General features: G+C 39.6%; 1 protein-coding gene and 1 long non-coding RNA gene across 4 annotated transcripts; one reads left to right on the top strand and one right to left on the bottom strand.

Annotated features, from left to right (window-relative positions):
- The first annotated feature begins 202 nt into the window (after positions 1-202).
- Positions 203-64,017, top strand: TRMT11 (tRNA methyltransferase 11 homolog). Of its 3 annotated transcripts, none has more exons than XM_004011138.6 (13): positions 203-296; positions 10,151-10,216; positions 11,988-12,061; positions 16,819-16,900; positions 17,004-17,096; positions 17,392-17,526; positions 18,266-18,422; positions 27,201-27,281; positions 29,684-29,848; positions 32,004-32,076; positions 32,640-32,771; positions 40,783-40,903; positions 60,988-64,017. In XM_004011138.6, the coding sequence occupies exons 1-13, from the start codon at positions 225-227 to the stop codon at positions 61,117-61,119; spliced, it is 1,383 nt and encodes a 460-aa protein (XP_004011187.1). In that variant the 5' UTR covers positions 203-224; the 3' UTR covers positions 61,120-64,017. The 3 variants fall into 3 exon arrangements, with proteins under 3 accessions (XP_004011187.1, XP_042109139.1, XP_060275185.1); XM_042253205.2 differs by lacking the exon at positions 11,988-12,061 and adding an exon at positions 461-566; XM_060419202.1 differs by lacking the exon at positions 60,988-64,017 and adding an exon at positions 45,451-45,530.
- Positions 64,018-66,963: 2,946 nt separating this feature from the next.
- LOC114116057 (uncharacterized) lies at positions 66,964-94,576 on the bottom strand. Its single transcript, XR_003590097.3, has 2 exons — positions 94,427-94,576; positions 66,964-78,049 (listed from the first exon to the last, which is right to left on the bottom strand). It is a non-coding gene; the product is annotated as an uncharacterized LOC114116057 (long non-coding RNA).
- Positions 94,577-121,896: the final 27,320 nt, after the last annotated feature.

Here is a 121,896-nt window from a genome sequence, read left to right as displayed (position 1 = left end):
CAAGCTCCTAGCACAAGGTGGCCTCAACCAGCGCGCACCTAGTACGGGAGGAAGCCTTCCCAGCAGCCGCAGGGTTCAAATTCTAACAGCTGGGAAACTCCGGACAGTGCTCGGCTTGCCGTACTTCCGCTTCCGGCTCAGACTCCGCCCCAGCGGAAGTGGTGTGTGGGGGAAGAAAACGGTGAGACACTCTGGACCGCGCAGGCGTGTTGTGGGTTGCTGCGATGGCGCCGCCGGGTATCTTGAACAGGTATCTTCTGCTGATGGCACAGGAGCACCTGGAGTTCCGCCTTCCGGTGAGCCCGCAGTGCCGTTCACTGCTTCTGGCGGGAGAGGACGGCGCGGTGGGGATTGATGTGCGGGTGGAGGCGACTCGCGCAGTCTGAGCCCGATGGGATTGCGGGTCTGTGCTTGTCGGGGAAATGACTCGTCCCCTCCAATCCTTCGGCCCCTGAGACAGGTCTGAGCCCCGAGGAGGATGTGAGAGAGAAGTCCGAAACAGCTTCTCATCCTCGCTAAGCATATTTATTCATTCTTCTGTCCTTGTGCCTGTTACCCGGAGTTAGGTAGGTGAAATGGCAACCTACTCCAGTATTCTCGCCTAGAGAATCCCGTGGACAGAGGAGCCTGGTGGGCTGCTGTCCATAGAGTCGCACAGAGTCGGACACGACTGAAGCGACTTAGCATGCATGTATGCATTGGAGAAGGAAATGGCAACCCACTCCAATATTCTTGCCTGGAGAATCCCAGGAACAGAAGAGCCTGGACTATGGGGTCGCACAGAGTCGGACACGACTGAAGCGACTTAGCATGCATGCATGCATTGGAGAAGGAAATGGCAACCCACTCCAGTATTCTTGCCTGAAGAATCCCAGGGACAGAGGAGTCTGGTGGGCTGCCGTCCGTGGGGTCGCAAAGAGTCGGACACGACTGAAGCGACTTAGCAGCAGCAGCAGCAGCAGGTAGGTGAGTATGACCGGTCCTCTTCCTACTGGAGCTCTTCGTCTATGGGAAAATAGAGACAGCGGACAGAAATGCTTCGGGAAGTATCTTAAGTATCGAATATGCGGCTCAAATTTCATGGGGTTTGGAGTAGTGGTGGTGAATGTGGGTGCTGGGATTGAATGATGAAAAGTTGGGAAATTTTTACTTATTCATTCAAGAAAGATTTTCAGAATACATGTAATAGAATGTACTGGACGCTGGGGATATAACGACGGCAGAGTTTCTGTCTTCACGGAGTTTACCGTTTAGGCTAAAGGGTGACCAGATGCATAAACAGAGCATTATGAAATAACTTTGGTAAGTGCAGTGATAGACACGCAGTGAAATACCAGCTGGAAAGTGAAAGTGAAGTCGCTCAGTCGTATCCAACTCTTTGCGACCTCGTGGACTGTAGCCCACCAGGCTCCTCCGTCCATGGGATTCTCCAGGCAAGAATACTGGAGTGGGGTGCCATTTCCTTCTCCAGGGAATCTTCCTGACCCAGGGATTGAACCCAGGTCTCCCTCATTGCAGGCAGACACTTTAACCTCTGAGCCACCAGGGAAGCATATGGAAGGAAAATCTGAGGGGTGGGGGATGCTGGCCATTGAGATGGCTTTCAGGAAGGTATAACACCTGAACTGTAACTTAAAAGATTAGTAGAAGTTAGCTAGGCCAGGGAAAGACACAAGTAAATTAGAATTACGAGCTATTCATTATTACTGGATTACCAAATACGTAGCAAAGCATGACAGGAGAGCGGGAGAGAGGGATTGTTGTAGTGTCTTAAGTCGTGTCCGACTCTTTAGTGACCCCATGGACTCTAGCCCACCAGGCTCCTCTGTCCATGGGATTTCCCAGGCAAGAATACTGGAGTGCATAGCCATTTCCTTCTCCATGGGATCTTCCCAACCCAGGGATTGAACCTGTGTCTCCTGTATTGGCAGGCAAATTCTTTATCACTGAGCCACCAGCGAAGCCTGGAAGAGACGGGTCAGTTCAGTTCAGTCACTCAGTAGTGTCCAACTCTTTGCGACCCCATGGATTGCAGCATACCAGGCTTGCCTCTCCATCACAAATTCCTGGAGCTTGCTCAAAGTCATGTCCATTGCATCAGTGATGCCGTCCAACAGTCTCATCCTCTGGCATCCCCTTCTCCTGCCTTCAGTCTTTACCAGCATCAGGGTCTTTTCCAATGAGTCAGTTCTTCATATCAGGTGGCCAAAATATTGGAGAGAAGGGTAGGGTTCGTAAAATGCAAAGCCTTAAATACTCTGGAACTTAGAAGGAGATTTTATTGAAGAATTTTAAGTAAGGAAGTGACAAAATCAGACTAAAAAAAAAAATCACTTTGGAAGCAGTACAGAGGATGGATTTCAGGGTAATCAGGAGCTAGGAGTTGAGTCTGTTGGAATAGTCCACAGACTATTTCTTCAGGTAAGAAAGCCTGAATTAGGGCAAGGAATAAGATGACCGTTTATATTGGGACAATATTTAGGTGATAAAATCATCAGGGCTTGATGATGAGGGTTGACGGTTAGATGATTGGTTGAAGGTGGGGGGAAGAGGGATCAATCAAAGATGAGTCCTGGGATGGATATCAAGGTGTTTCCGTTTAAAATAGCACAGGCAGAAGTAAGTTTTAAACTTTGGTTATGCTGAATTTGAGATGCTTGTGTAACACCAAACAGACATGACAAGGCAGTGAATATGAGTATGCATGGATCTTAATAGAGCTGCATGGGCTGGTAACTAGCATTTAGAAGTCTTGTAGAAGAGAGAACGAAATTATTCAGAGAAAGCATAGCCTCAAAAAGAGCAGTAGGCCAAATACAGCATTGGAAGCATTGATATTAAGGGGAAGTGGGAAAAGAAGGTCCTGAGGAAGACAGGCAAGCGTCAGAATAGGAAGAGAGTTGTTCTTGTTGTTCGGTCGCCAAGTTGTGTCCTACTCTTTGCGACCCCATTAACTGCAGCACTCTAGGCTTCTCGGTCCTTCACTCTTTCCTGGAATTTGCTCAGACTCATATCCATTAAGCCAGTGCTGCCCTCCAGCCGTCTCATCCTCTGTCACCTCCTTCTCTTCTTGCCTTCAATTTTTGCAGTGTCAGGGTCTTTTCCAGTGAGTCGACTCTTCATATCAGGTGGCCAAAGTATTGGAGCTTCGGCATCAGTCCTTCCAGTGTATTCAGGGTTGATTTCTTTTAGGATTGACTGGTTTGCTCTTCTTGCAGTCCAGGGGACTCTCGAGTCTTCTCCAGCACCACAGTTCGAAAGCATTAATTCTTCAGCGCTTAGCCTTTGTGGTCCAACTCTCACATCCATAAATGACTACTGGAAAAACCATAGCTTTGACTGTATGGACCTTGGTCGGCGAATTAATGTCTCTGTTTTTTAATATGAGACCAAAGAAATCAAGAGGATAAAGCTTTAGGGTTTTTCTAGAGTGGTTGTGTAGTTTTAGGGGAGAAATAGATTACTTGGTTTAGTGATCACCAGAAAATGAGAAAGCAGACTTAGACTGCTCTTAACACAAGAATGGAAAGTAAGAGATTGGTTAACAGTTTGAGGGAGACCTAGAGTTGAGGGAGAATCCTTTTCCCTGTTGGAGAAATTGGTGTGTTTGAAGGCTGGAGGGAAGGGGAAAGTGGGTATAAGGACACAACTGGAGGTGTTGGCCTTTCCATAGGAGGGAGCTTGGGCAGAGGAGACTTAGGGCAGGTGTGGGTAGTTGCCTGAAGGGCTATTTTCTAGGTAATGAATGAGTCAAGGTACTTTCTTGAAAGATAGAGGACCAAGCAGTTGAATGGAGAAATTGAGAAAACTTTGAAATAATCATTGAGAGCAAAGAGGGAGCTGATAAGCTAAACAATTGAGTAGAGAGGAACTCGGGTGATAGAGTGATGTGGAAAACTCAGCTGGGGTGAAGAGCACATATTTGTAATTGTGCCAGGATTCTGTGATTCTCTTCAGTTGTGTTCAGTCCGCTGGCCTTATGAGTTTCCAAGAAGACTGCTGCGTTGATTCAGGACTAATGTGTTGCTGAGCAGGTGCACTGGTAAGATGAGGTGCAAGGGCATAGAGTCTCATGGAGGAAGTAATATTCTAATTAGATCTTAATTGATAAGGAAGATACTCTGGGGATGAAGAGGACTCAAGAGCCCACTTCACTGAGAAAGCAAGTGTAGAGGCCCAGAGGGGTGATGGTTTATGGTGGTTTGGGTGTGGGTTGTATGGGGAAGGAGGATGAAGTAGCAGACAGTGAGGCTAGAGAGGTGGCTAGAATCCAGATTCTGCAGTGTTTTGAAACTGTTGGAAGTAATTTGGATTTTATTTTAGATTATGGAGAACCACTGGCTTTTTTTTCTTTTTTAATTTCCTTTTTAAGCCAAGAAGTAACAAACATTTTCCCTTTCTAAATCATGAAGTGACTAGCTGTCATTTGTGTTTTAAAAAGATAACTCTGGAGTACCAGAGAAGGGATACCACTTAGAATCCTCTAGGATTCTAATGCACCAGGGTGGAAACTAGCGAGAAGCCAAGGAGGGTGAGTGCCTATAGTCAGGTAATGCGGGGAGAATGGAGTGGTTAGGCTGCAGTCTTAGAAATAGCATCCCTAGTAGTTGCTGATTTTTTAACCTATTTCTTCGTTCTTAAGTTCTTCTCAGTATCTTTCCTTTGTGCCAGTTCCATCTCCCCAAAGCTCGGTGGTCTTTTCTGTGTCCATTGTCCTGAGGCTGAAACTCTGGTCTGGCGTTTAAAGCCTGCCACTGCACGATTGTCTTCTGTGCCCTCCCACGGCCTCTGGCCACCGACAGCGCAGCCAGACACCCTTCCCTGTCATTCCCACCATCTTGTTTGCGTCTTTCCTGCACCACTCTTCAGACTATTGATTTTATATAGTCAGTATTCATTTAGATTTGCCAACATACTCGTTTATTTTAGATTTCATGATTTTTTTTACTTGATTCTTTTTCAGATGTGCAGTTTCTTTTTTTTTAATCCTCTGCCCAAGTTCTTAATTTTGTCTTTTATCCTCTTCAATATAGAAAGCACTGTTATGTTAAAATATGTAATTGATAAAAGGGGTCCTGTGGGTCAGTTTCTTTCATGTATTGTTTCTCTTGCTTCTTTTTCATATGTGTGCTGGGTGTTTTTAAAATACATGCCAGATATATTTGAAAATTTATTTAAAAAAAGAAGTGAATGCTGGGATGATGATGCAAATGCTCTTGAAGATAGGAGCATTAACACTCCAGGATCGCTTGAACTCATTTTCAGGCCTTGAGTTCTGTCTCTGCTCTGATTTGCACGAGCTTGATAATATGCATAGCTCTGGGGGATTCCAGTCTGACCGGAGAGGTTTTATCAAAGTTTCTTTCGTTCCCATTGTTGGCCCTGTGCTCTTTTTTGTTCTTCTGGCTCCGTTAAGCTGTCCACCTTCACCGCTACTCTTGGATTTGATATATTTCCCAGGGAAAGAGTGACTATACCTTGAGATTTCTGTCCTGTCCTGGATCTTGATTTGGTAATTCTTGTAATCTCTCATGCCTTCAAGTAGAGGTCATTCATTTTTTTTTTTTTTTTAAATTCTTCTCAACAGGAGGCTTAATCTGAGTTAACCTGAATTAGATTTGAATTGAATTGCCATCACTGAAAGTTCTCTTTCTGTATAGATTCTCCTTGTGTTTCAGGGCTTGAAGTGAGTTTCCATTGACAGTTTTCTTCTAAAACTGAAGCAATCTTTTCTTCCTTTGTACTCTAGTGTATTATTATGGTGTTTTTCCTTTTTTTTTTTTTTTTTTGCTTCTTTAAGGGCATTCACTGTTCTACACCTCACATTTCAGTTACTAGGTTAAATGTTAGTTCTACTAGACCCTAGCTCCCTCAGGGTCTTTACACAGCTCAATGTATCTTTATACAGCTCAGTGCCTTGCCTATATCAGTCATTTAATAAATATTGAATTGAGTGAAATAGGATCTCTTTGGGGAAGGCAATCAAAAGGACGCTTTTGGACCCATCTACTATGTTAGAGGGCTTCCCAGATGGCACCGTGGTAAAGAACCTGCCTGCCAATGCAGGAGGCACAAGAGATGTGAGTTTGACCCCTGGATGGCAAAGATCCCCTGGAGAAGGCAGTGGCAACCCACTCAAGTATTCTTGCCTGAACAATTCTATGGACAGAGGAGCCTGGCAGGCTACAGTCCATGGGGTGGCAGAGAGTTGGATTTGACTGTGCGATGCGTGTGTGTGCACACACACATTGTTAGAACTGCTAGACAGGAAAGCTCTAATGAGTAGCTGCCTATGTGATTTAAAGTAAAAGATTAAGAGTGAAAATATGGTTCTGGTTCTGCCTCTGTGCAGTTAATCAGGCCAGTTTTAGTTGGCAGCTGCCTTACTGTACTAAAAGTAAAGTTCAGACACCTGGATTTTACTGCTGGTTATGAAGCAAACTAAATGGATGAGAAAGTGAGTGGCTAAAAGAACTGCAAAGCTCGTGTGAATTAATGCATCAGGTATGCCCCAGATCATGCCACATTTTTGTATCCAGTGTCTAAATTCTTTGTTCCTGATGTAAAAAGATTCTCAACTGAAAAGAAAATTTGCCATATGATGAATAAAAATTTTGTTTTGCTTTTTCCAAGTAGGTTGATGTGGTAGTTTTAATACATGTTTTGCTTTTCAGTTCAAAACATGGATTATCACATTTACTCTGACTTTTAAGTCATCTCTTAGATTTTGGGTAATGGTGCTAATCCTATGCCATAAAATTTCGAATAATCCTCAACTTTTTTTTTTTAAACGCTTAGAACCTTTGTGCTTTAACCTGTTGCTCATTTCTAACTGTATTCCAAGAGTAGCAAACTTTCATATTTTGAAAGTATGTTATGAATGTATGAATTCATATTCATAATATGCTTTAATAAGGAGTGAACAATAATCATTCTTGGCCAAGAAACTTAATCTATAACTTCATTTTTCTTTTAAGTAGTATAATTGTCAGTCTTGCTTGCTTTCTTGACTCACTGAGCTTTAAGGACAGTGTTGTGGTGATCACTGTCTTGATTCCTTCAGTTACAGCCTAGGTTCTTTGCTCTTTTCACTACAGATCTCCTTAACCTTTTGAGATAGCTGATTCCTTTTTCATTGATGAGGGAACTGGGAGTCGAGGGAGTTAAGGTTCTTGTATAAAATCACATAGCTGCTTATTTGGAAGAACTGGAAACCAAACTGTGGCCCGCCTCCAAGGTTGAATGATGCCTCCTGTTTAAATTTGTGTCACCTGTGTTGCAAAATAACTATTGGACCTGATAGTCTGTGCTAGTTCTTACTCTGTCCATATGATTCAAGTGAATGCAGCACCTTCTAGTACCTGGGATTAAAAAAAAAAAAGATTTGTTGCACAGACAAAAGGAGAAAAGATAAGGCACTAGTTGGGCAAACCTCCCATTCTTCTTGGTCTTGAGGTGGAGGGCTTTCCTAGCTGGGTATACTTTCTCCCAGGGTGACCAGGGCTCATGGTGGGCTTGATGTTAATTCTTCCTTCCCCTGCCTTAGAGGAAAGGGGATTGTAGGCACCCTCTCATTAGCTTTCATCCTGTGTAAGACCTACCCAGCGGAGTGAGAGTCTAACTGCTTTATGTTATTTGAGGAAGATAAAATTTGTTAGCAGTATGAATTAGAAAGTTTGTATCCTCATCTTGTGTTTACCAATACTAAGTATTTGCTTCATAGGCCATATGCACTATCTGAACAGATTTCAACTTTGCATACTTGATGTTTTTAAAGTAGCTGTTGTATTCTCCTTCTAGTTCTGAAATTTTATCCAGAAAGGATAAAAAGTACCATCAGTTCAGTTCAGTCGCTCAGTCGTGTCCGACTCTTTGTGACCCCATGAATCGCAGCACGCCAGGCCTCCCTGTCCATCACCAACTCCCGGAGTTCACTCAGACTTACGTCCATCGAGTCCGTGATGCCATCCAGCCATCTCATCCTCTGTCATCCCCTTTTCCTCCTGCCCCCAATCGCTCCCAGCATCAGAGTCTTTTCCAATGAGTGAACTCTTTGCATGAGGTGGCCAAAGTACTGGATTTCAGCTTTGGCGTCATTCCTTCCAAAGAACACCCAGGACTGATCTCCTTTAGAATGGACTGGTTGGATCTCCTTGCAGTCCAAGGGACTCTCAAGGGTCTTCTCCAACACCACAGTTCAAAAGCATCAATTCTTCAGCGCTCAGCTTTCTTCACAGTCCAACTCTCGCATGCATACATGACCACTGGAAAACCATAGCCTTGATTAGACGGACCTTTGTTGGCAAAGTAATGTCTCTGCTTTTGAATATGCTATCTAGGTTGGTCACAGTTTATTGTGATCCACACAGTCAAAGGCTTTGGCATAGTCAATAAAGCAGAAATAGATGTTTTCTGGAACTCTCTTGCTTTTTCAATGATCCAGCGGATGTTGGCAATTTTATCTCTGGTTCCTCTGCCTTTTCTAAAACCAGCTTGAACATCTGGAAGTTCATGATTCACGTATTGCTGAAGCCTGGCTTGTACTTATTCAATTAATCTATAGTTATGGTCCCTAATAATCACCTTTCTTTTTTTGTAATTCAACATATGTTTATTCATCTAATTAACTGGACAAGACAGCAAACTTAGTCTGTAAAGTATTCTCTTCTGACATTTGGTAAAATTCTATTATTGGTCTTTGTTAATCATAAATTAATACATAACTAATGATTTTATTTTCTAGAGAAAGAATAGTTCCAAATACAGCTTGTAAATATACATTAAAAATAATTTTCTATCCAAGTAATCAAAAAATTAAAACAAGTGCTATGTTTCATATATTTAATGAGTTAAAAACAGTACAACATCCAGTTGAACAGCAGTGAAGGCAAATTGATACTCTCACCTTATAATGTAGAACAATTCTTCAAGAAAGTATTTTGCCCATATGTACTTTTAAGAAGCCATACAACTTTCCACATCTCTGGGTGTAATATCATTGTTTATTGCATCTCTTTTTTTTTTTTTTTTTAATTTTATCTTTTTACTTTACAATACTGTATTGGTTCTGCCATACATTGCCATGAATCCACCACAGGTGTACATGAGTTCCCAACCCTGAACCCCCCTCCCATCACCCTCCCCATATCATCTCTCTGGGTCTTCCCAGTGCACCAGCCCCAAGCATCCTGTATCCTGTATCGAACCTAGACTAGCGATTCGTTTCTTACATGATAGTATACATGTTTCAATGCCATTCTCCCACATCATCCCACCCTCTCCCTCTCCCACAGAGTCCGAAAGTCTGTTCTTTACATCTGTGTCTCTTTTGCTGCCTCACATATAGGGTTATCATTTCCATCTTTCTAAATTCCATATATATGTGTTAATATACTGTATTGGTGTTTTTCTTTCTGGCTTACTTTACTCTGTATAATCGGCTCCAGTTTTATCCACCTCATTAGAACTGATTCAAATGTATTCTTTTTAATGGCTGAGTAATACTCCATTGTGTCGTACCAGAGCTTTCTTATCCATTCGTCTGCTGATGGACATCTAGGTTATTGCATCTCTATCTTAAAGAAACAATCTAAAATTTGGAAAAAGCCGGATATTTATGAAAATGAGTATTTAGCCTTGTTTTAAACTGATAAAATTTTGAAAACACCTAAGTGTTCAACATAAAGTATATTGTTTCCTACTGAAAAATTTGTAATCCTAATGCCAAGGAGAAAAATGTTTATGCAATTAATATTTAAAGGGAAGAAGTAACAGTCCTAAACCTCATTACAAACATCTTATTTCCTTTCTGAACATCCTCAAATCATCTAATGGTTTTATTTTTATTGATCCATTGTCAGATATCATTTTTGCAATCTGCTTTTTCCTTTTCAGAAATCAGGGCATTTTCTCAAAATCTTTTGACAACTTTTTTTTTTTCTAAAATTTCTCAAAAATTGCTTCCCATGGTTGTCACTATAAAATATTTTCAGAACCCAGAGTTATAATTTGTCTGGTATTGACATTTAAGCCCTTTAGGTAGATAATCAACCCCCCTCTCTCTTTTTTTAAAAATTGTGTTAATAACTGTGTTTTATTATACTTCTAAGTTCCATGTGTTAAAATGTATTCTCTAATATTTTCAATATAGGAGATAAAGTCTTTGCTTTCACTTTTTGGAGGTCAGTTCACCAGTAGTCAGGAAACTTATGGAAAGGTAAGTTGAATTTATATTTTTTATTAGACCTATATATATAGTATCCTTAGAAATCTTAAATTTATATTTTTATAGTTACTTGTGTCTGTTTTTAAGGGCAGTTGAATAAAAAGGATATTTTGGGAAAATTTTTGTTTTGGAAAGTTAGATTTATCTCCAACTTTCACTTTGTTAGTTTTTAAATTTTACTTCTGTAGTCTACCATAATTTTTGTCTGTCCCTTTATTGAAAAGAGGACTCTCTTCTGTTGATGAGGTATAATTAGAATTTAACTGGCTTCCAGACTTACTTTGGTACTCATTTTGTAATTTGAAATTAATTACGTATGTGTGAAATTTTGAATTTATGAGCCATATATTTGGGTTTGACAGTTTATCAGTGTATTCGGGAAGTTTAAAAAATAGAAAAAAGAAATCATTCACAATTCTTCTTTGATATGACTTATAATTTGGCAATACTGCCTTCTGGTCTTTTGATATATGTTTTCCCCCCTTCGTTGTAATACTAGCAGTGAACTTCTATATCTCTTTTTCATTTGATTGCATTAATATAGTCAGTCACATACCTCTGCATAGCATTCATTACTAAAGGGCTGTATATTTTTCCATCAATTAACTCAACCATAATTTATCTAATGATTTCACTTCATTCAGCTTGCTTTAAAGTTTTTCCTAATAAAAATAATACTAAGGTTACCGTCTTTTCCCTGTTTGGGTTACTTTAAATTTTTTTGTAGGATAGTATAAAAATTAGAATCAAGACTGGGTCTGGCAGGGAGGACTTCTCATAAAAAGTGAGAGAACTTAAATTGAAAGTCCTCTGGTGTTGGACTTTTACACCTGAAGTGAGGTGAAGTGAAGTCGCTCAGTTGTGTCCGACTCTTTGCGACCCCATGGACTGTAGCCTACCGGGGTCCTCCCATGGGATTTTCCAGGCAAGAGTACTGGAGTGGGTTGCCATTTCCTTCTCCTGAGGATCTTCTCCACCTAGAGATCAAATCTGGGTCTCCCGCATTGTAGGCAGACGCTTTACCTTCTGAGCCACCAGGGAAGTGAACTTCAATTATTGATGGAGGAGGAAAAGAGAGAGTGTGTGGATATAATTGGGTGAGGGTGATGAACTGAGGTTGGGGTCCTGCTACATATTGCTGCATTCTGGCAAGTGGTTATCTGGGTGGAGCACAAAGATGCCTATAATCTTGGGTATTAAAAGCCCCTGATATACTTGGAACTTTTTTCCTTGGATAAAATAATAAATGATAATTGAATAATATACTCTAATTTTTCATCATAGTTATTGCAGCGACCCCACCCTCTTAGGTGGCCAAAGCTAGCTAGAAAAAAAAAAAAAGAGAGATGATTCAGACATATATTACTTATTAATTCAAAACAAAATAGCTGTATTATAAGAAAATATTAGCAACAATAAAAAAACTTCTGAGATTATACTTAAGGGTAAAATGTGCATTAATTCTTGGTCATAATACATATGAGCAAACATGAAATTAACCTTAAGTTTAACCTTAAATTTGCAGTAAAAAATGTTTTCATTTATGCTATCATTTTTAAAAGTATTCTGATTTTTACTGTATTGTCCTGACAGGTTACCTATTAATTAATTTTTTTCCACTATTGGAGCAGTTTTTATTTTGGTTAGTGTCAGATTAGATATTCTCACGTAAAAGTAGCAAATAAGAATTTCTTCTTACTGACTTCTTAAATAAGGTCATAAAACCACTTAGAAGTAAGTTGCATATTATTATTTCTTTCAGTCTCCTTTTTGGATTCTTAGCATTCCCTCTGAGGATATTGCCAGAAACTTAATGAAACGGACAGTGTGTGCCAAGTAAGAAAAACTTACTATGTTCTCCTGCATGAGTGTAAGCTGGACTTCTCATAACCACTCCGTTCTTTTTGCTATGTTGGCAGAAAGCAGAAGGGGTTGATGGTTGCGAGGAGCCCAGTTTAGCTTGTAGATGCGTGTGTTTGCCACTGGATGGTGGTAAGAGAACAGAGGAGAGGTACCTACTGAACCTGGATGAGAGACTCTCAGATGATGAAATGCAGAAACACGTGCTTTAGAATAATTTTTTTAAACTTCTATATTAAGCAAGCATATGGTTTAAGATGTAAATGCTATGTTATTACATAGGGAAAATGCCACATTTAATTATAGCCAAAGTATTGAAAGCCTAAAAGTGTTTTTCTTATAGATGGTTTTTAATTAGATGAACAGATTGGTGAAGTATAAGATGACAAAAAATGAAACCTACTATAAAATATGTTTTACTGTTTGATTTGTTAGTGTAGTTCTGATTATAATATCTTCATGTGAATTAATATAATGATGTCATTCTTATTTATCCTGCCTGAGTGTTTTCTGGCTTTCACCATTAGTATCTGTTCTTTCTTCCTTCTTGTTTCATTGTTGGAAAAATCTGTCTTTGCATTTGGAAATTAAACTGCATTTTCAACTAGCATTTTAAAATTGAAAAACTTATGCTATCCTTGCTTTATTTTTTTTTTTAACACTCCTCTCCATCCCCCCGAACATTTTGACAGATTTCTGAGAACTTCCTTCTTTTTGCTTGGAAATTATATTTAATAATGCAATGCAAATAAGAATTTACGTATATCTAGTTTTGTTAGTATGGTTAGCAATATTTATTGCTTTATTATTGAGTCGATTACAGCCCCCATATAATTGAGGGCAGGAGGAGAAGGGGGCAATAGAGGATGAGGTGGTTGGATGGCATCACCAAGTCAATGGACACGAGTTTGAGCAAACTCCAGGACGTGGACAGGAAAGCCTGGCGTGCTGCAGTCCATGGGGTCCCAAAGAGTAGGACACGACTTGGTGACTTAACAACAGCAATTGAAAATTAGCTGCGTTGCTAAGTCTAATCTCATAAATTGAAGCTTGTTAATGAGTTTCACTTAGTCAATAAAAATGACCAGAAAATGGAAACAGAACTAAAAAATGAGTCATTTGAATAATTATCACTGTATGTTAGCATATTAAAATTTATGGCTCTGAGAGATGTTTGAATTCCAAAGATAAATCTTATAGGCTTAAAATAGCTTATTGGGAACCAGATTTATATGCTTCCTTCATAGCTCATATCTTTGATGAATGCATTGAGTAATGGTACAGTAAATAGTTGTGTAATGCTTGTGTAACATTATGAAATAATATCCCTGGTCGCTTTTTCAGTTCAGTTCAGTTGCTCAGTTGTGTCTGACTGTGACCCCATGGACTGTAGCACGCCAGGCCTCCCTGTCCATCACCAACTCTCAGAGGTTGCTCAGACTCACGTGCACTGAGTCAGTGATGCCATCCAACCATCTCATCCTCCGTCGTCCCCTTCTCCTCCTGCCTTCAGTCTTTCCCAGCATCAGGGTCCTTTCTAGAGAGTCAGTTCTTCGCATCAGGTGGCCAAAATATTGGAGCTTCAGCATCAGTCCTTCAGGACTGATGAATATTCAGGACTGATTTCTTTTAGGATGGACTGGTTGAATCTCCTTGCAGTCCAAGGGACTCTCAAGTCTTTTCCAACACTACAGTTCAAAAGCATCAATTCTTTGGTGCTTAGCTTTTTTTATAGTCCAACTCTCACACTTGACTACTGGAAAAACCGTAGCTTTGACTATATGGACCTTTGTTGGCAAAGTAATGTCTTTGCTTTTCAGTATGCTGTCTAGGCTGGTCATAGCTTTTCTTCCAAGGAGTAAGCGTCTTTTAATTTCGTGGCTGCAGTCACCATCTACAGTGATAATGAAGCCCAAGAAAAGATAGTGTCTCACTGTTTCCGTTGTTTCACCATCTAGTTTCCATGAAGTGATGGGACTGGATACCATGATCTTAGTTTTTTGAGTTTTAAGCCAGCTTTTTCACTCTCCTCTTTCACTTCATTAAGAGGCTTTTTAGTTCCTCTTCACTTTCTGCCATAGGGGTGGTGTCATCAGCATATCTGAGGTTATTGATATTTTTCCCAGCAATCTTGATTCCAGCTTCGGCTTCATCCAGCCTGGCATTTCTCATGATGTACTCTGCATATAAGCTAAATAAGCAGGGTGACAGTATAGAACCTTGACGTACTCCTTTCCCAGTTTTGAACCAGTCTTCTTTCATGTCTGGTGCTAACTGTTCCTTCTTTACCTGTATACAGATTTCTCAGGAGGCAGGTAAGGTGGTCCGGTACTCCTGTCTCTTGAAGAATTTTCTACAGTTGTGATCCACACAGTCAAAGGCTTTAGCATAGTCAGTGAAGCAGAAGTAGATGTTTTTCTGGTGTTCTCTTGCTTTTTTGTTGCTCCAACAGATGTTGGCAGTTTGATCTTTAGTTCCTCTGCCTTTTCTAAATCCAGCTTGAACATCTGGAAGTTCTCAGTTCACATACTGTTGAAGCCTAGCTTGGAGAATTTTGAGCATTACTTTGCTAGCATGTGAGATGAGTACAGTTGTGCGGTACTTTGAACATTCTTTGGCATTGCCTTTCTTTGAATTGGAATGAAAACTGACCTTTTTCAGTCCTTTGGTCAGTGCTGAGTTTTCCAAATTTGCTGGCATATTGAGTGCAGCGCTTTCACAGCATCATCTTTTAGGATTTGAAATAGCTTAGCTGGAATTCTGTCACCTCCACTAGCTTTGTTCATCATAGTGATGCTCCCTAAGGCCCACTTGACTTCACTTTTTAGTCTGTGTATATTTTGCATAGCTGAGGTTATACCTTAAGTGATAACTAAGTAAAAGTCGTATCACTGTGGAGGCCTTCTTTCTATAATTAACAGGTAAAGGGGAATTCATTTTTAGAGGATAAAATTCCCAATCCTAATTGTAGCATTAATTATTCTTGAATAATAGACATTAGAAGTGTGTATTCAAAACTAACTTAGATTCAGATTTTTTTGTGGTAGAATAGGGATTGAAAGTTGATTTTGTTTGACTTATTTTTAACCTGCACTGTTTTCTTAGCATATTACAGAATGAAAAATATAACAAATGCCTAGGTACCTACCATGTTAAATCTCAACATTTCGGGGTAATTTGCCACAATTAAAAAAAAAACAACCACCCATTACAGAAATGATTGGTGCTTCCTGTGTACATGTCCCAGTTCTAACCCTCCTTCCTTGAAAGGACAGTTTCTTAAAGCATTGTTTGTCAGAAAGGTTTCATTATTATTGCTATAATCAGTGAAATATTTTCGATCATACTCATATTAATAAGTTGACACCCATGCTTACTTATCTAGCACCCATGGGAAATGTAGCAATCCATATAAGTTTTCTGATCTCTGAAACAGGAATCAGAATAGTGCAGTCATATATATGGAAACAGTTTACTGTGAAAATCTAAATCATAAAAGGTGTTACTCCAGTGTGCCAGTTATAATGGAAGCTTATGATGTTATATATTGAATATTTTTATTTTTCCATTTACGTATAAATTTACTGTGTTATATAAATTCTTTCTGAAAGAGCACATGGAGTATTATTTTTACTGAATCTGGGTTGTCACTCCAGCATAAGTTCCTTCATTATTACTGTATAATAGTTCATTAGGGATAATTATGCATTGAGGCATTGTCTGTGCCTTTCCTGAATGGCCTGGAGTTCTTGTCTTTTTGCATAGAGAAGTGACGTATGGATTCTGGAGTCAGATGGATTGGGGTTTGAATCCTACCTTACAAATTGCTGTATGACTTGAGAGAGTCATTTAATCTTCTTGTGCCTCAGTTTCCTCACTGGTTAAATAGATGATGATCCTGGCAGCTACCTCAGGATTCCAATGAGGAATACCTGAGTTAATATTAAATGGCCTTAAAACAGTCCCTGGTACTTTGAGTTATATTAAGCATTAGCTCTTACTTAGCTAAGTAAGAGCAGTATAATTGTAGTGGCCCTGTTTCTATAAATTCAGTACAAGGGAAAGGAGGAATTCATTTTCAAAAGAGAATATTTGCAGTCCTGAGAGCAGCATTTTTTCTAATCATGAAGTAGTTGATTTTAGAGGTACAAAACTGTAATATATAGATCAAGTTTCATTACAACTGATCCTAAAAGTGGTTTCATTGATTGCAATAAAATTTTGCTTAATCTTTTTTATTCCTTAAAATAGATATAAGCTTGAGGTTTTTTTCATAGTAAGAATTTCATATTTAAAAGTAACAATTACTAAGTGTTATCAAATATGGCTAGATATTAATGGTAACATTTTTATCCAGTCATTTTTCCTTTTATGTAGAAGACATTGGGAAAGATTGAATTTCCTGCACTTTATAACTGTTTCATTAAAAGAAGTGATTTTTATGGCATCATTTGTGTTATAGTTTAAAAAAAAATGAAATGATAATGGTGAAGACTTCAAAAAAGATCTTCACTGATAAATAATTCTTCTGTGTAAAGTTCAACATGTGTTTGTAATTTAGACTGAAGCTATATTTGTTTTCTAGATACGTATTTCTCATTTAATAGCTTAGAAACACAGGCATAATTGTTTCGGTGGAGCGAGCATAAAGAACCAATGAAAGAATTGTTATATATTACTGTATGAACTAACTCTTCTTTTACTGAGGTCAGTGCCAATCATTTATTCCCTAGGTCTATATTTGAACTGTGGGGTCATGGGAAGTGTCCAGAGGAGCTGTACAGTTCTCTTAAAAACTACCCTGTAGAGAAGATGGTACGTAGCAAATGTGGTTTTATATAAGCAGATCTGTAGATACTGTACTGTCTACATGTGTACTGTGTACAAAACTTAAAGGATTTATCTGCTTTTATTTTAGGTTCCATTTCTGCATTCAGATTCTACATATAAAATAAAGATTCACACATTTAATAAAACATTGACACAAGAAGAAAAAGTCAAACGGATAGATGTAAGTGAATTTAGCAAAAACCAAAACCTGTGGTCGCAAAGAGCTGGACACGAGTGAGCACGCATGCAGAAGCAAAGCTGAAAGGACCTATGAGATTAATGTAAAATAGTCGCCGTTGATAGATGAGAACCCCCAGTGTCTACTAAGTGCTTTTGTACCACATTGTATGCTAAGCACTTTTCATGTTTTGTCTTATTTAATGCTGATAACCAGACTTACAAGATAGAAATTATTATATAAGCACTATTTTTCCTTTTAGATATTTATATTATTTAGAGTTATTTTTATTTTTTAGGCACTTGAATTTCTGCCATTTGAAGGGAAAGTAAATTTAAAGAAGCCACAACATATATTCTCTATTTTGGAGGATTATGGTTTGGACCCAAACCACATCCCTGAAAATCCACATAATATTTATTTTGGTAGATGGGTAAGCAAGTGATCTTTTTACCTATTTTAGTTTTCTTTAAAACCTAAATGTTAGTCCTTTGAATTGGACTCCATGTAAAACTTGAAAGGAGCTGAAGAGTCAGAACTACTGTGTGAAATAAAATCAGTGGAAAATATGTGGTTGTGTGTGTGTGTATGTGTTTTTTTCCCGAGATTCTGATGAAATGCGAGAGGATTATTATAAGGTGTTATAAGGTGTGGGGCCTAGGTAGGAGGTTGTGTACCTGGAAACCTTAACCCAAAACTTGTTGGAAAGCATGAACTGCTTTTTAAATAAAAGCAGAGACAAGGCAGAGTGCTCTGACAGCAGGAACCTCATTGGTGGAGCTCTGTGATTGAGGTTTCCATTCTTAAATGAAATCACTGCAAAGCAGTTCTGCCCACTTCCCTGAGGCACTGAATGGGCAAGTGGAATCTGTGGCTTATGCTACAAGATACTGCTGTTTAGGAGAATAAAAGAGGTGGCTAGAGCTCCCTACCAGCTCCTGGAATAATTGCATTCAAATTCAATTCATATTTGCTTTGAAAAGCAGAAGTAAATGGGAACACACTAAGAAATAAAAAGTGTATGTCCGTAACTGCCTCAGTCACATTTTTATATAAAGCAGTGATTAAGTGGAAAGAAGTTATTGTCATCAAGATACTGTGGGTTTAATGTGAGTAGTTATTTTAGATCCATTTTATAGATTTATACTTATTGAAAAATATGTCTGATCTAGATTGCAGATGGGCAGAGAGAGCTTATTGAGTCATACAGTGTCAAAAAGAGACACTTTATTGGAAATACAAGCATGGATGCTGGTTTATCATTCATCATGGCCAACCATGGAAAAGTGAAAAAAAATGATATTGTATTTGATCCATTTGTTGGAACAGGTATTTTTATTTAATTGTTTCAAACTAATGTAGAAATGTTACTTGTTTATATTAGTCAAGGTCATAGTAGTATTTTAGCTAAAAGATTAAATAGAATAATTTTTTATTGATCACTAAATAAGAGACAACCACATATTTGTATAATAGTCAGTATTTGACATCTTTGCTACTTCCAAAGATAATGCTGAAAGAATTTTGTGGGCTCTGTTTTTATTTTTATTATGTTTTTTAGAATTTTGTGGGTTTTTTTTCCCAAAAGTAACCACTGAGGGGAGCAAACCATTCATTATAGAAACGTTGTAAAGCTTTACAGTTTCTTTATATAGGAAATTTCTTACTGTACTTGAATTAAAAAAACGGGAAAGCACTTGAGGAAGAAAGACTTGAGTGACAGTTTTAAAAAGTATTCATCCTTTAAAATTGGCGGTTATATACTTACATAAAAAAGTTAATGTGCCTTATCTTTGGCTTGTGGAGGTTCCTGTGTGAAGTTTGAAAATAAGAAAAGTGACTGAGTATCAGTGAACTAGAGCGTGACTGCTGAGGCTGTTCCCTGGGTTTTGTACGCCCAGGATGTGCGATTGGATGTCCTCGTAGTTAACTTTGTGTGAAAGTCCAGGGTTATTTCGCCTGAGTTTGACGACATTTTCCCGCCTCAACCCATTTTTCTTCCATCTTGCTGATGCTTATGGAGTATTCACAATTAGGTTCGCCTGACTAAATTTACTGTGTTCAGATTGTGTAGGAATAAATCCTGTGCAGTTGGAATTTCTCACTGTAGTGGTCTTTCCCTGTCAGAAACTCCTCTGAAACTCTGTAAGCAGTGATGACACAGGAGCTCCCATTTGTTGAATAGAAAACATGTCACGTACTAGCTGTGGACTCTAAGGTTACTGTCTAATTTAACTCTCTACAGCTACTGACATTGAGATATGCTACAAAATCTTCCTGAGATTAATGCACTTGCCCAGACTTAGGCACTGTATAAATCTCATAGGTCTCACACTCAAGCACTAACCCCGGGGCTCCCTGCCTGTTCCTGTCAGCACTGCCTCTCTCAGCGTTAGGAGCTGCCAGCCAGCTGCTGTACCCTAAACTGACGGGAGCAACGCAGCACATGAGCAAGTAGAGTCAAGGTCAAGAGGTTTCTAAGAGGTGGAATAATTTCCTGAGTTGTTGAGTCAGCCTTGGTGCGTCTCTCTGCTCCGTTCCTCCACTGTCTCTGTATATGTGCTACCCCCGACATACTACCCGCTCCTTTCTTTCCTATCCTAATCATGCTAAGTGCCTCCCCAGCATTTTGAACTTGACAGGAAATAATACCAAACTTATAGAAATGTTACAATTATAAAAATAAGAGAAAACCTACATATCCCTGACCCAGAGTAGACTGTTAAAATTTGGCATTATTTGCTTTATCACTTGCTTTCTCATTATGTTTTATATAAACAGTATTTTTCTTTCTGTACCGTTTGAAAGTAAGTTGCATCCATTATATCCCTTTACCTGTCAAACACTTCAATATATATTTCTTGATGATAAGTATATTCTCTTGCATAACCACAGTATAGTTTTCACTGTTAGTAAACATATTATTCATATAGTACTTTAGTGTTGGTATTCCATTTTTGTTAGTTGACTCACAAATGTCCTTTATACCATCTATTTTCTTTTTCATTCTAGCATCAGGTGTTGTATTTTGTTGTCAGCATTTCTTTGATCCTTTGATATGGAATGTGTCCAAAGTCTTTTTCTTTTAGGAAACTTGGAGTATTATCCCTCCTCTCTTTATTTTTTATGCAGAATATTCCTTTTTCTGGCTGATTTGATGTTTCCTTGTGGTTAGATTAAGGGGTCACACTTTCCTGGCTGGACTGCTGCATCAGTGGTTTGTGTCCTTCTTAGGGCATCCACATAGTACCCATCTCTCCCCATTGGTAATGTTAATTTTGATCAACTGATTGAGATGGTGCTCGATTTCCGACCCCCCTCCCACTGTGTGATTACTATGTTTTTTTCCTTGCAGTTAATAGGCAGTCTGTATGGAGACACACCAACTTCTTGAAAATATTCTATTCTATATATCTGAATCACCCCCACCCTGTGGTTGCCAGGTTTAGCACTGATTGTCGGTTCTTGCCTACACCCGTCTTAACTTTGGCTACAAAGGGATGATTTTCTGTCTTCAGCACTCCCTCCAGTGGACACCTTTCTTATTATAAGCAAAAACTCTTTCTTTTCCTTTGTATTCATTTATCTATTGTTAATAAGAATTAGTGGATTTCCCCTCCTTTCCCCAAGTGGTCTTAATTCACTTTTTTCTTAGTTATTTTATTGCTCAAATTGCCCCAGATTTGCCTTGTGCAAGCCCTTTCATATTGGATCTGTCTTTGTGATATGTTCCTGTAGTCTTTCTTTTTGTTTGTTTTTGTTTTAACACCTCCCTCTTTTCTGGCTCATTTCCTACCTCCCCAGACCCTGGAATCAGTCATGTCTCTTAGAAATTCTTATTTCTTTTAGTGGGGAATGGTATTAATATTAGAAACCAAGATCTAGGTGCTAGGTATTTTTGCTTCTACACCCTTTCAGCAGACAACTTGGAAATGCATGTGTGTATATATATACATATATGTATATATATATATAAAATCTGTATATAAATGCATATGCAAACACGCATTCATGCATACATACTGTGTGTATACATAACTAAACATATGCATAGTTTAGAACTTGTGAGTTCTCACATATACTACAAATTCCACTTTAACCTTTTTTCACTTAACAATATTTCCTGGAAATCACTGCGTTTAGTTCATAGAGATTGTTTTCCTCTATTTTACAGCATACTCCATGGGTTTGAAATGAAATGAAAGTCTCTCAGTTGTGCCTGACTCTTTGTGACCCCATGGATTATACAGTCCATGGAATTCTCCAGGCCAGAATACTGGGTAGCCATTCCCTTCTCCAGGGGATCTTCCCAACCTAGGTATCGAACCCAGTCCTCCTGCGTTGCAGGCAGATTCTTATGTACTGTAATTTATTCAGACAGTCTCGTAAGCCTGGATATAGGTAGTTTCCCATATTCACAGTTATAAATAGTGCTTGCAATGAATAATATTTATATATATACTTTTATAGTGTTGGAAATACAGCTCTAGGGTAAATTCCTAAAACTAGCGAATTAGGTTGAAGAGTTTATGTGTATGTAATTTTGTTAAATGTGGCGAAGTTACTCTGCGTTATGCCATTTTGCTTTCTTGCCAGCAATATATAGGAGTCCCTGTTCCCCCGCAGCCTCACCAGCAGAGTGTATTATCAGGCTTTTGAAATTTGCCAGTCCAGTATACTATCATGTAAGAACTGAATCGCTAGTCTATGTCTGACGCAGGATACAGCATGCTTGGGGCTGGTGCTTGGGGATGGACCCAGAGAGATGTTATGGGGAGGGAGGTGGGAGAGGAGTTCATGTTTGGGAAAGCATGTAAGAATTAAAGATTTTAAAATTAAAAAAAAATAAATAAATGAAATTTGCCAGTCCATTGGGTGAAAATGTTATCTCAGTGTAATCTTAATTTGTATTTTTCTTATTAAGAGTGACCTCTAATAACTTTCTATTTTAAGGACTAGCAGTGTAACTTTTTTGTAATTTTCTTAAAGTCATTTCTCATTTTTCTGTAGATATTTTGGTTTCCCCCCTTATTTTTAAAAATACTTTGTATTTTAGTCCCTCCCTTTTTTTTTCCTGTTTTAATGTAGATAAATATATAAAATATTTTTTCTCAGCTTGCCATTTTTCTTCTGATTTTGCATGTAACTTTTTTTTTCCAACCAGGCGATAGCTTTCCCTACATCCAAGTTATAGAGGAATTCAGCTATGGTTTCTTCAGTAGTTTTGATTTGTTTCCCTTTAGATCTCTGGTGCATTTGGAGTTTATTTTCTTGTTTGCTGTGAGGAATAAATCTAATTTGTCTTTTTCCAAATGCTAACCCTCTATTAATTATCTTGTTCTTGGATTTCTAAAACCTTTTTCTGGGGAGTGATTTTTTTTTGAGATACATACATGTATGTGTTTGATATGCACACACATACACACATAGGCAAGATCATAAAGTTTAAAAATAGTTACTAGTATGGGTAAAATTTTCTTCCTTCGACATGGATGAGGCTGGGCATGTTATGAAACGCTAACTTCCATAGCAGTCAAGATGTTGACTACCTTTAGTGTGGTAAGGGGCGAGAGATCTGCCTCTAATGTCCTTTAGGGCAGCTCTTTAGAGTGAGGGGCATATCTTGGTCATTTGAGTGTTTGTATAGGACAGTTACAGAGGATAAGATGGTTGGATGACATCACCGATTCAATGGACATGAACTTGGGCAAACTCCGGGACATGGTGAGGGACAGGGAACAGGGAAGCCTGGTGTGCTGCAGTCTGTGGGGTCTCGAGGAGTCAGATAAGATTTGGCGACTGAACGATAACAACATAAGGACAATTAATGGAGAATTAATTGCACTCTGCAGGACAGTTAATGAAAAATTGCAGGACGAACGTTGCTAAAATACATTTCATAATTTGTGCTTGTTGTTTAAGCATAGCTTTAGGACTTTGGCTTTTAGTGCTTTTGTTTTAAAACTGATGCTCAGTTGGTCCTCCTCTTCGCAACCCCATGGACTGTAGCCCACCAGGCTCCTCTGTCCATGGAATTTTCTAGGCAAGAATACTGGAGTGGGTTGCGATTTCCTTCTCCAGGGAATCTTCCCCACCCAGGGGTCAAACTCACGTCTCCTGCATTGGCAGGTAGATTTTTCACCACTGGCTCCATCTTTAAAATTGATAATGGCCAGTAATTGTGAACAGGCAACAGTTTTTAAGCAGTTTGTCCTCTTTCCTGGGCCTTTTCTCTCTTTGATGGGTAGTACCTTCTGAAGGATTGGAGAAATAAGTAGCCCTGTGCTTTCCTCCATGGTCATAGTTTTTCACACACTATTGGTTATTTTTGTCTTTTTCCCTCTTTAGTTTTTGTTTGTTTATAAATTTAAGTGTCTGCAATTCCTTTTCTGTTTTAAAGGTATAAAATTGATATTTATTAGTTTCCTAAATGCTTTACCCACAGACTACTTATGACTTGTGATATATTCTCAAGGTTATAGAGTAGGTTAGAGAACTTCCGGGAAGTTGGAAGGAGAGATGTAATCTTTTCCTACCTAAATACCTTTTTCTTTTAGACAGTCTGCTGTCTTGTCTAGAATGACATTATAAGCTGCAGAAGCACACTTTTCATTTCTGTTTTAGCAAATACATTGACTCTCATTGTAGTAAGGGGTTTTTCTTTTTTTTTTTTTTTTTAAGTTTTGCATCTCCATTTTTCCAAGGGAAAAGATATGTATCCTGGATCAGCTCTCAGTAATTAGAAAGTACTGCTATTCTAATATGAACATCACTAAAGGAGTGATGAGGATGCATCAGTTGAATACCTATAATGTCACAGGCAGACCTGTGATGTGATATAAGACTTGTGAATGGTATACAACTCTTAACTGAGTATATAGTCTTACTTAATCTAATTTGTTTAAAAACAAACTTTTACTTTTGTGTATCTACGTAGTAGCCTAATAAATATTTACTTCAGTTGCTGCTGATCCTAGAGGAGGTTGTCTGATTATAGACCACTGTAACAGCAAAGAGAGTGAGTTTTAAATCCTTACTCTTACCAGTTACTATGTGACTTTGAGCAAAATTCTTAACTTGTTTGGGCCTCAATTTCATCATTTGTACAACTGTAATACGTAATATATTGTGAGGGTAAATGAGGTAATATATGTATATGAACTTATTAGGAAGTTGTGTTATGCATGGTAGACAGGGAACTGTACTGTTTATCATTTTTTAATTATTTTATTAAGCACTGAGATCCTTTCTGGTGAAAGATGTTAGATATAGCCAATACTGAATTGTTACAATGAACAATTTGACCATGAATTCATTTTCTAGTTCCTTCTTTGGCTGATTTCCAAGATATTCATAATTTGCAACTATTTGCAAATTATGGCAGCAAGAAATATAATTGAGGGTTAAAATTGTAAACTTCTGTTTCTTTGTTTATAATGAAAATAATTGGCATAAGTGTCTGCCAGTGTGTGCAGATGCGGTGATGTAGCTCTGCAGCCATAGCTCAGATTCCTTTTCCCTTTCTTCTTTCTCCTTTAGTGGAGAATATACCCAGGAGACTGGTTGTGTATTCCTTGGCTTCTTCTACCTTCAGATGGCCCATAGGTGTAAGGAAAAGAGTAAAACTTTTAAATTTTATCTTTGCAGAATGATAGATGTGAGAGCAAGGTGTTGAGATACCCACTGTCCTAGCTCTGAAAAGAGACTATGAAGAGGAGGAGAGGAAGTGAGGAGAGAGATAATGGATCTCTATAGGTCTTTCTAATAATTTTCTGCTTCCTATTTTACTCACCACTCTGTAGTCCCATTTTCCTGAGTCTCATAGTTTGGTAGAATTTCTGTTTTCTGGCAGTATCCTTTTGCATAAGCTGCCGGTTTATTAGAGTTCTATGTATTTTGTTTTCTTCTTTTAGGGTAACATAGGTAAAGTAGTATCACAATTTTTCCTCCTTTTCTTTCAGCAAAACTAAAGCCCAGTTCTGATTTTCACATTTTGTATAGCTTTCTGCTTAAATCTCTACAGATGAAAATCATAAATTAGTTTCTCCATTATAAAGTTCAGTTGTTGTGTCCGTTTGCCTGCAAAGATATTGCCCGAACCTTAAACTGGTTACTGTTTAAGTAATAAGAAATCAAAACACTGGTTTACTAGTGTAGATCACACTGTGGTATTTTTACACTTGATAGCATAATGAGAAATTGGGTGAATTGCATTATTTGCCCCCTCAACTCTTCACCCCTTCTTTTTTATTACCCCTTGTTCCACCAAAAAGCTTCCAAGAAAACTCCACCTGAGATACATAACTAAATGCAAAAATGCTTCAATTTAATTGAAATAAAATGAGGTAATTAACAATGATTACCCAGTGACCAGAGAAGCTAATTTATAGTGATTTTATTTAAAACTTGAAAACCTTGAAAGAGTACAGAGTTCACTAACAGATGCAGTCTAACAGATTATTCATCTCCTTTCAGCAGTACTCTAAATTGGCTCTTCTCAAAGCTCATTCTAACCAAATGGATAAGGTTCTGTTTAAGGAAGCACAGGAAAGCTTTTCTGTTCCCCTTGACAACTAGTTCTTCTAGGTGAGTATCTGCCTTAATTGGCAGAATTGTAGTAATGCCTCATAATTTGGATGAAGTGATTTTTTTTTAATGAGTATTTCAAGTCATTACATACAGTATCTTTCCTAAATTTTGACTGTTCCATTTATAGGCTAAGAACTAGGAGGTCTGTCCTTACCTCCTCAAACAAATGCTTTTTGTAGTTCGAATGGGGGAACCTAGGTTTTGATTTCTGCTATGCTGTTAGTCTTCCATCTCTCTTACTCCTGGCTCCACTAGGAACTAGTCAGTTATTTTTCATTGAGCAAAGTATTTTTAAGTACATGTTACCAAACTATGTTTTAAATGACTATGGAAGGAACATGATTTATAGGTTTATAGATCTATATCTATCTATAAATCTCAAAACAAGATTTATAGATTTTGACCCTCTGGAGGCACTACCCATCTTGATTTTAGAGATTACATTTCAAAAGGATAGAATGGAAAGAGCCCTAGTTATAGCCCCGTATCCAAGTTTGTGCATCGTCTAAGTGTATGTTTCTGTATATTTCTGATTTCATATTGACTGGCAGATCTTTCTGCAGTAAAGCTATGAGGATTTACCCAATCACTAAGAACATTTTTAGTTTGGGTAATTTAAAAAGTGAAGTTCACTGAAAAGAACAGCTATTAACTTTGTGAATTTTTGTTCTTAAACAATTTTAAAATATTTCATTTTTCATTAAGGTTTTCATTAATTTTTAATTTCTATTAGGATTCTTTTCCATATTAAACTGGTCATACCTACCAAGTTACTTAGTCCCCTCAGATTGTATTAGGACATTTGTGTTTTCTTTGTTTATAGCACTAGGTAAAAAGATTTGTTGTATTAACTATTTTTGTTTCTGTCTGATAATAGTTATTCAGGAATTTGTATTTACAGTTTTTTTTTTATTTTCAATAATAGCTTTATTCAGACATAATTGTCCTACCATAGAAATTTACAGTTGAAAATGAAATAATTACCTCACTGATTATAGGAGTAACTGTTACTTGTCTTCATATTTTAATTTTTATAAGAATTAATCTCATATATTAATTATGTTTTCTTTAAGTTATCTGAAACTCTGACTTCAGTGAGAATTAAGTTCAATTGTCAGAACTTACTTATTGCCAGCTCTTTGTGTAGCAGCCTTATATGTTTATTTGTAAGAAGGGAACAAGATGCTTTTATATAGACTTCTCAAAAATAAAAGGAAAATGTCTAAACATCTTATTTTCACCAAAAAAATGGATAATTTTCCCAAAATAGTGCTGGGAATTTTTAAGTAGTAATGCCAGGACATATATTAATTCCTTGCTTTCTAACCAGGTTGATGAGCACAGGTTAGGAGTTTGCTTTTTCATCCTGAAACCTGTTAAGTATGGCCAGAACCAAGGTCATTCCAGGGTACTCTGCCTACAGGTAGTCTGTAAGAATCTGGATCAGATTAAATAGAGGAAGAAATAAGAGTCTGGGACTTTCTGGTTAACAAATCACAATTGTGTGATTTTTTTCAGGTGGCCTTCTGATAGCTTCTGCTCATTTTGGTGCATACGTATATGGGACAGATATAGACTACAATACTGTTCATGGCTTGGGTGAGTAGTGGTTCTAGACAGTGTTATAGTCTTTCCTCTATAACAAATGAGCAAATGAGTCTTTGCTCTTGTACCAAATGTGCCTTTAAAATACTTAAATAGTTATGTATGGCGTTATACATCTGTTTTTAATGTTAAACTATAGAGTTGTGATATAATACAGTTTTAGTTATTTTTACAACAATAAGACTTTTCATTGGGTATCTGCTTTTCATGAAGTTATCCAGAGAGCAAAATGACCTCGCAGGGGAACCAAAGATGAATAACCAAAAGCCCTTCTCTCAGAGCTATTTTTGGTCTTAGATTTTTAAAAAGTAGGCAATCCGTAAAGTTGTAAAACTTTATGGCTGGGAAAGAAGTAGGAGAGGGACTACCTAAGCCTTTTGTAATTAGTGTATTCACCTTAGTAAAACATAGTTTCTGCTTAAAAATTATCACCGTTCTTTTGTTTAGCAGTCATTTGTTATGTGTATACTTGATTAATTACTGTAGTCCTTGAGTACCATATATGTTTTTGATTTCATAATTAACCAAAACATCTTCAAAGCAGTTAAGGTGACAGTAACTTTAAAGATTCTGCATTAGACTGAGAGTAACTTGAAGTAAGCATCAGGTTACTTTTGAGGCAGTTTTGGAAAACACTTTTAAAATCTAGAAGCTACGCTAATGAAGTGTGATTGCATGAAATTGAATCAATCTAAAAGTATTTTTTTATAGCTGAATAGTGTTAAAAATGTAAAGTTTCTTTGATTTTGAAATTGTATTTATGGTATTGTTTTATCGTTGTAGCTAGAATCAGCCTGTAAAATATGCTTTTTATTTTTCTCACCCAGTGTAAGTTACTATATAGGTGAGAATTTATTAGACTTTCTTTTCTTGAAGTAATTTGATATATTGTATTTGATGAACTGCCTTTTTTTCCTACTTTGACTGTAAGGAATAGTACTTTAGTACTATAAGGAGAATGAATAACATTTTATAAAGTTTACCTAAATGGGCTAACTAGAAAAAGATAGTCTTTGTTTGCAGTATTTTAGCATAGACAGAGTGCTAAGAAGAATTATTCCTGTTTGCTTTTAGTAGAAACAGTCTGTTTGCTTTAAGGATATTGTCCTATGTGCTTCATTTTAATTTTTGTTAATTAGAGTTACGTGTAAAAGTTACGTGCTAACCTCTCAGTCTGCTTGGGTAGAATTCTGATTGAGGTAGAATTTCCTCAGAGCTTATCCAAGGTGCTGTTAGATTTGCCCTCTGTTTCCTGTGCTTCTCATCTCTTACTATACTCTCAAATACTTCCAAATTTCCTCTATTTTAAAAATGCAGAACTTTTTCTATCAACCCTGTAGAGGCCCTCCTAGCTACTACTTTATTTTCCTCTTCTGTTTGCCAAGTGCTTCTTAAAAAGACTAGCATTTACTTGCTATTTCCTCTTTTTCATCTCTTAACTGTCTTCTGCCTGTTCTTTTCCAGCTTCCATGCTTACTGAATACTCAGGCCATAGGTCTACAGTATTCGGCAGTGTAGACCTTCATAATGCCTCCTTTGGTTTCCTAGACAGTGACTTCATCTGGTGGTACTTTGATTTCTTTGTCTGTTTCTTTCTCAGTTTCCTGAAGGCCCTGTGGTTATCTTCAGTGTCTGTTTACATGTTGCTTTTTCCCAGGCATCTTTGTTAGCCCCAACTATCACATTACATACTGTGCAGAGTCATGTCATTCATCTTTTAATTTTTAGGTTTCGTTTTTAATGTGAAGTAGATCATAATGCAGAGGAGTTTATGAAAATAGAGAAATTATAGAACAAATAATTGCCACTTACATTAGTAAAAAATATCATTCATTCTTACACATTTAGCTTAAGTTTATTTACTGATATCTCCCAGTGTGTATATATATTCTGGCCTCTAACTCCCTGCTAAATATCTCTTTCTGAATCTTCCATAGGTACCTCAAGGTATATCGAGATTGATGTATTGCAGATGAATTTCATCTTTTTTCCTAGGCTTGTTTTTCTTCTTGGTTTCTCAGATCTTAACTGACAATGTCATCATCTACTCATGTCTCCTAAACTGAAACTTCTGAACTTCCCTTGAGCCGCCACTTTAACTTTTCATATCTCGTGTCTCCCTTTTACTTTCTCTCTCCATGGTCACTGCTTCTGCATTTCCAAGGTTAGCTCTCTTCATTTCTGCTCCGTTTATCTCATTCATCAGTATTTCTTCATTGCAAGTTAAAGTAAAAATAATTGTTCATTTGTGTAAATACAGTTAAAATTTTATAAACAAAAGCAGGTTCTATTTGAGTTAATGTAGGTTTGGGTGAGCTAAACATTGCTTTTAGCTAAATGACAAAGAGTTGAGAATGTTGTTTGTTAGTTCTGTCTTCCTTTTTCTTTCCCTTTAGGAAAGGCTAGTAGGAAAAACCAGAAATGGAGAGGACCGGATGAAAACATTAGGGCAAATCTTCGTCAGTATGGTTTAGAGAAGTATTACCTTGATGTCCTGGTTTCAGATGCATCTAAACCTTCCTGGAGGAAGGGCACATATTTTGATGCAATCATCACTGATCGTAAGTATGTTTTTATACAAAAGCAGGAGTAGGATTGGAGAAGGCAATGGCACCCCGCTCCAGTACCCTTGCCTGGAAAATCCCATGGATGGAGGAGCCTGGTGGACTGCCGTCTATGGGGTCACACAGAGATGGTCGCGACTGAAGCAACTTAGCAGCAGCAGTGGGAGTAGGATTGGGTTCCTAAGGTCATTTACATTTAATGTACAAAATGTATCAGTACACCAAAAAAGAGCCACCTTGTTCTAGCATTACCCCCACTCCTGACTTCTCCACATTGTGAGAAGGAAGAAATTATGCATGTAGGGCAGGACACCAATTTCACTACATGGTTTTGTTTTTCTAAACGATGTATATTAACTTGTCACCCCTTTTTTCTCTTCAGCTTATTTTCAAGACATAAATTTGTTTTTATATTTGTTTTATGTTTACCTGTAGTTGGTTATTAGCATACCAGCTAGAGCCAAAATGTCATTTGCAATTATGGGATCAGATTTTGAAGAAGAAAGTTTTAGGTATCTCAGATTTTCTGTGTCTAACCTTTTGTGTTTGTTGTTGTTGTTTTTATGCCCATTCTAACTGGCATCTTCTTCCTAGAGTTATAAGAACTTTGGAGTTCTGTGAACCCCTGGGATTGTGAACCCGCTGAGCTTCCATGTGCATGGAACTTGTTTTCTCTTGCCTCCTGAGTTCTTGGGCTTTTCAGGCATCCTGTCTAAGAACAGATCTGCCTTTTCTGTAGTCTTTGACTGTAAATCTGTACGTAGTGGCAAGCTGTATCTCAGCCCTTCCATCTCAGACCTCTTCAGTTCTTTGGTAACTTGCTGCTGCTGCTGCTGCTGCTAAGTCGCTTCAGTCGTGTCCGACTCTGTGCGACCCCACAGACAGCAGCCCATCGGGCTCCACCATCCCTGGGATTCTCCAGGCAAGAACATTGGAGTGGGTTGCCATTTCCTTCTCCATTTGGTAACTTAGGTGGTTTCAAATATAACAAAAGGAAAATTATTAAGGCCTCACAATGATAATTCAGTTGGTAAAGAATCGCCTGCAATGCAGGAGACCCTGGTTTGATTTCTGGGTTGGGAAGATCCCCTGGAGAAGGGACAGGCTACTCAGTCCAGTATTCTTGGGCTTCCCTTATGGCTCAGCTGGTAAAGAATCTGCCCACAATGCAGGAGACCTGGGATGGATCCCTGGGTTGGGAAGATCCCCTGGACAAGGGAAAGGCTACCCCCTCCAGTATTCTGGCCTGGAGAATTCCATGGACTACAGTCTATGAGGACTCAAAGAGTTGGATACGTTGTAAAGTCTCACTTTACAATGTCTATGAATATACTCATGGAAATTGGAGGGCTTTTTATTTATAACCTTCTGTATTACTTGCTCTCACTCTATATGTATTTGTAAAAATATGTAATTTTGTTCCTGATCAGTTGAGAGTAAGTTGTGTCCATCTTGGCCCTTTACCTTCCTACACTCCAGTGTGTATTTCCTAAGAATAGGGATAGGCTCTCAGATAGCCAGAGAGCGTGCATGCTCAGTCCTGTCCAACCCTTTGCAATGCCATGGGCTGCAGCTGCCATGCTTCTCTGTCTGTGGGATTATCCTAGCGAGAATAACTGGCGCAGGTTGCCATTTCTTCCTCTAGAGGACCTTCTCAACCCACAGATCAAACCTGTGCTCCTGCATTGGCAGGCAGACTTTACCGCTGAGCCTGGGAAGCCCTAGATAGCCAGAGTACAGTTACCAGTTTCAGTGAGTCAGTGCAGTACTTTAATCTGTAGTTTCTCACCCAGTTTTGTCAGTTGTCCCAGTAGTACTCCTTTGTAGCATGTTTTTCCCTGAAGTACAGTATCCAGTCTAATGTCAGGCATTGCTTTGAGTAATCATATCTTTAGAGCCTCCTGTAATTTGTAGCATTTCCACAGCGTTCCTCTGTCTTTCATGACATTGACATTTTGAAGAACACAGTCACCTGCCTGCCTGCCCTCCCAGCGTTAACGAGAATGTCCCTCTCGTTTGCGTTCTCGGCTGGGATATTGCACAGGTGCTCTGTCCTCAGGATGTCACATCTGGAGGCACGTGGTGTCCATCTGCTTGGCAGTGGTGATGGGGTGACTTTTGACTGTCCCTGTTCCGTGTGCTTTCTCTCTAGCTCCATATGGTATTAGAGAATCTACAAGAAGAACAGGTTCACAGAAGGAAATACCAAAGGGAATAGAAAAATGGTAAGTGAATATTAAATATGATATATTACTACCTTGGGAAGTGAAAGGTCAGGGCGAGGTCAGGATGAAAGGTCAGGGCGAGGTCAGGATGAGAGGTCAGGGCAAGGTCAGGTGTGCTGAGGCATGTCAGGACATGTCTCGGCAGAGGGCGCTGCAGACAAGCCCCGGAGATGGGCCGGCAACCAAGCCGACCAATCAGGAGCCGACACGAAGCCCTCACCGTCCAATCAGGAGCTGACACGGAGCCCTTGGACACCAATCACCGCTGAGCCCGCATTTTCTTCCTTATATGGGAGCCCCAGCCCGGACTATAAAACCCTTCCCCACCCTCGCAGACTCCGCAGACTCCTCTACCCCCGCAGACTCCCTCAACCCCGCAGACTCCCTTCACCCGGCAGACTCCCAATAAAAGGCCCTGATCAACGGTCCATAGGGGTGGCTCCTCCTTCCCAGCGGCGTTTGGAAGAAGCATATTGCTTCTTTTTAATTAACTGAGTTTAATAGTGTTACTTTTTCACTGGTTGTTAAGTTTTTCACTGATTCTGAAATTTTGTTTTGTCTAGTCCAGAAAGCCACGTTCCTGTTTCCTTGAGTTATCATCTGAGTGATATGTTTTTTGACCTGTTAAACTTCTCAGCAGAGACCCTCGTATTAGGTGGAAGACTCGTCTATTGGTTACCAGTATACACACCAGAGTATGTAATAATAATAATTTTACTTTTAATTTCATTTTTATTATGGTGTTTGTGTATCTAACATGCTTTTTTTCTGTCTCTAATCATATTCAGAGTGAGTATCTTCGTGTTTAATGTGTACATGTGTACAATAGCCTTTATTTACCAACATGTTGTATAAAACAGGCCCCTTTCTCTTATTGATTGAATCGCTTTAAACTTTTTATTTTACATCAGGGGTTGGCAAATTACAATCTGTGAGCCTGATACAGTCTTTAGCCTTTTTTCTTTTTTTTTTGGTAAAGCAGTTAAGACTGGTTTTTATCTTTTTAAAGGGCTGTTAGAAAGGAAAAAGGCAACGAAAAAGAATATGTGTCAGAAGCACACGTGGTCCATAAGGCTAAAATATTTACTGTCTGACCTGTAAGTGCAAAGGTTTGCCCTGTTGTTGATCACTGTTAGTTCAGGTTCTGTGTGTCAGCTGCTCATCAGCTCTTTTGCCAGGCCACAGACCTAGGTAATTTTTAACAACTTGGCTGAGTGAGTCATCTGTTTACTGTTAGCCTTAATATATGTTGCTCTTGTGATTGTCTTAAAAAACTAAGACCAAAAGAAGAGCTATGCATATATTTAAAGCCCTGATTCTGTTCAGCATTAGTGGTTTGAGTTTTATTATTCAGTAATTATTAATTTTAAACAGAGCTATATACATCAACAATGAAAGACGTGATGTGTTGAACAAAATAGACTCTTTAGAGTTGAAAAGCAGTATCAAGCTCAAAATTTGGCTATTCAATCTGCTATAGAAATCTTTCTTAAAAATTATTTTAATTTCTATATTTACTGTATATGGTTAAACAAAGAGCATTTTAGAACAGTTTTATCTTGTTTGTGTTTTTGTAATGGTGGATGGTCTTCCAGCAGTTGGAAGCTATGCTTTTTTGTTTTTTTAATAAATGTCACATTGGGAGCTACCATGCGCTAACTTTAGTCCTGCATTTTGTTTATTGGCTAATGAAACTGTGCACATTTGTATCTGAACCCCTTAACACTGGGCTTATGTTCTGTTAAATTAATCGTTTCTTAATTTTAGAAGTGTGAGGAGTTAATTCTAAGGAATGAAATGACTTGTCTAAAGTTTAAAGCTGACTAGTTCATTGGTTTCATTATTCCTTGTGTTGTGTTTACTTAATTCAGCATCCTGCCAAGATCTCAGGTACCTGGTATATGAAGTGATAGATGAGGCTTTATTAATATTTTCAGAAAATAGCATATTTGCTTGTTTCTATGTGAAAGTGGTTTCTGTCTTAGACAAGCTAAATTCCAGCAGTAAGCTTCCTTGTGTCTTTGTTTTAATTCAAGTTTCAGGACTGAATTTTTTAAAAACTTATTTTGAAATAAATTTAAAATTTACAGAAAAGTTTCAAATACAGTACAAAAAGCTCTAAGTTCTCCCCTCATCCAAATTTTCCAGCTGTTCAGATACACCTCCTCCACCCTTGTTTTCTCACACATTACATTTATGCCCACTGTCATTAATCTTTTTCAGAACTATTTAAGAAGTTGCAGATATGATGTCCCATCACCCCTACATATTTCATTGCATTTCTCAGTAAGAGCATTCTTGTCAAATCACCATCAAGCCCCAAAGTCTGGAAACACCATTGATAGTGCTTCTGCCCGATCCTGGACCCCTTCAGATTTTACTGATTGTAGTCTCTCCAGGAGAATGTACTGCCCTGATCCATCATGTCATTCTTCTCCAGTCTGGAATACTTCCTCAGTCTTTTCCTTATCTTTTGTGTCCTTAAGAGTTGTATAGTACATGGCTTATATTCTGAAGGTTGACCCTTAACCAGGTCCATCTGTTGTTTCTTCCGTGACCAGGCTCTGGTAATGCTCTTGGTAGGAATACCACAAAAGTGATACTATGTTCTTAGTGTATTGCATTATGGGGCACACAGAGCAGCCCCTCCTGGAGATCTTAAACTTAATCATCTAGTCATGTTCTGTCAAGTGGAGAAACTATCATTTCTGATAAAGAAATATCAGAACTCTGATAGAGTGATTTATCATTTTCTTTTCAGTTAGTATGTTCCAGGGGACGGAAACCCAGGATACACCAATGTCTTGTTTTGTTGTTGACGACCACCATAATGATAAGTTTGCTGTTCATCATTCCTTCTGCGTTTGTAAGCTGGCTTTCTGTAAGGATTAGTTTCCCCTTCCCTCCCATGAGTTTGTTGATTTATATTGGTATGGAGTCAGAGATTCCAATATTATTCATTGGGTTATAATTTAATTCTGTCATGATTTTGTTACTCAGATTGTCCTAGATTTGAAATAGGAGAGTCCCTTTGAGGTAGCTGCTCTGTCCTTTTGAAGTATCCTCATTAGTTTTCGTGTTTCTTATTTTCTGGCATTTTTTTTTCTTTCTACTATTTTGTAGTTTATTATTTAATTCTAATTGAAATTAAATGTGGTTATGAGTATGTTCTATAATTCTTTTGTTGTTGTTATGAAAAGTCAAATTGGAGGCACTTTCAACTATTTTACTATTTCTGAAGATCTTAAAAAAAATGTCTAGGATGTTTCTTCAGTGACTTCTCTTTTAATAGTTTTTTGACAACAGGAAATTTCCAAGTCCTTATAACCAAAGGGATTTTTTAGAAGTAAAAAAGGAGGCAGGTTTTTATTTACTTATTTATTTTTTTAGCTTTAGATGTTTTATCAAAGGGCAAGTTTCATCCAGGCTAGGACACAAATAGGAAGACTTCTGTGGCGTTTACTTCCCTGACTTACTTGTCTGAGAGTTATTTTCAGATCTTCTGATGTTCATTACTAGACTTCCAGTGTGTCTTCTCCTCCCCTTAACCCAAAGTAATCTTATTAATGAACTTAATTTGTCATGAATTTATTTTAGGGAATGAACTGTTTTCATCTTTGCAGCAAACATAACCCAAAATCTTTACTGTTTCTATTAGATGAACTTAAAACTAAAGTCATCTGTGAAAGTTTGAAATAATATTCTTGCTTTTGAATTAAACAATGTAGAATTAGTTTCAGTTCAGTTCAGTTCAGTCACTCAGTCGTGTCCAACTCTTTGCGACCCCATGAATTGCAGCATGCCAGGCCTCCCTGTCCATCACCAACTCCCGGAGTTCAGTCAAACTCACGTCCATCGAGTCTGTGATGCCATCCAGCCATCTCATCCTCTGTCGTCCCCTTCTCCTCCTGCCCCCAATCTCTCCCGGCATCAGAATCTTTTCCAATGAGTCAACTCTTCACATGAGGTGGCCAAAGTACTGGAGCTTCAGCTTTAGCCTCATTCCTTCCAAAGAAATCCCAGGGTTGATCTTCTTCAGAATGGACTGGTTGGATCTCCTTGCAGTCCAAGGGACTCTCAAGAGTCTTCTCCAACACCACAGTTCAAAAGCATCAATTTTTTGGCGCTCAGCCTTCTTCACAGTCCAACTCTCACATCCATACATGACCACTGGAAAAACCATAGCCTTGACTAGACGGACCTTAGTCGGCAAAGTAATGTCTCTGCTTTTGAATATGCTATCTAGGTTGGTCGTAACTTTCCTTCCAAGGAGTAAGCATCTTTTAATTTCATGGCTACAGTCACCATCTGCAATGATTTTGGAGCCCCCAGAAATAAAGTCTGACACTGTTTGCATTGTTACCCCATTTATTTCACATGAAGTGATGGGACCAGATGCCATGATCTTCATTTTCTGAATGTTGAGCTGTAGGCCAACTTTTTCACTCTCCTCTTTCACTTTCATCAAGAGGCTTTTAGTTCCTCTTCACTTTCTGCCATAAGGGTGGTGTCATCTGCCTATCTGAGGTTATTGATATTTCTCCCGGTAATCTCGATTGCAGCTTATACTTCTTCCAGCCCGGCGTTTCTCATGATGTACTCTGCATAGAAGTTAAATAAGCAGGGTGACAATATACAGCCTTGGCGTACTCCTTTTTCTATTTGGAACTGGTCTGTTGTTCCATGTCCAGTTCTAACTTGCTTCCTGATCTGCATATAGGTTTCTCAACAGGCAGGTCAGGTGGTCTGTATTCCCATCTCTTTCAGAATTTTCCACAGTTGATTGTGATCCACACAGTCAAAGCCTTTGGCATAGTCAATAAAGCAGAAATAGATGTTTTTCTGGAACTCTCTTGCTTAGTTTGGTTATGTTGTATTTCGGATATAGCTTTTTATTAGCCTGGGAATAAAGAATTCATTTTAAAACTGTGCCTTGGCACAGCTTAATTGGAAAACTTTTGTATTTTTGGTATAGTAATATTGACTTTAATCCTGCTGTTGAATTCATTTACTCAACCAAATCCTGTTAATACAATTGAAGTTTAAAAAAAGAATTGCACATTATAATCAAGTTAAGGTATTATTCTTTAAACCCAGGACATTTTGAAAGTTGTAAAGCATAATAAAAACATCAAAGCTTAGTTATTTGTGAAGAATTATCAAAACTGATGATTGAAAAAGGATTTTTTCACTGTTGAACAGTTTAAATTGTGAAGAAACTACTGCTCAACAAATTCTGCTTCCTCTAGACCAGATTCTTCCTGCTTTAGTATATTGGGTTTGGGGCCTGCATCAAGACAGTCTGTACTCTTTCTATCCTTTTACCTTTTTTATTTTGTCCCCTTGGCTTGATATACTCCTTCTTTCCTCAGCTGTAAAATTCTGGTAATCTAAGGCCAGGCTTAATTGTCACGACCTCTGACACTTTCCCAACCCTTCTCAGCAGAATGCATCAGTCTAGCATCTGTGCTTTTCTAGTAGTTTACTCTTATTACTCATAGAAACTTAACCACATAAAATTACTGTTGGCTCTTGGTATATGTGAGTTTATTCACAATTTCAACTCTTTGCAAATGACCCCGAAGATCTGTGTAACATTCATTTGGTCAGGGCATACATTCAACTTTTGTGTTTGATGTTATAGGAGTTCCTAAGCTGTTGAGTGACTGTAGCTTCTTGCCCAGGTTCCACATATCCATATGAAATGATTAGGAACTGTATTTCTTTGTGAAAGATGTCCTTTCATAGAAATCCAACTGCTAAGCTTGTGAAAAAATGATGACAAAGTGAAGAAGTCTGATAAAGGACTCCAAAGTAGGATTTGGGGGTAAATTTTAATTGTGATAGAATGAATTTTGTGCTGGCTCAGAGCAGTGAACAGAACATATTTTTCATTTTTCATCTGGGAAACAGAAAAAAAATGATTCTTTAAATTGTTTTCAGTAAGTGCTCCAATCAGCACTGTGTCTCAAATGGGAAGTGCAACTCTAATGACATTTGGAAATAGTCTGAGGTGTGAAGATTCACAGGAAGATAAATGACTGTCAGAACTGACTGATGGAAAAGCTATGTATAAATACAGGGTTTTTTCCCCTTTTTTCTAAAAAAAGTTGAAATTTAATTTGTATACCATGAAAATCGCAATTTTATTTTATTTTTAAATAAGATTGAGTTTGTTGTAATATTGTTTCTGTTTCATATTTTGCTTTTTTCGGCCACAAGGCATGTGGAATCAGAGTTCCCCCAACCAGGTATCGAACCCACACCCCTAACATTGGGAAACAAAGTCTTAAGCACTGGACTGCCAAGGTGTGCAACCCCACAGTTTTTAGCATAGCCACAAGGTTATTTACCCATGCTGCTAAGTCACTTCAGTTGTGTCCGACTCAGTGTGACCCCATAGACGGCAGCCCACCAGGCTCCTCCATCCCTGGGATTCTCCAGGCAAGAACACTGGAGTGGGTTGCCATTTCCTTCTTCAGTGCGTGAAAGTGAAAAGTGAAAGTGAAGTCGCTCAGTTGTGTCTGACTTCTTGCGACCCCGTGGACTGCAGCCTACCAGCCTCTTCCCTCCATGGGATTCTCCAGGTCTAACTCCACAACATTTTTATCACCCCCTAAAGAAATCTCATTCATGCAAACAATCTCTCTTGCTGTTTTCCCTGCCAACCACTTATCTGTCTCTGTGGATTTATCTATTCTAGCTGACTATTAACTATTTAGGTTTTTAGTTGCTTATACCATAGAGGGATGGTAGTAAAAACAGAATTAAAATACCATTCCCTCATCATAATCTGGGCATAGTACAGATTTATAGCTCCTACTTAACAGATTGCAAACAATCCATTGGTATGAAATATAGTAATAAATATATAGTAGATGATTTTAAATGCTGTTTTTAATTTTTTTAGTATATTTTGGAAGTACATGATTAAATTGATTGGCTCATTCAAGAGTAGTAAGTTAAAAACAAGTTTGTTAATGATAACCTAAATGATGTCCTTTCATGCTCAAACTCAAAGATCAAGTCAAAAAATAATCTATAACATGTAAATATGTTTTTCTGCTGTTAAGCCAAATGCCAATGGCTTAGTTTTACCAGTTTAATATTATTCATGTCATAAATAATTGTATTGGTTTTGTTCTTTGATTTATACATTTATCTTGGGTTTTATAATTATACAGATTATATAAGCATGAGGAGTTTATATTTGTATACATTTAAGTAGCATTTTAACAATAATACTTTATCACTTTGCTGGAAAATAAGATTCTTTTCTTTAAAAAAGTATACATTACTAGATTTGACAGTTTCAGACATCTAGAAACCCTGCTGCTTGCAAACCTAAGGTCAGAACTGTATTTTCTTTCTGTTATCATTATTTTAGTCTGTCAACTATGATATAGAATGTATTCTTCCATATCATAAATGGTTTATATGAAGTCTACAAATTTGACATCAACTGATGTTATAAGAGCACATTTCTTATTATGTAGTTAGCATTAGAGAATTGTGGGTGAGATGAAGTCCAAAATGGTCATTACTTGTTGGAAAGCCCTGAGGAAGGAGTCAGAGAATGACTTCAAGAGAATTCCTTCCACTGATAATGAAGTGAGGTGCATTATGAATGTCGTTTGGTAAGTGGGTGGTGAAGGTTCTGAGCAAGTGGTCAAGGTAGTGAGGGAGAGCTTGTTGAAGGTCACAGGGACCTAGATAAATCAGTTAGAGGGGGTGGGGGAGACAGTGTTGATGTATTAGAATGGGCTAACCAAGATGGTGATCCTTTACAGGAAGTGCTGATCAGCTCCTTCCCCACCTTGGATCAGAGCTTTAAAATTTCCCATATAAGAAATGTTTGCAGAAACTATGTATCTAGAAAGGTATGAAGATTTGCAAAGAAGAAAAAAACACAAAAACTGGCAATCCCTGTGTTCTTAAAGGTGCCCGTACCTAGGGAGCCCTCTCTTCTACTGTTCTTCTGAATTCTGCTCCATAACTACTTCCCCCACATTTGTTACCTGCTTCTTCTACCAAGATTAATGCCAAAAGCCTATCGGATGTCAGATTCTGAACTCCTGCAGCTGGACTGCTGTGCTCTCTTGGTGTCATCATCTTCATTCACTGAGTTCAGTACACATGCTGCACAGCAGTGGGTACCACCACTCTTTATCATGACTCTGGTTTTATTTCATGGCAGAGGATTGATGTTTTCTGTAGTGTTCTAGTGGTAGTTTATCTCAATTATCTTTACATAACAAAGTTGTTAGAGGTCTCAAGATGTCATTACAATTTAGCATGGACATTTCATTTTAAAGGGGAAAATATATAGTGTAGTGGACTTTATACGTGGGGAATTTATAAAAATCCGTAGCTGAATCAGTCCGTCAAGAATATCAGAGAGTTGTTGTGGTCTGTATTTGTCTTTTTGTGCTCTTGCGGGATCCTTTAGGGTCGAATTGTCATTTTGTATTTTTGTGGTTTAAGACGTATCCGTATTCTCTCACATTATGTAGGTAAAAAAATTAAACTGCTGCTTGTTAAAAATGCAGATGGTTTATGGATTATGTGGACAGTTAGCATATGTGAAATAAAATGGTGCAGCCTGTAGGGGGAGGAGGTCCCATTCCACACTGGATCAACCCCCTTGATGATCCTGTGCAGGATGCACCTGTGAGTGTTCATAACAGTGAGCTCTTCTTTCTTCAGATACACTGAGGAGATGGTGCCCTGGCACCCCTGCCTGAAGCTCATCAGCAACTGCGAGCAGAAGCTTTCCAGTCACACATCAAGGCGCTTGATAACAATGGAAAAGGTGAAGGAATTTGAGGTAAATTATCCAAGTTTTTTTTTTCTCAGATAAATTCTGAAAGAATTAAACGTAGATTTTCCTAATTTCCTCAAATGAAGTTTGGTTAATGTTAGTCCTTGATTTTTTTTAAGTTTTTAATGAATTCAGGAGGAGGCAAAAGTTGAACAGGTTTGTGGCATTTGGTGGGGTAGGAATAGAATATAGAAACTGAAGAATAGAAAGAATGGTTGGCCTTTATTTTTCAGGCTATGTTTGTTATCCTTGGGCTAACTTAGTTATAGAACAGAGCACTGTTAATTAAACAACCAAGGTGTAATTAGCAATGTACTAGTTACCCTTTTTCTTCAAAAGCAGAACCTGCTTGACTGCACACTTTACTGGAGAACATGTCACTTTATATAAAGGAGAAAGACCCATCTGTTAGGGTCCAACATGCGTTACCTCTGTTTCGTTCTTTCTCTCCCACACACAATTCATTTTTCAGGTTGAAAAGAACAAAACATCTGTTATTTCATACCAAGATCAGAATTGATATGAATAATGCCTCCTCATGGAGCTTAATTAAATCTGCAGAATTCATCTTGGTCTGTACAGATCTTGATTAACAACCAAAGCACTTCCACATTCACTAGAACTTGGGTAAGCCCCATGAATGCTTTGGATCTGGAGGGCAAGCAGAAAAGAATAGTGTTACTGCCTGAGGATTTTGTCTTACTCATCCTTACCTCTGCATTTCATTTTTTCATGGGCTTCACAGCTTATGGATTCTTTCACAATAATAAAAAATAATATTTGTACAGTGCCGTTTGCATATGTTGTTCTACATATTTCTTGTGGGTTTTTTTCCTTTTAAGTTCTATTTCCTATCTGTCACTAATATAGGCCCTTGTTACCATATACCTGGTTTATGCTGATAAGCTCCTAAATTACGTCTCCTACTTTTCACACCTCTAGCTCTTATGTAGTAAATGTGTGTGGTTGCTAAGACTCTTCAGTTGTGTCCAACTCTGTCCGACCCCATGGACTGTAGCCCACTAGGCCTTTTCTGTCCATGAGATTCTCCAGGCAAGAATACTAGAGTGGGTTGCCATGCCCTCCTCCAGGGGGATCTTCCCAACCCAAGGATCGAACCTGCATCTCTTAAATCTCCTGTGTTGACAGGCAGCTTCGTTACCACCAGCGCCACTTGTGAAGCCCTATATGTTAAATAAATCTTCCTAAAACACTGCATTTGTTAGGTCACTTCTTTCTGCAAGAATTTTAGTTGACTCATTTTTATTACAGAGTAAGGTTCAGAATCTTCAGTATGACATTTTTCTCAATAATTAGGCTTTAGTATCAGGGCATTTCAGAAAGCTAAGCTGTGTGTATATGTGCACATATATATGTGTGTATCAGTTCAGTTCAGTTGCTCAGTCGAATCCAACTCCTTGCAACCCCATGGACTGCAGCACACCAGGCCTCCCTGTCCACCACCAACTCCCGGAGTTTACTCAAACTCATATCCATTGAATCAGTGATGCCATCCAACCATCTCATCCTCTGTCATCCCCTTCTCCTCCTGCCCCCAATCGCTCCCAGCATCAGGGTCTTTTCAAATGAGTTAGCTTTTCACATCAGGTGGCCAGAGTGTTGGAGTGTCAGCTTCAGCATCAGTCCTTCCAATCAATATTCAGGACTGATTTCCTTTAGGATGGACTGGTTGGATCTCCTTGGAGTCCAAGGGACTCTTCAAGAGTCTTCTCCAACACCACAGTTCAAAAGCATCAGTTCTTCGGCGCTCAGCTTTCTTTATAGTCCAACTCTCACATCTATACGTGACTACTGGAAAACCATAGCTTTGACTAGACTAGACATAACTTTGCTGGCAAAGTAATATTTCAACTTTTTAACATGCTGTCTAGGTTGGTCATAACTTTTCTTCCAAGGAAAAAGCGTCCTTTTATTTCATGGCTGCGGTCACCATCTGCAGTGATTCTGGAGCCCCCCAAAATAAAGTCTGTCACTGTTTCCACTGTTTCCCCATCTATTTGCCATGAAGTGATGGGACCAGATGCCATGATCTTCATTTTCTGAATGTTGAGCTTTAAGCCAACTTTTTCACTCTCCTCTTTGACTTTTGTCAAGAGGCTCTTTAGTTCTTCTTTGCTTTGTGCCATAAGGGTGGTGTCATCTGCATTTCTGAGGTTATTGGTATTTCTCCTGGCATTCTTGATTCCAGTTTGTGCTTCATCCAGCCCAGCGTTTCTCATGATGTTCTCTGCATATAAGTTAAATAAGGGTGACAATATACAGCCTTGACATATCCTTTCCCAATTTGGAACTGGTCTGTTCCATGTCCAGTTCTAACTGTTGCTTCCTGACCTGCATATAGGTTTCTCAAGAGGCAGGTCAGGTGGTCTGCTATTCCCGTCTCTTTCAGAATTTCCCAGAGCTTGTTGTGATCCACATAGTCAAAGGCTTTGGCATAGTCAATAAAGAAGAAATAGATGTTTTTCTGGAACTCTCTTGCTTTTTCAGTGATCCAGCAGATGTTGGCAATTTGCTCTCTGGTTCCTCTGCCTTTTCTAAATCCAGCTTGAACATCTGGAAGTTCACAGTTCACATACTGCTGAAGCCTAACTTGGAGAATTTTGAGCATTACTTTACCAGAGTGTGAGATGAGTGCAATTGTGTGGTAGTTTGAGCATTCTTTGGCATTGCCTTTCTTTGGGATTGGAATGAAAACTGACCTTTTCCAGTCCTATGGCCACTGCTGAGTTTTCCAAAATTGTTGGCATATTGAGTGCAGCACTTTCACAGCATCATCTTTTAGGATTTGAAATAGCTCAACTGGAATTCCATCACCTCCACTAGCTTTGTTTGTAGTGATGCTTCCTAAGGCCCATTTGACTTTGCATTCTAGGATGTCTGGCTCTAGGTGGGTGATCACACCAACGTGATTATCTGTGTCATGAAGATCTTTTTTGTACTGTTCTTCCGTGTATTCTTGCCACCTCTTCTTAATATCTTCTGTTTCTGTTAGGTCTGTGCCATTTCTGTCCTTTATTGTGCCCATCTTTGCACATATATATTACATCTTTATCCATTCATCTGTCAGTGATAGGTTACTTTTATATGTTGGCTGTTGTAAATAATACTGCCTTGAAAGTGGGGTTGTATATATCTTTTCAGGTTAGTGTTTTGAGTTTCTTAAGATAAATTCCTAGAAGTGGAATTGCTGGTTCATGTGGTAGTTCTGTTTGTAAGTTGCAGGATCTTCATACTGTTTTCCATTGGAGGAGGCAATGGCAACCCACTCCAGACCTCTTGTCTGGAGAATCCCATGGACAGAGGAGCCTGGTGGGCTGCAGTCCATGGGGTCGCTAGGAGTCGGACACGACTGAGCAACTTTACTTTGACTTTTCGCTTTCATGCATTGGGGAAGGAAATGGCAACCCAATCCAGCGTTCTTGCCTGGAGAATCCCAGGGACGGCGGAGCCTGTTGGGCTGCCATCTATGGGGTCGCACAGAGTCGGGACACGACTGAAGCAACGCAGCAGCAGCAGCAGCAGCAGCCTGCTTTCCATAGTGGCTGCACAAATTTACCTTCCTTCCAGCAAAGCACACAGGTTCCCTTCCATTTGTATCCTCACCAACGCTTGTTATTTCCTTTGAAGAACGGCTATTCTAACAGGTGTGAGATGTTATCTGATTGTGGTTCTGATTTGCATTCCCTAATTAGTCATGTTAAGCATCTTTTCAGGTATCCATTACCTATGTGTTGTCTTTCAGCTCTTTGGGTTTTTGATTTTTTTTTTTGGCAATTCCATACAAATTTTAGAATTGTTCCATTTCTTTGAAAAGTACCATTAGAAATTTGATTGGGATTGCACTGAACCTGTAGTATGGACATTATAACAATATTAAAATTTCCAGTATGGAATGAGTATGGAATACTTTTCTATTTATTTGTGTTGTCTTTAGTTTCTTTCATCAGTGTCATAGTTTTCAGATTTTTACCTCCCTGGTTAAATTTATTCCTAGGTATTTTCTTCTTTTTGATGTAATTGTAAACGGGATTGTTATGTTTCTCATAGTTTGTTAGTATATAGAAATACAACTTATTTTTGTATATTGATTTTTGTATTTTGCAGCTTTACTGAATCTGAAACTTCACAGTTTATTGTCTCTAACAGTTTTTGGTGGAAGTCTTCAGGGTTTTCTATATGTATTATCACATCATCTACAAATGGTGACAGTTTTGCCTTTTCCTTTCCATTTTGGATGCCTTTTATTTCTTGTTCTTGCCTAATTGCTTTGGTTAGCACTTTCAATACTGTATAGAATAAAATTGTCAAGATTGGGCATCCTTGTCTTGATCTTAGAAGACAAGCTTTAAGCTTTTCATTCTTGAGTATAGGCTTATCATATGTGGCCTTTATTATGTTGAGGTATATTCCCTGTATACCTGCTTTGTTGACAGTTTTTTTTTTTTTTATCGTGAGTGGATGTTGAATTTTGTCAGGTGCTTTTTCTGTATCTACTGAGATGATCATATGATTTTTATCCTCCTTTTGTTAAGGTGGTGTGTCATGTTGATTGATCTGTGAGGATTAACCTGTTGCAGCCCCAGAACTGTTGCCTGAATCCCACTTGATCATGGTATATGATTTTTTAAATGTATTGTTGAGTTTGGGTCAGTAATATTTTGTTAAGGAGTTGTGTATTCATCAAGGATATAGCCTGTAATTTCTTTTGTTGTGGTATCCTTGTCTGGTTTTGGGTATAGCTGGGCTTGTAGAATGAGCTTGGAATTGTTCCCTCATCTTCTGTATTTTGAATGGTTTGAAAAAGTTGGTATTAATTCTTCTTTGAATGCTTGGTAGAAATCACCGAATGAAGCTCTCTGGTCCTCTGCTTTTGTATGTTGAGAAGCTTTTGATTACTAGTGCAATCTCTATTGATTTCCCTGCTGGCTCAGATGGTAAAGAATCCTCCTGCAGTACAGAAGACCGGGGTTTGATCCCTGGGTAAGGAAGATCCCCTGGAGAAGGGGATGGCTGTGCTGTGCTATGCTTAGTTGCTCAGTTGTGTCCGACTCTTTGTGACCCCATGGACTGTAGCCAGCCAGGCTCCTCTGTCCATGGGGATTCTCCAGGCAAGAATGTTGGAGTGGGTTGCCATGCCCTCCTCCAGGGGAACTTCCCCACCCAGTGATCGAACCCGGCTCTCCCACTCTTTACTGTCTGAGCCACCAGGGAAGCCCAGGGAATGGCTCCCTAGTCCAGTGTTCTTGCCTGGAGGATTCCATAGACCGAGGAGCCCGGTGGCCTGCAGTTTATGGGGTTGCAGAGTCAGACACGACTGTGCGACTAGCACTTACCCTGTCACTTTTTCAGTCCTCTTAGTAATTGGTCTGTTCAGATTTTGTGTGTCCTCATGACTCAGTCTTAGAAGGCATTTCTAGGAACTTACTAGAATTCTTCAGAAGTCTTTCTAAGAATGTATCCCATTTCTTCTAGATTGTATAATTTGTTGGCATGTAACAGTGGTCTCTTGTCCTTGCTTTTTCCCCTATGGTGTCAGGTTAAAGTCTCTTCTTTCAATTCTGATTTTACTTATTTGAGCCTTTTTTATTTTTAATGAGTGGTTAAAGGCTTACCAGTTTTTGTCTTTTCAAGGAACCGGCTCTTAGTGTCATTTACCTTTTCTATTATCCTTTTAGTCTCTATTTCATTTATTTCTGCTCTGGCCTATATTGCCTTCTACTCTGGGCTTATTCCTCTTTTTCTAGTTTGTTGAGGTATAAAGTTAGGTTGTTTATTTAATGCTTATTTTAATATGTTTGAAAAATTAATATTGCCAATAGATTTTTCAGTTTTAAGTCTTGATATTAGAAAATACAGTGAATGACATCAGCAGTTGTTACTTTGTGGCCTCCATAAAAAGTGCACCATATGATGGTTATGAAGGCTTGAAGTGCTATTCTAAAGAGTTGGAAGGAGAGCAGTCTAGAGAAAAGGCTTAAGAATTAATGGAGCCACATGATAAACCAGTCATTTCTGTTTTAATGACAGAATTAAAACCCATTGTGGACCATTTCACGCTTGCTTTCCTCCGAGTTTCATTTGTTTAAGAAAGTCTGGTATTTTTTTGATAGATTTATATTTCCCCAAGCAAATTTGATACGCAGAAGAAGAAATAGAGGATGATCTAAGGATGCTTCTGAGAATATTTCTGCTATCTAAAAACAAAGGCAGTTTCCTGAGATATTTTTAATATTTAATATTTTACTTTTGTCCTTTCAAATTAATTTATAAAGTAAGGAAATCCTGTTGCTCGAGTAATTTTTTGAAATGTCCTTCCCTTTATAAGATCAAATTTAATCAGTGAGTTTTAATTTGCATGGAGTTTATTATAACTGGAATTACTTTGTCATGTTGAATTAGTCATGTTTGGCTTTTAATTAATTGCTTCATTTCTACCTTCTGTTTGCATGGAGAGGAGTGTATATAATTGCAGCAAGATCCCAGTCCTTTATAATGAAAGTGATGACATAAAATTGTCAAACAGTTCTCATGTACATCTAACAAATTATTCTTGACCTTGTTCAGTGTTGTTGACTTTGGCAGTGGAAGACTATTAATTTTAGGTTTTTACACTTTTGTATACTGTCTCTTCATTTTTGATTTGTCACTTGTTAGGATTAACTTCAGTATAACTTTTGGCCCAGCTGATCTGTTGTTATAAAGTGTTCTCCCTCTCTCCCCTTTTAAAATGTAAACATAAGTCATATATGTAAAAAATATCTAAAGAGTATAGATAGTTCATAAAATTTTGTATCTTTATTGGCTATGGTTTTTAGACTTACTGAACATTGGTAGGAAGAAAATTCTTGCTGACTGTGTTAAAATATGAAAATGCATGCTAAGAAAAGCCAGTTTTTTGTTATTATTCCCTGTTGTTACAGTTTGAAAGCTGAATGAATGACAAATAGCCCTTTTATAAGGCTTAATTTTTTGCAGCAGTTTCACATCAATTTGACCTTATTATTGTTGCATATGGTTAGAGATGAGGAAGTGCCCAAGGCCTAGCCCAGTCTGCTTAAGTAGGAAGTAGCCAGTTTGAGAGCAAAACTCCTCCTTTGTACCTGAAATTCTATATCCTTTTTTCAACATCATGTTGCCTTTTTACCAAAACACAATCTTGCCTTTAGAATATGCCAAGATTAAAAGGCAGACATTCTTGAGTGGCATGTTACAAGTTTCTTTTCCCCCTCCTCATGTGGCCGTGGTAGAATGTGACTTGTACGAGAACTAATTTTTCCTGCTGATACAACGTGTAGTCAGTGCGGCCATATATAGCTGTGGTCATAGTGGCTACTCGTATAAAATATTTTTCTCATATAAAATTCATAGGAGAAAAATGCTGATCTCTAGAGTTATCCAGAAGAATATGAGTACAGTAGTTTGTCTTCAGTGAAAATTACCCAAAATAATACTCGGTGTTCTATACCAGTGTACTTGAACAGACCAATGCGTGCGTACCCAAGACAGCCATTTTCAAGATCTCCTTGAAAATTTTTTTTTAAACGTTCATACAACTCTTATATGCTGTAAAAGTACTTGGTTAAATATAAGAAAATTATCTTAAATTGCCGTCACACTAAATAGGCCATCATATGCCCTATTTCAGGGCAGGAAATGGCAACCCACTCCAGTACTCCTGCCTGGAAAATTCCATGGATGGAGGAGCATGGTAGGCTACAGTCCATCAGGTCACAAAGAGTCAGACACGACTGAGCAACTTCATTTTCTTTCTTTCTGTAGTTCCTTTTGGAGAAGGAAATGGCAAGCCACTCCAGTGTTCTTGCCTGGAGAATCCCATGGACAGAGGGGCCTTGTGGGCTACAGTCTATGGGGTTGCAGAGAGTTGGACATGACTAAGCAACTAACACGGAGAAGGCAATGGCACCCAACTCCAGCACTCTTGCCTGGAAAATCCCATGGGTGGAGGAGCCTGGTGGGCCACAGCGACTTCAGTTTCACTTTTCACTTTCATGCATTGGAGAAGGAAATGGCAACCCACTCCAGTGTTCTTGCCTGGAGAATCCCAGGAACGGGGGGAGCCTGGTGGGCTGCCGTCTGTGGGGTCACACGTCTGTGGGGTCGCACAGAGTCGGACATGACTGAAGCGACTTAGCAGCAGCAGCAGCAGCAGCAGCAAACAACTAACACACATGCCCTATTTATTTGTGGCTTATTTACTTGACATCCTGCCTTACCCTGCTGGTGATTTGAAAACTACTGAAGTATGAGTAAATTAATTTTAGATATCACTGACATTAATTTAGACTAAAGTTATAGTGTGAGTCAGTTGTCTTTTTTTTTTTTTTTTTAGTAGCTAGGCAGTATAGTTCACATGACTTAAAACAGAGAATATTGGGAGGTCATAGTGGCAGGTGGTGAAAGTTAATATAATTTTTTATTTTGGACCAAATGAAAGAGTCCTGTAACATGAAGCCTATGAATGCTTCATTAATCATAATGGAAGGTGGCCAAAACCGAAAGACTTGACTGAAAGATTTTAAAGCTGTGGAGGGAGAAAACAGCCATTAACATACCACTAACAACAACAGTGGGTTGTTTTTTTTTTTTTTTTTTTTACAACAGTGTTTTAAATGAGGAAGCAAGAGAAGAGAAACTGAGGTCACTTGTTTGAGAAAATGACTTATGGATGGCTTGAAGTGGAAGAAATTTGGCTTCGTATAAGTAGTGGCCTTTTAGAATGATAGTAGTGTCACTAATCATAAACTCTGGCGTTCTGCTAACTTCATGCCTGTGCCTGTTTCCATGATGCACTACCCTCTCCCAGGATCAGTGTTGTTGATTGTTTTTTCCTTAGGCAGCCATTTGAATTAAAGATTGTCTCTTCCTGTTGACCTTTCTTTCTGAAATATTTTGTTTTTTTGCCTATCCCTTGCCAGGGTGATTGGGTATTTTCCTTTCGATCAGAGAGGAAAGATTAAAAATTAGATATGAAGTATTTCGATCCTAAGCCTAGTGGGAAATAGATGCTGCTTCGTTTATCAGTGACAAAAATAAGACAGAATGACACTAAGAACGTGGTAGTGGGATATGAACTCAGTCTGTGTCTTAGTACAATACAGTATTCATTAACATTAAAATGTGTGTGTGTGTGTGTGTGTGTGTGTGTGTAAGAGAGAGAGGTCAAGGAACAGAGATGGAGAGAGAATCTTCCAAATTATTTTGCAGTAGAAATCAAAAGGAAGCTATTTGCATTATTTTAAAATTATAGTTCAACTTGAGGTGTTTATAAAAGGCTTATAACCACAGATAGAAGACTGATGATGCTATATATCGTATTAATTCAGATTTAAGGATCATGCCATCTACTTACCAAGTGAATTACTTTTGCTATTAATGGTAGTTTCCCTTGAATTTAAATTTGAGAGAGTCATCATTTGACTTTTTCTTTTATATTTCTGCAACTAAATGACTTCGCCAGACCGGATTTTCTGTTAAATTAATGCTATCACAATATTTTGAAATTACTGTTTCTGGTAAACCAGGTAAAAACAAAACTCTGTCCCCTACTTCCTCCAAGAAGGAATCATTTAAGATACCTGGGTCTTTCTACTTATGATGCTACTTGGATATAACTCTATTTGCAGGGAAAAGCAGTTCTCTGATGGCAGAGGGAGCATTCGTCTTCATGTTCCAGCTCTAGTGTTCATATTTTCAAACCATGACAGTAAAACTGTCTTTAATGTATTGCTCTTACAGAATCTTAGGCAGAGGTCATTTGCAAACTTTAAAGTGTGATCTGGGAGTCCAAGGCATGAATGGTTTAGGGAAATGAGAAGTGTATGTTCAGAGTCAGCGTAATCCTCTGGAGCTTTTTTTAAAAATAATTCTCAAATGACACATTTTCTGTTTTTTGTATTTTTATTTATCATATGGTTATTTAATTTATTATAATTGTAAATGACACATTTTCTGTTTTTTGTATTTTTGTTTATCATATGGTTGTTTAATTTAGAATTCTCTTCTTAGTATTTTTCAAATTCAAACACAGACTTGTCTTCTCACCGTATGACCCATCAAGAACCCAACCCTGAAACTTAATATGTAGTTTTTTGCCCCAATCCTAAGGGTACAGTTTAATGAATAATTATAAAGTAAACATTTCTGTAGTGACCACCAAGGTCAAAATTACGGAGTATTGGAGCATCCCACTTTTGTGGCTCTTTTTGGTCAAAAATACCTCCTCCCGCAGATATAAGCATTAATCTGGCTCTTATGGTAATCACCTCCTTGCTTTCCTTTGTAATATTATCACTATCCAGTTCATTGCTAAGCAAAATAATTATTTGTTTCTGATCTTTATATATATAAATGCACATGTATTTTTATTAATTTTAATGGGTTGTGGTGGTTTTAAAAAGTCCCCAGGAGATGAAGTGTCTCCACATTAAACAGGAGAGTTTGTATATGCATGTCTGTGCAGGCTTTGGCCTATGGCTCATCCTTTGCTGCTTAGAGTAGGTAAGATTCTTCTTAACTGTAACTAGCCATTAGACAGAGTAACTAATAAGTTGTCATTACATTTTCATCCTGTGCGTTGGCCTGTATTTTAATGTTTGGGGTTAAGTTTTGAATTTTATGAAGTTATAGGTTTTAGTGGTGAGCATGTAGAATATACTCATAGTTCTATATCATCATGATAGCACAGATATCCATGATGTGTTTTTTTACAGTTAGAAGTTATGTGTTGAGTGCCAGATGTCAAAGTTCAGTAATTGAATGTCACTCATTTTCAGAACTCTAGCTATAAAGATTTTTTAATATATTAAAATATTTTACCAGATTTTAGGTAACTTAATGCCTTACAGAGTAATTTTTTTTTACAAGTATAGATTATATGTGAATACCTAATTTAGGGAGGAAGATTTCCAACCCTTACCTTGTTCTCATTAAGAGTAATGCTAGAAGTTTCCCATAATAGTATTGGATGCCAGACTTTTGACCTGCTTGTCCTTGGTTTGGAAATGGCCTAGTGCTGTTTATAGTTGTATAACTTTAGCACAAGTGGTTTCTATAGCTACTGTCCAGTACCAGATGTAGAACAGTGGGAAGCTTTGATAAGGGGAGCAAGGATTTTTAAACAAAAGCCGGACATGGGTAATTACCCTGAAGCTGAACTGAGATCCATTATATTCAGCACTATCATTTACTTTTCATTTCACTCTCTGCTAATTATAAGAAGGAAAATCTATTGACTCTTTTCCTCTTCCATCTCTTTGCCTTCTTCCTCTCACCTTATTAAAGAATGTATATTATACCGTTAATCTGTTGCCTGAATCCAGAAGTTGGTCTTGACAAAATTAGGTGAGCATCACCGGTTTGGCTTTTATTACGATGACAGCATCATTGGTTTCCACTTACCATAGAATAAGTTTCATAAGCCATTTGTATCAAGTGTTTGCAGAGAAACTGCTATGTTATATAAACTGCTGCCACTTTGAGAATATAAATGACTTAAGGTTAATACTAGTGAGGTAGAAAAAATCATTATCTCATTATCAGGAATTGTCAGTTAAGTAAAAGGACAACTTAAACTTGACCTATAATTAAAATAGAAGGCATTTGGTTTTCTTCTAAATGGTTTTCAACTTCATCCCCAAAGTGATACCTTTCTAGGGGAAAGCTCTTGTTTTTAAACAGTAAATTAATTATAAATTGATGATTATCCTTAGGTATATTATTGGGGGATTCTTTAAAAGTCACTCTTTGGCAGAAAAGTGATGCTGTGAGAGAATTTTGGCTTCAGTTTAGAATGTGGGTAGGGAGTGGTGTGAGAGATGAGACTGTAGAATTAAGCAAGGGGATCCAGTTTGTAAGTAGAGGGTGGGCTGCAGGCAAGGAGGTTGAGGAAATTCATACCCCCTGACTCCTGTTTTTTCTGTATAAAGAAGGATATAAGTTTTTGTTGAGAGCGAATGGAAAAAGGACTGCGAAATGAGAAAGAAAACTGTCTTTTACTGGTTTTTACATTCGGGTATTTTTGTTGTGTTTTCTTTTTCTGACTTGATTGCGTGCTCCCTGAGGGGAAAGCCATGGCTTTCATCACTCAGCATGTGTTTATAGAACCACTTCTGTCATCTGCTGAGATAGAACAGACTAATGAAACATAGTTCTTACCCTTAGAGAACTTGGGGTGAGAGAAAGTTCGGTTCGGTAGTGGTCTGTGCAAGTTGCTATGTGAACACCAGTGGGCACCTCCCCGAGGAGATGGTGCTTGAGTCAAGAGCCAACATTCTCAGCAAAGGTACAGAGACACGAGAGGGGTGCGTTCAGGGAATTCTAGACATTGAAGCATGACTGAAAGTATTTGGGGAGAGGTGGTTGGAGATAAAGTGGAAAACCAGAGGCCTGCCTAGTGTTGAAGGTCTTTACCTACCAAAGAGTTTCAAGTTTATCCTATTGGCAATGGCGAATCCTGAGGGATGTGAGTTAGGAGAGTAACAGAGGTTCTTGTTTAGGAAGGTCACCCAGACTTTAATATGCAGGCAAGTTTTTGTTGTGGAAAGATGTCTGTGACACCAGCCTGGCGACTTCTGGTATGATCTTGTGAAGACAATGAGGCTGTCAACTAAGAAAGATAGAATATAGAGATTGTGGGAGAGACAGTGATATTGAGAGTTTCTGGGTAGGTGGATGTGGCAGGACCTGAAGACTGATTGAATGATTGGGGAAGGGAGACAGGTTGAAGGCTGACTTAGAAATCTGGCTTGGGGTGGCCGAGTAGGTGCAGGTATGTTACCCTTGCCCCTCCGTCCCAAAGGACAGGCGCAGTGCTGCTCCCCTGGCTACTGCAGGAGGCTTCCCGCTGGCTTCCTGCTTCTGCAGCTTCTCCCGTCACGTAGCTTGCACAGTAGCCAGAGTACCTTTCAGAGTGGAAGCAGATAATCAAACTCCCCTGTTTAAAATTCATCAATAACTTGCTATGAAATTTAGATCAAAATTCAGAATCCTTCACATAACCTTCAGGGCCAGCCTGACCTACTTCTAGCCGGTCTCTCCAATTTGATTTTGAGCCACCTTTCCATTCATTCTTCAAGCCTGAGCCACACTGGCCCGATTTCACTCCCCAGCATGTACTTAGCTCTCTCTAGTCTGAATGTTTTCACATTGTGTCTCCTCCCTCATTGTGTTCCTAGAATGCTTTCTTCCTGTCTCTTTTTATGAGTAAATTTGATTCATCCTTTAGGTCTCAGGTAAATGTCACTTCCTTTGGGAAGCTTTTCTTATTCATTTTCTTCTCTCCCATCCAACTAGGTATCTCCTTATATTTTTATGGTACCCTTTTCTTCCCAATATTTCATCACAGTTTGTAAGTATATGTTAGGGTGTATATTGTTTAATGTCTGTAACTCTGTGAATTAATGGAGTTTGACTGTTTTGCTCACTACTCGGTAAATATTTATGAAATAAATAGTAACTGTTCGGTGATTGGGGCCCTTCTGGAATAAAAGCAGTCAAATTCAACAGTATTTAAATCATCCATTTGAAGGAAGAGTAATACACTGAATTTTGTCATTACCCTGATGTCACTCCTGAAAAGTCAGTGATTTAGAAATAGTTTAATCCTATGATACCTAGGCCTTATTTCTTATGAGAAGCAACAAAAAAACAGGTGGATCGCTATACTGTGGAAATGAGAACACCTTCCTTCTAATTAAGGCGGAAATAACAAAGAAAGGCAGATCTCTGGGAGAAGATAGTAGTTAGAAGGATAGTTTTATGTAAGTGCAGTTCTCCGCTTTATTTTCTTTAAAGTGAGAAATTTTATGACATTCAGTTTGAGGACACTCTTGCAAATATATATTCTCCCAGATTAATCCAGAGTGTCATTAGTTCCATTTAAAGTGGCAGCTTCAGATGTTACTAGTTTTTTTTTCTTGAGGATTTTTTCCCATTTAAATTTAACATTTATTAAATTATAAGTAGCCAAAGTGCTTCCCTTTTGAAGTCTCTTTTTTTCTTTTTGATGCTCTACTTTTTTCCCAGGTGGCTCAGTGATAAAGAATTCTCCTGCAGTGCAGAAGATGCAGGTTGGATCCCTGGGTAGGGAAGATCCCCTGGAGGAGGAAATGGCAACCCACTCCAGTATTCTTGCCTGGGAAATCCCATGGACAGAGGAGCTGGGCAGGCTGAAGTCCATGGGGTTGCAAAGGAGTCAGACACAACCGAGCAACTCAGCAACTTTTGATGTAGAGTTAGTTGTAAAAATAAAGGTTAACTTGAATAAGGTGTGGTTTATGTACTTTTTATTGATTTTTCTGGAGAATAATTTGCAATTCTGGATTGGACATAAATGACAATGATAAAACACTTCAGAATCACTAAGGTAAATACGTGTTAGTATATTTCCACATCATTCTTCTAGAAATGATGTGAATAAATGCCAGTGCTCTCTGAAGGAAAACGGCTGTCCTGTTGGTGCTCTGTGGCTCTAGATGTTTGCAGCAACCAGGACTCAGACAGAGAGGGAAGTGGAGTGCTCCTGTCTGATGCATCGTGGTTAGCTGGACTTCAAATGCTCTTTACCCACATCAGGAAATACTATAAAGAATAATTTATCTGCTTCAGCCAGCAGGGGGCACTGTATACATAAAAAGTGCACGGCCAATTGTAAAGCTTCCTTTGATTTTTTTTTTTTTCCCTTGTCAATAGTGTTAAAATTCCTCGAGAAGTTTATGTTTAGAATTAGTAGTAGTGATAGGACTGGAAATTGGCTGGGTGGGACAGTGGTTAAAGGGGTTCTGTCTATAAAAGTTTAGAGATGAAATATGTATTACCATAATGTTGCTGTTGAGTAAAAAACAGCCTCAAAATGTCACACTCCATTTTGAACAACCCACTAATCTACCATGTAGGAAGTTAACTCTTTAACCACTGTTTTGATGTAGTATCTATTAAAAAAAATGTGACAGAAAAAGTATGTGCTTTAAAGCCTGATCTAGGCTACAATTCTGGCATTACTTACTAGCTATGTGACTTGTGGCAGATTATTTAAACTCTTGAAGTTTCTGTATGTGGAAAATTTAGATAATAATCTGCTGTGAAAAGATGCAGAAAATTAAATAATTCACTTCTGTCAAACACATAGCTATACATGTATATCAGTTGCTTTCTTAAATCAGAATTTGTATGTTTCTTGTCATAATTGCTATTTGTCTTACAAAGTTAAGTGATAGATCCGAAAGCTGTGTATTCCCATTATGTATCCAGAATTTTCCTACAGAAATTCTTGATTTCTGGTTATAAAAGTGATAAACAGTAAAATCAATAATCTTAGTATTTTATTCCTGTTTCCTCAAGTACTGACATGCCAAAATTTAACCAGTAGTCATCATATTTAAGAAAGGTGGTCTGTAATCTTTCATTGCCATAGTTTTTTTTTTGTTGGCATTTCCTAATTCTTTGTGTATGTGTATTTTCCATGCAGTATATCTTGCTTACTAAAAACTGGCATAACTCAGGTTTTATGATATATAGATGACATTATGACTGATAGTGATAGACAGATTGAGAAGTGTCAGAGAAACCAGAAATCAAACACTGGGGCAAGCTGGAGTTAGTGAGGGACTTCAAGGGTCGTGTTGCTTGAGGATGCTCTTCTCCCTTTTAAGTAAACTCTTGGCCTTTGAGATACTGAGTTGAAAAAAAAATCTGCAGATATTCTTGGTTGAGATGGGCAGGGAATGTGAATAGAGAAGAGTTATCAAAAGGTGATGAAAAATATGTGGAGTTGAATATCATCATCTCAAGTGTGATCCCTGGTAAACTGAACTAAAGATAGGTTGAAAGAGAGAGAGAAATAAGAAGAAAAACATTGACTTTGCTATTTTATTCAGCGTCAAGGTAACATAAGTTCTGAATGCTGCAAATGGTATTTTTCATAAGGACCAGAGTGTACTGTTCATAGGTGTGATATTTACATGTATCTATGTGGACCATAAATGTACTGAACCTATTATGTACAACATTTTGTGAACCACGTCTCTCCCACTTAGATGAAAATGGTAGTCAAAGTCCTGGAGTGTCTGGCTTGCCCTGAAGCAGACTTATGCTGTTAGTAATAGAACAGCACTTGCCAGATCCCTGGCTGAACAAGTGATTTGGAGCTTTGGGGTTCTCCAGGAGTTTTTGTTATGAATGTCTGATTTTGCAATCAGGGGGCAATCAATCCTTGCATAAGGAGGCATTCCAGTATAGGACTCACATTAAATCTTCTCTACTTCCTGGGAGATGAATAGGATCCCCTCTCCGCCCAAGACTTCCCTGGTGGCTCAGCTGGTAAAGAATCCACCTGCAATGTGGGAGACCTGGGTTCAATCCCTGGGTTAAGAAGATCCCCTGGAGAAAGAAACAGCTGGCTACCCACTCCAGTATTCTGGCCTGGACAGTTCCATGGACTATTATTACACGGGGTCGCAAAGAGTTGGACACGACTGAGTGACTATAACTTCACTGCCACCACACCCCCACCCTCGCCCCCGAAGAGGTTTCATTTCTAATAATAGTCTTTCCCCACTTTTCCAGTAGCATGTATTTCTCTGTCACTGGGTCTCTGTAGCACTGAGCATATGATCTGTTAAGAGGTTTAGTTTGCTTTTACTGTATTTTGAGTAAATCTTGAGGTCTAAACTAGTCAGATAAAGAATGCCATAGCTAGTACATGTTTTCTTGGTAATCATTCATTGGTATAGGGTATAATCATCACTTTGAGTTTTCCAGGCTTCTGCTGTTCATTCCTAGTCTCTGCCTCTGATCTTTACAGTCTTGTCTGTCTTTATCATCAGTTTGTCCTGTGTATATCCTTGAAATCAAAGGCAAGCTCTCTTGTTAAGCTCTCGGTTTGTCTTCTGAGGACACCTGTCTTGCATTGTGCTCTGACTTTCTCTCCTTCTTCCCCTCGTGAGCTGCATAGTTGGCAGTTGAGGTAGGTTAGGCGCAGGAGCGACTGAGCCCCAGTCAGTTCCTGGCCCATCCTGGTCTCAGCTGTCTTACCACACCTCTGCTTTTTAAGCTTGTACACTCGCATCACACATTTCTGTCCTGTCATACCCCTGCAGCCCTGGAACATTCGCTAAACTAGTCTGCAGTGCATTTTGGTGTAGAGGTGATCTTGCGTGGCTTAGAGGAGTCACAGGGAGAAGAATGGACAGAAGGCAGAACGGAAGGATCTCACTGCCTGATAGTGTTCTGATCCCTCTTGTTCAGAAGGGGAAAGTGAGAGGAGATTCAGCAAACTGATGTGAAATTGTATGTCACTCCCAAACGTTAAGGGAAAAGCATCAGCGTTGGGGAGAGTTTGGACTTGTTTGGATTCAACCAGAATGCTGGTGTAGTAGATTGCACTTTAGTAAGTTGTATTTGATCCCACTGTGGAAAATAGACTAGAGAGGGAGCCACAAAGGCAGGGCAACTGGCTATTCAGGAAAAAAGCAAGGAGAGATGAGGAAGGCTTAGACTGTAGTACTGGAGTTATACATGAAGAGGAGGAGTGGATGTGAAATATTTAGGATGTAGAACCTCAGGTTACAGGACTGACTCAACGTGAGAAAGAAAGGGAGAGCACTTTGACCCGGGTTTCTGATTTTGATGACTGGGTGGAGAATGACACAAAGAGCTGTGAGACGTAATAGCAGGAGAGATGTCACTGTGGACATCTGTTTATAACTAAGGTATTTCTGCCAGGATGAAACTCATGCCCTTCAGCAAGTAGACAAGTTTCCTAATGCTCTTATTTGATATATGGACAGCATGCAGAATACCTGGGGGAACAGATGAAGGCGTGACCTGTCCTTTCTTATGACTCCTCAGTCAGACGTTTGATCAGAGTTGGCATACGCAGAGGCTAAATGCTGGACCATTGTTCTGCCCTGCTGCTCTCCCATGTCTGGTTCTGAGATGTGGACCTTGAGTCCTCCTTTCAAGTCAACTGTCCTCCTAGGGTTAGGGCATCTGTGGCTCCTTACATCTCCTAGTAGGAAAATTTTGTGTCATTGAAGTAATTCTTTTAGTTAGTAGAACTAAGTTAATAGCAGTTCTGATCCAGTTCTCTTCCTTTCTGGGAGGCCTTTGTTTATCACATGCTTTGTTCCCAGAGATACTCCTGCTTCTTGAGTTGAGGAAAAAGTTAGCTCTTTGGAGGACAAAAAAAAAAAAAGTTCTCATTATGTTACATTTAAAGAGTGCAGTCCCTGGGTCTGATAGACCTGTGTTCAAATCCTACCTGTGTCACTTACTAGCTGTGTTTTCTTGGGCCTGTGCTCTTAAATAATTCATCTCTAGATGTGATAGTAGTGTGCTTATCTCTCAGAGGTGAGGAGTTTATATTAGATAGTGCTTATGAAGCATTTGAGCTTCCCTGGTGGCTCAAATGGTAAAGAATCTGCCTGCAATGCAAGGCACCCAGGTTCCATCCCTGGGTTGGGAAGACCCCCTGGAGGAGGGCAATGGCAACCCACTCCAGTATTCTTGCCTGGAGAATCCAGTGGATAGAGGAGCCTGACAGGGCTACAGTCCATGTGGTGGCAAAGAGTTGGACGCAACTAAGCAGCTAACAGTTCCACGTCTATGAAGCATTTAGGATGGGGTTGTGGGTATGTGTATCTGACTCTTTGCTGCTCCTTGCTCTGTAGTCCACCGGGCTCCTCTGTCCATGGGGTTTCCCAGGCAAGAATACTGGAGTGGGTTGTCTTTTTAGCTCATAATAAATACCACATAAATACCGTCTTTCTTTTGGAATTCTTTAATTTTTTACCTGTAGATAGGTAAAATTTCTTTTTAATCTTTTGACATTTATATAGCCTGAAGTTATAACCACCATCATGTTTTTATGTGCTTGCAAGGATTTGGAAGTATAGTATTCCTAGTGCCATAGAATTTAAGTAGCCACTTTTTTTTTTTTTTTTAATAAAATGAATCAGGAAATCTTGGCGTGTTTAATAATTTGTTTCTTTTGTGTGTGATTTTTAAAAAAGCATTCTCGGGCAAAATAGTTTCGAATAAACGAATCAGCCAAAATAACTTTATTTTGGCTAAACCTGGGCTATTATTAATATTAGATATGAGGGAAAGAATGAAGGTATTCATCTCATACAGGAATGAGGAAAAATACAGAATATTTTGAGGATTGTTATATTCCAAATATATTTGTAGATATTGTTTTATACTGAAACCAGAGTAACAAATTAGGCTTCATATTTTCTAACTGTGTCTCCTTGCCTGTTCTCCAAATCACACTAATCCTTGTGCAGTAGAATATGAACTTGCAGAAGGGCATGGGATATGCGGTTTTATTTCTAATTCGGTTTTTGTCACATTTTGAGGCGACGAGTGAAATTGACCAAGAAGCTGATGTGTCATTGTTTTCTGTCAGTCTTCTTATACTTTGGTTTTCTAAGCTGAAACATGACAGTCTGTATTCCTGGTTTCCTAAAGATCTGTCTGACCACTAGTCCTCACCTGTCTTTGAAGTCTCAGAGTGTGAAGACCACTTGTTTAGCCTGTATCTTCATCTACTGAGGTTAAAGTTGCCAGGAGTAGTTGACGTCATTAACCGAACGTGGACATATCCCCAAGCAGTTTTACTGACCTGTATGACATCATGCAGAGGTAGTAATTTGTTAGAATAGAAGCTTCTTTGCTCAGTGATTCTTATAGTCAAAGAAGGCTTCTGTCTGTGCTGAGCAAGGAATTGGAAGATGCTGGTGGCTGTCTGGACTAAAGTTGCGGGAGATGGTTCTCCCTGCTTTCCCTCTTACCCAGTAAGAGTATTTGTCTTCTTTGTGCAGAGGACCGTTGGGTGGATCAGGTGAGGTGAAGCAGGTGAAAGTACTTTGGATACACAAGCATGACCCAGATATAAAATGGTGGTATATTTCCAATTCAGATGTGATAAAGGGAAAACAACTCTCTGTATACCAGAGAGTGAGATTTTGCTTAAAGTAACTGCTTTGCTTGCAGGCTAACAAAAGAAGTAACTCAAACATCTTTATTTTTTGTATTTTCCAACCAACCAGAACCGGGACCAGTATTCACATCTGCTGAGTGATCACTTTCTGCTGTACCAAGGTCATAATTCCTTCCGTGAGAAATATTTCAGTGGGGTAACAAAAAGAATTGCCAAGGAGGAAAAATCTAGCCAGGAATGAAAATTTAAGATTTTTGACAACGGAGAAAGAATAAGGATTTGATAGAAAAGACATCTGGATGTGAATTTTCATGTATAATACAGAAAATGTACTGTTTTAAATAGCTTTATATAATAAAATACATTCTACAAAGTACAATTCTTTTAACGTTAGCTTTGTTTTATAGACTATTTTGTTGTATGTGTCTTTTGAACTTTAATTTATATTTGTACTTTCAAGTATTATGGAAATTGAAAACAGTTATATTTTTGGTAATTAATTTATAAAGGGAACTAATCACATTGACTTTTTAAACATAATCTGCTGGATATATTATAGGCAGTTAATAGTGGTTGAGAATTTGTTCATTAGGTAGACTTGTTTATTTTGTTTTTGATTGTAATTGTTTTACATTGTCATTGTCACTAATAAAGCTTACTGAGGATTTCTAAAATCATGTAGTATACAGAGGGGGTGTGATGATGGAAATGAACTTTTATTTATAAATCCCAGACAGATAAGTAGTAACAGTGATCATGCTAATAATGAGAAAGGCTAGGACCTGACAACCTAAAAAGATTCCAAACTCCTTGAGGCCTGTTCACATCTGAAGTTCGTCTGTACCTTGGATTTGCTTCTGCATTCCTAAACCTTGACTGTCGGTCAAGTTAACTACCCACAATTTTTGGTTTAGAAAGTAACTGATAGTTAAAGCAGTAACAACAACACAAATCCTTGATGGTTCCCTAATGGTATTAAGTCTAATCAGAGCTCTTTGAAATAGAAGCTATATTTTTCTTGAAGGAGAAACTTTGCTGAGTCCACATTGTGTCCATCATGAAAATATCTTGTTTGGAAACCACTATACCCATTAATTCAGGATGCTAATAGCTTTCCTGCTTTCAGTGGCCAAAGTACCTCAGCAGGGCGGCAGTAAATGAATCCTCTTTCTCTAACCAGAGCCTATTTTTATTTATGCTGTTATTATTATTTTAGTGTTACTGCTGGCTTTTATGGACTCACAATTTGAATGTGCATAGCTTAAGACTTCCAGAAGACCGGTGCTGCCCAAGCAGAAAGGGAGCAGGCCGTCTGCTACATCCTCCCTCTTTTTCTTGTTCTTCAGCTCTGAATTTCAGCAGAGCTCAAACAGTTCAGTGATTATTTTGTTTGGGTTTTTGGATGTGATTTGTGGTACACTGGGGAAAATCTAAAAGTATTCAAGAATGATTTATTTTCAGTATTTCTGTTGTAAACCGTCTCATTTAAAATTTTTGGAGGTTGTATGGGGAGTGAGTTTGAAAGTTTGTAGCTGACTAAATTTGGAATATGAAATTTTAGCCTTGCCTCGTTTTTTGGTTTTCACAAAAATTAGTCCAAATTAGTTCCAAATTAAATCTGGAAAAGTTGCAATGTTAATTTTAATCATTTGTTCTAAAAAAATGACCCTACCTTAAAAAAAATTCAAATTATTTCTTATTACCTCTAATGGAGGTATTCTACTCTTTAATTGTTCATTGTTGTGAGATTGTTTTCACTTGTTTTAAGGTCGGTACCCAAAAGTGAAAAAGAAACTAATCACTCTCAACCAATTTCGATTTTAGAGGTCACACGTCCTCTTATTCTAGAAAGAACAACTTTATTTTCTGGCATCAGGATCTGCATAAGTTGGAGAAGATCATTTCCAGGATTGCTTGAGTTTTATGTATATTCTTCATGCACTTTACTAGCAAGAATATCACCTAGCATAATGCCTGCATGTTAGGTAGTCCTGTAGTATGAATTTACAGTATAATCTGTGAGTGAACCTTAGGTGGTCTCTGGGCTGGCCTAGTTAATGTTCATAATATGACAGACTCTATAATTTTGCTCCTGGCATCTTGGTGGTGTTTCATCAGAAGTAACCTTCCCATCCATTCTGGTGGATTTTCTTTTCTTTTTTTCTGTGATAGCTGGGAGGGAATAGTGGAGTAGGTGGTCTTTGGGGTATTTAGACAAAGTGACCAGCAGATTAAAAAAAAAAAAGTTTCAAATCTCCTATAAATTTCTAGCTGCTTCCTGCCCAGGGTAACCCAGGTTTAGGCCTATTCACCGCTAACTTCCTTATGACTAATTCTTTAAATACAGAGATTGAGCAGTAAAATCTTTTCAAACTGTTTAAACTCTGGAAGGTAAGTCAGTGTTACAACTATTCCCTTATGGTGAAAATTCGCTTAAAATTTGATATATACTATACATTTAAGGAGAATAATGACTACAACTAAAGAAATTTATTTCAAGTTTGGTAGGGGAAGGTAGAGTATGAGTTAATGGACAGATTATAGTGAATGTGTTTACATTATCGAGTGAAAGATGTGCTTTAAAAGTTTGGGACAGAAACAACTGTTTAGGTAATATGTTTTATTATACTCAGGGATGACTTTTTTTTAACATCAGGAAATTAGATGTTAAGGTGGTTATCTAGATGCCAGTATAAGAAAATCTGACTCTTGAATCAAAGGCCTTAGTTGTTTGGGATAAAAAGAAATAACCCATGCTGGAAGTATTACCAGGTATTGCTAATCCCAGGAGATATGTAATAATGCATAATGTTTATGTTTTAAAGAGTGAAGGTGACATGTTTGGGGGAAAATGATCTTTCTACTGCATTCTAATCTCCCTTGTAAAAGCACTGTGGAACTAAACTGATGTTAATAGTTCAAATAGGGGGGAAAAATCCATTGTAGATAAAACAGGGCATAAATTAATTAATATGGAGCATAGGGATAGAAATGGGAGGTAATTGTAGCTAAGAACATTGATGATCTTATTGTTGATTTTTCTGTTTGACCAAAGGGAGTAAATTATACCAGAATAAGGACTTTGACAACTCACAAGAGCATATTTTTTCTCCATTATAAAGTTATTTAGAAAACTAAACACTTGTAAGGATCTTTTTTTATTACAAGAATTGTGTTCATAGAATAAGCAAAACCTGCTTTTATTTCCAACTCACTCACTCCCATTTTTCTCAGATATTTATCAAGTAATGTGGTTTATAATCCAAACCAAAAAAAAAAAGTGGTTTAATCCAGAACATACACATGGACACAGTAATACTAGGCTGATGATGTTTGTACTTTACTAAAACCTTGAGAGCGTCTGCAAAACAGAGTGGTTTGAGAGCATAAGGTCTAGAGTGTAAAGAATTGTGATGGAATGATAAACATATCTGTGATTCGGTCTAGCCATAGAATCATAGAGACAGCACATTCCTAGCAAAGCTCACTAGGGAACCTGACCCTCTTCCCTCAGTAGAGGTCTGCCTCAGGATGTTCATATGTTTCGCTAGGTAGGATAAGCAAGTTGACATTTAGGCATAACCAAGGCCAACCTGGAATTTGGCTGTTATCCCTTCCTTCATAAGCCATTGTAGACAGGCTTTTAGGGGGATGGAGGCTAAATTCTCATGGCAGTCTCCTAAGAAGCCTGGGTCACAGAACAAAATAGGCTTAAGAGATGAATGTTAAGATAAGCCCACTTCACTTTATGTAACTGCTAGTCCTATTTCTTGGGATATTAGGATGTTCTTAGTATATTTTTGTTCTAGCATTTGAATGTTCTTACTAAGATAATTATATCACAGTGATGCCAAATTGAATCACCCAAAAAGGAATCTGCTTTGACCTCTATGACTTTAAAATCTCTCCTTTAATCAAGCCTTCCCATCTCTCTCCTGAGGGCTTATCAGAAGAACTCTTATTTTGTCTAACATCCAGCAGTGGAGATTAGCTGGGCTTATGTGTGAAGTTAGTCAAATTTTAAAAATGGCTGAGGAGAAAATTAAAATTGGAAGTGAAATGGTACTTGGGTTGGGCTTCCATGGTCTGCCTAAGTATTGTATCTAATACGTTGTACATTTGTGAAGTGAATCAGGATGGTCAGAGCTGGTATTGGTGAACCTTTAAAAATCTGTAAAACCTCTTTAAACACTTGTAAGAATCTTTTTCTCCTAGAAGGATTGTATCCATAGAGTAGGTGAAGTCTGCTTTGATATTGGTTTGTTTATAAATCATGGACTGGAGTATCTCACAAGTTTGAGTGCTTCCAGCACAAACAGCAAAACTTTTTTTTTTGGTACATGTGTGAGCACCCTTGAAAGATAGAGACATAGTGTCTCCCCCTGCCTGCTCCCCCTTCTAAAAAATAGCAAAAGACTGGGCTCTTGTCAAAATTGAACACCTGAGCCAACCAACCTGATACTGCCAATGTGGAGTGAATCAAACAGACTCACCGTGATGAGAAGGGCCCAGCAAACCTCATTTGTCAGATGGAGTTGCTGTACTCAAGAATGCAACTGGCATAGCCCTACTTGCATCTTGGATTTAGATGAAAAGGTGGCAGCTATCCGTTTGGGGAAAATTTTGTCCCCCATTCCACATTGCCTGAAACAAAGGGAATGGCTCAATGGTCTCCTTGATTCTTAAAGGTTACATTTACGGTGGGTTAAAAATACTTTTACGTTACAGTTAGGCGCTTCCTCTAAGTGCCTTCTGCCTCTTCACTGAAGGGTCGGCCAGACTGAAACCTAGTTGCACAGTGCGCTGCCGTGGCCGCTCCGTTTTAGCACCAGGCACTCAGACCCGAAAATGGGTGTGGTTGACCTGGTCCATGGGCAAATCTCAAAGCTCTTCTCATAGTTCCAGCCAGTCCCCTCTTTGCTGAGACTTGTTATATTTTTACTGACTTTTAGGCTATTGCTGATGACCTATGGTTTGGTCCATCACTTGGAAAACTACAGATTGGTTGACTAAAGATACCCTTCCTTGGGGGCTACCAACAGCGGAAACAGACAGCTGGCTGCTGACAGCTGTCTGGGTCGTTCTCTGATGAAGCCAGCTAGAAGAAAGCTGTTGTCTGGGCCGACACCACCCAGATTGCCATCCTTGTGGCCTGGATCCAGCGTTGTCCCCCATGTGACTGCACACCCGCCAATATGTAGACTGGACACGAAGTAAAGGGCTGTGTTTCTGACGCAGAGCTACTGTTCGGTGCCAAACTTATGACTTCTGCCAAGAAATAGACCTGATTGCCTTGCGGTGAAGGAGGCCACGTTGCATGGAGTGTTGTCCAGCCTGCTCCTGGCAGATTGATGATTTCGGGTCTTTGCCCCCACTCTCAGAGCTGCTGCTTGTGTGTCACTGCTGTTGGCACTTTCTTCGGTTACAGCCTTGCTGTTCCAGTCTGATCAGTTGACTCCAGCCACATCACTTTGGCCCTTGAAACTAAGTGGTGTCACATGTTTGGCTTTCTGAACCATTGGTATGACAATGGTATTATACCTTTTATTGCAAAAGCCACTCAACCATGGGCTGATAGTCAAGGTATTTGATAGACTTTCCATGCTCCCTACCATCCACAGGCATCTGGAATTTTTGAGCTTTGGAAATTTTCTCTGCATTGTTCTATGTTTTCTCTGGCAGTCGTTTACCAAGCCTTCTCAGAAAGGCTTAGTAATACATGGCTCTAGAGTTAGCTCTGAACAGTACAGTGTTTCGTCCTTTGTCAGACATCTAAGTCTTTTAATTGTTGGGTTTCAGCCCAGAGACAATTGTTGATTAACAGCTTGAGCCTCAGACTGGGAAGGTTTCCAGCACCAGACCCAGGGAGGGAGCTGTGACAATCTGGTCCAAAAGGAGCCCTCTACCTGGTATGCTTTATTATTGATGTTGAAGCTGGAAAATCAATATTTCAGCTGATTTATTATCTTTAATTTTCTTTATATTTTCCTCTAGAGCCCAAAATATGTAAAAACGTTCTTTTCTATTTTATTTTAATGATAACTGCTTTGCCATGTACCAGTTATATGTGCTCCTCTACTTTTCCTTTTTTTTTTATTGTAAGGACTAATTTTATTTATTGGCTGTGGTGGATCTTAGTTGCTGCATACAGGCTTTCTCTAGTTGCAGAGAGTGGGGCTCCTCTTCCTTGTGGTACACGGGCTTCTTTTTGCGGTGGCTTCTCATGTTGCAGAGAACAGGCTTAGTTTCTCCACAGAATGTGGCATCTTTCTGGACCAGGGATCAAACCGGTATCCCTCACATTGCAAGGGGATTCTTAACCATTAAACCACCAGAGAAGCTCCCTGCTTTTCCTGTTAAATATGTTCTAAGGCTTGCTTGCTGCTGATTGGTTGATAAAAGGCATAAAAAGACGAGGGTGTGTAGGGGAACTGCTTGTGGTTTGGAATCACTGAAGGGAGCAACCGAATAAGGCTAGAAATTATGGCAGGAGGGCTTTCTACTTTGCCTCCTGGGGGCGGAAGGGAAGCTACCTTGGGAGTTTCATGGGTGATATTGGCAGGCTTGGTCTATCACCATCACTCCAGTAGTGGTTTGGAATAAAGGGAGATAGAAGCTAGATAGATTCGAAGGGAGATTAGATTAGAAGGGAGATTAGATCAGAATATTAGAATGCTAGTCAGAGGGTTGCTGCAGTCATCCATCCAGCTTAGAGATGTGAGGATCTCCACTAGAGAGCAGTGACAGTAAAGATTGAATGGAGAATATTTAGAAGATGAAATGAGCAGGTCCTGCTGATTGATTGATTGCACACAAGGATGAGTAATGGATGATGTCCAGAGTTCCAGTTGGGCGACTGGGTGGATGGCATGACACACGGTGGAACAAAAAATAGAAAAGACCGTGTGTTTAGGGTTTGGACAGACAGACATCCTGAACGTGAAGCCTATGGAACAGGCAGAGAAAACTACTCAGCAGACTGTTGAGTATTCAAGAGCAAATCTGGATAGTGGTTGCAGATTTGAGGAGCAGAAGATCCTTGCCTGAGACAAAGAGCCCCTGAGTGAAGATACCCCACAGCGGTTTATTCTGTTACCCTGTCCCCTTGCATACTGTGTTTATTTAGCAAAGAGAATTGGCATGACCCAACACCTGTCAGACTGAATGAGGTAATTCCAAAATTACTATGAGAAATTTATATTTTAATTACAAATATAGTGAGATATAGTAAGATGAAATTCATCTAGTGAGGTGAAATTGCTGCATTGCACTGTTAGAAGCTGCAGAGAGCAATGCCCCTGGCTTTGGGGTGATGAGCCCCTGTCCAAACTGGATGAATGCATACACCCCATTGATTGTATATGTTCACGAGCCTCATCATAGAACTTTTAAAAACTGTCAAGCTGTTAGTTGCCTCGAAGGAAAAACCTGCTAAAGAAACAGGCCACCATGGTTTGGACTCTGGATGTAGAGAAAGGAAATGAAACCTTGAGTTTTTTCCTCTTCTCCTTATCCTTTAAAAATACTTCCCTTTTCTCTTTTTTAAGTAACTGCTTAATAGCTTTTGGGTAGCAATGTAAAAATCACACAGGGTAGGCCAGAATGTAGGGAAATTTTTAATTAAGTTGAGAGTTTTGTTTGCCTGTTATTAAAAAATTTTGGGCCAAAATTCCAATTTCCCTCTATCTCTTTTTTATATATACATATGCTTTTGGCAGCGTCCATGACAAAACCTCTTCCCAGTTAGGGATGGGCCAAAAGCCTTTTCTGAAGCTCCTACTAATTTGGATTAAACTGACTGATTTGAAAGCTTCACACAGAAATTCTGCCAAGAAATGTCATAAGATCCCTTGACATTTAATTCTACAGTCTTATCTTTTGGAGCAAAATAGATGAGTAAAATTTTATTTTTTTGTTTTTGCCTTTGTTAGCTTGTTTTCTTAGTTTTGGAAAAAACAGATTAAGAATCTGGAAACAACAGAACTTTGTTTTTGCCTTCAGTTTGGCTTTCTGAACCCAAAGAGAGGTCTTGCAGGATGCTAACTGGGTTCCTTAGGAAAAAAGGGCTACATGGGGCTGTGGAAGACATATTTCCATGCGCTGTGGAGTGGTCCATGAGACCCAATCCTGCAGCAGGTGATCAACCCTCCATGAGACTCGATCCTGCACTGGTCACCTAGTAAACCAGACCAAGGGTTAGACCTCGAAGCCAATCAGGTTGATCTCTGTATACTTTGTTGTCATTCTTGGCATTGAAAAAGGTACAGCCCCCGTCCTCAATGAGCTTCAAGTCCAGGGGGCCAAAAGTCATAGCAAATAACGAGCTAAGTAGTCAGGTTTCCAGAGGGTAAGTCCATGGTGAGTATAAGAGGAATAGTTAACCACTTTGAACAGTGTCTAGTCTTAATCATGTGTTTCTGATCCTGTGACATGACATGCAAGATCTTGCTCACCTTGGAGAGTCTGCTCCTGCCAGGGCCAGCCAATTCTGAGAGGTAGTAAAGGACTCCGGCCTCTCATATGTACACGGAGCTCAGAGCCTATAAACCCCTACCTCCTCTTTCAGGCTCTCATACTCTGGGCCCCTGTTCCCACGTCATAATCACTCAAGGGCCAGGCACAGACAATAGGGACAGACCCTACATCCCAGAGCCCACGGAAACTCCAGACTAGCCAATCCCAAGCCTCCTCACCCTGCTTCTCCGTTTGTTCCTGCTGGAACCCCCATAAAGGAAACCTTTATTTATAAAGGCTCTTAACCACATTTTTCCCCTACCTCCCCTCTTGCCTCCTGACAAATCTGTGTGCACCGGCTTGGCAAGGCATGCCCTCTTTTGGGGATCTTTGATGAACAAACTCTTTTCATTGGCAATGGTATTCTGACCTGCTGGTCTCAGCAAACCTGAATAATCAGGAAATCTACATTTTCAAACACAAACAGTGGGAGAGGATTGGGTCCAGGAGCACTTTTGAAAGAGGCTGACATCTAAGTTGTTTGTCAACAAAGTTGACATCTTCCTTGTTTGACAACAAAGGTCCGTCTAGTCAAGGCTATGGTTTTTCCTGTGGTCATGTATGAATGTGAGAGTTGGACTGTGAAGAAAGCTGAGCGCCGAAGAATTGATGCTTTTGAACTGTGGTGTTGGAGAAGACTCTTGAGAGTCCCTTGGACTGCAAGGAGATCCAACCAGTCCATTCTAAAGGAGATCAGTCCTGGGTGGAAGGAATGATGCTAAAACTGAAACTCCAGTACTTTGGCCACTCCAGTCAACTTTTGCGAAGAGTTGACTCATTGGAAAAGACTCTGATGCTGGGAGGGATTGGGGGCAGGAGGAGAAGGGGGCGACAGAGGATGAGATGGCTGGATGGCATCACTGACTTGATGGACGTGAGTCTGAGTGAACTCCGGGAGTTGGTGATGGACAGAGAGGCCTGGCGTGCTGCGATTCATGGGGTCACAAAGAGTTGGACACGACTAAGCGACTGAACTGAACTGAACTGACATCTAAGTAGACTCCTGAGGAAGAAGCTGTGGAACTTGCCAGCTGACGTCAGGTTGTGTGAGGGCGAGCAGGGGATTCCAGGCATCTGGAAAAGGACACTTGGATAGCAGTTCCAGTAGCTTGGATACTTGGAGCTCAACTACAAGTGTTGGATGAATAGAAGAAATGAAGCTGGAGAGGAAATGAGGGCCAGATCATGAAGGACTTCCAACCCTTGCTACAAAGTCTGGGCTTGAGGCTTGAACTGAGAGAAGCTCCCTCCCCGTGAAGATCGTCCCCCTTATGCCATTGTCAAGGCTCTTTAGGAAGTTGTAGCTTCTTGCAAAATGACTACCTGTGGCTGAGATTCTTGACTTTCTTGACAAACGTCCCATGTGATGGAGTTTTGTGACTTTGCCACTGCTCTAGGGTCTGTTCTTTTCTTGGTTCTGGATCTCAGTTAATGACCTCTGAGTAGGGCGAGCCTCACCGGAGCAAAGCGTTATCACCTGGGAGCCTCAGTTTCTTCCATTTAGGCTCCCTTCTCAGGCTCCCAGTTACTCTGTGTGAGAGATTTTTCTGGCTGAATGCAGCAGAAACCTCCCTGACCTTGACTGACAGATACTTGCTCCTGAGCCAAGAAACAGTCTTGAGTTGGCCTCCTGCGTTGAGGGAGATGATTTTTATTGGTTTCACTCTTCACACAGTGCTGACGGTGTAAGCTTGCAGAAGAGCAAGCTGACGAAAATAAAGACTCTGAGTTGCCAGCTCGTGTTTGTCCTTATTTCCAAGGACAAACACAAACCCTGTCTCCAGGAGCTGCATCTCTACTCCAAGACAAATGAGCTGTTGAAGTGTCATGATTTTGAAATCCTAGCAAATAGATTTCAAAAGAATATTTTACTGATCAACCTCAAGAAAGCTGTCATAAATAAAAAACAGTTTGTGATTCAAATACTGTTGCTTGTTTCAGAGATTTGCCTTGGGGTTCATTGTTCTTACATCTCAGAACCCTGAGCGCTTCTCCTTGAAATAGGCTACCAAGAACATCCAGTTTTGTTTTTTGTTGTTTTTTTTTGAATCATCATATTCTGATGACTCTTTAAAAACCCATAAATAATGAGGATGAGAAGGAAGGCAGGATGAAATCCTCAGAGCCCTTGTTTATCATCCTTCTTTCCTCTCCAGCCCCCTCCATCATTCCCTTCTTGCTTCTCCTTCAGCATTTATTGCATACCCAATGTATACCAACTACCTTGGACAAAAAGATAATAAGTGTGTTTCTCAGGCTAAGAAGCTATACATAGTCTTTGGTTAAGGTGATTTTTGTTAAACTATTAAAAATAGTATTCTGAGTTTCAAAGTCTGTTACTTAAAAAAACAAGCAAAAATGTCAGAGAAAACATAGATTATGCCACTTTCAATATACTGCTCTTTTGCTGAGAGACTAGTGAGGTTGAGAATGGTGGGGAGGTAGGCTGGGGATACGTGTGTGTGCTAAGTCACTTCAGTCATGCCCAACTCTTTGCAACCCTATGGACCATAGCCTGCCAGGACAGAGGTTCCTCCGTCCATGGAATTCTTCAGGCAAGAATACTGGAGTGGGTTCCATACCCTTCCCCAGGGGATCCTCCCAACCAACGGGTGGAACCTATGTCTCTTATGTCTCCTACATTGGCAGCTGGGTTCTTTACCACTAGCGCCACCTGGGAAGTCCCCTTTAAACAAGCTGCTGCTGATGCTGCTGGTGAGTCGCTTCAGTCGTGTCCGACTCTGTGCGACCCCAGAGACGGCAGCCCACCAGGCTCCCCCATCCCTGGGATTCTCCAGGCAAGAATACTGGAGCGGGTTGCCATTTTCTTCTCCAATGCATGAAAGTGAAAAGTCAAAGTGAAGTCGCTCAGTGGTGTCTGACTCTTAGCGACCCCATGGACTGCAGCCTACCAGGCTCCTCCATCCATGGGATTTTCCAGGCAAGAGTACTGGAGTGGGGTGCCATTGCCTTCTCCTTAAACAAGCTGCTGCTGCTGCTAAGTCACTTCAGTCGTGTCTGGCTCTGTGCGACCCCATAGACGGCAGCCCACCAGGCTCCCCCATCCCTGGGATTCTCCAGGCAAGAACACTGGAGTGGGTTGCCATTTCCTTCTCCAATGCATGAAAGTGAAAAGTGAAAGTGAAGCCACTCAGTCGTGTCCGACCCTCAGCGACCCCTTGGACTGCAGTCTTTCAGGCTCCTCTGTCCATAGGATTTTTCAGGCAAGAGTACTGGAGTGGGGTGCCATTGCCTTCTCCGCCTTAAACAAGCTAGGAGAGTCTGAATGTGAGGCCATCATTGCATCACACACGTGGGACAATCAATGGCGAGAACCAAGTGTGACTGACGCTTTCTTGTCCAGCTCTAGGAAGGTTCTTCCAGCCGGATGGTGTTTGGGCCAATAGAATGAGACTGAGTTCCTAAAACCGAGGACAGTTTCAGCCTTTGATCAGAGAACGGAGAGGTGAGAGTTCACACTCTACGGCCCATGCCCTCCCTGACAAATTGTGCTCCCGGCTGCTTTATAGGGTCTTCATTCGAGCAGCAGGGAGCAGAGCTCCCACGGGTGGGCATGTGAGCAGGTGCAGCCAGGTTGCTGGGGCTCCAGATCCCAGCTGGGCGTGGGGATGGGCGTGGTCTCTGTACCCAGCCCGCCGCCATCTTGAATTCTGCCCTTCAAAGCTGGGGTGTTGGCCCAGCAGATTCTTGCCAGGAGCACCAGGGCAAGGCCTCTGCCTGCGGCATCTTGCGAGCAAGTGAAACCAGACTAAGCACAAAGGAAAAGGAAAAACGAAAGGTTAGGCTTTATTTTATTACCCAGATTCTATGTTTACTTCCCAGGAATTATTCATGGGCTTTGCTGGTAACAAAAGGACCGGAAGTTATCAGGTCCGTCCCAGACCTGTCAGGACAGCTCTGACTTCACCTGTGTCTGCTTCTCTCACTGTTAACTTAAAAATAATAACGTTTACTTCTCTATCTCCCTTGGAATGAAGGCATATTGAGATGATATGTATGAATGCGTTTGGAAAGGTTGTTCCGTAAGGAAGAGAAAACCCAGAGCCTAACGCTAAACCCATCAGGCATGTTTGTCACAAGAAAGGGTCGAATCCTCTGGGCTGTCGTCCAAGAAAGTTTTCACGTGATTTCAAAACTTGCAAGGAAGAACTTGGAGCGGTTTTTGGGCTCAGTAGAGGAAGGTAAAGGATGGATTTATTTCCTGTCCATTTTCAGATCCTTTCTTGAGTTCTCCTGTGACCTAGCGGAGGCAGCGGTCCTCTTCTGGGTGCGTGACTAAGCAAAGAATGCGTCTCTCTCTCTCTTTTTTTTTTACAGTTATATTTATTTTTAATTGATTGATGATTGCTTTACAATATTGGTTTGATTTCTGTCATACATCAACATGAATTTGTAGCCGCCTGATCGCCCTCCTGTGGGGTCAGCTGAGGCTTATCTCCTGAGCTGCTTGATTCCTTTCTGACTTGTCAAGTGGTTTCCAACAAAGAAAAGATCTAGTCAAGGTTACGTGGAAAACCATGTGAGTCTGAGAAACAAGACAGACTGCTGGAGGGCTGTGTCTTCAGGATGGACATCACCATCCTCCCTGAGGCAAAACCTGCCGGGGTACTGCACTGGGGAGGAAGCTGTACTTTGAGAAGGAATGAGGACTCTCTGTGTAGTTGAATATGCAAGTGTGAAGAGGACCTGGCCTGATAGCTGAGGACTGGAGCCCTTGTTTATCGGCAGGAGATAGGAAGCGGGGAGGGAGATAAGGTGAGCTTTGACATGTGTATGCCTGCACCTGACCCCAGAAAGGCTGTGTCTAGGGCAGATAGCAGCTCTGGTCTGCGGTCCGCTGAGTCTTGTGTGGTGACAAATAGAGAGCCCTCAGTTAAACACACAAGCCCTGTGTCCTCTGGTCAGTGAACTCTGGTGCAGTTTTATCAGAGGAACCCTCATCTTATGCCCTTCCTAGACTTCTTCATTTTTTTTTTTTAAGAGACTATTACAGACTCAATGAATGATAAACTTGTTTTGAACATTCGTTTTCCAACAGGAAGCAGCCTAAACAAAGCCCAGGTTGCCTGGGAGAATGTCTGAGATTGCAAGTCTTTACTGCCTCCTTACTCCTTCTTCCTCCTCTCCACTCCTCTGTGGCAGGAAATAAGTGGTACTCCACAGGCAACTGTCTGGTGGTCTCAATGGTCTGTGTCTTGATTTTTTGTTGCTGGGAGTTGAAGTCTTAAGCATTATGTTTTCTTTGAAGTTACTGTAAATTATATGTCTGGCTGGAGACACTTTCTATTCCTAACTCTATTAGGGGCTCCCTGGAGAAATTGAGAGTCCCTACTGATTGGAAAAGATTGGTGGTCAGTATTGAATCAGAACTCTGCGCACTGTAATTCTAGGAGAAGTCATAGTCCCCAAAGAACCAAATAGGCTTGGTTAAGCAAGTTGCTTAAAGGAGCTTTGTAATGGGTTTAATAATAATTAGAATAGTTAAAATGCTTCTATCCAGGCAGCAATTAGTCTTCGGGAAGAACACAGACAATGTGTCATTTACCCCATTGTCTTCAGTCAGTCAAACCCACCATCTGTATCTGAGAGGGTTTTAGCTTTTTGACAGCAGTGGAACTCAAGACACATAGGTCAAGCCCTAGTGGCCTAAGAGATTACCCCCTTGTGGCTCTGGTTGTCTTCAAAGTCTCTACTAGAGCATCTTTGCTAAAAGGCAGGTGGGGACTGAGAGGCTTAGCAGTGCAGCTCCATCTCCCCAATATTATTTCAAAAGGATAAGGTCGATGCAGATGATGGAGCTGGATAGATTTTTGTCATTGGCACCTCAGATGGATATAGGAGACTGAGTTGGGTCTTGAGATTATTCCTTTATGTACCTCTGGAGGTAGTGGGTCCTAGTACCTCCAGTTTCTTTCAGCCCCACTGTATCTCACTATTTGTGGCAGGTAAAAGCTCCTCTATAAGTTGGATTAGTTACTAGATTTCTAAGTTTCTCTTCAATTCTAAGATTCTGGACCCAGAATGATCCCAGAGGTGGTATTAATCCAAGCTAATTGTATATCACACCATTTAGGATGTTCCTCCCTATTCTCTCAATGTATTTTGGACCAAAGATCATGTGGCTAAAACAAGGTCTTGTAAACAGATCCCAAACATGAGTAGTAGGAAAAACAATGCATAGAAGGCAGAGGATCGGCATGAGGAAATTCAGTAAGCTGCAGTACTGATAATAATAATTATTAGTATATACCAAATATTTAATAGGTAGACATTGTGATAAGTGCTTTTTATGGAATATTTCATCTTCATGGTCATTCTACGCCATTGGAATTATATCTATTTTATGGATGAGGAAACTGAAATTCACAGAGACTAAATGAAGTGAGTGGTTTAATGGTGAATAATGTTGGAGGTGGGATTTGAACCTGCATCTGACTGATGAGATCTGTACTTTTGACCATTGCAATCTACCAATAGCTTGTCTCCTATAGACTGTAGGTTTCTCCAGGATAAGGCCTCTGGCACATTTCTCTTGGATTTCTGAATACCTAATCATAATGTGGTATACAGAATTGTATCTTTTTCTCAAGGAAGTATAAGGCCTCCATTGACAGAACTGCACATTGCCATGTCCAAAGACAGCTCTGAAAAGATATTTAAAAAATTCATCTGGAGGAAAGGAAGGAAAAAAGTCATGGTCAGTGGAGATGTGGGTGAGAACTGCTATTGTTGGCTATGATGTCTTCACGAGCCCTTTGCTCACCAGCATTCTAGTGAAAATTAATGGACAAAGACCATCAAGACCCAGAGAGAGATTATATAAACTCTGTGGATATATTTCAAATGTATTGTCACTTTTACTCTTTGTGAGCAGGTTCTGTTTTTAATCTTCATGCTTTAGAACCAACCTAGACCTGGTTGCATGATTTTTTAATTATTATATTTCTTAAATTCAGAACCTTAGGTCAAGAACTCAAATTTAAAAATTAAGGAATTGTCTTCCCTTTAGGGTTAGCCACTCTTTTACCTACAAGCTCTAAAAATAATGCCTCGCCTCTGAACCTGACGTCTGCTCTTTCTGTTCTGCTTTTATCTTATCTCCGGCTCTCCAGCTCAAGCTGTCCACCAAGGGAAGTGAGCTGCCAGAGGGGGTGTGTGCGGTGCCCTCACTTTCCTTCAGGCAAGGAAGGCCGAGTGTGCTACAAGAACACTGTTGACTCTGTCTCGACAGAGAGAATGGGCTATTCAGTTCATGTTCTGTCACTCAGTGGGTCTGTGACAAGGTGCAGATAAAAGCCCCTCACTGCATCCAGAGGGTCTGGGCTGGCCCTGCTCACAGGATGTGGCCAGTCACTGCCAGAGGTGAGGACAGGGCCTGGGCTCTGTCCAGCAGGCACACAAGAGATTCATTTCAAAGTTGCCCTTTTTGTCTTTTGATGGAGAAATGAATCCCCCAACTCTGTTGACAGACAGTGCTCCCATTTGAAGGGCTGGTGGTAAGTCAGTATATTAGATTTCTGGGTCGAGCAGCATTGTGAACATAAACCATGCAACATAAACCACTTGTGGTCTGCTTTTGGGTCAGAAGACAAAAGCACTGTGCAGTTTCTGTGCTTGTAGAAAGGGGATTATTTGGTGTCTTAGTCTGTTTGGGCTCCTGTAACAGAATACCATCAATTGGGGAGCTTATAAACAGCAGAAATTGATTTCTCACAGTTCAGGAGGGTGGGGACTCCAAGATCAAAGTGCTGGTAGATTTGGTGTCTGGTGAGAGCCTGCTTCTTGGTTCCTTTTTTTTTTTTTTTTTTTACTTTACAATATTGTATTGGTTTTGCCATACATCAACATGAATCTGCCGCTGGTGTACATGTGTTCCCCATCCTGAACCCCCCTTCCTCCTCCCTCCCCGTACCATCCCTCTGGGTCATCCCAGTGCACCAGCCCCAAGCATCCTGTATCCTGCATTGAACCTAGACTGGCGATTCATTTCTTATATGATATTATACATGTTTCAATGCCATTCTCCCAATTCATCCCACCCTCTCCCTCTCCCACAGAGTCCAAAAGACTGTTCTATACATCTGTATCTCTTTTGCTGTCTCTTATACAGGGTTATTGTTACCATCTTTCTAAATTCCATATATATGCATTAGTATACTGTTTTGGTGTTTTTCTTTCTGGCTTACTTCACTCTGTATAATAGGCTCCAGTTTCATCCACCCCATTAGAACTGATTCAAATGTATTCTTTTTAATGGCTGAGTAATACTCCATTGTGCTTCTTGGTTCTTGAGTAGTGATATTGTCACTGTGAACTCACATGGCAGAAGGGGCAAGGGAACTCTCTGGGGTCTCTCTTTTGTAAGGGCACTAATTCCATTTGTGAGGCTCCATCCTCATGACCTAAGCACCTCCCAAGGGCCCCACGTCCTAATACTACCTCTTTGGGGGCTAGGATTTCAACAAATGAATTTGGGAGGGACACAGACATTCAGCTCATTGCACTTGTGTAAATGAAATCCATAAGACTCATGTTCATGGGTAGTTTCAATCTCCTTCTCCACCATATCTTTCTAAAAGTTGCCAGAAGGTCAGTAGTCTCTTGTGATCTGAAAGTGCTGGTGAATCGTGCAGCCCCTGCATGAAGGACGATGGGATGTGAGAGGAGAATCATGGCCACAGGAGAGGCTCAACTCTCTGGTACTTTGCAGTTATCCCCCCAGAGCTTGTTAGAAAGTCAGGCCCTAAGTCAGACTTACTGAACCAGAATCTGCATCTTAACAGTATCTCCGAGTGATTTATATGGACATTAAAATTGGATAAGTACTCTCTGAACTCAAAACAAGTTCCAGTAATATCACATAAGTTACAACTGTCGTCTAAGAGCAGAGAAGAAAAATGACTAAAGTCATTCACATAGTTCTTAAACTTTTGTTATCAAGGTTAATTATTTGTTTCTTGAAACTAAAATGGTGACTCTCTCCAAAACCATTTATTGTGCATCAGTAAATCATAGCCTTCTCTTTTTTTTTTTCCCTCCACATGCTTCACAATCCTCACAATAAACCAAGGGTCAGTCAGTTCTTTCAGCCACTGATGTCTGTAACCAGTTCAGTGTGATATTTGAAGTTATTGCTGTCCTTCTTTGCCACCAATAGCCAGTGTATGGCCATCGCACTGTGAGAAGATTACAGTGAATAACAGTATGAACAGCTGTTGGTCTTACCTGCCCAGGTGCCCATTTTCCCTTAATTTCATAGTAGCGTCTTCCTCATCAGAGGCCTCTAGGTGGATGGGGCTGTCAAACAAGGTCCCCTCCCCTCTCCCCAGTGGCCAGATGGGTTGGCAGGTAACTAAAGGGACCAATCAGACACCCTCTGATTGTGGGGCTGAAGCTCATTTGTTCTAAGAACTGAAAGGACCATTCCTGCCTACATTCTGGGGCTTCAGAATTATCATTCTGTCTAAGGCTGGCTGTTTGACTTTCTATTCTGTTGCTATTTCATGCTCTTATAATACAGTCCATTTTTATTTGCCCAAAATAGCCAGAGTTCTTTTCTGTTGATTCAAGTCAAATAACATCGGCTGAGCAAAGGAGTCTAAATATGGTTCACATTGTGAAAAACTTAATTTCATTTTTAATGAGGAGGTAAGGCTCTTATGAATCACAGCTTTCCACTTTGTTTCATTGACTGGATTGTGTTCTCTAGCCAGATGTAAAAGATGTTAAGGTTGTTCAAATGTTATTTATAACGTTTATCCTGTACCTTGTTGTAGTTTATTATATATTAGTATGTCCTTGCAAAGTCTAATACTGATAAATAATCATTAGGATACAGCTACTTGGTACATTCATGGCGACTTCAACCTTAAGCACAGAGTGGTTTTTAGTTTTCAAACTTTTACAAAAAATTTATTTTTTACTGAAGGATAATTTCTTTACAGAATTTTGTTGTTTTCTGTCAAACTTCAACATGAATCAGCCATAGGTATACATATATTCCCTCCCTTTGGAACCTCCCTCCCATCTCTTATATCTTTGGTCTTCAGGTGCTCTAAGTGAGTTATATCCTAAGTGAGTTAAAAATAACCCCAGGAAAAGAAAGAACACATGTTTAACTTATTAATCTATTAAAGAAAATAATATTAGTACAGACCCATCCACTTAATGACCATCAAAGGACGTCAATTAGTGGACACATTTCAGTTTTGTCTATTCATAGAGCTGCATAAAAATTCACACACTTTCCCCACAAATGTATTCCTTTTTAAAAAAGGAATAAAATTGATTAACAATGTTGTGATAGTTCCAGGTGTACAGTAAAGGGATTCAGCTATATATATACACACACACATATATATATATATATATATATATATACACACACACATATATATATATATATATATATATACACATATATATATACACACATACATCTGTTCTTCAAATTCTTTTCCCATTTGAATTGTTACCTTATACTGAGAGCCAGACATCCTGGAATGTGAAGTCAAGTGGGCCTTAGGAAGCATCACGATGAACAAAGCTAGTGGAGGTGATGGAATTCCAGTGGAGCTATTTCAAATCCAGAAGATAATGCTGTGAAAGTGTTGCTTGCACTCAATATGCGAGCAAATCTGGAAAACTCAGCAGTGGCCACAGGACTGGAAAAGGTCAGTTTTCATTCCAATCCCAAAGAAAGGCCATGCCAAAGAATGATCAAACTACCGTACAATTGCACTCATCTCACAGGCTACTAAAATAATGCTCAAAATTCTCCAAGCAAGGCTTCAACAGTACGTGAACTGTGAACTTCCAGATGTTCAAGCTGGATTTAGAAAAGGCAGAGAAACCAGAGATCAAATTGCCAACATCTACTGGATCATCAAAAAAGCAAAAGAGTTCCAGAAAAACATCTGTTTCTGCTTTATTGACTATGCCAAAGCCTTTGATTGTGTGTACCACAACAAACTGTGGAAAATTCTTAAAGAGATGGGAATACCAGACCATCTGACCTACCTCTTGAGAAATCTGTATGCAGGTCAAGAAGCAACAGTTAGAACTGGACATGGAACAACAGACTGCTTCCAAATTGGGAAAGGAGTACATCAAGGCTGTGTATTGTCACCCTGTTTATTTAACTTATATGCAGAGTGCATCATGAGAAACTCTGCGCTGGATGAAGCACAAGCTGGAATCAAGATATCCAGGAGAAATAATCAATAACCTCTGATATGCAGATGACAACACCCTATGGCAGAAAGTGAAGAAGAACTGAAGAGCCTCTTGATGAAAGTGAAAGAGGAGAGTGAAAAAGTTGGCTTAAAACTCAACATTCAGAAAACTAAGATCATGGCATCCAGTTCCATCACTTCATGGCAAATAGATGAGTAAACAGTGGAAACAGTGTCAGACTTTATTTTTGGGGGCTCCAAAATCACTGCAGATGGTGATTGCAGCCATGAAATTAAAAGACACTTACTCCTTAGAAGAAAAGCTATGACCAACCTAGACAGCATATTAAAAAGCAGAGACATTATTTTGCCAAAAAAGTTCTGTCTAGTCAAAACTATGGTTTTTCCAGTAGTCCTGTATGGATGTGTGAGTTGGACTATAAAGAAAGCTGAGTGCCAAAGAAGTTGATGCTTTTGTGCTGTGGTGTCAGAGAAGACTCTTGAGAGTCCCTTGGACGTCAAAGAGATCCAACCAGTCCGTCCTAAAGGAAATCAGTCCTGAATATTCATCAGAAAGACTGATGCTGAAACTGAAACTCCAATACTTTGGCCACCTGATGCGAAGAGCTGACTCATCTGAAAAGACCCTGATGCTGGGAAAGATTGAAGGCGGGAGGAGAAGGGGATGACAGAGGATGAGACGGTTGGATGGCATCGCTGACTCAATGGACATGTGTTTGAGTAGACTCCGGGAGTTGTCGATGGACAGGGAAGCCTGGCGTGCTGCAGTCCATGGGGTCACAAGGAGTTGAACATGACTGAATGAGTAAACTGAACTGAACTGATAATATTGAGCAAGTTCCCTGTGCTATACAGTAGGTCCTTGTTTGGTATCCATTTTAAATATAGCAGTGTGTACCTGTCAATCCCAAACTCCCTAATTATCCCTCCCCCACTCCCGTAGTAACCATGTTTGTTTTCTAAGACTGAATGTTTCTATTTTGTAGACAATTTCATTTATACAGTTTCTTTTTAGATACTGTATGCAAGTGATATCATATGATATTTCTCTTTCTCTGACGGACTTCACTTAGCATGCCAGTCTCTAGGTTCATCCATGTTGCTGCAAATGTCATTACTTCATTGTTTTTAATTGTAGAGCATTATTTCATACTCCTCTGTCAGTGGACATTTAATTTGCTTCCGTGTCTTGGCTCATGTAAATAGTGCTGCAATGAACATTGGGAGTGGGGGTGGATTACAAATGTATTTCTAAATTTTATTAGTGAATACAAAAAACTGAAGGTGATAGAGATGAATCAAATGAATAAATGAAACTGGTTTATAAAATATCAATTGACTCAAGTCTAGAGGATAACTAACATGAAGTTACTTATTTTTTAAATGCCTTTAGAAAAAACGGGAACAGATCCTGGTGAAACATTTGTTAATTTAATGTCCTAAATAAATAATCTATAGTCTTCAGCCATTGAAAAATATTTTAGATTAATATTTATTGGACTTATGTTCATAATAGAAAAATGATAAAAGAGTATATACTTTGTGATTGTATTTTATATAATCTGTTATTTGTCATAAGAGTGTCTTACAGTGGTTATCTCTGAGTAGTTTTATTATTTTGTTGATTTCTTTTATGTTTCTTCAATTAGGTGTATTTTCTGATTTTTCCGTACAAACATGTTTTGCTTTTATAGCATGAACATTGGAAAGGTTATTTTTAGTTAAAAATAAATTAGAGACTCGGTGGACTTTGTGTGTAAATTAATAATAGGGATATATAACAAGGATTAGATATCTAGACTAAACCTTAAACTATATAGGAATTACATAAAAATACTAAATTTCCCTGAAAATGTGGGAAAATCTTACTTTAGCTTTTATTTTTAATTAACTAAATTCAGTAGAGCTTAAAATATTTCTGCAACTGTTCAGATTTTGCAAAAACATCCTGTTACTGGGGATAAAAAAAGGGGATAAATTTGTGTTAGAACAGACATTTCTATTTTCTAGACCACAGCTTCTCAAATGCTAATATGAATCCCCTGGGGATCTTGTGAAAATGTAGATGGCCTGTGGTGAGGCCAGAGATTCTGTGTTTTCCATCCTGCTTCCAGGTGGAGTCCAGTGTTGCCAGTCTGTGTGTGGGCCGTGCTTCAAGTGGCAAGACTCTCTAGATTAAAGGCCATTCTTTTATTTTTTTGGCCCTGCCATCCAGCGTGTGGGGTCTTAGTTCCCTGACCAGGGCTTGAACCTGTGCCCTGGGCAATGTAAGTGTGGGATCCTAACCACTGGACCACCAGGGAATTCCCCAAAGTTGTCTTTCTTAATGATGTTGGAAATCATTCCAAGCCAAGGAAAAATAAACAATCACTGAGCAAAAGATTTTGCAGTCCAGGGCAGGACGCTGGGAGGATTTGAGCCTTCTGGGTCTGGGACTCGAAGGTTTCATCATAGTGGAACTGAGATCAGAGTTCTAGGAGTAGGAGTGAAGTATGAGGTGATGTGGAATGTTGAGAGGCCTAAGCAACTCCATTCAAAGTTTTATTTTATAGACTTTCTTGGCAGTCCAGTGGTTAAGACCCTGCCTTCTAATTCAGGGGGTGTGAGTTTAATCCCTGGTTGGGGAACTAAGATCCCACGTGTCACAGGGTGTGGCCAAAAAAGGTTAAAAAAGGAAAAACAGGAGAAAGAACTTAATTTTTAAACTAATTGCTGTTTTGTAAAATATATCAAATATAGTAAGATACATAAAACATAAACATATTGCTCAATAAATTATCACTAACACTTGTGACTCGTGTAACCATCACTTAAATCAAGAAAGAGAATATTGCTCAAACAGGAAGGCATCTGTGTGTGACTTTCCAACACAGCCACTCCGGTGTCTGCTAAATGGAATCCTGACTTTCAGATAAGCACTTTATTGCTTACCTTAGAGTTTTACCACATAAGAGTTCATCTTCAGACATCATAGTTTAGTAGCTTTTTTCGCTCAGTAATTTTATAAGATTCATCTAAAATATATATTGTTATATCTAGCTGAAGTTTGTTCATGTTCTTTGCTGTGTGAATATATTATAGTTTACAGTATGTATCAGTCCTAGCGATAATGGACATTTGGGTTATTTACAGATTCAGGCATTCATGGATAATGCTGCTGCCAAAATACGGTATGTGTCCCAGGAGACACATTTATATGTCTCCTGGTAAGCACATACATGCGTTTGGTTGAAATGGTATGGACTGAACAGAAGCAGAAGATATTAAGAAGTGGCAAGAATACATAGAAGAACTATACCAAAAAGATCTACATGACCCAGATAATCACGATGGTATGATCACCAACCTAGAGCCAGACAACCTGGAGTGCGAAGTCAAGTGGGCCTTAGGAAGCATCACGATGAACAAAGCTAGTGGAGGTGATGGAATTCCAGTGGAGCTATTTTAAATCCAGAAGATGATGCTGTGAAAGTGTTGCACTCAATATGCCAGCAAATATGGAAAACTCAGCAGCGTCCGCAGGACTGGAAAAGGTCAGTTTTCATTCCAATCCCAAAGAAAGGCAATGCCAAAGAATAATCAAACTACCGTGCAATTGTACTCATCTCACAGGCTACTAAAATAATGCTCAAAATTCTCCAAGCAAGGCTTCAACAGTACGTGAACTGTGAACTTCCAGATGTTCAAGCTGAATTTAGGAAAGGCAGAGGAATCAGAGATCAAATTGCCAACATCCACTGGATCATCGAAAAAGCAAGAGAGTTCCAGAAAAACATCTACTTCTGCTTTATTGACTATGCCAAAGCTTTTGACTGTGTGGACCACAACAAACTGTGGGAAATTCTGGAAGGGGAATACCAGATCACCTGCCTCTTGAGAAATCTGTATGCAGGTCAGGAAGCAACAGTTAGTACTGGACATGGAACAACAGACTACTTCCAAATTGGGAAAGGAATACATCAAGGCTGTGTATTGTCACCCTGCTTATTTAACTTATATGCAGAGTACATCATGAGAAACGCTGGGCTGGAAGAAGCACAAGCTGGAATCAAGATTGCTGGGAGAAATATCAATAACCTCAGATATGCAGATGACACCACCCTTATGGCAGAAAGTGAAGAGAAACTAAAAGCCTCTTGATGAAAGTGAAAGAGGAGAGTGAAAAAGTTGGCTTAAAGCTCAACATTCAGAAAACGAAGATCATGGCATCTGGTCCCATCACTTCATGGGAAATAGATGGGGAAACAGTGGAAACAGTGTCAGACTTTATTTTTTGGGGCTCCAAAATTACTGCAGATGGTGATTGCAGCCATGAAATTAAAAGACACTTACTCCTTGGAAGGAAAGACATGACCAACCTAGACAGCATATTCAAAAGCAGAGACATTACTTTGCCAACAAAGGTCCGTCTAGTCAAGGCTATGGTTTTGCAGTGGTCATGTATGGATGTGAGAGTTGGACTGTGAAGAATGCTGAGCACCGAAGAATTGATGCTTTTGAACTGTGGTGTTGGAGAAGACTCTTGAGAGTCCCTTGGACTGCAAGGAGATCCAACCAGTCCATTCTGAAGGAGATCAGCCCTGGCGTTTCTTTGGAAGGAATGATGCTAAAGCTGAAACTCCAGTACTTTGGCCACCTCATGCGAAGAGCTGACTCATTGGAAAAGACTCTGATGCTGGGAGGGATTGAGGGCAGGAGGAGAAGGTGATGACAGAGGATGAAATGGTTGGATGGCATCACGGACTCGATGGACGTGAGTCTGAGTGAGCTCCGGGAGTTGGTGATGGACAGGGAGGCCTGGCGTGCTGCAATTCATGGTGTCACAGAGTCGGACATGACTGAGCGACTGAACTGAACTGAAAATCATTGCAGATGGTGACTGCAGCCATAAAATTAAAAAATGCTTACTCCTTGAAAGAAAAGTTATGACCAATCTCTACAGCATTTTAAAAAGCAGTGACATTACTTTGCCAGCAAAGTTCTGTCTAGTCAAAGCTATGGTTTTTCCCGTAGTCAAGTATGGATGCAAGAGTTGGACTGTAAAGAAAGCTGAGTGCCAAAGAATTGATGCTTTTGAGCTATGGTGTTAGAGAAGACTCTTGAAAGTCCCTTGGACTACAAGAAGATCCAACCAGTTCATCTTAAAGGAAATCAGTCCTGAATATTGATTGGAAGGACTGATACTGAAGCTGAAACTCCAATACTTTGGCCACCTGATGCGAAGAACTGACTCTTCAATTGACCGTGATGCTGGGAAAGATTGAAGGTGGGAGGAGAAGAGGACGAGGATGAGATGGTTGGATGGCATGGCTGACTCAATGGACATGAGTTTGAGTAGGCTCTAGGAGTTGGTGATGGAGAGAGAGGCCTGGCTTGCTGCCGTCCCTGGGGTTGCAAAGGTTGGGCACGACTGAGCCACTGAACTGAACTGATACCTTGGAGCTGGGGCTTCCCAATCCTCCTGCAAATACAGGTGATATAAGAAACATGAGTTTGATCCCTGGGTTGGGAGGATCTCCTGGAGGAGGGCGTAGCAATCCACGCCAGTATTCTTGCCTGGGGAACTCCATGGACAAAGAAGCCTGGTGGGCTATAGTCCATATGGTCGCACAGACTCAGACATGACTGGAGTGACTTAGAATGCACATGCACCTTGGAGTTTATATGCTAGTTACGCTGTATGCCTGTTTTCAGTGTTAACAGATTATGTCAGGTTATTTTCCCAAGTGGTTATATCAATTCACTTTCTCACTAGAAGTGATTAACAACTTAATTGTTCTGCATTCTCCCCAGTACAATCCTTTTAATTTTAGTCATTTTGACAACTAATTGTGCTATATATTACTTTTCATAATAGTTTTGCTGAGATAGAATTCACATGCCACACAATCTACTCATTTCTTGAGTGAACAATTCAATGGTTTTTAGAATATTCACAGAATTGTGTAACCATCACTTATTGTTTGTAATTTTTATTTTCCTGATTTCTAGTACTGTAGATGAGCACTTCTTCATATGTTTATAGGTCATTTGGATTTCAGCCGTGATGTGTCTAGGTCTATGCCTCCTTTGGGGGGATTGCCCATCTTCTGTATTCAATTGTTCCGCTGGAGTTCTTGAAATATTCTGTGTCTAAACTCTTCTTCAATTTGTGGCCTTTTACTTATTTAAGACTGCTATCTCATAAACAGATATTCTTAATTTTGTTGCATATAAATTCAACAACTTTTTTGTTTATGGTGACAACTTATTGTGTCCTATTTAAGAAATACTGAATTTCCTGTCAATCATAGTTAGTCTTCTGTATTATCTTCTAGAACACCTGTTGTTTTGCCTTTCACCTTTATATCTATGATTCACTCAGATATAGCTTTAGTGTATTGATGTGAGTTAAGGAGAAAATTTTTATTTTTATTCTGTTAAAATACCAGGTTTCTAGCACTGTTTATTCAAAGTGCTAGAATATTCATTATTATTATTATTTATCATCCATTCCCCACTGCTCTTCAGAGCAATATTTGACATAAATGAAGTATTCATTTATGCACAGGTCTGTTTAGGGCTTTTTCTAGTAAATATTCCATTGATAAAGTTGTACATGTTTGGGCCAATACTGCCTTATCTTAATCTCTGTAACTTTAGAATATGATTTGATGTATGATATCTAGAAAAGCCAAGTCATCGTCTCTTTCCTTTTTAGCTTTTATTCAGAGGAGCATTTTGACTATTTCTTTTTTTTTTTTGTAAATTAATATATTTATTTTAATTGGAGGCTAATTGCTTTACAATATTATAGTGGTTTTTGCTTCTTTGTATTTTCTTATGAATTTAAAAATCATCTTGTCACATCCCACAAAAGTGTGTATTAGAATTCTGACTGGAAGACTTTCTTCATTCTCCCTCCCACCCCTGCCCCCCCCATTTTTACAAAGTGTATCCCCTAAAAATTGTTTCCTCTCATTTTGTGAGTGACAGTATTCCAGGCACTACAGCTATTAATATGATGGCCAAGACTGTGGTCTAGCACTGATTTCTATAGGAACCAACTTCCAGACCAGTAGCTGTGGAGTTATCCAGAATTTAGAGCCATTGGAGTTCCTAACTGATAGAAAGAGACCGGACTCACTTAGGAGATGAGTCAGCCTATCTGGGGATTCTTGGACACCTGAGCAGGGGATCACAGGAAAAGAAAAGTCTGCCAGTTTGGAGAGAGAGAACTTGGAGTCCGTTTAAGTTAAGGTACGAAGGTATGGGCTTGAAAGCTGGTGAAATCCAATCATTCTGATTCCTTGATAATTGAAAGAGTGATCCATAAGCATAAAACAATGCCAAGTCACAGAAGAAGTTTGGTAAATGTTTATCTTTCCTCTGTTCTCTTCCTCTGACCCAACTACCTGTAAGGTTGTGCTTGAATGAATACATGGCAGGACTAGGCAGCCAGGCTACCAAGTGTTAGGCAGCAAGCTAAAGCAGCAGTAAACCTGTGGTTTGGTAGTTTGTGTCAAGAGGTAGGGGATTCCTTTGAGCAGATGTGTTGTCTGTGATGCCAAAGAGACAAAGCTGTGAGCAACCACTAAAATGCCAAATTGTTACTGACTATACCTTTAACATTTGTGGGAGAATTCTGAAAACATCCCTACAGCTAAAATCATTTGGGTTTCTCAGATTTCTGCATAGTTTCTTTTTCTTAAAGAAGCCAACTTCTTAAGAAGCTAAGTCATATCCAATGCTTTTTGCGACCCCATGGACTACAGCCCGCCAGGCCCATTTGTCCGTGGGATTTCCCAGGCAAGACTGGAGTGGGTTGTCATTTCCTTCTCCAGGGGATCTTCCTGAGAGACTGAACCCGTGTCTCCTACATTGCAGGCGAATTCTTTACTGCTGAGCCACCAGGGAAGCCTACACTGTGCCTTACTGCTAATTTGGTGAGGAACAGAAGGAAATAACGTGCCAGTGAGTCAGTCTTCGTGGAGTTGATGGGGCTTGAGTTAGTGAAGAATATGTGGGGGAAGTGAATGTCATTTATGGCCTCCTTATGCCATCAGTTCTTTCCCTTCAGAAACAATTGTCATTCTCATTGCTAGTTGTGTTTGGAGTGTAGTAGTTTGCCTTTGACGGAGAAGGCAATGGCACCCCACTCCAGTACTCTTGCCTGGAAAATTCCATGGATGGAAGAGCCTGGTAGGCTGCAGTCCATGGGATCGCTAGGAGTCGGACGTGACTGAGCGACTTCCCTTTCGCTTTTCACTTTCATGCATTGGAGAAGGAAATGGCAACCCACTCCAGTGTTCTTGTCTGGAAAATCCCAGGGACGGGGGAATCTGGTGGGCTTCCGTCTATAGGGTCACACAGAGTCAGATACCACTGAAGTGACTTAGCAGCAGCGGCAGCAGCAGTTTGCCCTTGAAGGAAAAACTGGTTATCATTAATCACCGCATGAAGCTCTGTTTCTTTGGGGGGCTTCTTTTAGATACTGATAAATCTTTCTAATTAGCTGTAAAAATCATGAAAAGTAGATGGCATGTTTTAATCATAAGCCAGTTGAGCCATTGCCATTCGTGTGATAGCTTAAATTCTTTCTTTCCTTTACCAAATTGCTTTGAATTTATGACATTTTTAGTAGAGCCTCTGTAAGTCCACAGAGCTCAGAATTGCAAAAGTAATTGCATTGTTTCCCGTAACTCAATCACAGAAAAGCAAAGCAAAAAAAAAAAAAAAAAAAAGGCGAAAGAAAGCATTGACACATTGTCAGTGGTTTATTTTCCCATATGTTGGTGGGATATTAAAGATCTTTGAGATCTTTGCAGATAATTCAGTGCAGGCCTGGTTCTAAGAATAAAACCTGGCATAGTGATCAGTGAGGGAGATTTTTCTTTTTTCTCAGAAGCTAAAATGAACTGTTCTAAGAGTTGGGGCAAGGAAGATGGGATTAGAAGTCACACTACAGTTGGCCTTTAGTGTTAAGATGTAACATCAGATCTAGTTCAGAACATCATGGCCACAGCTGGAAAAATTAAATCTCAGCTCAGGTTTTCTCTGTGTCCTGGCGTATCAGTGGTTCTCAGACTGCAGCATGTATCAGAATCATCTGGAGGGATGTCACAGCACAGATCGCCAGGCTCCAGGCCAGAGTTTCTGGCTCAGTAGATCTTTGATGAGGCCTGAGATTGCATGGCTGTCTTATTCTCAGTTGATCCTGGTGCTGCTGGGCACAGGTACCAAATTTCGAGGGTCTAATTTACAGTCCCAGCTCCATGCTATCCAGCTGTGTGATCTAAACACTTCTTAGTGTTCTATGTCTTTTTTTTTTTTCAATCACTTGCTCCTAGTCCACTGCAGGTTTAGGACTCACTTTAAGAATGACTGTGCCGTATGTAAAATAGATAACCAGCGGGAGTTTGCTGTATGGCTCAGGAAACTCGAACAGGGTGGGATGGGGAGGGAGAAGGGCGGGAGGTTCAAAAGGGAGGGGATATATGTATACCTATGGCTGATTCGTGTTGAGGTTTGACAGAAAACAGCAAAATTCTGTAAAGCAATTATCCTTCAGAAAAAAAATTAATTTTAAAATTAAAAAGATTTTAAAAATGGTTCACATAAAAAAATCTTTAAAAATAAAATCATATTAAAGGGGAAAAAAAAAGAATGACGTGATATATCTAATAGCACTTGCTGGGATCCCAGCTGATAAAAATATTTATCTCACTGTTCTTGGGGAGTTCTGAGAATGAACTAATGATGTTCTTCAAGGTCAGGTAGCATTGTTGAACACAGAGAATAAAGCCTGATAATTACCTTCAGCACTGACGTTCTGAAAAGAAAACAGTTATTTCTGAAAGGCACATACTTGTGTTCTTGTCTTTGTGTATACCACAGCACCTGAGAGAATCTCTAAGTTTAGTAGGTGTTCAATAGATGCTTGTTGAGCTCAAACATTAAATTTTAAATTTAGACTTGGTTGCCAATTCTGTAAGATTATAGTCTTTGAGTAGATAGAAATAATACAAATTTTGCACCCTTCATATGTGAACTAGAATTTATACATAATTGAGAGAAATTATCTGTTTTCCTCAATTTTTTAAAAGTTAAAGATAATGACTGAGCATTTGGGGCTTGGATCATAGAGGATCTTATTTAAGGAGTATTCATGTTGCCCTTACCAGGATTTCTAGGAGTAACCTTCCAGCTCTATGTCTGTTTGGGAGGCTTTTCCCTTGTAGCCATCACTGATGGCTGGATTCTGAACATTTAAAAATACAGACTTTTTAAAGAAGTAAAAGTAGCAGAAAAGTAAAAGTAGTAGAAATGCTGTGCGCCCTAGTTGAGTACCACACATCAGGAGATTTGCCCATTCTGAACTCAGGAGAATGAGCACTCTTCCTGAGTCTTTACTCATGAAGACTCAGTGAGCGGTTATTGAAACCACTCTCTTATAAAATGCAGTCTGAATCACTGGACTTAGCACACTAAGTATATGTGGATAATTCCATTTTCTATTTTTAATTGTCAGGGCAAGTTCATTTCTGTAGTTAATAAGTCAAGTCTAATGATGTTGGCTTCCCAGGTGGCTCAGTGATAAAGAATTTGCTTGCCCATGCAAGGAGATACAGGTTCAATCCCTGGGTTGGGAGGATCCCCTGGAGGAGGAAATGGCAACCCATTTCAGTGTTCTTGCAGAGGAAATGCCATGGACAGAGGCATATGATGGGCTACAGTCCACGGTCACAAAGAGTCAGACATGACTGAACACGAAAATCCACTCTTGTTATCCATGCTTAAATGGGTACATGAGTGACAAAGTTACAACATAAACCCACTTTAGAAATAGTTCCTTGCCTAGTACTAAAAAAATTCATGTGACATGAATATAAAATAGTTCCTCTTTTATTTTCCTGTACACAGGAAAATGAGCATCAAAAGTTGACTGGTTAGGTAATAAACTAATACTTTATTATGAGTATATTATTACATTCTCTTTTAGTGTCTTAGGGAGATTTTTTTTCTTGGATATAAATGTCAGTGTTTTTCCTTAACTGCTGGTTTCTTTTAAACAATGTGAAATTGTTACTGAGTTTCCATGCTCACAGTAGCTGTTAGACAGCTTGGACCCTTTTGTGACTAATCAGCTAATGTACAGGATATGTGCTTTTGCCTTCGTGTGTGTGTGTGTGTGTGTGTCCTATTCTTTTTTTATCTACTTTATAAAAAAGACTATAAAATTGTTCATGTTTATTTGAGACTAACTGGAAAACATAGAAAGGCAAAAACAACAAGCCCAGAATATTTTATAGTCTTTTTCTATGCCCAGGTACATCTTTCTGTTTCAATAAATTGGCATATTAGTATGTAACTGTGTTATAAGCCACTTTTTTTTTTTCTGTAAACAGCATGTCTCTCATCACTTACTCTTAATGTATGCTATCCTTCTGTGTTTATATTTCTTTTAAACTACCTAAAATCCTTTTAGAACAAGGAAGGATACATGTGAATTAATCACACTTAAAAAAACAAACCAGTATCTGGTGACTAGATACAGATTGATAAGGAATAATCCTGATCACATGAAAGGTGAAAAAAAAAAACCAGTGAAATCCCCTGTAGTTTCCCTCAGCAATGGTGGTTGTGATGGAGAAATGAATAGAGTATATACCCTTCATATAAGAGGAGGCCACCCTTCTTATCACAATAAATTGCCAACCTATCCTCAAGAAAACACCGTCTATAAGTGGTGTTTTCATGAAGGTGGCAGACTGGTACTACACTGAGGTTTTAACACAGCTGGGACAAAGGTTCACTGTACAGTTGGGGTCCCACAGTTGGGGACCAGTAGGAAGCTCACTGATCCATACCATGTTGAGCCCCAGTTTTACTCATCTTAGGTGCATGCTAACCTGTGGAGCCAATCAGCTTAGCCTACAGGTCACTGCTTGCCCTCTGGCTGGCTCTCTTGGGGTTCCTGACAGTCCTTGCAGGGGTAACTGCCATATCTCAGCTTCCTGGGGTCAATTTGTGGGCAATGCATTTTCAAACCAAGAATTCACGCAACATGCTGTGAATTGTCCTTCCAAGAGGTAACGCATAACTTACTTGGTCATAGAATCATGTCTTTTGAAAAGATGCCCATGGTTGCAAATGGACTCCTGGATATTCCCAGGCTGATTACATTAATAAGTAAAACAAGCCAGTCCTTCTTCCTTGCTTTGCCTCTACACCTGTGCTGTTTGCCTGAAATATCCTAAATTTGTGTTTTAATCAGGCTTATCCCTAAGGACACGCTGAGGGATCTGTTCTGCCAGAACGTCTTGTCTACCCTCCTGCTGTGTGTATTCCTGTGCACGTGGCTTACACAGCACTCAGCGTTTCTTACACCATAATTTTTCCTTATCCTGTGCCCCATTGGACTGTGAGCTCTCTAAGTCCAGGGCACAGGCTTCTTTACTTATTATAGGTACATACTACTTGTTGAATGAATAAATGATATGAAGGTTTTTCTCAGCAAAATGGACTTCTTGGGTTAGGGACAAGTATATATAAGCTAAATTAATTGAATAGTACCTATAGCCAAAATAAATTATCTGAAGGGCCATTACCAATTGGTACCAGTGTGGTACCAATCTGCCACCTTCAGGGAGAAAAAAGACATTAGAGCCTAGGAATTAATCACTGTTTTTTTGCGGTTGGATCCCTGGAATATTTTCTCTTTTTTTCTACACTGTTTTCTACACTGCATTCAACATGACAACTTCTTAATTTCTTATTTCAATGAACCTAGATAAATAGGAAGTTAATTAGGCAGAATCCCTAAATAACTGGATCCTACCTGTACCAGACTCTAGGGAAAAATACAAAGAGCAAGTAATTAAATAATTTATTTTCAAGATGTGCTGCCAGAAAAAAGTCTGAAGGTCAGCACTCATTTAATTCATTTCATCATTTATTGAAGTATATAAAGATAATCAGTCAATCTTCATGGTGATGTTACATCATCAAAATTTTCTTAATTTTTGAAAAATAATGGCTGATAATGAGAATAATACATTTAAGAAAGATTCTCAATAAAAACTCAAAAGATCATTTAAATGTTGACTAACAAGATATTTAGGGAATCAAGTTTCCTAAGTTAATTCCTAAATTCCAATTAAGTATTCTGTGTAAAGAAAATACTGTCAATAAAATAATCATGGAGACACCTGCAGGACACCTTAGAACAATTGCTTTTCACTCTTGTTAAAGGAAACTTTCAGAGGTTCACAGACTTATTGAGAACAAACTTATGGTCTCAAGTGGAATTCTTCTGTTTCATTTTTTCATATTTCTCTTGTCTGTCATGCCTTTAAAGTGAGTAATTAAAAGTGTCCATCTGATTTTGAGGGGAAGGATAGTTAGGGAGTTCAGGATGGACATGCACACACTGCTGTATTCAAAATGGATAACCAGCAAGGACCATTGTATAGCACATGAAACTTTGCTCGATGTTATGTGGCGGCCTGGATGGGAAGAGATCTGGGAGAGAATGGAGGCATGTGTATGTATGGCTGAGTTCCTTCACTATTCATCTGAGACTATCACAGTATTGTTAATCGGCTACACCCCACTACAAAGTTAAAAAAGTTTTTAAAAATAAATAAAGGAAGCTTTCAAATCTCCATTTTTAAGAAGTCATAGAGTACATGACTATGCAAGATCTATAAGTAAGGCTTTATTTAAACGGTGCCTCTCATCTCTCTATTGCTGAAAAATATTAGTTAGATAATTAATGCTAGGTGCTGCTGCAACATACAAATTTCCAAACCTCAGTAACAGTATAATAAAGCTTACGTTTTGCTCACATTGAATCCATGTGGGTAGGTGAATCCTTCTCCATCCGGTAGCCATCCCACCTGGACCACAGAGTCTCCAAGGTCGCTCATGCGAAGAAGGAAGAAGATGGAGGAGGCACGTGAATCTTAGTTGTCCTGGCCTAGAAGTGACACGTGTCACCGTGGTTCAGAGTCTGTTTGGCAAGATCTAGTGGCAGTGGTCCAGATAACTGCAGGGGAGGCTGAGACGTGCATGCGAGGATGTGGATGCTTGGTAAACATTAACTGCTTCAACCGCAATATCCTGAGCAACTGGATTTCACTCATCCCCTTTTCTGCCTGGTAAATGTACTATGAGAACTGATGGGTTAGGAGTAGGAGGCGGGGAGAAGAGGACATAGGTTGTAGATATTTATTGTCTCCTCTGGTAGCAGAACTCCTGTTTCCTTATGAGAACCAGCTCTCATGTAGTTCTGGCTTGACCTTTCTCTCTGGAGCTGGGCAAGCAGACATGAGACAGGGGGACCCTTCTTTCAGTCTCCCTATGTCCATAATGCCAGTAGGTGTGCCAACACAATACCATCAGTGGATGTGTCTGCTCAAAAAGGAAGTCAAACAAAGAGGCTGTAGAGCAAGAGAAAAGAGACACAATTTGGATGACGTTGATAGAACCCCTGGAAGAAGCAGTGCCAGTTCATGCCTTGACTTTTCCAGTTATGTAAGCCATGCATTCCTTTAGTTTGAGCTAGGATGAGTTTGGTTTCTCTAAGTCATAACTGAAAAAAAAACACTAGTAGTTATCACTCTACAAACTCCAAAATACACCCTTGTTCTTCTTTGTCTTTAAACCCAAACAACCAGCAGTTGCCTAAGAGAGTAACTAATAGTTATAACCCATATATTTACATCACAGAACTGTTGCTTTTGTAATTTAGATATCATATAAATGGAGGGTAACAAACTGTCCTACATATGTTTTTTTTTTTTTCTAATCCTAGTTTAACTGCTAGTAGTTTCATAATTACTAGTTGGCTGATTACTATGTGAGTCAAAATGGATTTACTTCTTCCAGTTAATAATTTCCACTTGTGACAAGTCAAATATTTAAATCAGCTTCAAGAATATCAAGGGAGACAATCCCCTCCATCCCCATCACCTCTACAAAAATGAGACTGTTTGGCAGATATCTGAAATAAATCTGAGTGATGTTTTCTCTGGCCATGGCAATGTGGAGCTATAGATCTCACAGCCGGAACCAAGCTTTGCAGAATGTGTCAGGGAATTTGGCCCAGTTGTCCTATTCAACCCAACACTTCTGCCGAAAAGTCTGAAAGAAGATATGGTCTAACTTTCTGGTGACCCAAACTATTGTAACCTCAGTCTCTAAATCACATGACATTTGCTTACTTTCTTTCTAATAGGCTGATTAATTATTTGTCTTTATGTAGTGTTCTCAGTCAGGAGCCAAAAGAAGTTGAAGCAGCTGGGGACAGTTTTTAAATTTAAAACTAACAGAGCAATTTGGCTGTCTGACGTGGAACCAGAGTGACTTTCCTTTAACATTGTCATCACCACAGGGTCCAACCTGCTCTGCCCCAGATGTGCGACATCTGGGCTTTGAAGAGTGTGACTAGGAAATCAGACAAGACATGTGGACATACAAAATGAGACAAGAGGCTCTGACAGACCACTTTCCTTTCTTATGTAGTTTCTTTCATCTGATTCTGTTAAGGTTTGCTGGAAACCCTTACCTGGAAAACAGAATTCCTCCTCTTTCACAAGCCAGGCAGCAAAAGTAGAGAAAGTTTTATTGTCCAAGGTAGTTAAATGAACTGAATAACAATTCACATGAAAATTCCCTTAAATCCCTCCCCATAGATTGTCCTCAGGTATTAAGGTTAATTAAACCCAAATCCTCTTACCGACTGGAGAGAAAGTGTTACTGGCTCTGGAAGGGTGGTGGGGGGTGGGCAGGAGTCAAGTGTCCTTTTAGAGCAGGGATCCTCAACCTCTGGAATCTGATGATCTGAGCTGGAGGTGAGGTAATAATAATAGAAAGAAAGTACACAATAAATGTAATGGACTTGAATCACCCTGAAACCATCCCTCCAACCCTGGTCTATGGAAAGATGGTCTTTCATGAAACCAGTCCCTGGTGCTAAAAAAGTTGGGGACGGCTGTTAGAAGACCTCTCCTTTTTTTTCCCAAATTGGGACTGTTTTTCCCTGAATATGTATGTATGTATGTGCATGTACTCAGTTATGTCCTACTCTTTGCGCCCTCATGGACTGTAGCATGCCAGGCTCCCATGTCAATGGGATTTTCCAGACAGTACTAGAGTGGGTTGCCATTTCCTACTCCAGGGGATCTTTCCGACCCAGGAATTGAACCTGGATCTCCTGTGTCTCCTGCACTGGCAGGCAGATTCTTTACCACTGTGCTACCTGTGAAGCCCCTCAACATATATAAACTAAACATTATTTTCTTCCCTGTGTGAGAGTGGAGATTTAATAATTCAATTGAGAATAATTGATATCTGGCGTCTTTGACTAGGAAAGGCTAATATTACGGAGAAGGCAATGGACCCCACTCTAGTACTCTTGCCTGGAAAATCCCGTGGATGGAGGAGCCTGGTGGGCTGCAGTCCATGGGGTCGCTAAGAGTCAGACATGACTGAGCGACTTTACTTTCACTTTCATTTTTCACTTTCATCCATTGGAGAAGGAAAAGGTAACCCACTCCAGTGTTCTTGCCTAGAGAATCCCAGGGACGGGGGAGCCTGGTGGGCTGCCGTCTCTGGGGTCGCACAGAGTTGGACACGACTGAAGCGACTTAACAGCAGCAGCAGCAGCAGCAGCAGCAGCAGCAGCAGCAGCAGCAGCAGCAGCAGCAGCAGCAGCAGCAGCAGGATTCTCTGAGGAGGGCATGGCAACCCACTCCAGTATTCTTGCCTAGAGAATCCCATGGACAGAGGAGCCTGGCGGGCTACAGTCCATGGGGTCACAAAGAGTCGGACATGACTACAGCAACTTGGCATACCTGCACAGGATTCTCTAGGGATAGAGTGAGTGTGGATCATTAGACAGTTAGCTCGTTCTTCAGGATTCTGCTTATTATGTGGTTAACAATCAGCTCATGTCTAAAAAATCCTGAAGTTACATAAACTAAGTCTGGGTTGAAGCTAATTGTCTCAGTTGAGTATTAGCATGTATATGGATATATGAGATGGAGAACACATCCTCCAAGTATTTGTTGAGGATACTCATCATGCTCGCATGGTACTAAGTAGATGGGGTCAGTGGCTCAAGTCTGCTCAAAATGTAGTTGCTGAGATAATCCTAGCATAGATTAAGCAGTGGTGTATAGTGTTAGTTGCTCAGTTGTGTCCGACTCTTTGTGACCCCATGGACTGTAGCCATTTCCTCCTCCAGGGGATCTTCCTGACCCAGGGATCAAACCCACACCTCTTGCATCTGCTGCATTGGCAGACAGGTTCTTTACTACTAGTGCCACCTGGGAAGTGGTTCCTAGCAAAAGGCAGCATATCACTAAAATTATGTGATGTGATATAGACTGAAACTTCAGGAACTCAAAAAACAGGCTGTGGCCTGTCAATGATACATTGACAGTGAGAGTGAAGGACTGTTCCAGGGATTTAAGAAAGGTTTAATTACAGACCTTGCACCTCACCCATTATGTGTGCCTGAAAAATAGACTCCCTTTGTCGCAAGATAGACTGGTTTGGGAATATGGGAAGTCTCATGCTAATGCGTCATTCCCACTGCTGAGGAAACAGCATTTGTATCCTATTTATTGTGGCTTTGCTGAAATACATTTTACATTCATTGGAGAAAATATTTATCTATAATATATCCTATTTTTTATTCTTATAAAAGGAATACTTGAAAGGTAAGATAGTCACTTTCCTGAGGGAAGTATAGAACTCAGTGATGGAGTGGGCACTTTGGGATTGGGTGAATTGCCTGTGAAATTAAATTTAGGTAAAAAGATAGCCCAGCAGCCATATGTAAATCATTCCCTCATGTAGAAACAATAGTGTGCACTGGATAATTCAATAGAAAACATTAGTCATTTATCATCCTTAATTATCAGTCATCTCTAACTGCATCTGGTTTGCATTTTTTATTAGAAAGTTTTTTTTTTTTTTTTTGAGTTGGATCAGGGTATTTTTTCCCTTCCGTTCATGATTTCATTTTGTTATTCTTTTAAAAATTCCATCACTAATTCCCATGATGTGAGGAGGTTTTTATTTCATAAGACACAATAAATCAAGCAACTCTTCTGTTGTAACGTCGTCCTTCCAGTGCATTTGTCAAGGCCCTGGATGGCTGAGTTTACTTAAGGTTAGAGAGTCACGCTGCTTTGAGGACAAACTCGGCCAGCGCCGAGGGGTATGCACGTAGCCCCGCTCGAGGAGCCAGAGGTATACAGCCTCAGTCAGCTTGAGAGGGAACAGCTGCTTCAGACAAGTGGCAAAAGCTGACCCAGGGACATTGGGAAGTTTGCGTGCTCTTGTCCTGCTACTCTGGACAGCATATAGTAGCGGAGGTGCACTTTTTATGTAGAATCAATGTTCGATAGTCTTCTCTTATAAAATAATGATAACAGCTAATATTTTTCAAAAATCTTATATGTACTATGTGTTATGCTATGTACATTTATACATTATTGCATTTAACCTTTAGAACTACCCTTTGTGGGAGGTAAATATTATTTACGTCTTTTAGACAAGTGAACTATGACTGGAAGGGGTTATTGCTTGTTAGTTTTTCAGCTGGGGAGTTCCTGGACCATAAATGTAGAATAAATCAGAACCTCAGACCCACATGAGGTAGCCAAAGAGAGAATCTTTACTGTGACAATCCCAGGACAAGATCAGTAAGATTTCTTCCTACCCATGATAGAGAGCTTCTTTCTACTGCGGTGTAGACATCAGGGACATCACAATCATCAGAATGCATTGGGCTGCAGAGATCTTTGGTGATGGCTAATTGATCATGGTGTTCCTAGGAATGAAATAGATGAGCAGTTTACTTCTATCAAGTATTGCTTGATCTGTATAAAAGAAAACCACAAGTTCGGCTAGCCAAAACCTGACATGAGTTGCCACGATGGAAAATAAAGGCAACTCACCAAGTTTCCTGACCGAATCCAGTTCACAGATTCAGAGCTTCTTGATTGAAAGCCAGGCCCCCTGGAGGGAGGACCTTTCATTATTGCTTCAAGTGAATACCGTAGATTTCCTGCAAGTCTTTTCCTAAAGGGACCTGCAGCCATTTGATAGAATGACCATGCCTTGTGGAAAGCAAAAGGAAATACACAGGTCTTTCAGTAATTACTAGATACTAGCTCTTAATTATGTTAATTTCTATGACCTAAATACCCACTGTAGTCCACCAGTTAAAATGGGGGTTTTCAGTGGTCAAGAGACTGATGTAGTCTGAGCCCAAGTTTAACTCACCATGAGCTCAGTTTTTCAACTGACCGATTTTGTGATTATTTCTGCTGAATATATAATTGTAGTAATTGGGATGTATAATTGGAAGCACTCAGAATTCCTCCTTAGGCTCTCTGACCTGTGGAGAAAAGGTCATTACAGTAGGGGGAAGGCAAAGTAGAAGCCCCTGGGATTTCCCATTCCTACAGCTATAGTAAACCAAAAGCAAATCCACATCCCTGGGGGAAATTGCAGAGATTAGTGCCACTGTCAAAGACTTGAAAGGTGCAGGGTGCCTGTTCATGTGCCCATTGAACTCACCTGTTCAGCCTGTACAGACATTGACTGAATCTTGGAGAATGACTGTGAATCATAAACTTCAACAGGTACTAACTCCAATTACTCTCTAGTCTCTAAATATGACTCAAACAAAGAAACACTGGCCCTGGAGCTTGGAATAATACAACTACTGACCTCAGTCATGCCTTTCCCTCTATAAACTATTTTGCAAGAACTACCAGAGGCAGTTTGCTTTTATCTGGCACAGTCAACAGTGGACCGTCACACTCTTAGAGTAGGAGCTAAATTAACTCTGCTCATTGCTATAAGGTATTCAATTGCAGAGCAATTGATTGTCATGACACTGAACAAAACACTGGTGATCTACATAATATGATGTTGATTGTGTCTAAGGAGCAGGAAGTAGAAATCAGATGCCTTGGTACAAAAAAAAATTGTGTAAACAAGAGAGTGGGACATAAATCCCACAAAAATTCAGTGGTGCACCACCTCGGTGAGATTTCTGGGGGTTCTGCAGTCTGGAGAAAGGTGAAAGATAAGTTGCTGAGTCTTGCACCATCTGCCATGAAAAAAGAGGTACAATGCTCAGTGTGAAGTTTTTAAAAAAATTTGAGGTCACATATGCCACATTTGTATATGCTCCCAGCTCTGTGCAGGGTATTCCCCATAATGCTGCCAGTTCTGAATGTGAACCAGAGCAAGAGCAGGCTCTGCAGCAATTCCAGCTTCAGAGCCTGCTGCTCCACCACCTGGGCCTAGTGATCCAGCAGATCCAGCAGCAATGCGTGTGTAGCAAACGGATGCAGTATGGAGCTTCGGGCAAGGAGATCTCTGCTTTTGAAGCAGATCTGTGCCTTCCTGTGCAAATAATTATCCTTTGAAACAGCTTCTGATTTGCTACTGTGCTGTGTAAAGACCAAATGTTCAGCCACAGGACACCAAGTGAATAGGTGGCTTGAGCTTCCCATCATGAACTGGATGTCATCAGACCCATGAAGCCATAAGAGATACTCAACACAGGTATCATCCCGACAGAACCACAAATGAAAATTTTCCCATTTTATTCATTGACTTGTGAAAGAATTACTTAAATTTCCATTATTACTCAAACACATGTGTTTACTTTAGTTCTGGGCAAAATTTACTTAAGCCACAGGGAATGTGAGAGAGGAATGTTTAGTTGGTGGTATCACTGCAGGCAGTTGCTCAAGCTAGAACCTAGACATCGTCACTGGCCACCTTTCTCCCATTCCCATATCTGTCCTCATCAAATCATTCTGTGTACTCTGTCAGTTCTATCTGCCTCTCAAATTCATCCCTTTTTATACATATGAATTTCTACTCTTGGGGTTCATAGTTTCTTTATTTCTCACTCAGATCACTGTACCTGCTCCATCTGTTCTCCTTGTCCTGCAAATCAGAGCCATATTAAGCCAGATCGTGCATCTTCCTACTTAGAAGTTCTTCCATGATTTGTCATTGTCTGTAGAGTTAAGGTTCATGGTTTTTGGTACCATGTTCCGTACTTGGTTCTTGTTCATCTCTTCAGTTTTATCATTGGTTATGTCTTCATACTTGGAGCTTCATGATTTCCTATGACATTTAGGCCTTTGTACAAACTGCTTCTTCTGCCTGAGGGAACCTTTCTCTCTTATTAGTGCAGCTGAAACACTTGTTTTTAGGGGTGGGATTGCCTTCCTTCCGGGCTTCCCATAGCTGCCTGTGCTTGTCTTTGCCATGACATTGTTCACACTGTGTTCGAGCCTCTCTCTGAAAGAATCATAACTTATCTGGAGGCAGGAGCTGAGCCTTATTTGCACTTAGGCTGGTGCCTGATGCAGAGAGGGTGTCTCAGTAAACATTTGTTGAATAAATAAATCAATGAGTAAAAGGAATAGAGTGTACATCCAAAAGTTCCCCATTCTTTTATTAGTTCACAAACCTAGTTAAGTTAGTAGTTTTCCAATTATAAACCATCACAAGCTCAGTGTAAGAACTCGCTTTTGTTTTAAGTGAATATACTGTTCTTCAAAGACAGAAATGACATTAAATGTTTTGTAAATGAACCCACTGGAGTGCAAGAAGAAATATTATATTATATTGGAAAACATTAAACAGATCATTTCCCAACCACAAATTGCAAATTAAGAAAAATCTTCAACCAGTATTAAAACCTACTTTAAATACTGCCAGCATTTTAAAGAGAGACACAAGCAAATCTAGGGACCAAGAATGTAGACTGAAGACAAATAGCAAACTAAAGAACACTGGCCAAGAAACTGAAATGTTAGGAAACCCACTCTGGCATGAAAATGAAATAAACTCAAGAGTTGAAAATGTCTTGATATCTACACGGTTGTCCTGTTGTTTTTGGTTTTGTTTTTCCCTACAAACTGAACTCAGAGACCTTTTCTTTGCAGAAAGAGGCCATGGCTGTCATTTTATCATGGTGTGTGTTTGTTCATGTCTTACAACAGTCACCAAATTATGAAGAAAGGAGAGCTTCATAAGAGGCCTAGGGCATGCTAGGTATACCTCTAAACTAGATGATGATAAATAAGCCCATCTGGAAAGATGCCTTGAAAACTGGTTTCTTCCCCACATACATCCCCCTAAAGAAGTGCTGAACTTCTTTCTTTTCTCCCTGCTTTTACAAATCTTATCTCTTTAAGATCTGTCCCGGTTTCTCCCAGTGTCTTTCAAATGTTCCCTAGAAATTCAGTCACTTTGGTCATTTCTCCTGACCTTAATGAGAGCTCTAGAATCAGACTATTCAATTATTCATATTACTATTTTGTAGCTATCACTAATTATGCTTTTGTGTGTGAATATTGTCTCCTTAACCAGATTATTTCCTCTGCCAAGAACAGTATCACTGACTTAGAAAAAATATTCCTGACAGTTATTAGCATAAAAACACAACCTGGAATCTAGATTGCCGGGAGAAATATCAATAACCTCAGATATGCAGATGACACCACCCTTATGGCAGAAAGTGAAGAGGAACTAAAAAGCCTCTTGATGAAAGTGAAAGAGGAGAGCGAAAAAGTTGGCTTAAAGCTCAACATTCAGAAAACGAAGATCATGCCATCTGGTCCCATCCCTTCATGGGAAATAGATGGGGAAACAGTGGAAAGTGTCAGACTTTATTTTTGGTGGCTTCAAAATCACTGCAGATGGTGATTGCACCCATGAAATTAAAAGACACTTACCCCTTGGAAGAAAAGTTATGACCAACCTAGATAGCACATTGAAAGGCAGAGACATTACTTCGCCAACAAAGGTCCGTCTAGTCAGTTCAGTTCAGTTCAGTCGCTCAGTCGTGTCCAACTCTTTGTGACCCCATGAATCGCAGCACACCAGGCCTCTGTCCATCACAAACTACCGGAGTTCACTCAGACTCATGTCCATCGAGTCAGTGAGGCCATCCAGCCATCTCATCCTCTGTCCTCCCCTTTTCCTCCTGCCCCCAATCCCTCCCAGCATCAGAATCTTTCCCAATGAGTCAACTCTTCACATGAGGTGGCCAAAGTACTGGAGTTTCAGCTTCAGCATCATTCTTTCCAAAGAAATCCCAGGGCTGATCTCCTTCAGAATGGACTGGTTGGATCTCCTTGCAGTCCAAGGGACTCTCAAGAGTCTCCTCCAATACCACAGTTCAAAAGCATCAATTCTTCAGCGCTCAGCCTTCTTCACAGTCCAACTCTCACATCCATACATGACCACTGGAGAAACCATAGCCTTGACTAGACGGACCTTAGTCGGCAAAGTAATGTCTCTGCTTTTGAATATACTATCTAGGTTGGTCATAACTTTTCTTCCAAGGAGGAAACATCTTTTAATTTCATGGCTGCAATCAGTATCTGGAGTGATTTTGGAGCCCAAGAAAATAGTCTGACACTGTTTCCACTGTTTCCCATCTATTTCCCATGAAGTGATGGGACCAGATGCCATGATCTTTGTTTTTTGAATGTTGAGCTTTAAGCCAACTTTTTCACTCTCCTCTTTCACTTTCATCAAGAGGCTTTTTAGTTCCTCTTTACTTTCTGCCATAAGAGTAGTGTCATCTGCATATCTGAGGTTATTGATATTTCTCCCGGCAATCTTGATTCCAGCTTGTGTTTTTTCCAGCCCAGCGTTTCTCATGATGTACTCTGCATATAAGTTAAATAAGCAGGGTGACAGTATACAGCCTTGGCGTACTCCTTTTCCTGTTTGGAACCAGTCTGTTGTTCCATGTCCAGGTCTAACTGTTGCTTCCTGACCTGCATACAGATTTCTCAAGAGGCAGGTAAGGTGGTCTGGTATTCCCGTCTCTTTCAGAATTTTCCACAGTTTATTGTGATCCACGTAGTCAAAGCCTTTGGCATAGTCAATAAAGCAGAAATAGATGTTTTTCTGGAACTCTGTTGCTTTTTCCATGATCCAACAAAGGTCCATCTAGTCAAGGCTATGGTTTTTCCAGTGGTCATGCATGGATGTGAGAGTTGGACTGTGAAGAAGGCTGAGCACCGAAGAATTGATGCTTTTGAACTATGGTGTTGGAGAAGACTCTTGAGAGTCCCTTGGACTACAAGGAGATCCAACCAGTCCATTCTAAAGGAGATCAGTCCTGGGTGTTCATTTGAAGGACTGATGCTGAAGGTGAAACTCCAATACTTTGGCCGCTTCATGTGAAGAGTTGACTCATTGGAAAAGACCCTGATGCTGGGAGGGATTGGGGGCAGGAGGAGAAGGAGACAACAGAGGATGAGATGGCTGGATGGCATCACCAACTCTATGGACATAAGTTTGAGTAAACTCCAACAGTTGGTGATGGACAGGGAGGCCTGGCGTGCTGTGATTCATGGGGTCGCAAAGAGTCAGACACGACTGAGTGACTGAACTGACTGACTGACAGTGTACGTAGTGAGCACTTAGTAAACATTATCATTAAATTGAATTAAACAAAAAGAAAAAAGACATGATGTTATTTTTCCCTTGCAAAATTATTAATGGAAACAAAAATCAAAATGACCATTTTCAAGGGTCCCTGTATGTAACAAGAGTTTGTTTTTTATTTTCAGTGTTAAAGAGGGCATTATGTCACACCAGTAGTTTTCAGCCTTTGATGCCCATTTGAATGCAGTGGGGAATTTTTAAAATGCAGATGTGAAGGCTGCTTGCTGTCTAGACCTATTCAACCAGAAGACGCAAGGGAGCATAAAGGGATCTTCAGGTGATTTTAAAATGCAGTGAAGGTCGAAAAGCACTGTGCAATTGCATCAATTAATTAGTCTATTGACAGTGGTAATTATTGAGGCGTTCTTGGCAACATTTTCTGTGGACTTCTACTGGTTGCCTTTTTAGAGTGTGCCATGCTATTTGTGAGTTGTTAGGCTTCTCAACTATTTCAATATCCTCTTCTTTGGTGTATAGGTACTTTTCTTTCACTCATCTATTTATTTAAAAAATTTTTTTGAAATTAATTTGTTTATTTTAATTGGAGACTAATTACTTTACAGTATTGTGGTTTTTGCCATAATTGGCACTAATCAGCCACAGGTGTACATGTGTCCCCCATCCTGAACCCCCCTCCTGCCTCCTTCCCCATCCCATCCCTCTGGGTTGTCCCAGTGTACTGGCTTTCAGTGCTCTGTTTCAGGCGTCAAACTTGGACTGGTCATCTGTTTCACACATGGTAATATATACATGTCTACATTATACATGTATAATGTGTGTGTATATATATATATATATATATATATATGCACACACGTTTCAGACTGGCGATTCATTTCACATATGATATTATATGTGTTTCAGTGCCATTCTCCCAAATCATCCCACCTTCTCCCTCTCCCACAGAGTCCAAAAGACTGTTCTAGACATCTGTGTCTCTTTTGCTATCTCACATATAGGGTCTTCATTACCATCTTTCTAAATTCCATATGTATGTGTTAATATACTGTGTCAGTGTTTTTCTTTCTGACTTACTTTACTCTGTAAAATAGGCTCCAGTTTCATCCACCTCATTAGAACTGACTCAAATGTGTTCTTTTTTATAGCTGAGTAATATTCCACTGTGTATGTGTACCACAGTGTTCTTATCCATTTGTCTGCCGATGGACAATCTAGGTTGCTTCCATGGCCTGGCTATTATAAACAGTGCTGCAGTGAACACTGGGGTACATGTGTCTCTTTCAGTTCTGGTTTCCTCAGTGTGTATGCCCAGCAGTGGGATTGCTAGGTTGTATGGCAGTTCTATTTCCAGTTTTTTAAGTAATCTCCACACTGTTCTCCATTCATTCATCTATTTATAATGAACAGTATAAGTGGCATATAACTACAGAGTAATTTGGGATAACCAAAGTTCAAGAAGTTTAAGGAGTTTAATGAGAATAGAAGTTTAGGTTGATTTTATACACTTACAGGAATAAAAGAGAATTGACTTACTATTCTAGAAAAGTGAACCCCAAAGCACTTTCATCTGAAAATCACATCCTTTTAAATATCTAAAATAGCTATATATTTCTCAAAAAATAAGAATTAGTTCATAACTATTTGGATAATTACAGAAACTCCTAGGTTTGTTTGCAGTTACCGACAAGTGTTATATTGTTTTGTTTTGTTCTTATTTTTAAATAATTTATTAAGATCTTACTACATTCCAGACTCTCTGCAAAGCTCTTTACATATATCTCACTTATCAGACTATCCACTTGAGGCATGTATAACTCCTGTTTTATACACAAGGAAACTGAAGCTCAAGAAGGTAACAAACTGGACTTCTCTAGCAGTCTAGTGGTTAATGCTTTGCACTTCCCACGGCAGGGAGCAAGGGTTCAGTCCCTGGTTGGGGAATGAAGATCCTGCATTCCCTGTAGTATGGCAAAGAAACCCAGAAAATTAAAATTAAAAAAATTTTTTAAATTAAAGAAAATAAAGCAGATACTTATTAAGGTCACATCAGTTTAGTTCAGTTCAGTCGCTCAGTCGTGTCCTACTCTTTGCAACCCCATGAATTGCAGCATGCCAGGCCTGAGAAACAAAGGCAAGATTCAAACTCAGATGAGTAGAGGTCCAAAGTTCTTAACCTTTGCGCTGTGCTCCAGGAATGACTTTTACCACATGGGGCTTCTGAGAAAAGCATTGAATTAGGTGCTTGCACTGAAACATGAGGGTGATGAAAAAGAAATAAATTATAGGAGTTTCTTCCTGATTTAAGTTCAACTGTAAGTCATTTGTGAATTTATGTCTACTGTAACTATGTTTGTAACTTTCCCCTAGAATGTATTTTGGATGATCTAGTAAGATTTCAAGGAAAATTCATGGGATTTATTTTTCTCAGTATTAAAAGATGGGGAAAAGCAGCAACAGGGCTTTAATGTATGGTTTATGTATAAGGAAATTATAGAATATATTAATACAACTGTTCTGTATCCAATGACAGTTCAACTACTCATTCTTGAACATGCTGTGCTGTTTCTTGCCTTGTGAATGTACACATGCTGTTTGCTCCATCAGGCCCTGTGCCCTACTCTCCTTGGTCATGTTTACTTGTCAAATTCCAGCCAATCCTTCAAGATGCTCAAGCGTCTTTCCTCTTGCTGAACTCTTTTCACTACTTCCCACCAGGGGCCTAAATAACATTTTTTCTTTGTTTCTCTAATTCAGGCTAGACCTTATGACTTTGTTATAGTTTCTACAATTCTCCTGACAATCCTTATTTGTCTCTCCTATGAAGCTTACTCCTTGGAAGAAAAGTTATGACCAACCTAGATAGCATATTTAAAAGCAGAGACATTGCTTTGCCAACAAAGGTCCGTCTAGTCAAGGCTATGGTTTCTCCAGTGGTCATGTATGGATGTGAGAGTTGGACTGTGAAGAAGGCTGAGCGCTGAAGAACTGATGCTTTTGAACTGTGGTGTTGGAGAAGACTCGTGAGAGTCCCTTGGACTGCAAGGAGATCCAACCAGTCCATTTTGAAGGAGATCAGTCCTGGGATTTCTTTGGAGGGAATGATGTTGAAGCTGAAACTTCAGTACTTTGGCCACCTCATGCGAAGAGTTGACTCATTGGAAAAGACTCTGATGCTGGGAGGGATTGGGGGCAGGAGGAGAAGGGGACGACAGAGGATGAGATGGCTGGATGGCCTCACTGACGCGATGGATGTGAGTCTGAGTGAACTCCAGGAGTTGGTGATGGACAGGGAGGCCTGGCGTGCTGTGATTCATGGGGTCACGAAGAGTCGGACACGACTGAGCGACTGAACTGAACTGAACTGAACTGATGAAGCAGGAGGCTTCATTGGGGGCAAGGCTTTTCTTAATTCTCTATCCACGGTACCTAACACATGGTGTGTGCTTAGGAAATGGTTGGTTGGCTGAAGTTTTGAATAAACTATGCTTTAGACAAATTGGAATTGACCAAAAAGGCCATGCTGTGAAAGCTTTCATCCATTTCTGATTAGATTTCTGTTCTATTTAAAAACCTATTGCCTCCCCCAAAAGTTTTTAAGGTAAATCTAGATATGCATGTGCAAATAAACACATTTACTGTTGAACAAAGATACAGCCTTCTCTGAAAGCAATTAGTTGATCTCTAGTGCCATCTTAGCAGCGTTTATGTGTATGGGTGTGCATGAATGAAGTCTTTGTCTCCTGTCCTCTCGGTTTTATTTTGAAAGGTATTTATTTACTTATTTATGGCTGCTCTGGGTCTTTCTGTGTGCTGGCTTTCTCTAGCTGCGGTGAGCAGGGGCTACTCTCTGGTGTAGAATATGGGCTCTAGGCGAGCGAGCTTCAGTAGGTGTATTGTGGGCTTAGTTGCTCAATGGCATGTGGAATCTTAGTTCCCTGACCAGAGATTGAACCTGTGTCTCCTGAATTGGTGGGTGGATTCTTAACCACTGGACCATCAAGGAAGTCCCTGTCATCTCAGTTTAACTTCTGTACATTTAGTTTAATAAGCCAAGACATCCTTATGTCATTGTTTAATACTTAAGACTGATTCATCCCAACATTCATCTGTGCAATTTTTGTAACTACAGTAATGACTTTGAGAGTTCATACACGTGAAGTGTGAGTATTATAGTTATTAATATGGGAAACAGCCTCTGAATTCAGCTCTTCAAAACTTTCCTTTGCGTTGTCTCACTCTGAGAAGAGGTGTTTGGGGCAGTGTCTTGGGTACCCTGGGTCATGTCCTATCTGCCTGGCACTGTGAGGGTCCTCAACCCTAAAGGGCATGGTAATCCAGTATGGCAACTTGATTGTTTACACAAAAGCCTAAAGAGCACGAGTTAACTTTTTGGGGCTGAAATGGTAAAACCCAAATAGTTCTCTCTCAGTCTACAGAATATCATGCATCTTGATGACACATTGATTACTTTCCATCAGTATATCCTGACCTTAAAATGACTGTATGGAAATTCATTCAGTATCTTGAGATCTTTTCAGTTTGCTCAAGTTCTGGCTTCTTAACTTGTTAATTCATATTCCATGTTTTTAAATTACCCAGAGTGAGAAGTTAGAAATAACTCATCACTTACATTTATGAGTCCTAAGAAACATTTAAGTTATATATAGTCATATGATTTCAAAATTTAAGGTGCTGTGCAAGAAACATGAAGTAACCAATTAAGGCAAGTATTTATATGATTCACATTTAGTCTTATAAAAACTTCATTTGGCATGATTAATCATAATTACTTGCTCATAGTGGTTACATTCTCTGCCTAGATTTAGTTTTTATTTTAATTTAAGTATCACACCTGGTTTCCTAACTGTTAGAAGAAGAAACTGGAGCACACAGTGAATATAGTCTGAGGCCTTTTGCTCTTCTCAGTGGTTGGTGATTATGTTTATTTCTTTTTGTTATGATATTTGAAATCTGTGGTGACTGGGCATTTGTCTTGGTGATTTCTAGAAATTTCAGGAACTTTGATTATATCAGTGATTCTGCTTTGAAAGACTTATTTGCTAGCTGATCAATTGCATACTGGAATTCTCACAAATAAGTTAATATGACACACTCTTAATTTGTGACTCAGAAAGTATGTGAGCTCTGCCAATCTTGGTGGAGTCATATGATACAGTTCTAGAAACTGTAAGAGTTCTCAGTTTACCCCCATGTACTCTGAACCCTTCACTCACATCTCTTATGTGCTGGAATTTGTCTGTGTGAAAAGGAATCTTACATTTTAATCTGCTCCATGAACTGTTTCTTACTTAGGAAATACTTTCCACATTGCTTATTTAATTGAGGTAGAAAGAGGGAGATATTTTCCTAGAAAGGAATCAAATTATTTCCTTAAAAGTCCAAATGTAATTCTGTGAGTTTTATATGTTATTCTCACATTTAATCATAAATCTGAGCTATGTGGGTAAGATAAAAAACACATGAAAAATTAATGATTTCTCCTAATATGTTAACTCCTTCACATTGCTCAATTTGAACTTCAGATCCTGGAGAGGAAATATAAACACTATTAGCTATGGTTTTCTATGGGACTTCTTTCTTTATTGTACACTCTCTCTATGCTGTGTATTTGGAATGTCAAGATATATTGACTTTAAAGGTAATTCCAATTAAGTATGCAGGGATGTAAAGTTTGGAGACCAGTAGAAGGGACTTATAACTACTTTCTTCTGAGTGTAATTGGGTTCCAGACTCAAGAGGGGTAAGCTAAAGCTGCTTTGCTTTAGGCTTCAGTATACTGGTCAAGGGGCTTCCCAGTTGGCGCTAGTGGTAAAGAACCTGCTTGCCAGTGTAGGAGACATAGGAGATACAGGTTCAATCCCTAGGTTGGGAAGATCCCCTGGAGGAGGATATGGCAACCCACTCCAGTATTCTTGCCTGGAGAATCCCATGGACAGAGGAACCTGGAGGACTGTCTTCCACAGGGTCACAAAGAGTCAGACACGACTGAAGTGACTTAGCAGACATGCACACTGGCCAAGATAGTTTCATTTGGTACCCTAGTGCAGAAAATAACATATGTATTTTTTCCTAGTACTGGCTAATGAGTTGGGTTCTGGAACTTGCTTAAGAACTTGGTCTGTTTAGAAACAGAAAATAAGATGAACTCTGTGAGCAAGTTAAATTATCGAATTAATGCATATTAGTGGGAGAGTACAGTTAATCAGTTACTTGAATAGCTTGAGACCTACCAGACATATGTATCTCCTATAACTAATAAGTTAATTTGGCAAGTTCATAGGACATAAAGTCAATATGTAAAAATAAATTAGATTTCTAAATCTTAGCAATGAATAATTGAAAATTTTCTGAGTTAATAGACTTATCCAGGATGCTTCACCTAGCTCTAGAATTTTCCCCAAAGTAGGATGTAAGCAGCAAGAGGACTGAATGGTTTCTGGAACTATGTTTTTGAACTGACTTTCAGGGTGGCATGTACTTGAACAGTTGTTCCTTGATTCATGGTTAAGTAGTGGAATAGAAAAAACGTGATTGTGTACATGAGACATCACTAACCAAACAAGTAGAACTGTCTGTCGCATTTTCTCTGACTACTGTATTTTTGGTGAAATACACCTTGGGGCGGGGGCAGTGGGGGTGGTGTTCTCGTAATCACAATCATTTAATTTTGTTTGTGGTTTTCAGTGTAATAAAGTAGAAACTCAGTCAAAGAAGAGCATGTATCCAGTAGGATGGAGAAGCATGTTCCTTCAGAAGGGAAATTTTCTCATTTAAAACTGTTGCAGTGTTATATGGGACTATTTTATATATTTATGTTTCAATGGTGATATAGTCTCAAAGGGGCTTTACAATTACTGCCCTGGTTGCCTGGATTCAATACTTAAGATTTTACCATGGAGAAATAGAAAACTTTTCCGTCTGTTGTGTCTTCCTGAGGCTTTCCACCCAGACCTTGGATGCTGTAGGCATGTCATAGAAATTTATTGCCTAGTCAGTGGGCATGGAGAATGCCAGGGATCTCATAGGCCTGACCTTGGTTTGAATGTAGGAAGAAACAAGACAATGGCTCTTTTTTGTACCTTTTAATGACTATGTGTGAACTGAATGTTCAAGAACATGGTTGGGGTGGACACTGCAGGTCACAGTAACAGTGGTCTGTTTTCTACTTAATTAATAACAAATGCATTATGTAGAGTCTTTTCAAAGAACTCTCAAATTTTTTTCTACTAACACATTCTGCCTTATTTTACCCAGGCAGTGATTTTACAAGGCAGATGGAGATCTGCTTTTTGAGATAGTGAAAGAAGCTTGGATTGAGAATCAGATTTAGATTCTAGTAATCAACTTTATCACCTCAATTTCCCCATATTTAAGATAAGATGCTTCTAAAGCTTTCGTTATTTCCACTCCCTTTGTAAACTCATAAAACACAGAAAGTTATTTCTTCAAGATCATACTTTTCCATGTATTTATAGTTAGGAATGGCTGTAAGCTGATAGCATTCATCTTTAAAATTTAGAAATAGCGTGTTTGGAATGTCAAATACTCACCTGCCCCATCATGCCTAGAATTTGTTCATTTAGTAGAAGTTCAGTAATGGTTCACCGAATGATGACATCACAAGCATATTTCTTCTGTAAGTAATTTTTTGGTTGCATCTGGGATCTGTCTTTTGATATTTTATATCATCTATTAATATGAAATTGATTTAAATTGATCCAACTTTCTTGGAGAATTTCCTTAAAGAGAGGCTTGTTATATCAGAGCTATGAAAGGCTGCTGCTGCTGCTAGGTCACTTCAGTTCAGTTCAGTTCAGTTTAGTCGCTCAGTCGTGTCCGACTCTTTGCGACCCCATGAATCGCAGCACGCCAGGCCTCCCTGTCCATCACCAACTCCCGGAGTTCACTCAGACTCACGTCCATCGAGTCCGTGATGCCATCCAGCCATCTCATCCTCTGTCGTCCCCTTCTCCTCCTGCCCCCAATCCCTCCCAGCATCAGAGTCTTTTCCAGTGAGTCAGCTCTTCGCATGAGGTGGCCAAAGTACTGGAGTTTCAGCTTCAGCATCATTCCCTCCAAAGAAATCCCAGGACTGATCTCCTTCAGAATGGACTGATTGGATCTCCTTGCAGTCCAAGGGACTCTCAAGAGTCTTCTCCAACACCACAGTTCAAAAGCATCAATTCTTCGGTGCTCAGCCTTCTTCACAGTCCAACTCTTACATGCATACATGACTACTGGAAAAACCATAGCCTTCATGCAAAGTTGCTTCAGTCGTGTCCAACTCTGTGTGACCCCATAGAGACAGCAGCCCACCAGGCTCCCCCGTCCTTGGGATTCTCCAGGCAAGAATACTGGAGTGGGTTGCCATTTCCTTCTCCAATGTGTGAAAGTAAAAAGTGAAAGTGAAGTCGCTCAGTCGTATCCAACTCTTTGAGACCCTATGGACTGCAGCTCACCAGGCTCCTCCATCCATGGGATTCTCCAGGCAAGAGTACTGGAGAGGGGTGTCATCGCCTTCTCCGTATGAAAGGCTAAAATTTGGAGAAAAGGACACAAGGCAGTGAGTCACTGCTACAGATATAAGCTTGGGGTTTATAACCACAGTGAATGGCTGGAACCATTTGTAATTACAGGGAATGTTATTTATTTCATCAAACTATTCCAACTTGCAGGCTTTTCTTTCTCTCAAACAGCTTAAATTTTATTTGATGTTAATGTATCAAAACTAAAGATGACTAGATACATAAATGAGTGGGTTTGTATTTTCCCCAAACTGTGTGATTTGACGGTGATGGCTATGAAACAGAGGAATGTTCTGATGGTAGTGTTAGAAGGAAAGTTATTAACTTCAGCATTCTAATATAGTATCTAGATTGGAAAATAGCTTTCCCTTATGGAAGGAAATCTCCCTGACTCAGCCTGTTTGTTAGCACTGATGATGTCTCATTAGCTGCTAAAAAGCTGCAATAAGTAATGCTTACATCACAGGACCTACATTCTGTATTAAAAAGATTGTATAGTAATAAATGACAATTATTTTAAACACTACTCAAGGGAAAGAAAACTTCCAGAGAATACATTTTTAATGTGCCAAGCTGATGAATAAAACGAGCATTTTACATCATTTTAACTTTCCTTACCTTCGGGCAATAGTATATTATGGTTCTTGTCTGAGAAATATGACATAATTTTTATTCTATTGCACGCATATTGAGTGTGAAACAGTCTTGTATTTTTAATGGCTTCTGAAGCATGATTTGTGAATTTTTTGGGTAATATCCTGGGTGTTCTCAAACTTTTTAATCAACTGAAATTTTTAAAAATCTGAACTTGAACTAATATTTCTTCATCTCATCTTTACTTCCTTTGCTTCTAGACATTTAGTTGGCTTATGAAGATGAAAATCTGTTTAAACTCTTTATTTCTGAACTCTTTAATTTCTTTACATTTCAATATGTGTGTGTTCTCGGGGTACAAGCTGGGGAGTGTGGGCAGTTAAGAGAGGAAGTGGAGAAAAGCACTTAAAAATGCCTCTTACCCATTTAAAGAAACATCTCCAGGCTCTCTGTGTTTATTCTTATGGTAAGTGGTTTTACAAAGTGCTGGGTAGGATAATTTCCCTGAAATTTTCCCTGGATTTTAATGACCTGAAGAATTATTCAAAATTTCTTCCAGAACTCTAAATGGAAGGACGTGTGGTCTAGTTTGGAGTTTCCCCACTGTTTTCCTGGACAGATCACACCTCTAGACTCAGCAGGCCACCCCAGAGGTACCATCCTTCTTTCCTCTTGTTGAAGAACCCTTCTGCTGCCCCTGTCTTCTAAGCTGTTATTTGGACTAATTTTTTACTGCACTTGGTGTCCACTAGCTGTCGTCCCTGCTCCCCTCCATGTCCTCTGTGCTGGCTCTCATTTCCCTGGTCAGGTGCTGCTCAGCCTCTGCACAGGCGCTCCTGACTGCACTGTGGCAAGCTTTCTCTGTACAGCCTCCCTGCAGTCCTGCCCGCTCTGAACTTCTGTACCCTCATGACAATTTGTCTTCTCTTTGTCTTGGGTGCGATTTCAATTTAAAAGGATTATTTATGTGCCTTTTTGTTCTTGTTGGTGCTATAAAACCATATTTATTAACTTGAGACCTAAATTATTATGTAGGGAAAGCAAGTCACTGAATAATTAAATAGTACAATTCAGTTACTATAAACTATAAAATTATTATATTGCATAGCATAACATTTAGAAAACATAGATATATGTGCCTTTTAATTAAGCATGTTTCTCAGATGCAATATTGTAGTGCAAAGGAATGAATAGTGGTTACTTTGGGTTCCATAAAGATCTGATTTTTTTTTTTTCGAAGTGTGCCTTGCATCACTCCGTATAGGCTATGGGTACCATACAACTCTTTCACATTCCTGCCCCAGCCTGCCTCTCTCCTCAGCTCAGTTCTATGCCTTGCCCTCTGACTTGGTTGCAATCACTTCCTTTCTTTAGCCTTCCTGTTAGGATCTGAGAGAAACAAGATTGAGAGAGAGGTGGGGAGCATGACAAGTTGGAGAATGGATAGTTAGGAGAAGCCCACCAAGGAATATTAATATGTATCAGTCCCTCACTTCAGGGATCAGTTTCCCTCTTGGTCAAACGGGCCAACATAAACACATACCTACTCTGTTTTGCTCCCTAATGTTTCAGTAGCTTAGTGAAGTGAAAGTCACTCAATCGTGTCCGACTCTTTCTGACCTCATGGACTGTAGTCTACGAAATTCTCCAGACCAGAATACTGGAGGGGGTAGCCTTTTTCTTCTCCAGGGGATCTTCCCAACTCAGGAATTGAACCCAGGTCTCCCAAATTGCAAGCAGATTCTTTACCAGCTAAGCCACAAGGGAAGCCCAAGAATACTGAAGTGGGTAGCCTATCCCTTCTCTAGGGGATCTTCCTGACCCAGGAATCAAACTGGAGTCTCTTGCATTGCAGGTGGATTCTTTACCAACTGAGCTATCAGGGAAGCCCTTCAGTAGCTTAAGAAATGTCCAAAAGGGAGATTTAAAAAAAAAACAACAACAAGAAATGGATTAAAAAATTATGGATTTAAGCAACTAATCAATTTAGCAAATGTAGGTATTCAACATTTCATTAACTCTACAAGTATATATTTAGTACCAGTTATGTACCAGACAGTTGGAAAATAATTAAATTAGGCAACTGTTCACACAGGATTCAATCTACCAAGGAGTTGCTTCCCACCCTCTCTCTTTGGAGAGTTACTTCTCATTGCTAGGAACTTGGTAACATCCTTAAAAAAAAAAGTGAAAAGTAAAGTCGCTCAGTAGCGTCCGACTCTTTGTGACCCCATAGACTGTAGCCTACCAGGCTTCTCCGTCCATGGGACTTTCCAGGCAAGAATACTGGAGTGGGTTGCCATTTCCTTCTCCAGGAGATCTTCTTGACCCAAGGATTGAACCCGGGTCTCTTGCATTGTAGGCAGATGCTTTACCATCTGAGCCACCAGGGAAGTCAAGGTACATCCTTAAAGTATCTGTAAATAATGTTCATCGTTTGGTTGCCTTTCAGGAAGGCAAAAGGAGATGGGGGCAGCAGAGGATGAGATGGTTAGATAGCATCACCAACCCAATAGGCAAGAATTTGAGCAAATCCTGGGAGATAGTGGGGAACAGGGAAGCCTTGTGTACTGCAGTCCATGGGGTTGCAAAGAGCTGGACATGACTGAGAGACTGAACTACAACAGGAATATATTGCATTTGGGATACTGTTTGAATGTGTGGTGTTTTGAATTCAGGAGAGAAAGCTCCCCCAGGTTTCAGAAAAGCTCTACTCTTTGATGTAATGTTAATACCAACCATACCTCTTAGCTTTTCCTTTCACATTGTGGTCTATCTGGTCACACCTCCTGTTCAGTAAAATTCTTTGTCTAGAATTCTTGTTCTACATATCTTCTGTTAAAATGAAAATAAATTTTATTCATTACTCAAAATTTATCCACATGCTTGTGAGTTGATATCAGAACTAATAGACTCTACATAATTGACTGTGTGTATTCCTAATTGAGACAATGCCGAAATCTACCAGATGATTCTCAGTAACTTTGTACATGGCAAGTTAGATCCAGGTACTTTTCCTGATAATAATAGTAGTTAAATTTTATTGATGTCAGCTAGGCTGGGCTTATGCACAGCATTTCATTTAACCTTTGCCACTCCTGTGAGGATGGGTGCATTCTTTCTCCTGATTGTGCATTTGAGGAAATGGAAACCTAGGTTAAGTCATAATGATAACAAGTCAAATTTAGCAGATATGTTTGGGAGTTTTAGAAAAATCAGAGTCTTTTTTAGGACATGAAACATTATAAAAGTAAAGTAAGGTAGTTTTTTCTCAGTGTATTTTGAGAAGGAAAAAGAAAATGAAGTTCTTTAAGGATTGTGAAATCTTCCCACATCTTTGCAACACTGAATGCAAAAACCAGGGGGACAGAGATTAGATCTTAGTAAAAATCATTGTATATTGTAAAATAATTAGCCTCCAATTAAAATAAATACAGTGGCACCCCACTCCAGTACTCTTGCCTGGAAAATCCCATGGACGGAGGAGCCTGATGGGCTGCAGTCCATGGGGTCGCTAAGAGTCAGACATGACTGAGCGACTTCACTTTCACTTTTCACTTTCATGCACTGGAGAAGGAAGTGGCAACCCACTGCAGTGTTCTTGCCTGGAGAGTCCCAGGGATGGGGGAGCCTGGTGGGCTGCTGTCTATGGTGTCGCACAGAGTCAGACATGACTGAAGCGACTTAGCAGCAAAATAAATACATTGAATTAAAAAAACAGTGTAGATATTATTAAATATTGATATACTGTGTATATCATTTTGATATACTATGTATGTCTGAATGGGGCATACCTGGTGGCTCAGTGGTAAAGAATCCACCTGCAATGCAAGTGATGTGGGTTTGATCCCTGGGTCAGGAAGGTCCTCTGGAGAAGGGAATAGCAACCCACTCCAGTATCCATGCCTGGGAAATCCAGAGGAGCCTGGCAGGTTACAGTCTATGGGCTTGCAAGAGTGGGATAAGACTTGGGGATGTCTTATCTCTAAGAGCGGAGAAGGAACTGGCAACCCACTCCAGTATTCTTGCCTAGAGAATCCTGTGGATGATGGAGCCTGATGGGCTGCCATCTGTCCATAGGGTTGCACAGAGTCGGACATGACTGAAGCGACATAGCGTGTGTGGGTGTATCTCTAATAGACCACCACCACCATATGCCTTCCCTGATAGCTCGGTTGGTAAAGAGTCTGCCTGCAATGCAGGAAACCCCAATTTGATTCCTGGGTTGGGAAGATCCCTTGGAGAAGGGATGGGCTACCCATTCCAGTATTCTTGGGCTTCCCTTGTGGGCTCAGCTGGTAAAGAATCTGCCTGCGATGTGGGAGACCTGGGTTTGATCCCTGGGTTGAGAAGATCCCCTGGAGAAGGGAAAGGCTACCCACTCCAGTATTCTGGTCTAGAGAATTCCATGGACTGTATAGTCCATGGGGTCACAAAGAGTCAGACACGACTGAGTGACTTTCACTTCACTTCAGTCACTTCACTCATCATATGTCTGAATATAACACAACCTCAGGTTTTAGGCCATTTTAAATTTTTCCAATGAAAAGATAACATTCAGGGATGGATTAAAATAGGTAATTTGTGCCTATATAGTTGATTAATTAATTATCCATGTATATTTGAAATATTGATTTTAGAGTCAATATATTGATATAAAATAATACATGAGCTAGTATATTGATTTAGAAGTGATTTATTTTTTCTACGCTTTTCATGAAATGATTTTACTTAAATGCTTCACATATATCTTCAACATTATTGTCCTTTTTATCAGCAGAAGAACTTTGAGTTGCCCATCAAAGTTTTACCAACATCTTCATCTTTTACCTTTAACTATTTGTTATAATATTTTTGGTTTAGTATATGATGCTGATGTGGAAATTTTATGCTATTTGTAATTTCTGTATTATAATAACTTGTTTTCAAGAAGCCTGCTTGCAATGCTAAAGCTGTATTGAGTTTTTTGCCCCCTAATTTTTAGATATCAGGTGTTTCAGGTGACCTCTGTAAACATTGTCTGATACAATTTCAGCCAAATTACTTTGTTCAAGCTAAATTCAATTGAGAAAGTGACCTGCAATATGAAAGAGACTGTAAGGACTTCAACATATGATGATTCTCTCATTTTTGTAGTATAGTTTTTTGAATGAAAACAAAAACCAGGTTTTTGAAAACAAAAGCTACAGTATATTCATGAATATATTGTAGTTCCAGAATTTTCACTTCAAAGCATAACTAGAGTAACTTATGGATTTAAAATGACATGGAAATGTTGCAGTGTGCCCAGAGGATTCTATAATGTCTATATGATCCAACCTTTTATTTTAAGCTCTTTAATTACAGTGAAGACACCAAGACTGAAGATAAGGTGTTAACAGAGTTTCTTGGGTAAGAGTAGTGGATGAAGTAGTACATGGAGAGACAAACCTGAATTCAAAATATATTATCCAAAAGGAGGCACAGACATTGTTCTTTCCAATTCTGCTTCAAAATCATGATGAGAATAGACATTGCCTTTCATGTGAGTACACCTCCCCTGTCTATTTCATCCTCTATTGTTCTCATCTGATGTCAGAAGCAAAAATGCAAGGGGAGGAGCATAACTAAACTCTCTGAAGTCAAGAAGAAACCCGAGCCCTGCCCTTGAAGAGGGAGCCACACCATGATATGATCTAGGAAGTAGCTGGAGAAATACCAAGACAAACCATGTTGCAGTTTCATATGCAACATTTTTAAGCTGAGTATGTGGCTGGTAGGGCTTCCCAGGAGGCACTAGTGGTAAAGAACCTGCCTGGCAATGCAGGAGACATAAGAGATGCAGGTTCAATTCCTGGGTCGGGAAGATCCCCTGGAGGAGGGCATAGCAACCCACTCCAGTATTCTTGCCTGGAGAATCCCATGGACAGAGGAGCCTGGCAGGCTATGGCCCTTAGAGTCGCACAGAGTCAGACACGACTGAAGCGACTTAGCACACATACACACACAGCCATGTGCCTGGTTCTTGGCTAGGTGTTGGACGCTGGTAGTGGGTATGGGTTGACCCAAAGAAAAATAAAAGTGCTCTCCCAGTTTTCAAGGAGCTCATGGTCTTAGAAGGGGAACAAACCTTAAGAACTTAGCTATGAGAAGAGTTCCAAACTCCTGGTCTCCTGGAAGTGAGTAGGGAAGATAATTCAGCCTAATGCTTAAAGTGGAGGTACTTCAACGAGGGAAGATAGACCAGGTAGCTACTCTGGGAAAGAGGTTTAATGAAGGAAGACGGAACAAGTGTAGCTGCATAATCAAGGGAAGAAGTGACATAAGACTATTGCTGTTTTTAATCCCGGAGATTGGAAAGGAAAGCAATCAGGCTTCTGAGGTAATCTTTGGGATTGGAAACAAATATGTGGTTGTGGGTCTGGAGGAGATGTGAATCTGTACCAGCCTGGGCACGGAGCCTGTGGGGCAGAAGGACTTTGGAAGGGCCTGTTGAGTTTGTGCCTGGCAGGTCTGGCAGCCTGGGTGGAGTGTGGTGTTGAGAGAGCAGTGCTGCTGACAGCTTTCCCTTCTTTCCAGAAGCCATGCCAACCTAGGACACTTTTCTTATGCTCGGGTTGGAAATTAGGTGACCCTACTAGTGGGTTTATTTAAACCTAGTGTTCTCAGATGATGCAGGATAAGGAGAAGAAGGAGAAGATGAAGCCAGTATAAGATTCTTGAGTTAGTTTTATTCATATCCGGTGAAATAAGAGACAGGATCTCGTTCGTACCCCAAATTTTATAAGCATTTCAAACTAACTCCATTTTATAGATTAGGAATGGAGTGTGATGTGCTCAGTGTCACATGACTAACAAGTCACCATGCTGGAATTTCAATAGCTGTAACCTGATATCTTAGATGGTCTCCTTTCTTATCTATTACATTCCTTCTTTTTCATATCTGCCCCACGTTGAAATTCTGTCCTTTTCCTTGTACCCTTATCTCACTGTTGTCTCCCATATGGTTTTAGGAATCTTTCTTGTTGCAGGTGACAGAAACCCAGCTTAAAGTGAAAGAAAGTGAAGTCACTCAGTCATGTCCGACTCTTTGCAACCCCGTGGACTATAGTCCACCAGGCCTCTCCGTCCATGGGATTTTCCAGTCAAGAGTCCTGGAGTGGGGTGCAATTTCCTTCTCCAGGAGATCTTCCCGACCCAGGGATTGAACCCAGGTCTCCTGCATTGTAGGCGGACGCTTTACCATCTGAGCCACCAGGGAAGTCACTATAAAATAAAATTTGCTACATGGAATTTGCTGTATGGATGCGGGGGTTGCTTCACATACTCTGAGAGTAAGAATGTGGCTGAGCCTCAGGGACATTGTCTCCGTTGTCTGTGAGCAGGCAGACTCATGCTATACTAACATGGTGGCTCTGACCCTTAAGATGAAGCCCAGGCTAGGGAAGGGGGGGGGTGGTTGCTGAGGCAACGGTTCCCACAAGAAGGTGTCTTCTTTGGAAGGCAAATATTTATTACAGCTAGCCATGTATTTATTATTGCATATGCCTCAGTTACAAAATGATTCAGTAAGGCCAATAATCATAATAATGTTTTATAAGACTATACAGATATTCTTCAACTGCTGCTGCTGCTAAGTCGCTTCAGTAGTGTCCGACTCTGTGCGACCCCATAGATGGCTTACCATTTCCTTCTCCAGGGGATCTTCCC

The sequence above is a fragment of the Ovis aries genome, chromosome 8 (genome assembly GCF_016772045.2).
Source record: "Ovis aries strain OAR_USU_Benz2616 breed Rambouillet chromosome 8, ARS-UI_Ramb_v3.0, whole genome shotgun sequence".
NCBI classification, from domain to species: Eukaryota; Metazoa; Chordata; class Mammalia; order Artiodactyla; family Bovidae; genus Ovis; species Ovis aries.
This window is presented reverse-complemented; position numbering and strand designations above follow the sequence as displayed.

Coding starts and splice junctions, on each gene's coding strand:
- TRMT11 (XM_004011138.6), top strand. CDS start 225: ATGGCGCCGCCGGGTATCTTGAACAGGTATCTTCTGCTGATGGCACAG. Junction 10,217..11,987: donor GTCAGGAAACTTATGGAAAG/GTAAGTTGAATT, acceptor TATTTCTTTCAG/TCTCCTTTTTGGATTCTTAG. Junction 27,282..29,683: donor CAATACTGTTCATGGCTTGG/GTGAGTAGTGGT, acceptor CTTTCCCTTTAG/GAAAGGCTAGTAGGAAAAAC.